At 39.7% G+C, this 130318-nt stretch overlaps 18 protein-coding genes across 25 annotated transcripts in view; 6 read left to right on the top strand and 12 right to left on the bottom strand.

The window, feature by feature from the left end:
- The window catches only part of RB195_015911 (uncharacterized protein), a gene marked incomplete at both ends in the record, with an annotated part of 9239 nt that extends 6891 nt beyond the window's left edge, over positions 1 to 2348 (bottom strand). Inside the window, 4 exons of one of the 2 annotated variants that reach the window (XM_064206841.1) lie at positions 597 to 683; positions 741 to 839; positions 955 to 1049; positions 2342 to 2348. In XM_064206841.1, the coding sequence (XP_064062721.1) occupies positions 597 to 683; positions 741 to 839; positions 955 to 1049; positions 2342 to 2348 (288 nt within the window). Of the gene's footprint in view, positions 1 to 596; positions 684 to 740; positions 840 to 954; positions 1050 to 2341 lie in introns of those variants that run through there. The other variant, XM_064206840.1, reaches the window with a different exon arrangement.
- A 1642-nt stretch (positions 2349 to 3990) lies between these two features.
- Positions 3991 to 11411, bottom strand: RB195_015910 (uncharacterized protein; the record flags this gene model as incomplete). Its single annotated transcript, XM_064206839.1, has 10 exons — positions 3991 to 4183; positions 4232 to 4340; positions 6293 to 6349; positions 6427 to 6661; positions 8025 to 8059; positions 8117 to 8186; positions 8250 to 8333; positions 8447 to 8542; positions 11194 to 11300; positions 11381 to 11411. The coding sequence occupies 10 exons, from the start codon at positions 11409 to 11411 to the stop codon at positions 3991 to 3993; spliced, it is 1017 nt and encodes a 338-aa protein (XP_064062720.1).
- A 215-nt stretch (positions 11412 to 11626) lies between these two features.
- Positions 11627 to 12019, bottom strand: RB195_015909 (uncharacterized protein; the record flags this gene model as incomplete). Its single annotated transcript, XM_064206838.1, has 1 exon — positions 11627 to 12019. One exon carries the CDS (start codon positions 12017 to 12019, stop codon positions 11627 to 11629), a length of 393 nt encoding a protein of 130 aa, XP_064062719.1.
- A 912-nt stretch (positions 12020 to 12931) lies between these two features.
- On the bottom strand, positions 12932 to 16261 carry RB195_015908 (uncharacterized protein; the record flags this gene model as incomplete). Its single annotated transcript, XM_013437147.2, has 5 exons — positions 12932 to 13002; positions 13081 to 13189; positions 15887 to 15964; positions 16018 to 16098; positions 16154 to 16261. The coding sequence occupies 5 exons, from the start codon at positions 16259 to 16261 to the stop codon at positions 12932 to 12934; spliced, it is 447 nt and encodes a 148-aa protein (XP_013292601.1).
- An 8517-nt stretch (positions 16262 to 24778) lies between these two features.
- RB195_015907 (uncharacterized protein) lies at positions 24779 to 26435 on the top strand (the record flags this gene model as incomplete). Its single annotated transcript, XM_064206837.1, has 2 exons — positions 24779 to 25149; positions 26342 to 26435. The coding sequence occupies 2 exons, from the start codon at positions 24779 to 24781 to the stop codon at positions 26433 to 26435; spliced, it is 465 nt and encodes a 154-aa protein (XP_064062718.1).
- A 6350-nt stretch (positions 26436 to 32785) lies between these two features.
- Positions 32786 to 33298, bottom strand: RB195_015906 (uncharacterized protein; the record flags this gene model as incomplete). Its single annotated transcript, XM_064206836.1, has 1 exon — positions 32786 to 33298. The coding sequence occupies one exon, from the start codon at positions 33296 to 33298 to the stop codon at positions 32786 to 32788; it is 513 nt and encodes a 170-aa protein (XP_064062717.1).
- A 4229-nt stretch (positions 33299 to 37527) lies between these two features.
- On the bottom strand, positions 37528 to 37782 carry RB195_015905 (uncharacterized protein; the record flags this gene model as incomplete). Its single annotated transcript, XM_064206835.1, has 1 exon — positions 37528 to 37782. The coding sequence occupies one exon, from the start codon at positions 37780 to 37782 to the stop codon at positions 37528 to 37530; it is 255 nt and encodes an 84-aa protein (XP_064062716.1).
- Positions 37783 to 39627: 1845 nt separating this feature from the next.
- Positions 39628 to 41221, bottom strand: RB195_015904 (uncharacterized protein; the record flags this gene model as incomplete). Its single annotated transcript, XM_013437146.2, has 2 exons — positions 39628 to 39792; positions 41159 to 41221. The coding sequence occupies 2 exons, from the start codon at positions 41219 to 41221 to the stop codon at positions 39628 to 39630; spliced, it is 228 nt and encodes a 75-aa protein (XP_013292600.1).
- Positions 41222 to 42149: 928 nt separating this feature from the next.
- On the top strand, positions 42150 to 48014 carry RB195_015903 (uncharacterized protein; the record flags this gene model as incomplete). Its single annotated transcript, XM_064206834.1, has 4 exons — positions 42150 to 42244; positions 47767 to 47823; positions 47886 to 47950; positions 48007 to 48014. 4 exons carry the CDS (start codon positions 42150 to 42152, stop codon positions 48012 to 48014), a joined length of 225 nt encoding a protein of 74 aa, XP_064062715.1.
- Positions 48015 to 49329: 1315 nt separating this feature from the next.
- Positions 49330 to 83324, top strand: RB195_015898 (uncharacterized protein; the record flags this gene model as incomplete). Of its 3 annotated transcripts, XM_064206827.1 has the most annotated exons (17): positions 52028 to 52089; positions 55031 to 55113; positions 59565 to 59623; positions 60474 to 60603; positions 60684 to 60836; positions 61206 to 61307; positions 61872 to 62030; positions 67374 to 67537; positions 67645 to 67719; positions 68195 to 68332; positions 69757 to 69895; positions 72577 to 72725; positions 72837 to 72935; positions 73034 to 73161; positions 79355 to 79436; positions 79576 to 79710; positions 82983 to 83324. In XM_064206827.1, 17 exons carry the CDS (start codon positions 52028 to 52030, stop codon positions 83322 to 83324), a joined length of 2199 nt encoding a protein of 732 aa, XP_064062708.1. The 3 variants fall into 3 exon arrangements, with proteins under 3 accessions (XP_064062714.1, XP_064062708.1, XP_064062709.1); XM_064206828.1 differs by lacking the exons at positions 52028 to 52089; positions 55031 to 55113; positions 59565 to 59623; ... (2 more) ...; positions 61206 to 61307; positions 61872 to 62030 and adding an exon at positions 66319 to 66445; XM_064206829.1 differs by lacking the exons at positions 52028 to 52089; positions 67374 to 67537; positions 67645 to 67719; ... (6 more) ...; positions 79576 to 79710; positions 82983 to 83324 and adding exons at positions 49330 to 49424; positions 49522 to 49661; positions 52624 to 52690; positions 62139 to 62179.
- RB195_015902 (uncharacterized protein) lies at positions 63148 to 63432 on the bottom strand (the record flags this gene model as incomplete). Its single annotated transcript, XM_064206833.1, has 1 exon — positions 63148 to 63432. One exon carries the CDS (start codon positions 63430 to 63432, stop codon positions 63148 to 63150), a length of 285 nt encoding a protein of 94 aa, XP_064062713.1.
- Positions 63517 to 64029, bottom strand: RB195_015901 (uncharacterized protein; the record flags this gene model as incomplete). The annotated part of the gene is made up of 1 exon (XM_064206832.1): positions 63517 to 64029. The coding sequence occupies one exon, from the start codon at positions 64027 to 64029 to the stop codon at positions 63517 to 63519; it is 513 nt and encodes a 170-aa protein (XP_064062712.1).
- On the bottom strand, positions 64170 to 65843 carry RB195_015900 (uncharacterized protein; the record flags this gene model as incomplete). The annotated part of the gene is made up of 5 exons (XM_064206831.1): positions 64170 to 64913; positions 64975 to 65156; positions 65219 to 65290; positions 65367 to 65616; positions 65679 to 65843. The coding sequence occupies 5 exons, from the start codon at positions 65841 to 65843 to the stop codon at positions 64170 to 64172; spliced, it is 1413 nt and encodes a 470-aa protein (XP_064062711.1).
- RB195_015899 (uncharacterized protein) lies at positions 76063 to 76530 on the bottom strand (the record flags this gene model as incomplete). The annotated part of the gene is made up of 1 exon (XM_064206830.1): positions 76063 to 76530. One exon carries the CDS (start codon positions 76528 to 76530, stop codon positions 76063 to 76065), a length of 468 nt encoding a protein of 155 aa, XP_064062710.1.
- A 1436-nt stretch (positions 83325 to 84760) lies between the features above and the next one.
- Positions 84761 to 85998, top strand: RB195_015897 (uncharacterized protein; the record flags this gene model as incomplete). Of its 2 annotated transcripts, XM_064206826.1 has the most annotated exons (3): positions 84761 to 84918; positions 85045 to 85413; positions 85464 to 85998. In XM_064206826.1, the coding sequence occupies 3 exons, from the start codon at positions 84761 to 84763 to the stop codon at positions 85996 to 85998; spliced, it is 1062 nt and encodes a 353-aa protein (XP_064062707.1). The 2 variants fall into 2 exon arrangements, with proteins under 2 accessions (XP_064062707.1, XP_013292599.2); XM_013437145.2 differs by lacking the exons at positions 85045 to 85413; positions 85464 to 85998 and having other exon boundaries at positions 84761 to 85042.
- RB195_015896 (uncharacterized protein) lies at positions 85926 to 86801 on the top strand (the record flags this gene model as incomplete). 2 transcript variants are annotated; one of them, XM_064206824.1, is made up of 1 exon in its annotated part: positions 85926 to 86801. In XM_064206824.1, one exon carries the CDS (start codon positions 85926 to 85928, stop codon positions 86799 to 86801), a length of 876 nt encoding a protein of 291 aa, XP_064062705.1. The 2 variants fall into 2 exon arrangements, with proteins under 2 accessions (XP_064062705.1, XP_064062706.1); XM_064206825.1 differs by having other exon boundaries at positions 86055 to 86801.
- A 294-nt stretch (positions 86802 to 87095) lies between these two features.
- RB195_015895 (uncharacterized protein) lies at positions 87096 to 106137 on the top strand (the record flags this gene model as incomplete). Of its 3 annotated transcripts, XM_064206823.1 has the most annotated exons (21): positions 87096 to 87206; positions 88002 to 88136; positions 88191 to 88231; positions 89522 to 89555; positions 90824 to 90905; positions 92541 to 92599; positions 93451 to 93580; positions 93666 to 93818; positions 95024 to 95119; positions 96219 to 96374; positions 96976 to 97139; positions 97237 to 97317; positions 99629 to 99766; positions 100711 to 100849; positions 103396 to 103544; positions 103634 to 103732; positions 103869 to 103996; positions 104599 to 104689; positions 104859 to 105002; positions 105881 to 106015; positions 106078 to 106137. In XM_064206823.1, 21 exons carry the CDS (start codon positions 87096 to 87098, stop codon positions 106135 to 106137), a joined length of 2325 nt encoding a protein of 774 aa, XP_064062703.1. The 3 variants fall into 3 exon arrangements, with proteins under 3 accessions (XP_064062703.1, XP_064062704.1, XP_013292598.2); XM_013437144.2 differs by lacking the exons at positions 87096 to 87206; positions 88002 to 88136; positions 88191 to 88231; positions 89522 to 89555 and having other exon boundaries at positions 90857 to 90905; XM_064206822.1 differs by lacking the exons at positions 89522 to 89555; positions 90824 to 90905; positions 92541 to 92599; ... (13 more) ...; positions 105881 to 106015; positions 106078 to 106137 and having other exon boundaries at positions 88191 to 88250.
- A 303-nt stretch (positions 106138 to 106440) lies between these two features.
- RB195_015894 (uncharacterized protein) lies at positions 106441 to 108142 on the bottom strand (the record flags this gene model as incomplete). The annotated part of the gene is made up of 6 exons (XM_064206821.1): positions 106441 to 106555; positions 106824 to 106916; positions 106983 to 107054; positions 107159 to 107295; positions 107363 to 107413; positions 108062 to 108142. 6 exons carry the CDS (start codon positions 108140 to 108142, stop codon positions 106441 to 106443), a joined length of 549 nt encoding a protein of 182 aa, XP_064062702.1.
- Between the last annotated feature and the right edge of the window lie 22176 nt (positions 108143 to 130318).

The following is a 130318-nucleotide window of genomic DNA, read 5'->3' as shown; positions in this document are numbered from 1 at the left end:
GGATAGAAACACTGACGTCACACATCGTATCGCCTCCGCCAGGTCATTGTGGGGATCAAAACGCTTCCATAAACCTCAAAGATTTCCAAATTGCATTCGAACACGTTGGTGCATCTGGATCCATACGCCAGAACAAATTTCAATATTTTTGTTCGGGACGTTCTCAGACCGAAAATTTGCTTCTGATATACAAGAGGTGCTACAAGATAGTCTCCATAGCATACATCGTGTGCATCACCCACGCGGTAGAATAAACCTAGCAAGAAGCATACTTGTTTGTAGTTGTTAAGGTTAAACTGGCTTCAGAACTATAGTAGGGTCAAGGCGACACAACGCACGGCTCAGTTGCGTTGGCGGCTGCGCTGGAAGCGGTGCGGTGGAGCGCCGCGGTTTGGATCGGACGGACATCCTTGGGGGACCGCTCTGGAATTCTTCTTGGGGTTTGTGATGGTTCCACCTTGTTTCCAACCTCTCTCCGAGCGCAGGAATTTACACAACTGCACAGTACTTCATAACGTTTAACCCCACTGTAGGTCTGAGTATGAGAAACAAAAAATCAGCTAAAGCGATTGAGATCTAGTATTACAAAAACCTACCAATATAAGTTTGAAATTTCCATTACATAATGTTGAAGTGCAATAACAAACTGCGCGACTATTTTTGTTGTAACAACCTTTGGCGTACTGGAATAGTGTTTTTGTTACAAGTTCGTATCCCGTAAAGATAGCTGTGAAATTCACCTCTGAAGTAAAGGAAACCATTCGGTAATTGGAGCCACTTACTGGTTGCTGTTTAAATTCGCATGGACGGTTAGTTTCATATACACACATCCTGGAGGTCTGGAGTGAACAGAGTTAATTGTGCGAAAATTTACTTGTGTTTTTTAAAGAACGTTCAAAGATTGTGTAGGTTTCTTTGGATTAATAGCTGCAAAGAATAGCAGATAAAACTAACGTGCGAATTAACTGCGACCACTGATCCTTCACTTCCATTATAGCACCGTAGAGATATTACAAGTAAGGGGACCATTGTGACGAGCGCCAACATTACTGCAAATAATAGAAATTCTTCAAAAAAAATAGCTCTGATTCCAGCGTTGACGCTTCATTCAGTAGGAAATAGCGGCTTATCGTAACGGTTGTAAGCTAAATCTGTGCTACAATCGAGTTAAAATGATTTAAGGTGCAATACGGGATAACCGCTGCCTTCGAAGCGACGTCCTTCTGGGTCCGTAACCAACAAAATCCATACAAATGGACAAACGTGCTCCAGCGAAAAAATGTACTTTGGTTGGATATCTATCTATCTGTACAGATCGTCCGCGGATAAACGCATCGCGCAGCGGGAGTACGCTTCAACTAATTTTAACACTGGAAGTGTTTCTGCAACAGACGGTCCCGCAGCGAAGTGCCATTGTGCCGAGCTGGCTTCAACAACCCTAGCAAATAATGTTGGATAACACGATTTTGAAATAGGTCGCCGATAGCTCCATTTCCATCATGTTTAGCTTTCCAAAGGCAAATGGGATACGGGCTCTAAGCTGCCAGCACTTAATAGGGTATTTTTGCGAATAGAGATATGGGCGTGGTGTGATCACGACATCGCTGGATATACGAAGTATGTGGTCGGTGCACGGTTATACATCACCTTTAATGCCGAGATGCCAGAAATGAGGAATTCAAGCGCCAACGTCTGAGTATCCTCCAAATACTCTCTATAATCGCAAGAATGTAATGTTTTTTTTCACAGTTTCTTCCTAAGTCTATGATAATACATTTAGTACTTTATCAGCACCATGTTGTAGTTGTTTTTGGTCACATTATTGAGTGTGAGCCTAGACCGTTCGGTTTTTTCGAAGCAAAACTTGTAGCACTGTTGCCTCCTCCCTACTGAGGAGTCACAAGGGAGGCTGATCTAAAAATACATTGTCTGGGAATAGGCAAAACTATACATCTTTTTACCTTTAGCATCTGTTTTTGCTTCTATGATGTTACTTGTAGCAATTTGATGGCCATTCAACTTTATTCTATTTTTTGTACTTTTATACTTTTTATCTAGTCGCTTTTTTTTAGGCAAGGCCAGTTTAGTGATGGTCTGCAAGGCCAACAGTTAGCTTCCCGTTTTGAAACGTCATTATCAACACAAGGTATAGCAGCAGTCTTCCTTCTGTTAACAGCTCGTCTTTTCGAGAATCGCAGCGTTTTGTGTCGCTGGTGATGCGGTGACTCCGAAAAGTCTAAGATGGTACCGCCACGCCGACAGGCCTTTCTATTGTTTGATCATCGCATCCTGGAGACAGTGAAGCGATGACGAAAGAAGAAATCGAAATATAAGTGCTTACGTTGCATCACGTTTCATTAATAGGCCGAATGTTGTAAAGGTTGTGCAAAAATGAACCATACCTCCGCGAATACCATTGGCGTTGATCACTGCAATCTCTCATGACGTAGGTCTTAAGGTAGGTGGAATTCGTGAAATTTTGTCTCTACACTATGTTGTCGTTATCTAAATCTTGGGTCAAGCTCACTTTGGGGCTTTCGCAGTGGGGTAAGAGAGAAGGTAACTGAGGAGGAGCAATTGAAATCGATAGTGGCGATAGTGATTTTGAAAGGAAATGATCCAGTAACTCAATAACAGTAACTCCAGTCCAGTAACTCTTTTTAGTTGTTTTTTTTTTTAACTTGGCTCAGTGCAAATCGAACTTGCGTGGTCTTATTGCTGGTTATCTGTTGACCCGTGCTTTTTCTTCCTTCTAGTTTTGTGTCCTCGCAATGAAGCAGTCCGTTTTTAAAGACATGTATCAAAATTACGCTTAACCTTGTATTAATCCTTTCGATTCTATGCCATTCTCCTTGCGCATTAAAAAAGAAATCTGAACAAGACACAAGCAAAAGCGAACTTGAAGATGTTATCTACATGTTAACAACATTCTGATAGGATGCTATATGCAAGTAGGGTATTAATAAACAGCAACATTTCAATAACATAAACACAGCTACTCAACCAAGCCAGATTAGTGCTTTCACTTCTTATTTGCATTGTTGAATTAGAAAATGCACCATGTTTTTATTATTACAAAACCAGTCTGAACGTCCAGCTAAGGGCGGTGTTCAGATTTTCTTGTAATGTTCGCTTCGCTCGGCTCCGCTGATAAATAAGAAATGATAGTAGCGGTATCTGTAAAATTAAAATTCTGTTTTTCTAACAACGCGTTCTTCTTTCTTTTTTTTTACTATGAATAAAGGCGAAAGATTGCATAGCTTTCTTTCTAAATGGGTCAGTTCTACATTTGGAGGACATTCAAACTTCAAACACTGCTTCCATACAAATAGAATATAGACAGTAATGAAGTATGGGTTTTCCTCCTGTTTTCCGTCAGAGTTATTACACAACGATGTGTTAGCATAAAATGACGTGAAGTGAATCTTATCGCAGTACTGGCGGAGGTAGGGTTCCACGTCACACCATTTTGTGGCAGAAATGCAAGGAAACAGACACGCGGAGGAGACTTGGAGGTGAAATGCAACGCGTGCAGTGGCCAAGGTTATGAAACACTTCACAACTTCTCATTTACTCCTTCTCAAATTCACAGGAATTGACTACGCGACACCACTTCCCAACGCCCACAAATCCAACGCAGTGGCGTCCGTCGTACTCTGTTTTATGGCTTTCTGGCGTTGGCGCACAACTCTGACGCCAGACTTCCCTCCTTTCATGGAATTTCTTGTTGTCTTATGGCATCGGGTATCGCCTAAGGAACATTCTCCGTGATCTGGTTTCAATATTTTTAAGATATAAGGGAAGGTAAATACTTGGTATGGATTGATTTGGTTCGAAACAAAGCAGAGTATTTACTTTAAATCTATAGTACTGTTCAGAGATTAAAGTACACAAATCGTAAATGTTTATTAGAAACCTACACATAGTTGTTTTTACTCCAAGAAGGATTTATTGCGAGGGTTGACGAGAAGATGCTGTATCAGTCTAATACTATTGTTTCCTCACACTCCCTGGCTTTCTCATATTTGCTGGACTTCTCCCTTGTTTAGCGAATCTCCTCCCTCTTCGCGCTCGCATTAAGTCTTTCTTTTGAACCTTCCTATTCTTTACCACATATATCACTGCAGGCGCGATAAGACACACCAAAATTGCAGCTCCAACTGCGATGATGACAAAAATCAAACTGAAAAAAGAAGTTCTGAAAAATTTGGGAATTGGAGCATTCACTTACGTGTCGGACTTTCTCCTATCAAACGGCTCATAATCAATCGGTCGTTGACCCGATTTTCCGGAATTTGCAAAATTTGAATCTGGAGTTTGGTTGGTGTTTTCGCCATCCCCTTAAACTAATGTTTTCTATAAATAATAATAATAGGCGCATTATGAGTTTGAAAAATAGCTGCTAACTCGTGTGTTCCATACACAATGGTGCATTTTGTAATTGAATTAAAACGACATGGAGCTTAATTCAGTTCCTTAAGCAGCTGCACTTAAAGCGGCGCAGAGGACCCCTGCTAGCACCATTCATCACTGTAGATCGCGGAGGTTCCAGATGGATCCTAACCGCTGGCTCCACCACTGTTAACTGAACTGAGGTTCATTACGTTCATTTTTCTTATGACTCGACTGTATCCTTTATCGAAGTGCCGTCAAAGATGGTGGCAGGTACAGTTTGAGGATTTGGTATCAGAATTTTTTCTTCAACATTGTTATATGTACGTTTGAAATTTAAAATTTGGTTAAAGTCGTAGGGTGGACGTGGAATCCCACATCTGTTATATGTAAATCAATTTATCGACTCCGGAGGGATGGAAGGCTTGGTGAGCACTAGGGGGGGATTCGATCGTGCAGGAAGCGGAACCTCTAACCGCTACACTACACCCGCCCTAAAGGCAGCAATAAGGGTGTGGATTACGAGTATGAGCTCTCGATGCCCAGTTAGTGTGTTTATCCGCCTAGACGAGTCTGACACCAATTTATCGATCCCGAATCTCCGCAGAGAGATCTACTGGCACAATATGGCTCAAACTCATTTCATTGGTTGTTTTAATGATTAGGTCTATGGTGTATCTCTCATCTTTAGGTCTGGTTGTGTCGTCAAATCCGGCTCCACTCGAAAAGGCACTGCTACTCATGATGTGATGATGAATGTTTCTAAAGTTCAGGTATGTGATTACGAGCAAATTTGCTACAGGCGCACCATGGAGTTCATTCATGTGAAGAAGTGAAGGAACACTGTTCATGCTGTAACTGAATACCCTACTTGCTATTCACAACATCATACTTTACAAAAACGGGCTTATTCTGTAACGTGTGCGTGTCATTCACGAAATTCAGAAAGTAATGGAGCATGTTGAGTGGGCTCGGATCGGTGCGTCGGCGCCAGAAAGCGATAAAATGAGGTGACACGTGTTCCACGACGTCAGATTGGTGCGTCGATGCCAGTAGCTATGAAATGTATTGGTTTAGTGCGTCGACTCTAGGGAGTCACAAAATGAAGTGGGACCGGTCAAATGTCGTCGATTTGATGCATTTGTGCATCAAAAAGGTTGAATATGGATGGGACGGATCCAATAGCGTGTATTCAGCTATGAGCATTGCACGTCTCGCGTTTCACCTCTATGACTCTTCCGCCTTTATATTTCCTTGCACGCTTGCCTCAGGTAGGTAACATCTTCTCTTCAGAAACATGCATATAAACGACTGCTTGAACAGTAGCCAACAGTTTACTGATCTAGAGCAGAATTTCACCTTCATCTGTACGATTTCTTATCTTAGCATATCATTCTTTGCTAATTGTTCAGTAAAAATAGGAAGGAAACCATGCTTCAAATAATTATTTCAAATTTTTTTCTACATTATGTTGGTGTTGAAGGAGTTTTTGAAGCTGAAATTTCAACGTTTTTTAAATGTAGAACTGACGAGTTCAGAAAGAAAACTATGAAATGTTTTGTCACGGCCGGAATTCTTTAAAAAAAAGGACGATAAATGCGTCGTTAAGAAGAATATAACTCTTATTTTACAAAAAAAAGATAGTGGTAATTTTTGTTGACCAATAAGAGCGAAATAAAAGTCAAATTATTCTACGTGTTAATTTGGATTTTCTATTGTCAAATTATTCTACATCGTAAAGCACATTGAAAAAGAAGGAAAGTTTTAAAAGAAAAAAGGTTTAAAAAGAGAACCTATGAAGAAAAAATACCGTTTCAAAAACATTCGGGCCAGGTGTTCTCGCTTCGCTGATCTCAATGGTATTCGACTGAAACATTATATGATAATCTTCTAAACACACCTGATTTGTCATTGGTAGTTCTTTTTTTGGGAGTACCAGTGGTTTGAGCCGGTCGCCCTAGATGTATAGAGAAATATTCAGAAGTTCTTGAGATGGCTGCAGGTTATCGTTTACACTACAACTTCCTCTCTTACTTGTAGTTTTCTTTGTTCCAGAAGTTGTTGTAGTATTATGTTGTACTGTCTTCCTCGGAGTTGTGTGGGTGAGTCTAGTTGTGGTTGGTGGTGGTTGCCGTGAAGATGGTGGTGGTCTTGTAGATGTCCGCAAAGGTTTAGAATGAGGTGACGTTTGTGATAGAGCAGTTGAAGATTTCGCTGATCTCGGGTGCGTGTGTGGAGATGATGATATCGCAACAGGTATAGATCTGGACTAAAAGTAAATAATTGGTTTTGGGTTAATTTTGTTACAAATTGTTTCTCACAAAGACCGGTGTCAGCTACACATGGAAAAATAAGACGTTAGTGGCGATGACTGTATCGAAAAAGATTTTCTTAACAAAGTGCTGTTTTGACAAAGCCGATTACACCACTGATAAGTCAAATCTATAGACGACGCTATGTCAAGATTAATCTTAGGGTACTTTAGATGTTTTCACTTCTAATTTGCAAAAAGTGAGAAAGGTTGAAAAATCGGATATTTTTGAACCGAAACAGACTCTGACAATGTTATTGCAGCAAAATCAGATCCGAATAATTACAAAAAGGATCCACAAAAGAAGACATTATGACTTTAGATTTGAATTTGAATAGATCTTGACATTGGGATAGCTCGTTTGTGATCGCAATGCACTCACCTTTTCTCTTTATTTTTGGACTTTTGACGGCGATCCAAAATGCCTTTAAAGTTTCGCCTGCTCTGTTCTCGGACTCGAACGTTAGGGTAGTAACTTCTACCTATATTTCGGAGGTTGATGACTTATTCTACAATCTGTTCTGAGGAGGGTGAAGAGTTTAGATTTTGCGAGTCTATCTAGGTGCTCCTTGACCAGAATACACAGTGGGCGTCCCGTTTCTTCTATCTATTCGTTACGGCACAACCTGCACGTGATACGAAACACTACTTCTGATATCATTCAATCAACCTCTCTGCCACACGGGCAGACTACGCAGCTTACGGAGTTGTGGAATTTCGGTCATAAGCACGATCACGTACCAGCTTAATCTTTAGGTTCGCTGGTGGCGTTTAAGAGGCAACCAAGGCCTATGGGTTGCTGTGTGAGTTTAGTTACCGTTTGAATGTTTTCTGTGTAGTAATAGGGCGCTTGGGAGAGTAAATCACTGATGGGTTAGATTTTTTCCGGGCTCTGACGAATACGATACCGTTAAAACTTTAGCTGTTAATAAAGACCAATACCAATCTTAATCTACAGCGCAAACAAATAAAGAAAAAGTTAAGCCAAGTTATAAATTTAGTTTTAGAGTTTAGAAAAAAGGGAAATCCGTGACAAGAACTATAACTCTTTTTGTTTATAGGCCTTTTGTGTGGCTCGCTCAAATTCGCTTATAACATTTTCTAATCGGAGAGCGCAACAAAAAGGCGTGTACTGTGCTTCTCTCCTTTCCCGACACATTCTTCTATTCATAGAGCTCAGTTTCGCTGCGTGGATGGCTGTGTAGAGCACCAGCGCCCTCATTTGTCACTCGCGCGTTGCGCTGACAAAGCTGACCATGTTCAGCACAGCCATTTTTTTCAGGCACGATCAAACCAATCGCAAACAATCAAATTAGCCAACCGTTGAAGACTGACGCAAGTTTTGGTCATTTGCCTCTGTAAAAACATTAGAATAAAGTCAGCTTAATTCCTAAGAGTCTTGTCGAGACTTACTTTCTTCAATGTGTTCTTTAACACAGTTGAATAACGTTTGGTTGCTCACATGAGAATGAATCCATTTTTTCTGAATTAATACAGCCGCTCTCGTCCTTTGCTACTTCAAAATTAGAGAGTTAAAGGGTTATACCAGGAAGACAGTGTAGTTTTGATTGCAAAAATCCGACGAGCAATAGCAAATTGCTCGGTTTCTTTGTCCAAAGCATGAAGTCACCTGTCGTAAAATCACAGATAAGTGAGAAAAACCAATGATTCGATGTGATTTTAATTCATTTTGATTATTATATATTACTGTACTGTTTAGTAGAGTGAATTGTTGTAACATACTTTAGCTTTTAACTCAGCTGCTCGAAAATTTGGTGTCCTTGGTTTTTCTTTAAAATCGCACGGTACCATCGTTTCATATGCACACATCCAAAATTTCTGCAAATGAAAATTTTCTACTTTACTTTTTACTTTTTTTGTTTTTACTTTAACATTCTGCTTGAGGTTTTCTCAACATTCCAACTATTTCTGATTGATATTTGTCGCCCTAAACTTTAGTCATTTCAGACTTGAGAATTTTTTTCCAGTTTAAAGCCATCACCCCACGAATCAGAGGTGGTACAGATTTCAGGTGGAGTATTCGTATACGGGATCGTAGATTATGGAGAGAAGGGTGATCACCCAAGATTCGTGGGATGATGCCTTTAAGAACCAAAAGAAACTGATTTAATCTGACTATTGATTTAAAATAGACCTGAAGGGATAAAGAATAAGGTGTCTGTCGTTGATTTATCACCCGCTTAGATAATGTTTATAAATTCGACTTCAGTTCAAAACAGTTGTAGTTTTTTATGATAGGCGGTATACCACGAATTTATCGTGGGAAAAGAATCCGCAAGAAAATCTAGGGATGGGGTTCTAGATTATGGGATCAGCAATGGCTCCGCTTGTCTCTTATCAATCTTCGTTAAAAAATGGCGTTGGAACCGCTTCAGTCTCTACCAAGTACGATGTTTGAACGCTCTTCTATATACACGTACCGATCCACGATCCATTCAGTAGCCTTTTCATTGGTTTCACGTGAATAGGGAAGCCAGAGGACATCATCTTTGAACGCTCACACTTGGATGTGGCGGGTGCACAAGAGTGGCGCTTTGCAACTGAAATCGTCGTAAGAACCACATCTCCCATACCGGTTTTTACGATGATTAGGAAGAGATGAGCGGGACCACCCTGGATCCTCAATCTACTGCCACATCTCTAGCTTCTCTTGCGAATTACCTCACCACATCAGACTCTTTATATGCTACCTTTACCGCATATGAGACTTGAATTGCTTGCTGACTTGATTTACTGGCTCAAGCTGATGTCTGATTCGTAACAAAGTATCAATTCCGGATGGAGATATGCTTAGTTGTCTATGAACTCTCGACCGTGCAGTTGCAGAACCTCCTACTACTGCGGTCGTGAAGAACGACATGGGAAATTGCCTTCAAGTTCGAACTCAGATTTTCACACGAGGCAACTTTACCGTGCCACCGCTGTGCACGCGCCGCGTATGTGAGCGAACCGACGACAATCAATGAGGTTTCCCCACCGGCATATTAAACCAAAACCAGTGGATAAGCTGCTAAGAGAACCGGCACGTACACAAAGGTTGCGTCATACGGTGTCTCGCAGAAAAGTTTGAACACGATGTTCGTTTTCAACGCTTTTTTTAAAGGAAAGCCAGAGGGAATTGAACCCATTGATCCTCTTGGGAAGCGTAACCTTGTTCACTTCAATCCCCAATCGCTTGAGGTTTACGAACCGTGTACAATGACCTGAGGGGGGAGGAGGGAAGCATGGCAGCCGATCTGTCAAGATAGTGTTCTTATTCCTCTAGGCAAATCTAGTGCCAATTTATCGACCTAGGAAGGATGAAAGGCTTGAGTGGCACTGGGACGGTATCGAATCTATGATCAATCATGCTGCAGGCATAGGGGAATCCCTTACCGACTGCTCTACGCCGTCCCTCATATTGTTTACAAAACTATGGAAACATTGACGTGGTACATCGACTAACCACCGTAGGTCATTGAACAGGCTAGTTACACATTCGTTAAGCGTTAGAAATTCTGTCGTACTAGTAATCTACACCAATAACCAACCTTATATTTTTGAGAAGAGAGGTCCCTTCATAGTCAATTTTGTGGCATGGTGCCTTTGGCAGTGGCCACAACGAAGCATCCCAGATAATAAAGCGTCCAATTAAAAACGAAGTGACCAGCAATGGCAAAAAGTAGTGGGTTATTTTGCTGTCGCAATGATCCTTCCAGCATCTTTACTTTCAACGCAGTTTTGTGTTTTACGACATAATCTCTTAATCCTAACGATAAGAATCTTCCTCATCTCGCGAAGCAGCGTCATCGGGAGAAGAAACCGAAATGGGAGACATTATCACGCGCAATCTGTCGGATTTTTGGAGATGAAGCATCTACGTTTACTGGATACGGTAAAAAAGAGATATGGTTTGGAATGATCAGTAGTAAGGAGAGACGAAATAAAGGAACAGTGCAGAATAGAATTCTCTTTTTTCTTGAGGTGAAATAATGTCGGAAGAGATTGTCAGTTAATTTTTTACTGTAAAGAGAAAAGCCTAAGTCTGTAGGCTTAACGTATGCTTTCCCAATGTCGTTAGTGTAGTGCTACCAGTGACATAAATGTGAAATTTACTAAGTTGCCTCCTTTACTGTATGAAATGTGGAAATAACTGACGCTTTCATGTTCTCATTTCTCTCTATTGGAAGAGATGTCGAGATGCTTGACGGATTACCGAATCTCTGTATATCGATGTCAGGTCGGTCTATCAGTGTTCACAAAAACACTGATAGAAGGAATAAATTTTGGTCACGGTGGGTCCACTGTCGTTTTATATAGCATGTTTGCAGAAGCTCTGATTATTATTACGTCGACAAGGATTTATTCCTGAACAGTAGGAAAGGGAGACGTCTTTTGTCTTTTTTACTCTATATTATATCCATATTCTGCACGCTTCCACAGAAGAAAAGTCTTATCTGTCTTAATGAATGCTCAGTAAAAACTCTTACAGAAGCATCGTTTTGTTCGACTACTTTGATTACACTTCCTTCAAAGCCTGACAAACACTTTAGGGATTCCACCAGCAGAAGGATGTTCGCCACTATTACTATCAGAGCTGAAACTTAATCTTCGCCAGTTACTAAATACAGACAAGCCTTCAAAGGAAAGGAAGTTCGTCAAATTATAGTTACTGACACAGCTGAATCCTGCATGCTTCCCACCTCATCTCATGAAGAATAAGTAAAAATGAATGTATTCTCGCATACTCATCAAAAGAAATGCACGTTGCTATTAGTGTGATGTTTCGATAAACATGGAATTAGGTTTTTGGAAGCAGTCACTCTTTGAAATAGGTAGATGAATAGAAGCAGTTTTTCAATCCGTTGATGACGCCACCGTGTCACAGCGAAGCTATCTACTATAGTACAGCCTCTTTTGACTCTATTCTCTTCGCTCGGCAACAAATTCCTCATTGTCAGTTTGGAATCTCTCAAGACTCTGCAACTCTTCATAGTCTAGAAGCGCAATTAAATTGATTTGAGATGTTATGAATTTGGTCTTCACTTGTTCCTGCGGCAATATTTCTGTTGCGGGCGGGTGTAGTGTAGCGGTTAGAGGTTCCGCTTCCAGCACGATCGATCCTAAGTTCGAATCCGCCCTAGTGCTCACCAAGCCTTTCATCCCTTCGGGTTCAATAAAATCGTACCAGACTTGTCTGGGAGGATAAAAGCACTGACTTGACACATCGGCTAGCCACAGCAAGTCATTGTATAGGCCAGATACATCTTCGTAAAGATCAAACGATTCTGAATTGAAGTGAACGTGGGGGCGCATCCCAAGAGGATTAATTATGCCAGAAACTCTTTCCTTTAACTTTAATTCACGTTTGGTTAACGAAGACAATTAAAACAGAAACCTAAGTTTAGTGTGGGATACAGAGGAGATCAAACGCTGGCTTTCTACGCTTTTGGCTTTCTTACAAAACGTTAGCAGTCCTGTTATTTTCCCCTTCTTATCACTCTTTCCCAGGAATTCACAATGCTGATCGGTTTCCATCTTGAACTCGAAGTATGTTGATAAACTATGGAATGTGACATGAGTTGGAGAATTTACGATGATGTACTTCATACAGTACTGATTCGACTGCTTTGGGAAATACGTGTTGCACACCTTCCTTCTTGTAACATTCTTATATTCTTTTTGCCTTCAAATAATGTAACGACGTCAACGGCTGCTAACAATTTGTAGTTTGAGGTCGAAACCTATATCTACATAATTTGCTGGAAAAAAAGAGTACTGAACCCAGAGAACTACTGTTTATTCAGACTTAACTAAAACTATGACATAGGAATTTGAAGGCGCCATAGGACATAGGAGGAGGATATGCCCGGATTATTCTTTCCAACATTTTGAGCGGTAATGGTTTAAAAAAGTGTAGGAAATAAAACGTTTAGTGAAAGAATGAAGGCAATGACTCAAAGACAGGACTCTGCGGTCCTCGCTTTTCCTCCTTTTGATTCCTTTTTTCGTCGCTTAGATTCTTCTCAATCTATTATGAAACAAATAAGTTTTTACTATGTTTTTGGTTGCAGTTTCTTTTACAGTTATTCTCTGTGTCTTTGGTACAATCACAATATGGTTACTTCAGCAATAAGATACTGTTTGCTCACAGCACAACTATTAGACAAAGTGTTTACTAGAGTGAAAGTACATTTTTGGTTTGAAAAAAATGTGCTTGTATTTTATTTACAACGGAAGCAGATGTGCAGACGCGACAGCTCGTCCAACTTCGTTTTCGCAAAGCACAGTGAATGTTCCTGGAAAGCACTACTGAATTTCAAAATTAAATACCAGTAAGCTTGCTTTGAAACTTTTAGAATACCATTAAAATTTACCGAAGTGATGAGGCATAACATAAGGGATAGTTAGGCGGCAGACATCAGCAGTGTCGTCCACTTGAACATCATTGAAACACATTTTTTCGTCATTGAATAACCAACATACCTATAAATACTATGTCTTGTTGATGAAACGAAACCAGCAACCCGGAAACCCAAGCCCAAAATCTCCCTAGTACTATTGCATCATAATTATCATACGGTACTGAGTTAATGCTGGGTTTTCACAATCGTGTTAGAAGATGTAAGACAGAAAGTGAGACCCAAGGTACGTAGAACTGAAATGTGCTGCAAACAATATAAATTAATTGCATTGATATAGGATCATGCTATATAATAACAGGCTTATTCTGTCACGTGTGTGTCAGTCACCAAATTCAAAAAGGGTGCGACGGGTCCACCGAGTCGAGCTGGTGCGCCGGCATCGTAAAGCTATAAAATGCGGTGAGACGGGTCCCACGGCTCCGAATTCCTGTGTCATGGTGTAGAAGTATCGCGCAGTAACTTCGTGTGCATGTCGCAAAAGGTAAGTGGGGCGTTGCAGACGTTTCATAGTCGTATCCACTTTCCGCGTTGCTTTTCACCTCTAAGATTTCTCCGTTCTTCAAAAAGTGGAAACACGCGTGTAAACGGCTGCTTAGATAGTAGATCGTTTATAGGATCTGACGCGGAACGTTATCTTTATCAGTACGATGATGTCGTCCACGTCATTTCATGTTGAAACATTATTCTGCGATAACTGTCAGGGAGAAACAAGAGGAAAACCAATACTTCGAGTAATACTTTCAAATCGTGTCTACATTATGTTGGGGACGAAGAAGTGTCTGAAGCTGAAGCTTGAATATCCTCCAAGTGTAGAACTGACGCGTTTAGAAAGTAAAGTATGAAACCTTTCGCCTTTATTTATAAAAAAAAAAGAGGAAAAGAGGAAGGAAGCATTGTTAGAACAACAGAACTCTAATTTCAGAGAATAAACAGAAGTTTGGAGTTTCAGAGAAAAAGAGAATAAATAAACTACTATTAGATTTCATAGATCAGTGAAGAGGAGCGAAGCAAACATCACAGAAAGTCTGAAGTCCGGCTTTAACCGGACGTTCAGACTGGAATATGAATAAGTGCAGGTGAAACTGAAAAGTTGTTTGTGAATGTGTTAAAATTATCTGATCAAAAGTATTCATATAAGAAAGGAATGAGTTTAGCTCGCGCGCAATTGTTTTCTCTTCCATATTTCGAAAAAAGCTATCGTGCTATATATAGGTTCAGACTGCATATATATATATATATATATATATATATATATATATATATATATATATATGCAGGCTGAACGTCTGGCTAAAGCCCCGAACTGCACAACTTTCTGTGAGTTCGTTTTGCTCCCTTTACTGAACGACAAAAATTAATATTAGTACCGTCTTTTGTGACATGAGATTTGTGTATCTCTGACAATCTTTCTTCATTTTGTATATTATAACTAAAGGCAAAATATTTCATAGTCTTCTTTCTAAACGCATCAGTTCTACATTTGGATAACATTTAAATTTCAGCTTCAAACACTCCTTACCAATATATTATAGACAAAATTTAAAAGCATTGCTCGAAGAAGACTGAGTTTTCCTCGAACTCTAGACTCTATTGAGTTTTCCTCCTGTTTCCCTCAAACAGTTATCAAAGAATGATGTGTTGGTATAAAATGACGTGAAAGACATCATCCCATTGATAAAGATAACATTCTACGTCAGATCATGTAAACTGTTCGTACTATTTAAACAACCATTTGCTTGCGTTTCGACTCTCTGAGGAAATCATGCTACCAACTTGAGGCGAACGGAGGAGGAAATAGACACCGGAGTCATAAAGGTGAAAGGCAACGTGCTCAGTGTTCACGGATATGAAACAACTGCAACGTCCCACCTACTTTTAGCGACATGTACACGAAGTTATTGCGCACCAGTCCAATGCCGCGGGATCCATCGCAACCCATTTTATAGCTATATGAGGCCAGGTGGACCCGTCGCGCCCCCTTTTTCGAACTTCGTGACACACAGGCACACACAGACACACAGACACACACGGACTAAGCTCGTTATTATATATCATGATATCAGTCTGAAACTGTGGGTTTCAGAATTTTTGTGGTGGTCGCTTTGCTCGTCTTCACTGAAAAAAATTAATAAGGATTAATAACAGTGGCATTTTTTTGTAAAACTAGAATTTTACAGTATATACTAAGAAAGATATAAGATATAATATGTCATAAACAAACAAATAAATATATATGTATATGTATATATTTGTCTGTCTAAGATATCCGTCACGGAACGTAGGAATTATCGAGGAATATCACTGCTGCGTGTAATGCACAGGTTTTGGAGCAGATCCTCTTATAGGGGCTTATCAAACATTGCAAAGAAACCCCCCGCCACTGAAAAGCCGACTGACTATCGCCTTGGTCGATCGACGATTGACCAGGTGCTTATTGTGAGAAGAGTGATCGAAGTGTGGCAGCATAGCAGCAACACATTTAGCAAGAAAACCACAGAATCTCTAAATAATGCTTATATTTCTGAAAGGAGCGAGGAGAACAGTTTTTGCAAAAGAAACAACTATAGTTCTGTAGCAGAAACGTAAAGAAATTACAATTAAATTTAAAAAAAATTATCATTTGAAATTAGAGTTACAGAAATACCCCTACTTTACATTTTGCTGATCGTTGAAGACGAAGGAGACCAAGCTATTCTGACCTAGATCAACATCTGTGTGTAACCTTAAATGAAGAGAAAGGCGTAAAATTACTGATCACCTTTGGCCGCGGACTCCCCAGAAGCACACAATCGAATACAGCTTTTCCACCCACATGTACTCGAACATCACCGAATACCTTAAGAAGTATAACACATTTTACTGCGCAGCAAACAAAACAAATGTGATCACCTTAAGAAACTCTGGAGCGTAATTCCATGGATTCTGCGCGTATTTATTCTTCGGGATCTCATAAGCGAGTTGATTTACTTGCTTAACAAACAGAGAATATAAAATGTAATTGGGTGTTTTGCGATAGTTTACAAACCTTGGTGAGTGGGCTGTGTTGCGGTACCGGGCGTATTACACCATCTATGCAGTCCACATTCAGATTACTGTAGCTTCGAGGAGGTGGACGTGGTGAATAACGATCCATGTCTAGAAGTACACATAGTAAAAACCCAGTCTAGATTAAACTGACGAATTTGCATTTTTCGTAGGCAAAGGAAATGAGTTAGTAAAAATTGTTTAAAAAGTTGCTGAGACATTAACATTTTGTTTTAAGCAGAATGTTATGCCGTCTAGTTAAAGATGAGAAAGTGAAATCTTGACGAACTTAGAGATCAGTATATATTGCACTGAACAAAGTCAAGAATACTTGAGCAGGTATGGCACTGTGGCAAGAGGTTTCAGAGCCTGTGCATGGTTGGCGGTTCAAAACCTTCCCATATCAACCGAGTCTCTCCCCTCCCTAATGCCGATAAATTGGTACCAAGCTTATCTCCAAGTAAAATACAAGAACTCTGCGGAGTAAGGACTTGATTCGTCGGTTACCTCTCACTATACAGATTAGTTTTTTTACGTTGTCTTTTTAACTGTTGTAGGCCTAAATTCAGAAACTCAGAAAGAAAAAAAAAACAAACAACAACCACTCACTTCAGTTCGCCCATCCTGATTCTAACGTAATAAAGTCATTAAGACCACAGTACCACTGTGAGAGACGGTGTATCTCCTATGGAAGGCGGTAATGTACTCGATCGGATCAGCGAGCTTGCTGCCAGCATTTATATTGGGAACAGTTCACAGTACACCATTCCCTTGGAATCGTAGCAACAACACAGAAATCATCTCTTCGTGCAACTTTCTTTTCGACGCTCTTGGGGGTGGTTCCCCACGCGGGAGCCACCTTTTTCTGTCATGCATGATTAACATACAACACCCACCTCTTATCTCTTGTTTTTGACTGGAAAAGTCCAGCCTGTGTGGACCCAGAAGCAAAGACTGACCATACTCACTGTTGGTGCCAGCAATGAAGCACTCAGTTCGTCGAGGGTATCAATCGACATCACTTTTCTCTAAGCGAGGGCTTGAAGACGTCTGACAATTGTTGTGCACCCGCACCAATGTGTCGTCGACAGTTTACGTGTAGGGCATTGGGCTTGTCCCTGAGAGCTTCACGTAAAGGGGTAATCCGTGAGGAAAGTTAGAGATGTGAGATGCCATTTGAGGGATGCGGGGTGGTTCCGTTCATCTCTCTATAATCGTCGTGAAAAAAAGGCGCGACGACAGCCGAGAAATCCGACGGTTTCAGTTACGACGCGTCACCCTTGTGAACGCGCCGCATCCAAGCGGTGGAAGATTCTTCGTCTTCTCACCAGCCTACGAGGTTTCTAACGTATCTCGTGACGTTAGAAACTAAAACTAAAACTATTCCCACGCCATTTTTTCACGACTAAAGAGAGATGAGCGGAACTACCCTGGATCCTGCAGTCTACAACCACTACACTCTAGCTTTTCCTGCGGATTCCCTCACCACGTTAGATTCGTGATATGCCACCTCTGAGGAAACTTCTTCTTACTCGAACCGTTGGGATAAACGAACGACATTCCACGGGAGTAATCTTTTAAACAAAAAAAAAAAAGTGCAGGAGTTCGCAGTACACGGTGGATGGAATGCGACTTTAGTTTATTGAAGTCATGGTTGAATACCAGCTCACTGCACACATCAAAACTTAATCAATACAATGTCTCTATGCGAGAACAATGCTTAGAGCAAGGAGAACTCATACGAAATACCGGCGTTTACTTGATTATGCTCCTTCCATTTACTGTTTCCTTCTGTTTCTGTGAAGTGGAGATTGTTTAAAAAAAGCTTCTCTTGCACGAATTTTCTCACGAGGCAGCTTTTAACGCTCCACCTCTGCACACAGATCTCGCCTACCTAAGGGCGGAATAATCAATGAGGTGTCCCCAGCAGACCGTCTAAGTGAAACCAATGGATAAGGTGTAAAAAGACCGTTACGAATACAAAGGTGACATTATAAAGTCCATCGAAGAAAAATTCGTACATGAAGTCATTTTTACGACGGATAGGGAGTATTGAACGTGGTCACGCTCATACTCGTAATCCAAACCACCAACACTATTTTTTCCTGGAGAGATCTCTAGATATTGTCAATTCCATGGTGTGCTGCCTTCAAGGATTCCCTTCTTCCAACCACTGGTTTGCGGGAATGCGACCGCGTGCACACAAGATTACTGGCCTCCGGATCGAAGTCAACACTTGATTTGTTTGGACCCACATCCGCTAATATCCATTCTGACTAGATTGAGTAAAAAGTAAAAACAATTGCACTGTGTTTATATTGAAGCAAAGCCGTCTGATTGATATCCTATTGAGCGCAGTCGTGGAACCAAAACAGCTGAACGACGACCGCCAGCAGGCCGCCGCGCGACGCCGGCGGTGACGCGCCTGCGCGCGCGAAGATTTTTTCGCCCAAAGGGTTCTGCGATTCGGAGTTCTTTGGAAGTCATAGTCCTTCTTAGAACTCTTTTTGAGTATCACGAAGCAAATTTTAATTTGACAAGGATGCCTATCATGACAATTTCAAAAACTTCAGACCCATCTCCAGAGATTTATTACGTGTTATTTTATCAATAAAAGACCTTAGAAATAAAGGTTCAGCCCCACATACATATACAAAAAAAATTAGGAAAAAATTGTCTGAGACTCTTCCTACGGAGCAATCATCTCTGTTCCACAACAGTCTCAACGAAGCCCTTTTTGTGACAGCAAAATTTGTTTTTCAAATACATCTTTCGTTTTTCCGAGTTTGTTTCTTTCAAAAAATATCCAAATCTTTATTTTTCTACCACTGTTTTAGGACATTGTTCTAACAAAACTGTTTTTAAGACTGTGACATTACCCCCTCCCCTCCTTAAGGGATTATAGGGATTATTCCTTCTTTTGAGCACTAGGAATCACAAAAATAGTATTCTCGACAGGATCCTCTTATAGACTGTTTTTGTGGTGGAAATTCGACCATCTGGTGAGAAACTGGAGTGCAACTCGAAAGAATCCACTAAAAAGAAGATTATTGAGCAAATAGTTTCAGGCTAACATCTGAAGAAATGTTCACATGAAATCTATATTACCATAGAGTCGACTGGGATATATAGAGTATTGAATAGAGAAAAAAGAAAACATCGTTCACGTTTTTTAAACTGTCGTCCATGGAAATAATCAAACATATAACTTATATCTCCTAGTGTTCCTCACTGACTGAGTCTCAACGATCATTTGTAGTATACACAAGTTCGTATTTTCTAACAGTATCCAAATGGATCACGTCCACCTGATAAAAATAACCGCAATCATGCTGACTCGACTGGTAGAACGATGGGAATTTTTAGCAAAGTGGACGACGTTAAACAGGTCTGCGAAAATTGAACATATAAAAATTTTATCTTCAAAATCGAGTTGCTATGTAGTATGGGAAAATTAATGCGTCAGAGTCAGTGGTTGTGTACAATCGACCAAAAATCCTATGCATCTCGCTGGGCTTGCGACAGATCCACGGGGAATCTGCACACCGCGACCTTCGCTTGATCCTACTCTCCCGCTATGATGATACGCTCGTAGTGTCTTGGAAATGGCCCAAAATCGTACGTAATCGCGTATGTGGTGTTCGAATCGGAACTTTTTCTGTTCAAATCATGCAGAAATTATGACCTTTATGGATTCGTCCCAAGACCGACGAAATAGGCAAAGCATGCTCTCATGAAATTTTATCAGATAGTAGTACTCGATCAGGTATGGAGGTTCGTCGTCGCTTGAATCTTGGTATGATGGTATGATTTGTCAACTTGACAAAAGGGAGCTTAAAGGCATTACCACACGAATCTGAGGTGGTACGGAATTGAGGAGGGGTATTCGTATACGGGATCGTAGATTATGGAGAGAAGGGTGATTCCGTCCATTTCTTCCTAATTGCTGTAAAAAACGACCCGGAAGACACGTCTTTTTTTTTCATTTTTCACAACGAGTTCGATTGAAGCGCGCTAGCCTTATGCACGCAGCGCATCTTAAGGGCCGTTTTTTACGGCAATTAGGAAGAAATGGACGGAATCACCCCCTTTCCATGATCTACTATACCGTATACGAATACTCCACCTGAAATCCGTACCACCTCAGATTCGTGGGGTCATCCCTTTAAAAAGTTGAAACGTTTGTTACGTATTCCCACGTAAAGAGGAAGAAGTAAGAGGAAATGTGAATGTGAATGTGTTGGGCAGAGGAGAAACGTACGATAGAACACGCTGTTACGTTGCTAGAGACGCGTCGCGTGAACACTTCTGGCAGCAACTGTAAAGTAAGCAGTAGTAGCGGCAAATATGTGAAAAAATCTATTATTCCTTCCACATTAATCGGTTTTGCCGCAAAAGATGACCAGTTGAAAGTGGAAACTTCAGGCAAATATGGAGTTTTGGGTGTAGATTCAATAGTAGATTGGTGTAGAATGTAATTTGAATGTAGCACTGCTTAATTACCCTTCATTGTCCTTAAAGCGAGACGTGGGAACCGCTTTTGTTCCTACGAGGTACGATAGAACACGCTATTCTTGTACCAGCTCCGGTCCCCTCAGCAGCCTAATCATTGGTTTCACTTGAATAGGCTGGTGTAGAGAACTCATTGATCCCCGGCCGCTCGCACGAAGATGCGGCGCGTGCACAAGGGTGGCACGTTTGAACTTACCTCATAGGATCAAACGCCATTTTCCATGCCGTTTTTAAAACGGCTACAAGGGATTTTGTAATCTACACCCCAAAATCAGCATTTTCTGTGAGGTTTCTACACTACGTCAATTTTGTGATAACCTACTTTTAAATTTAGGAACTCCTTTGAAAATAAAGCGGCTTGCTCTGGCGGTGTAAACGATCGCTGTTTTGGAATTAGAGGATTTAGAAGGGTTAGGAAAATCATTTTTCGAATTTCACATCGGTGAGCTGACGGCCATCATTTTTTACAGACTTGTCTGATTCCTGCAATGAAATTTTCAATGGCACGCCGTGGTACCGCCGGTGTTATTGCACGATCTTCTTCTTCAATCGGCACTTTTGACTTCTATATTGTTGGTAAAGTCTCAAAAATGACTAAAATACGACTTGAAATATTCTTATAAAAATAGGCACAAGATGTTGGTGGCATTCGTAGTGTGCTCATTTGGAATTTTGGCTATTTTCTAAATACGTACGCTATAACAGTGAAATCTCATTGTTCACCAATCCGCCGGGTGCAGTTTAAATGTCCCACCCTATAAAAATAAAATAAAACTTCGTTAAATGAAGGGAAACTATTAGTCGTCAAGGAAGATTTACGATGATGTACTGAGAGTCTACGAGAAAAAAGTAAACGATGCCAGAATATACAAGTGGAAGGATATTAGGATCGGACAACTACAAGAACATAAAATCACAAAGGCGAAAAAAAAAAACGATTCGTTCCATGTCCTGTCCGTTTCTCTTAATCACCAATCCCCCTAACAGTCATTTTTTTTCACTAAAATCACTGACTTCTTCTGATTGGACGGAAGCTTAAAGGACAGGGCACACGGATGTTCATAAGAACATGTTGACCACTTCAAACCCACTCCAATCCGCTCACGTGTCATTTTCTATGAACTATCGGAATTCAGAGACGAATGGTTAGGGAAGTACCGTATTTCACCGTAACTTGTAACAGAGTTCAAAAGAGTTTATGCATTGATAGTATTAGAAGAAGTATTATTCCACGCTCAACTTTGAACGAAGCGTTTGTTCTCAGGCGGGAGCACGAGTCTAACGTTGTACGTCTGGATGGTAAGATTTCCTGGATGAACTATTAATTCTATTAATTCCTCCTGGTGATCATGTTAATCAGCGGTCATCGCATAGTAACTCGCATTCCAAACAGGCGGCATCGTTTTTTATCAGAAGTGATTCTTATTCTTATCTTCATCTGGTAAAGACCATATGGACTCCGGGTACTGTAAGAATCCAGTATGGGCGAAAATTATTATTATTATTATTATTATTATTATTATTATTATTATTATTATTATTATTATTATTAGAATTACTAAAATTAAACTCAAAATTATTATTTTTTATTACTGTTAAGTTAAAAATCTTAGTTATTTGAAATCCGAATTTATTTTTTGAATTGAATATCGTGCGTCGATGTACGACGAATCAACGATGTGACATCTGGCAAGGGATTTGATTGACGTTGAGAATTTCACATCAAAATAGTAGGAACTGCGCAGCAGACAACAAAAAAAGCGCTTAGCGAGTTTATACTATTTTAAACGCTTCTAATCACTAAAGAATGCGTTCGGTCATGTAAACCAGGAGTATGAACCGTCGTGTCATTTCTCACATGACCGCCCACGTAATTTTGCACCAAAAATCAAAACATTTCGGCTTGGCTGTAAATCTGTGCAAATTATCTTAACACCGTTAAAATGCATCTTCTTAAAAACAGCAAAGGAAGTTTTACGAAAATTTGTCTTAGAGCAAGCCTAATTACACTCCAGAACTACACATTTTAACTGTTCCCGTTATAATTTCAATGGTTTTGTAATAAGGATAAAAAAATAATAAAAAAAATAAAATTAAAAACAAATAAATAATTATAATAACCAACAAAAATGTAAGATAATGATTCATGACTTGATGCCAGTCTGAAGTACCTTTCCCATATTTTCAAGTCCGATCAACGCCAATTAAAGGTGGATTTTCTCCTGAGAGCAGAAATATGGTAATGAAAACTTACGAATGTCTATCACAGGAATATTCAATCAAGAATTGGAACCAATATGCAATAATACTGACGGCATGCAGTAATAATGCACATTGAACATCTGTTATAGAGAGGAGATAAAAGAAGAATGAACTAAAAAAAATCGATATCGATCTGTGTGAAAATCACTCATGTTAGCTGGCAGGATTCCTATGCGGAGTGAGTGATGAACAAACATCGAGAAGACGCGCCACCGGAAATTAGAAAAGAATGTCAACCGTGGGAGATTGGACGGTAAAGAGAGAGAGAGAGGGAGAGAGAGGGAGGGAAAGAGAGAGTGAGAGTGACGTGGTGAGAGGAAGAAACACAAAAAAAAGAAAAGTGCACAGTTTTTTCTATATGTCATTTCAATGGTTGAAGTGGATTTGAGTGCAGTCAGCTGATTTTGTTGAATCATACGATTATATTTAACCTATGACTATAGTTATATCCGTTACTATTGGTGAAATCAGGAACGGAATAGTAACGTGAGCAATAAAATGCTTCTTTAAATTTTTTTTGCTGATATTCTAATTTATTATTTAAAATTAGATTTTTACCATTAACTTTATAAGGACAATTTTACTATTAATGATCAACTACCTTTTTCTTCTAGAATATTTATCTATTTACTAAGTCACAGAGTTATGTAGGCGTACAAGAATAGAATATTATGCTGTGTTCTACATAGTTGAGCTTTTATAAACTTTAATCGATATGTTCGACTTTCGATGAACCGCGGCATAGTAGGTGGTCGTATTGATTTTTAATCAGTTCTATAGTCATTATTATTTGTTTAATATTTGTAAGGTGTGTGTATTTGTAAAATTTTACAAATTATCAATCAAAAAGAATATAAAAAGAGTATATAGCAAAATTTCCTATTCCTTTTTTCTTTTCCCCCGTTTCAAGGGCAGGTTGCAAAATTCAGTGACAATAGGTCAACATTTCGGTAGTGTGGTCGATAGCGTATACCGCCCAAGACCACCGAAATTTTTCATCCTCCCTGAAAATTGGTGCCAAAATCGTCCTGTAGGTAAAGGATCCATTTTATTTATTACTTATATCACGGATTTATATATCACGTTGCTTCCACAAGTCATTTTATGGGAGACATAAGCCCTCGCAAGCTTCTTCGATCCAGCATTGATTAGGAACGCATTGGGGCGGAACTCAAACGGATTGATCGGTTCCGAGCACTTCAACTTCAATCCTTTGTCTTTTTTCTAAGATTAGAGAGCCGCTTCTGACATCGTTCTGGTCAGGGGAGGGCGGATGGGTGAACAGGAACAGGAGGAGGAAGAGGAAGAGAGGAAGGGTGGTGATAAAGGCAATAACGTAATACTTAATCTTTATTTCCTTGATTTCTCTACTTCGCTCTTCTTCTTCCTGCAAAAAAAAGTGGCATAGTTCTAGAAGGATCCACTAGGGTCAGTGTGAAAATTGTCCTGTCTTACTACGTCCTTCTGTCGTATATTGTATCTGTCGTATACAGTAGTGCTTGCTAGGCTCTGGATTTCCTTTATTGTTATAACGATTACACACGTAACTGACCTACTCTAGAATGACTGATTAAGGCGTTAAATGCGATAATCAACATGTCGATGTCGTGTCTCTCGGTCATTTTTTGATCGATGATGTCTAGAATCGCGGGCGACAACGATAGCGATCGCAACGATCTCCGTCTAATGGGATCAAAAAGTTTTCGCGTTTATTTATCACCGCTCTATATAACGAGAACTAGCATTTTTAGTTCTATCTCTTCTCTATTCATATAAAACTCATCCAACAATCTGAAAAATTTCCCGGAAGCGATTCAGATTCATTGTGCGACTGTTCCCAGCTGACACTATTATGTTACGATCTTTGTTTATATTCTTCTTCTATCACATAAAAGTCGCTTGTGCCGCTCTTTGCCTTGTTGCTGACAGTAAATTTGGACATGGTTGCGTAACGTACAATTCATACGCATACAATACTCGGCAATACTTCTCCTCCTATAGTCCTTATTCCTATAGTTATTCTTATGGAAGATCACCGTATTACTACGCACGACAACCGTACTATACCTATCGTCAATCACCTTCTTATGCTTGGCAACAAAATCAGTACTACTACCGGGGATATCCACAACAATTCTATTCTAGCTACTATAATCCATATTCTCAACCTTACATGACCAGCTATAATTACGGCTATGCTAGAGATCATTCGTACAGTTACAGGTGAGTGTTTAAGTACTTTTTTCTGGAAGATTTTCTCTGATCAGAGATGGATGGTGGAAATTTTCAACCCTTTGACAACAGCGCAGCTCAACGGCAAGACGTACACTTTCCAATAATAATTTCTCATGAGTTCCTAATCTTCTAAAAAGTTTTTTTCTTTCAATTAATAGGCCTATTATTACCTATTAATTTTATTCCCTTGTTCAAATTTCGCTCGTAGAAATCGATTAGCGCCAGATACACAAAAAAGAGCGCTGTTTTCATTGTATTAAAGAGAATTCTGATTGTCTTCAAGGAAAAAATCTTTTTTTCAGAAAAAAATCCAGCATCTTATGTGAGAAACTTCTGTTTATGATTATGAAATTTTCGTTTTTGATAAAATCTGCCAAATAAAAATAGTATGGGACTAGAATCGATTCAGAACCGAGAAATGTTGTTTTTGAAAGTTTTCCTTGAAGAAAATGCAAAAATGAATAGTCTTTTTTCGTTATGAATTTAATGTAACTTTCTCAGAGAATATGGTATTGAAAGAGATGGTAAGAGATGTAACCTGAAAATATTTCCTAAGAACTTTTGGCGTCAACTTCCGCCTCGACAAGTCTTTCTACGAGGATTCTGGATAAACTGTAGCGGAGAGTGTTACAGTTACATACTAATAGAATCCTATTCAGTTTTGCGGATCTCCCTAGAACGCTAAATAATTCATAATAATAATAATAATAATAATAAATGACAATAATATAACAAATAATGATAAAAGCGCGATGGAGACCATCACTCTGAGTTTGGCGCAATTTTTTGATAAACTTCTTCTGGATTTCTTTTACTGACGCTGAGTAAACATCAGGACAAAAAATCAAATTCATCGGTAAATATGTAGGTAACCTTCACCTCTACGATAATCGGTGAATAGTCGAATTTCTAGGATTTTTAAAGAACGAGAATATGCTAACGTATGTAGCCTGGTTGACCGGTCAATATTGATCTCGGTGATCCTCCTTCTTCGCTCGTGTTCTCTTGAATTTCACCTTCATTCCGCGGATGCAAACACTTCTCTTCTTCACATAACGGGACGTTTATTCAGTTTATTTGGTCGATCATTATTCGTTCACAGTACTCATCCCGGAAGGGATTTAGGGGATTTAGAAGAAAAAAAAACCTTGGAGAGTTAATATTCATAATGTTGTTTCAGTGGTGCAACACGAGATCAATGGGGTAACACCTATGTGGGAAACAGGAACAATCTTATCTGGATCACATGCAGAACACGATATTGTTCTGGATAACAGAACTCAGACATTTTTACGCAAGCAAACGACGTCGTCCGCTGTGTGGACAAACTCAACAATATGATCTTACATTCTTTTTCTCACATAAATCTCTGAACTCCATAAAGTGATAAGGCGTATTTATTTGGTTGTTACTTTCCCTCTTGAATTACGCAGTGAGGTGGCGACTTCAAAGTTTCAAGCGATATTAACTCACTATTCACTCCAAAACAAAAGCGAACTCAGTTATTCAATTCACTTCCTGTGGAATTACTTACAGTCGGCGCAGAAATTCTTTCCGCCAACATTAGCAATGCGGTTCCGATGAGACAGAGTGGATTAAAGTGTAAGGACTAGGCAGAACAGGATTCCAAGTTTTTGGCCGAGATAACCTCGACGCGTGCGTTGCGACGCACGCGTCGCGGTTATCCGGGACAAAAACTTTGACACCAACTATGAAGCGAATTCCGTGATGTTATTCCCATGTAATTCTATCCTTTTATTGAATCATCCACTCATAAGTCTTCAGTCAGGGTGTAGTGTAGCGGTTAGGGGTTCCGCTTCCTACACGATTGATCGGAGGTTCGAATCCGCCCTAGTGCTCACCAAGCCTTTTATCTCTCCGGGTTCGATAAATTGGTACCAGACTTGCCTATGAGGATAAAAACACTGACATGACACATCGGCTGGCCACCCCAAGTCATTGTAGAGGCCAGTTACACGTTCGTAAACCTCAAACGATTCTGAATTGAAGTGAACGCGGGGGCCCATCTGAAGCGGATTGATCAACGCCAGAAACTTAACCTAACTCAAATTTAAGCTTTCACAAATTTCTTGTTCAGAAAGTTTATGAATAAAACAGCTGAGACGACATGTTTAATTTTGATCTATCGTTCTGGGATGTGTAAACGGATTTGACATCAATTCAGAATTGTAGAGGTTTATGAATACATGTGCGGTCGATACAATTGCTTGTAGAGAGCCGCCAATGTATCGAGTTATTCTCCTTTTCTCACGAAATAGATCTCTCACCAATTTGTCGCCTCCAGAGGTATGAAATCATCAGAAGAGTTGGAACCGTTGGTGGTGAAGAAGTCGTGCGGACCTTGCATCCACCTAAGATATGAGTATCAAGCTTAATTCTAAAAAAGTCAAAGCATTATCTCCATAGTCTAGAAGTTAAAGCATAACACTGTCTTTTTTCCTGTATTGTCCGCTAATTTATAGGATGTATTTTTCCATCACAGATTCATAAATATGTATCACTGTTAGTGTCTGGATGAAAACGCTAAGGAACAGTCTTTGTCTGTTTGGATGCGCCAACGCGTTCTGGCTGTGATTTCGTCGGTTTATGAAACCACGTCTTGTCTTACAATTAGTTGCGGGGTACATCCAATGCATCAAATCAGTGTTTTTATCCTTTCAGAAAAATTTGGTAGCTATTTATCGACCCGTAAGCATGAAAGGCTTGGTTGGTACTGGGGCGATTTCGAACCATTGATCGATTGTGCAGTCATAGCGGAACCTCTGATCGACTGCACTACGCCCACCGTAATGTCTGAACTTGCTCAACCAAACCTCTTTTATTAGCAGTGACTGATCAGGAAACGGTTACTCGCCTCGCTGGATTTATTGCTTTCAATACTCCAAGAAGTGGATTAAATTAGTTTAATTCTTCTCTCCACGGATATATGATTGGAGAAACCTGCTCTAAACTATCCAGAAATCTGTGCACGTCTACTGAACGATAATCCGGCTGCGTTGACGGTTGAATGACCTTCATGGATGACTGCACTGTCACTAAATGTTATTTGCTCACTACAGTCTCACTGTAGATTCAATGATAAGCTTGGTTCAGTGGAATTCGAGATGACCTCCATAGGTGTCAGAACCAATCATGACATTGGTAAGTAGTGTAAAACTATTTATTCTTTTACCATCTATCTGTCATAACTTAATGTAAAAATGGAGAAATTAGGAGTCTAGATGGAACTTTGTTGGAAAGATTTAAAGCAGTTTTTTCTTGCATTTTGTTGACAGGTTACGTCGAACGACTTTGATAGATCCTTCTCTCGTAGATGCAGCTTTAGTGCCCGAACCTCGCAGCAGCAAGAGTTCTGGATTTTTAGGATTGATGGTCTTGTGAAGTGTTGTGCAAATGTAGTGAACCATGTTGATCATTATTTTGTTGATTGATATCTATGGACAGCAACGTTATAATTGTTTGAGATCTGGTGCAAGACTTTCGGAACAACCTGATAGATGTCCATTTCAATTTCAGTGTATCAACGATGGAATATGAAGTATTTTCACAAATAAAGATAACATGTGTCTCGTCAAAATTATATTCTCTTCACTCTAAATGCGTCTGGTAAACAGTCCTAATGTTTTTAAGACGTTCTATAGTGTTTATTATTAGTTATGAACAATTAAGAGATAGTAAAAGAGGTCCGTTGTGACCAAACGATCGATGGTTCGAAACCGCGCCAGTGCCAACCAAGCCTTTCGTGCCTTCGGAGTCGATAAATTGATACTAGACGTGTCTGAGAGGACAAAACACTGACCTGATCATCGGCTGGTCCCCGCGAGTCATTTTATAAGCCAACACGGGTTCCAAAACCTCAACGATTACGGTAAAACGCGTCGCATTCCAATGGATTGATACCCCAGATACTTTACTTCAAAATTCATAATTTTTTTGTAGATTTTTTGGATACTATATGTAAAGATTATGAATATAATATTATTGAAGAAAATGGAAATGAAAAAAATTTAAGTATTACTGGTGCCCGCTCGAGCAAATCGATGAACAACGGGAGTACAGGTGATAATATTATACACTTATGAATGTTATTTTACGAAGCCTTTAATGCACGCAACAACTCTATAGATCTAAAAAAAAATTAAAGAAAGCACTAGGAAAAAATCGAGCGAACATATACAATGTACAAGTGTTTACATAGTGCGTCTGAAATTCCTTTCTATGCTTAATACTAAGAAGAGACTAACGAGAAGATCAGGTTAAGAAAAAAAGTAAGAAAAGAATAGAAAGTTTTACCGTTCCTAGCAACGTTATGACTAAAATTTTTCGTTAGATCTCTGGATGTAAGTATGCCTCCCAGTGCTTCGTTAACTCTTTGCTTTTCCGCTGGTTCATGCTATAATTCTATGAAATTTCTCATTTGGTCAGAAAAACTATGCACAAGAATTGTCATGAACAGCGCTAAACCAAATTGATCGCTGAATGTGTTGAAAAAATAACGTAATGGTATCTTGATTGGTCTCCTGCTTGAGATCAAATCAACCATCAACCTTGTTTAATATTCGTAAACATGAACAAACCTAAAAAAAAGAATTCCAGAAAATACACTTGGCTAATAGGATAATAAAATTTTTAACAACTAAACGATTTGGAAGTTAGACAACCAAAGACCGGCAAATATGCATGTCAACACTTTCCAAACTCCCCCCTTCTTGCTAATGGACGTAAAAAACGGCCCGAAAGATGCAGCGCGTGCACAAGGCTGGCGCGCTCCAATAGAACTCTTTGTGGAAAATATTGCGCGGGACGCTCGAAGCCGTGTCTTCCGGGCCGTTTTCTACGGCAATTAGGAAGAAATGAACGGAATCACCCTTCCCTCAATAATCCATGTACGATCCCATTTCTTCCTAATAATCGACTGAAACTTTGAATATGCCTTTAGCACTGATACTGAATGGGACCCTTTACTCACGCTTCTTACTATGACTCAACAAGGTCTATAAGACTACCGCATTATTGAGTGAAACTAGTTGTCCGAGAAGAAGTTTGGTGAAGAGTCAGGAGTTAAAAACCATTTTAAATCCTTCAGATATATTGACAGTCCTTTCAAAATAAGATTTTATTCATTGATTACTGTAAAAACAAGGTTGTTTTGTGAAAGAATTGAAAAAATGAACTATTCGAGTCGAGATTTCAAGATCTGTGGAAGGAGTGCTCCGGCTCATGAGATTGCAGCGTTTCGAGAAATGAAAAAAAAAAATCAAAAAAAAAGAAATAGAAAAAAACTTTGCATATACAGCAGGATTAAAACAGTAATGAAAAGAAAATCGAGAAATTATTTGTGGAGAATCAAATCCACATATTCAAAATAGCACAAAACCATCAATCAACCGGAAAAATTCAGCAAATGGGAAAAGAGACTGTATAAATAAATATGTACATTATACTGTAATCAAAGAATATTTACAAGATATGTACAGTAAGATCTCACTGGTAATGCTTCTAGTAGTTCGAGGAAGAAAACACAAGACTTTAGATGTTTTCCAAAACGATTCCGCCTATTATCCCGGACATCCACGAGATTTACACGTCACGTGGAGCTTAAAATTCCCCAGCATCACGTAACGGTTACCCCATTTGTCCATTTGAAGTCCACCACTGAAAAAAAAATCAGATAGGATAGAATTACCGTTGTTTGAAATGATTAATAAAGAACATAAACGTTCAAATAGAACAATAAAACTCAAATTGTGTCTCCAGGATATGGTCAAGGGATTAGAAATCTATAATCATGTTTACCCGTGTGATCACACCAAATCAAACGAATCCAAGCATTTTTCTGCTTGTGACACCGTATCACACTCCGTTTCTCCCCGCGTTAGGACCCCAGATCAAGTAAACGTTGATTAAAGGCATCACTCTACGAATCTGAGGTGGTACGGATTTCAGGTGGAGTACTCTTATAAGGGATAGTAGATTATGGAGAGGAGGGTGATCCCGTCCATCTCTTCCTAATTTCCGTAAAAAACGGCCTAGAAGATACGGCTTCAGGCGTTCTGGCGCACTATTTTCTACAGGGAGTTCGACTGGAGCGCGCCAGCCTTGTGCAGCGCCGCACCTTCCGGGCCGTTTTTTACAGCAGGTAGGAAGAAATGGACGTAATCACCCTCCTCTTCATAATCTACTATTCCTTATAAGAATATTCCACCTGAAATCTGCACCACCTCAGATTCATCTGTTGATGCCTTTAACATCCATGCAAACCTAAATATCATTCCCTATATATGAGCATTTCTTGCTGATTTGAGAAATGGCGAGAATACCCAAACTCAAAGATGCTTTTGAGTATTTATACTCATTCATACTTTATTAATACTCGTATTAATGCTCTTTTATTAGAGCAAAAAAAAAAACAAAAATCATCCAATGATTTTAGTGAGGGTTTAAGCTTCCCTATTTTGATTCGATTTTCAAGGAAAGCGCTTGTAAACGAAGTCATAAATTTTTCCGAACATTTCGAATTTAAGCGATAGGATCGTGTCAAACAGCGGGAAAAAATATTGCTGGACATATCAGTATGCTTGAAAATTAGAAAAGTTCCGGAATTTGATTAAATTACTAGAACATCTGGTTTAAACATTTTAAAGGACACTAAAAAAGCGTCAGTGAACTAGCAGCTATACGGTAAGGTTCACGTGGCAGACATTCCCGTATTTATATTCTGAGAAATACTGAATACTTCAAATGCTCTAGGACTCCGAATTGTTGTCGTAATATTTATGTTCTATTTATGTTCTACTTGTCTAGTTGCCTCTGATTTTTTTTTTAAATTTTTAAAAGTTCCATCAAGGTGTATGAACAAGAACAAACCAAAAAAGTGACTACACAAAGATATGGAGCTGTGAACTAGTATACACGTACACATTTATTATATATCTACACACATGAGTATTTGTTTGTATTTGTATGTGTTCAAAGGGGTTGATTGAGAAATACATAGCAGATGTATGTGCATTTCTTAAATTGGGTCTTTTTCTCTTCACAAGAAATGCAAGGTAGGCATTTTATAACGACATGGAAGTAATTTCTTGCCGTCATTGTGAACAATTACGCGAGATCTTCAATTTCCGTGACTTAAAATGAATTTTTTTTACAACCGCTTACAAATTCCTTACTAAAACTTTCGAAAAGTAAGCACAGTATCCACCGCTTAATCTTTTTCTTTAAATAGTGGATTTTGTTTTTTCTAGGGAAAGAAAAACTGAAAAACTGATTTTTGTGGGTAATGAATGTCGTGAGAAACATTACTGTATGAGAATTGTTCTTCCATGGCTATATAGTGGTTCGGTTGGCTTTATTCGTACTCTATTAGTACTTACAGTGACTTCGCAGAGTGTCTCTTGTGTGGATTACCGTACAGTCGTTTGTTCAAATTCCAATTTTACATTTATTCCAAAATAAGCCATGATGATATAGTGCATTTTTTACAGTTCCAATTTATCCAGTTGCCCCACATAGGAGGCCATCTTTAGAGCATCATTCTCACTTATGCTTTTTTTTTGTACGGTAATGTTACGCTACCGACGTGCATTTAGGTTCTTGCGGTTCAAAATCGATTCTTCATATCTACAACTTCATGAATTGGAAAGAAAAACTTTATTGCATACCTGGACGATTGCTGCGAATAGTATCCAGAATAATAGTTCGGTTGGTTGTACTGATAGTAGCTACCGTAGCTACCGTAGCTACCGTATGGCGAAGAGTACTGTTGATAATACGGGTATCGTGCGTACTGTTGATATTGTGGATACTGCGAATAATACTGCGAATAATAGGTGCTGTAGTAGTCTGGTTGACGATAATAGTAGCTGCTTGACGGATAGTAGTAACTCGGATAGTAGTAAGACTGTTGTGGATAGTAGTAGCTCTGTCGTTGTGACGTTTGTTGAGCGTAGGCGTAGTTGTAGTAGTTATAATTGTTCCACGAACTTGTTTGTTGAGCTAAGGCCTTATCTCTAAAGTAATGCTGGAGACTTTGTGAAGGATAGTGTCGTTTAAGGCGTAGGAAGGCGTTAATGAGGGTCACTAATGATAGGAACACGAGAAGCTTCGCTATCATTTTGACGCTGTGTGAGGTGTGAGAACGATAGTCGCGTGCGTTTTATACTGTTCGACTGAATACATCGCATGAAACTGGTTCTCATCGTTGTGGATCATTGGGTTCAAAATGTTCAGCTTCGAGACGAGTAGCGTCCGCAGTCTGATCGGTCATCTCTAATCTACCACACACACACACAATGTCATCAGTGTGAAGAAGGAGAGAGATTTGATAGAATGACATCATATTATTATGGATAACTTGTTAGAAGAGATCTCCGACGCATATCTATCTATGTGGATTTTTATTCATCCGTAGCAATTTTACCAAACCAACAACATTTAGCCGGAACTGTAACTCGCTTAGCACGTCTATTAAATCTTCAAATAAGGTTAACGGTTGTCGTGTGCGCTACGATAAAATAAAAGTTTCGTGATGGTCAGCAGAATTCTAGTTAGCACTTCCGTGATTTCATCACTTACTTCCACAAATGGGAAAAAAATTCGTGAAGGGGTCAATTTCTAAAAAAAAAAATCTACGAGACCTTGAGGGAAGACATAAGTTCCCAAGAACGCAATAGGTACGTCCAAAAAATGTGTTTGGTGATCCCAGCTAAGTTCCATCGAAGCTGCTGGCTCATAAAAATCTCTGCTGGTATTTTTTTCTGTAATTTTTTTACTTTTTGGAGTGATCTATGTTTGTTCTAGAACCAGGGAAAAACGATAATTAGAAATATTTTCGCTTCTGATTTCCCTAGGCTCCAGACAGTGAGGAATGAGGATAATTCGTATATCTATATATTTCGTATTTACGGCTTAGACTGTACGTTAAGGAATATATTCAAAGTTTTATAAGAATCGGAAAAAAGAAGAAAAAATTTAAACTGCAAGAGAAACAGAAATTTATCCTGTTTTGTAACTTATGAAACGGGAATTCATTCTGTCTTTCTTCCGCTATGATTAGTGCACCAAAAATTGGAAAAGTACCGAAGTAAAAAACCGCGTTCTCGTTGATTTTGTGTTGTGGTATCACTTCTCAAAAAATATTTCAGTTCGCAATTTTTATTGTATTTCTTTTCCTAACGATGTCTTGAAATTGGTGGATTCCGTGGATGTCGTGGCCGATGTCCGTGGATCCCATATTCTTCTATCCACATTCCTAAAAAGTGGCAAGCATTCATTTGCAATTATTCAGGTTTTTCTTCCTAAAACTTTTTATAGTTTTTTAATGTGTTAAAATATGCATGTTCAGGTGTTTTTCAGAAAATATACTGGAATCACGGGATGAAATCACGTATCCTTAATAAAGCGATGTGAAGCAACTCTTTCGCCACATATATATGTTCGTTTCTCCTTGAAGATTTCTACTTCCTGAAGAAAACGGTACCTCTCTCTTTCCTTAAGGTTAGAGAATTTTTTCTCTCGCAATTTTTCTTCTTTTTTTTTTTGGGAGCTGTCTCAAAGAAATACATATGGTGACTTTCAAAGATATGGCAGGACTCTCGCTTCTGCTTGACACACTAATCCGATTTAGTCGCGCTTTTATAAGCAGATGCTTTTCTGGTCTCATTCGATAAGCTTTCAGCTTATCGTCAAGAACATAGACAATGTAAAGTATTGTATCGGACCTTTACAACGTATATAAAAGAATTTTTAATTCGCAAGATATTTCCTACTATATATAAAAGGCCGCATAGGAGAATTACCGTTTTTTGACCTATCGAAGCTTGTATTTATCTCAAATCTATGAATCCCAGACTTTTATCCAACAAAATACCACTTGTATTTGTACAGCTGTTCACCTTGCTCACTTCTTCAGAATCAATATGTGCTGAGCCACCTAGTTTACTGTATAATTACATAAATCCATACATTTATTTACTGTGTCATCGGAAAATGTGAGCTACCAGGACAAGCATTCCTATCTGAAATGAATAACAAAACAACGCCACAGGGATTGCCAGAAAAACGACAAAAAGAACCAAGGTGCTGCAACAAAACAAAGAAAAAGCATCAAAAACGTATTTTAAATAAACCAACGCTTCTGTACCGGTCATTTTCCCCCGATTATTTCGCTTTATATTGCAGAGAATTCTCTGACAAGAAATTAATGTAACATAAATTAATGTTTTTAAAGATTACTTTGCATGTTGCTCATCACAATTTCAAAAAAGTAAGAAGAAAGTTTACTTAGAATAAAATAAGAGCAAATTTTTATATTGGACTATGTCGAGGAACAAAACTAAGTATCTAGTGCTCAACATAACTATACACACATGCTATCAATGATGTTGTAATTTCACAAAATTAAAATTCTCAGCTCTAGAAAGGGCACTCAAGAAGAAACGAGCGCCTTCAAAATAAAGATTATCGGTGTACCGATTGTTTAAATGTAGATCTCCAATGTCTCTCTCGATTACTAGAAGGAAAAAATACGAGAATGATGACCTACATCAATCAGTATTCATCTGAAAACAGCAAACAAAAACCACCAATAAGTGTGTAAAATGCAATAGGTGCCCCTAAAACAAAAACAAGAAAGTGCAGAGATCACTAGGGTTTCCTTCATATAAAGCAAGTTTTTAGCTCATTGTGTAGTGGATTGACATTCATCACTCTTTTACTATAGAAGGTGAGAAATCCTTCCGCGAGATCCTTTTCCAAATCCTGAATGCTATACTAGAACAACTATTAAAAGGTTTTGGGTGGTCAACTCAATCCAAAACTGTTGAGTTCGCTTGAGGTAGTGGTTAAAAAGACGAGGATACCTGGCTGGCTAACGACCACTAGAATAGGCTTGACCTGCTCGACTTTAACGGCGGGCTCATACTATCTCCCTGATGTGATTGCTTAGAGCTTTATCTAGGGTGTCATACTTGAGCATTGCTCTTTTCGATTTTCAGCAGGAGAATGCACAGAATTGACTCATCCGTTGTTATTTCACATCTTGCGAAACCGTACGTCTCGCCTTAACTGCCTATTACTGGCTCATCATATTCTTTCTCACCGGCTCACTCTAGAACCTTTGTTTTCGGTTAGGTGGCCTTGATTTTACAAAAGATGAATAAGGCGGCTTGATGGTCTTCTCAGCATTTACCAAAGAGGCGAATTCGATTTTCTGTAGCCACTTTCGGTAACGTTGCAAGATCTTGACACCTTCTACGTGTCATCCGCTGGTACTCCCGCATAAAGATCTTGACTATGGCATACTCTAGGCCAAAAGTAGCCAAGCAACCATCTGAACAGCTTTTCTTCCGTGCAGTCAAGCTTTTCCATCACCATAGTCGATGTTGCCTGCATCTCCGATCCGTACATCATGATAGGGCAGCGGATAAATAGACTCACAGGTTGACTTCGTGGGAGATGAAGGTCGACCACAGACATTTCGTTAAGGAGTTGGATGCGGAGCAGGGTTAAGGATTTGGATGCTTAACAGGCCTTAGCGCATCTCTGCTGTATATCACATTCGTAGCGCTCGTTGTTCCTTAGCATAAACGCAAGCAAAAGGAATCCTCCAACTTAAGTTGATTGGCCATCCACCGTGACTACAGTTGGAGGTTTCAGGGAGACTCACATCTGTTTACACTCATCAGGGAGCAACCAGTCGTTGATTTAGAGTTAGAAACATGCTAGAGTTTCGTAGTGTTCTCACGAATGTAATAACATCGTCGGGGTACTCGGAATCAGCCGATCCCCTCCCCCCTGTATGATGTCATCGATGGCAAAGCTGAACATTAAAGATTTTGCCATTTGACTTACTTCATTACTACTTTAAGCAGTAATGAACATTCCTTTAGTGCAGCAGTTCTTCAGTGGTTTATGCCATCCATGATCGTCACGGCAAACAAATTTTCTTGGTATTCTATCGACACAAAGTGTGTTGAGAAGACTACCTCGTTGAGAAGAGTTGATAGCCGTTTCAAAATTCAAAAAATCAATTGCATTGGTTTCAGATACCGATGCCACATTTCGATCAGCCTCCTCATGATGAACACCTCACAATGGTGGTTCGGTAAAGGTGAAAGTCGACTTGCTCGTTGCTCTTTGTCCTTAGCGGTTTTTGATAATCCGTTCTAAAAACATATACGCATTACGCAGCAGTTAGTATTCTCGATAGTTCCTAGAAGCCATGACACACTTCTTGTGGAGGAGAATTATGATAGCGTGCCTCCACTAGTCAGGTATCCTTTTGTTGATTCATATTGAACGATCTTATGACCTTCGCCATCTTATATGGATGCAGACTAGAAGCTACAGCTCGGTCGTTGGTTCCTCGCTAATCGCATATGCTGGTCTAGAGACGAGCTCGAGTTTAGGAACTGATGGCGCTTGCCGGTTCACCAGGTTGACCCTACCAAATTGGTACGATTGTTTCATCGATAGCCAAGGATTGGATCTCTTCTTTCGTTTTTTCCACTTGCCGCTGACTGTCTCAGTAAAGCATGAGCCTTCCGCAGATTCTTGTCTTTCTATGGCTTCTGGATCTCCTTTGCTCTTGTCGTCCATTTCTTCTACGTTCTCAGTCGCTTTTTTTGTTTGAAGTCGCTAGTCTTGCGGACAGCGTTTACAGAATTATACACAAATAATTACGCAATTATATAGGATAAATGATGGCGTTAATCAATTCTCCTGGGTTGCGCTCCCACGTTCACTTCAGTTCAGAATCGTTTGTGGTTTACGAACGTGTAACTAGCCTATGCAATGACTTGCGGTGGCTAGCCGATCTGTCAAGTCATTGTTTTTGTCCTTCCATACAAGTCTAGCATTAATTTGTCGGCTCCTGAGGAATGAAAGGTTTGGTGAATACTAGAACGGATTCGAACCTCCGAGCGATAGTGTAGGAAGCGGAACCTCTAACCGCTACACTACACCCGCCCCAATTACGCAATTATGCACAAGAATTTCTCTCTGGAGATTTAAAGGTAAACTTCTTTCACGGCGTTAAAAGTGAAAACGTTTCTTTTGCAGCACTCTGGATACACCTTGTAAGGGAATTGACATCATGCAGCTCCTTTTTTTGAAAGCACTCCAACGCTGGGAGGTACAATGTTTTGCATTCTTCGACTTGCAGACCGAACATGTCTACTTTCGGTTGAATAGGAACTACTCGGTTTTTCAAGTAAGGCCGTACTTTGAGGCTGAGAAGAATTGAACAATGTTCATAGTTTTTTTTTTCCAGCCTTAAATTTCTGAGTATTCGATTAACGACTGCTCCTCATCAGGACGCTGTCGAGCTAAATCGTTTAGTTCTCATTTTCTGCTTACGATGCTCTTCAGACGCCAAAGGGGTGACCTTTGCCAAGTAAGGTGATGACGTCGATGACTCCTCCTAATCGTGAAAACGATGTTGAATCTCGTCTGCTTATATAAGTTGACCAAACGGACTACCGGTGTCCAACGTGTTTCTCGTTTTGGATGCTCTTCTGACGTTGAAGGGGTTGTCCCTCACCACATAACCAGATGGCTTCTATGTCTCTCTTCAAAGTGGATGCAATGATGAGGTTTATCTGCTCACAAAGGTTTATCAGATGAATTATGAGCGACAACCACTAGAATAGAATAAGAGGCATTGATAGAGGCGAACTTTCAAAAAAGCTTAAAATAGCGAAATGTTAAGCTAGAAATCACGAAAAGCAAGAATTTAAAATAATGATGTCTACAACATCCAAACAGATTCTAAGAAAGCATGTAGTACTGCAGTGCGTGGAAATCCAAAAAAAAATTATATTCTAATAGGTGGTAAGTAGGGCCCAATCAACAATGTAGTCTCAAAAAACTAGTCATTGACCGTCGTTCGTGATGGTGGCTTCGTTGTACATACGTATGCGCTTATTTCACTTATGATACTCTGTGAAAATAAAGGGAACATCGTAGTAGTTACAATGAGAGTGCCCTCTCGTCTTTCTCAGGGTATTTGTACGGGCCGTACGGATAGTACGAATTGTAATCGCATTAGTACGAATCCCTCCATTCAGTGATTTGTTATGATTTGGACTTTAGAGTGGAAGAAAACGAATCTGGGATATCATTAAAAGGTTACGTATTCTGATGCAAACTGTATCTAACGTGGATCCTCTAGGTAGAGATAAAACGATCCACCTTTTCAATTTTAGTCTTTATCTTTTTTTTTTGACAATTCAATTGTTTCCCTTGTGTTGAACTAAAAAAAAAGTTAGAAAAAAACCCATCAGACGAGAACATTATAAAGATGAAGTGCTTTATTGTATACATCTCTATAGGCAACTAAATAATTCTGCACCATAAGATTTTCCAGACATGGCGAAATCAATGTATGACACGTAATTTTTTTCTTGAGTACAGATAACACGCTTTTTTTCTCATATAAGTTCTTCACAGGGCACGGAATTTTCTGTGTTGTCCAAGAACTGTGCTCAAATATTTCTTCTTTTCATAGAGTAAATTCTCCTTGAATTTGGTTGAATTGTGGAACCATGGAACGAAATCGTCAAAGTACTCGATTTCTGGAGACATTTGACCTTCTTTCAACTCTTCAACCTGAAACATATGTTGCAATAAAGTTGCTGGTATTTACACATAGTGGACCAGACAGAAGGCAAGGCAAGGCTCTGAAGAGCAGCAGAATATTTATGAATGAAAAAAGCGGAAGAAACAACTGGATTTGAAAAGAATACTTATGAAGAAAAAATGGAAACAAACTGCTGAACTTAAGAAGAAAGCTCTTTTTCTGTTTTAAACCTCACCTACGGCGATTCGAATGGTTCGCATGAGAGTTTCGTCTACGCCGCTACTAAAAATCTGTTTCTCTTTTTCATAATGAATAGATATAGGTACACGTAGTTCATGGTCAACCTCATAGGCAATGTACTACGAAATTGACGATTTTGAGATCTCTAACAAAAAAGTAATGTTAGCTGTGTAAATTACGAGTATGAGTTCCATCACGCTCAATTCAAAGCACCTACTAACGTGCCACATTTGCAAGCCACAGGGGTACGTGTCCCACCTGGCAGCGAGTGAACAGCGCTGGGTTACTTGGCGCGCGCCCTCGCAGACCTGGTGCGTCACTAGGTGTGTCGTAGGCGAATTCAATGCCGTCTCTCACGCCGTGTTTCAGTGCAATTAGAGGGAATTGAGAGTGATTGAAACCATTCTCATGATCTGCAACACTAATCCTATATTTTCCTGTAAAGATCCCAATATCGTTAATTTTGGAGCATGCTGCCTTTGAAAAGGCCACATCATTTTCCTTTCTTCGGAAAGTTCCTACGGAGACCATATATCTTGGAGATGCTGGAATAAGTGGGAACTTCAGAAAATCTAGGAATACTGGGAGAAAAATCAGCGGTTTCTAATTACTTGTTTCTTCGAAACTTTTGCATTTCTCCATTTTTAGACGAGAAAACTGTCAAGAATATTTATTATCTAATATATCTTGTCCTGTCGACGAGAAAACAGTTGAAGGCATTGCAACAATGCTGGTGTAATAGGGAACCAGAGGCAGTTAAACAAGGAAAAAGTGAGAAACAGGTTTTTAAAAATTTTTGGGAGACTTCACACAGAGGTTTCGAATTAATATCATGCAAAATCATAAGGTATGCCAGAATTTCAGATACGCTTTTGGTCAACTATTGATGGGACCCTAAAAAGATCCCTTGCTGTACTGTTTTAACCACTTTTGAACCTAATTTAAAATAGAATGAATAGTTGGAGTGAACGTGATTTCCTATAAAGCATCGAGCAGCAACAACCTCTTGATCATCTCTTACGATCCAAGCAAAGGCTCTAGCGCGACTTTACCTCTTTTTGAAACAATTATTACCTAATTCCATTAGGACATGGTTTACCGAAAGTGTTACTGTAATAAATGTAATGTTACTGTAATACTTAATAATGCACCCACCGTTACAGGAGGTCTTCCTTCGCACAGCAACAACGAAATAAGAACGATGATGAATATGAACATTTCTGCAAAGATGATTTATTTCACATATAACTTCTCATCAAACACGATCTTAACGGTGGAATGTCACGTCAAACGCCAACAAAATTGGAAAACACATTAAAAAAAAAGAGGAAAATAATGACAATAATTACAGCACAGAGTAATGACTAAATTTATTGCACTGATGCGTTTTTTTCTGGACAAGAGAGATTCAGAAACTGAAGAAAGCGGGACAGAATGTTGCAGCCCTCAATTTCTATGCAATTTTGTGACATTTTGATGTTCATGAAGGAAATAAAAGTTAGGGTGAGTATAAGTTTTATGAAGCATCCAATAGCAATAGCTTATTGATCATCTCGTACAATGCAAACAAAAGCTCCAGGAAGACTCTAAATCTTAACATATGAAGTAAAACATGCAGGTATGTTTATCATCATCGAAGTTGAAATCATTTTTGAAGAAGATTGGATACGTTGCTTCCATGTCTGCTGAGGAGGCCGTGACGCTTTTACTGCAACTTGGGGACCTATTTTGTGCCTCTAATATTCTTTGATACCCAAAAATTGTACGCGCATCATGGTCCGCCAATTAAAGACAGCGTACCACGAAATTGACGTGGTACGGAAACCGCAGGAGAAACGCGGTTTGTAGATTGCGGGAACGAGCGTGGCCCCGCTAAATTCCGCCTAGTCGTCCTAAAAACCGACTCGGGAACAGCTTTAGTTTCGAAAGGGTACGGCTAGAACGCGAAACCTTGTGCACGCTACGAACCCCTCAGCACCATGTTTACTGGTTTTACTTGAAAAGGGTGGTGAAGAGTTTTCATCAATCATCGGGCCCTCGCTCATGGATGCGGCACGCGAACAAGGGTTGCGCGTTGCACGTGATTTCGTAGGAAAAAGTGCCGTCTTCCCCCCTCCCCGCCCTTTTTTACGACGATTTAGAGAAAATGGGGCGAAACCTCGCTCGTTTGCGTAACCTACAACCCAAACCTATGCTTTCGCAGGAGTTTCCGTATCATGCTTTGATGTACGCTGAGCATAGGTTAGTATGGTAGATTTTTACTTTTCGTGAGACAGTGTTGTGATAAAGGCTCAAAAGGATGGAATGTGGAATGGAAAATTACTGAGGTGCTTCATATGTAGCTGCTACTCTCTATCCTTCCATTTTCTCCTTCTTTTCTTTCCTCTTTCTCTTCGTTTCTTTTTTTTCGCTTTTTTTCAATCTTCCTTTCCTCACTTCATCCCTTCTTCTCGTCCTTTCATCTTCCATTTGTGGATTCATAATTCATCTCCTATTAGTTTGCTACTTGCTACATTATCTACTCATTCGACAATTTTCACCTCTTTTTTCCTTTTTCTTAAGTGGACTTGCGGCTAACTTTCACAAAGCTAATTCGCAAGCAAACTGTTGATGTGTAATTTTATGGAACAACCTACCTGTATATCAATGTAACTGCTCCTAACAAATCTTCTTCCAAAGTAATTTCTAGAAAGGTTTATACCAGAAGAATCAGTTCAGCACCATTGATTTTCAAGTGACCCAGTAATTATCTTCGAATCTATGTTATCGTTTTAAAATTTCTTACTATCGTGTATAGTTTACAAATGCGACGTCAGCTCTTAGAAAACATAGCACAGGTTTTGTTGGGTGACTGCTTAAAGCATCAAACAATCAGAGTACTTAATAATTATGCGGCTACTACTACTGTAAATCAGAAAACGCGAGATGAAAATGGATATAAAGAAGATTAACGAGGAGAAAATCAACGAAACATACTTGTACTACGACGTATTTGATTGTTGTGATTTGCAGTCCATCCTTGACCTTTGGACAGGAAATCCTAACGATTTCCTGCTGTTATCGTCAATGGTTTGATTTTTCGATAACGTAGATAATTAGTGGATACACACAAATGAAAAGAATTAATGGTTTATGGATAATTGCTGGAACAGTGTTTTTTTCTATCAACACACCGCCTAAATCCAGACAGCTTTACATTTAGATTATATTGTTCCTATTTTATTTGTAAAACTGGTATTTTCAATTTGATATTTTTGATGAAAAATGAAATGAAAAACGAGAAAGAAAGATGAAATACTTTTGATCCAAAAACACTCTAAAATCCACTATTCATAGCATCTTTTATTTTGTATTTCTTCATTTCAGCTGGAAAAAAGGATGGTATGCATGGAAATGCCGTATGTAATTAAATATAATTGTTTGAGAATTTTTGTTTGATAAAATAGTACGTTCCTTTATTGAAATAATATGATATAGTGCCTTCTGCAATTTTGAAAAAAAAAAGTCCTCAACAAAGCATATTGGTTTCTGATTTGTAATCTACGAGAACCCTACTTTCTTTCTATAAAAACTGGAATTTTAATTTAGAATAAAAGAACTCTTGTGCTTAAAATTAGTACTGAACGTGATAAGATTTAAAAAAAAACGCTTCTAGCAATGACATTCCTTGCAATGACAGACCAGAGAAAACGAAGTTGCGGCAGAAGTTTGCCGTCTATTCATTTTTCGTTTAAGAACGTAAGCCACGAAAGGTGGAACTTTGCTTTGTTTTTTTTTCCGAGGAAAAAAATTGTTTCAAGCTTTTCCTGTTTACACAGCGCTAGCAACGGTAAGCATCAAGGGTGGAAGCTGTTTTAATGCTGAAGATTATTGACATCGTGAAGAAATCACCGTTAGTGCGACCATTTTTTTGCACAGCACCCGACTGTACAAACAGTTTTCGTCATCACATTTCAGTATGTACAGCTTTACCGAAGAAAAGAAACGTCGGCAACATTTGTTACCACTGGAAAAAGACAAAGCCAACACATAAATGTAATCACATCGATGGTGTACTGTATTATATTGCTAGAGGGGCGTGGCTGCTTCACAGCATCATTGGTCTATTTTTATTCTATTTTTATTTTTTTTTAAATTCAGTGGTTTCTTTTTAATGACAACGTTGGTTATTCTCGTTCGTTACTATTTTCGATTCTGAACGAATATCTAGGATTTAAGGTATAGGTAACCATACATTAAAAAGTGATACAAAGGGACCACTGAAATAGTGAAAATAATGGTAGTGAAAACCATTGAAATCGAGCGACAAACGGCACCATCCTTACATCCAAATATAATTTATAAAAGTTTTTATAGAAGTATAAAATCGTTTATTTTCCAGTTTAGTATAATCACTGATCAACTTTGGGACCTGTCTAATTTTTAAATGTAATTTGTAAATATTTCCATGCAAACCTTCCAGCTACCTACAAGAAATCCTCAGAGGTATAAATACGTACTGACGCAAATTCAGCGCAACACCACTTGACATCGGGACCCAGCCATTTGTTATGAAAATACTTTCAGTGCTAAAATGACTGAAAACGTATCTCTCGCCGAGTTATGCGTTAGTTTGCGAGAAAATTTTTATTGGACAGGAATCTATTCAACCAAGGCACATTTCTAGACTGGAGCGTGTTTTTCCAAATACAAAATTTTATTGGATTCAGGGTCTAGTCTCGAAGAGGTTTTCAGATGATCTCGAACTGATCTTTTGTGTTGTTTTCGACAAAAAAAAAACATGGATTCTTTCATCATTATCAATAAAACCTGTGTAAAACGATGTGAAATGTATAGAAATAACAAAACACACATCAAAACTGCAAAGTTTCTCGAAAAAAATAATAAGCATAAGCAGAAATTGCCGATCGAGGACTTTGTTTGTGGTCTTTTACACGAAATTTTCGATCTTTGATCTTGTAGTCTAAAATCAATCCATTCAAGAAAATCACCATTCTCTTTCTGTATGTGTCTATCTGTATCCGTCCTTTTTCTTTTCTTTATTTCTGTACACCATTACAAGCCTTTCGATTTTCTTTTCCTCTCCGTGAGAGAAACGTCAGCGGTCATTAATTACATAGAACCGGTAGGACGTATTGGTTATCATGTTTCCGTCGTCTTCTTAGACTTTTAGGAGCGATATAGCTACTTATAATCTAAAAGAAAACTATCGATTCGACAAAATAGGCTAAACCAATGGTGTATATTGTATAGAAAAGTCTTTATTGGCTAAATTTAGTTTCACAACGTGGGTATCCAAAATTAAGTCTATTTGGTGCGCTTACACTTTTCTACCTAGTTACTTTTTTTTAAATTTTGAACTTTTCCTGTTAGCCTAAGTTTTTTTTTTCTTCATATTGAATTTGAGAGCAAGTTTAGAAAAAATTAGGGTGACAGCCATGATCATGTGATGTTTGAGTTTGCAGTGCTTGATGGATGCCTTAAAGATGAAACATGCATGTTTTTTTGTGGGTTTTTTTTTGCAAGAATATAAATATAGAAAATATATATGCTGAAGAATAAGAAAAGAATATATGCTGCAGTATAAGCCTAGTTGTTTAAAAATGATACACGAATTTTCAAAAAAAAAACCACAAAGAAATTAGTGGAGAGAGTATTTGGATATGTATGAGTGATTATTGCAAATAAATTGAAATAAAGCAAGAAACAGGTATTCGATTGATAATGTCAAGCAATAGCCAAGATTGTCAACGGTTTTTGTTGTCTGATTTGTTCTGGATGAGGATATTTTGCAATTGTCCTGACTTTCCGGGCTCTGACAAAGGCGACAACGCTGGAATGTTAGGCGTAATAAAGATAAAATAATAAGAAAGATAATGAATAATGATAATAAATGAGATAATAAAATAATTAAATTAAAAGCTGATAATTAAAATTCTTGGCTATTGCTTGACATTGTCAATCGAATTCTTACAATGATTATGCCAAGATTCAAGGAAGAATTTCGAATTTTTACGCAACAAAAAGGTTTATTTGAAGAATGGATAGGGGGAAATATAAAAATGAGGGCACATGCGAAAAAAAGGGTAGTGTCGAGTGCAGACAAGAAAGTACGTAGTGGTCAACACGTGCACAAGCAAGAAACTCGATGTCTTGTCGATGTCAGTGCTGTTAACGATGTGATAAGAGATATGCATAATAGTTAGCGAAATACAGTACAAAAGTGCAATGAAACACTGACCAAAATGGTGGTGTTCGCGGGTGGTGGGTGTGAAAGATGATGGGCAGAGGAAGACACACACACGCACACACACACACACACAGAAACGAGCCAGAACGAGTTCTCGTTTCGTTGCAGTCGATAACATCATCACTACGCACAGTGTTCCAATATATACAGAAAATCTTTGGATTACGTAAGGATTCCATCAGTATTATAAGAAAATAAGACGAAGGATTGTTGCGTTACGGTTACTTGAGAGGACTTGCGGTTAGCCATACACACTTAAAGCGTATGGTGTTCTGCAGTAGCATCCATGTAGAATTAAAGACAGCGTATCATGAAATTGACGAAGTAGCGAAACCCAATGGAAAACGTAAAGTTTGGGTTGTAGATTATGGAAGCGAGCATGTCATCGCCCATCCTCCCCTAATCATCCTTAAATATGACGTGGGAACCACTTTAGGCCCTACGAGTTACGTTGGAACGTACCACCTTCTATGTTTGGGATTTCCGTACGATGTGATGCGGTGCAATACGTCTTTAACAGAAAGGGCTGCTTGCTATTTCCATGTTTTTCGAGCAAAGTTTTTCGGATAACTGCCATCCAGACAAATTCAGTCATAACCGCGGTTTTTTTTTGTTCCGTTTACGAGACGATAAAAATTGCTTCTAAGAAGAGTCTCATTCGACAGCGGTTTAATGATGACCTGACTTGTATTACAGCAGTATTTAATGCATTTAAGCTGTTGCTGCTTTGTCGTTTCCTTGATTTGCTACGGTCTATTAGTTGCATCTATCTGCGAGTGTGATGTAGCGGTAAGCAGCAAAAATCGTGAAAATCTATGTTCTTTCTTCTTAATTAATTAATTCTTACTGGTGATAAAATTACCACACCTTTGTTCTTTAAAAGCATGCATTTACATTTGAACGTTGACTTTTGGTCATTTTCTAATCAAAAGATAAGGGATGGCGAAGGATAACGTCTCTGGCGTTAATCAATCCGCTTCGGATGCGCCCCCTCGTTCACTTCAATTCGGAATCGTTTGAGGTTTACGAACGTGTAGCTGGCCTATACAATGACTTGCGGTGGCCAGCCGATGTGTCTGCCAGTGTTTTTATCCTCCTGAAAATCTGGTACCAATTCATAGACCCCGGAGGGATGAAAGGCTTGGTGAGCACTAAGGCGGATTCGAACCTCGGATCGATCGTGAAGGAAGCGGAACCTCTAACCACTACACTACACCCGCCCCATTTTTTTAGTTGCCATAGTAAAAAAGAAAAGAAAAAAGAATGATTACTGTGAGATAATGAGAAGTCATAGAGAGCCGCGGTTAAGACTCTTCTAAACTCCATCTTGCGTCTGTATATTCCTACATCGTGTTTGCTGTTAGCGATAAACGCCCATATAGGGGCGGAGCTAGTGTTTCTTGTGGTTAGACGGCTACGGAAGCGTTGCGTTAAATGTAAACAGCTATACAGTCGTTATAACCGTTATCGGCTGCTATTTAAGCTGAAGCAACTCCATTTCACATCATTTCAGCATCTTCATCAGTTTGGGCGGTTCCCACGACCAGATCATTTCCATACATCTCTTTCAGTAAGCTGACAGTAGTGAGGACAGTGAGATGCCTCTGCTGAATGTATCTATTGATTATTTAGTGCGCAGAAAACAATTGGTGATCTACCACAGAAGTTTGCTCAGCGCAATTATCACTGTATCAAATGTGAGTTCCTTTTTACAAGCGATCCAATAACGAACACCTGTACGTGAACATTATAGGGCATTGAAAATAGTTGGCGGGAAGGGGAACATGATTCCTGCAAAAAACGTTAGCTGTGAGTTATTTTAAGATTTACTGGCTATCGAATTTGCATTTACTATTGTTTAGAGTTTCAAGATCAAAGTGCTGCAGAACGTCGTACGAGAATTGTGCAATGAAGTTTATTAGCATATCTACTTTAACAATGTCTGTGAATAAACTTCTGACTTGTCGAATGCGCTCTACATCGGTCACGAGTTGTTGAATGACAGCTTATATTTTTTTATATAAAAATTCCAGATGTTTTCAAATCTCACAATGTTAAGGGAGATCTCGGTGAAAAAGCAAAGTTATTCGCTGCTTCTTTTCTTTTGTGAAATAATTTCGTTGCTGAAAAATGTATAACTGATCACGTTTTGATGAGTCTCTGCCTAACCAGTCTACGTTTTTTTCCCGCTTACTTAGTATCTCAAACTACGGAGTGGGCGGCCAAAAAGAAACTTGGAACGGTCGAGGAGGTAGATGTTCCTTAATACTCAGATACTGAAATGGCCCGTCTTCACTGAACGTGTTTAACGTAGCATCTTTTCCAGTCATTTCGTTTTCTTGCCATCGTCATCAAGTTGTTCTCAAGTTTCCTGAGTGGTGTTCACGAGCCGTATCCTACTAATCTCTCAGTTAATCCATTTGTGCAGCAAATCGATTAGCTGAGAGATTAGTTGGACACCATCACGTCATCCCATCTCGTTGGCTGTCACTCTCAATGACGGCTACCATTTCTTAGGATCCACTGTAGAGTTTTTTTAGTCCGACTATAGTCGATTCTGCTCACAGTGTGACAGGTCCACCCATATTTTGCTTTCGATGTATTTTCCGGTGGGTCACGAAGATGAGACGTTGCTCTTAAGGTGGAGCTGGAAAGACTTAATTGTTGTTGTGTGCGCCTGTTACATTTCATAAAACATCTTTTAAGGGCTGAATGCTGCTCAAGCTGTCTGCTAGGTGTTCTTCATAAACTGTGTCTTCTTTCTGTTTATTCGAGATCCTATTTTCTTGCCCGCTTCGCTCAATTCTTTGTGCATCGTCCCTACGTCATTGTACATCTCGAAAGGAGGACGATGTAGTCGGCAGAACGAAGGTTGAAGAAGAAACTTCGATCATCACGTATGCCCGTTTCTTCCCCAGCAAGTGATTTCATTATCTATCTTAATGCAGCCTTGATCATCTTCGGCGATATATTATCGCCTTATGGTGCCCCCTTTCCAATGAGTATGGTGAGCGGACGGTAAAACCTCCATGGTAGTAGTGCATCAATCGTAGCATTTTGGCTTATGTCCTTACATATGATGCTTTCATACTTTGATCGACCAGTGCTGACAGCAGTGCACTTTCTACGCTGTCGAAGGCCTTCTCCTTGTCGACGAAGGTTAGGACAAAGGTCAGGCAGTATTTCCGGCAAACCTCTGCGACCCTCGACACGGTCTGGACTTGATATATGCAGCTTAAACCTTGTCAAAATTTAGCCTGTTTTTGAGGGAGACGTTTATCCGGCGTCCTAAATATACGCAGGAGGACTTCGTAAACATTTCGATGGGTTATGCATGGCATCAAAAACCTCGAACCTTAGATAAAGACGAGTTTTTCGGAACGTCAGTCGTTCCATTGAGCATGTATGGTTCGTCCGTTCCATTGAGCATATATGGTTCATTAGAGACCCATCCTCATGTACATCGCCTTCCACAGACTCAGGTGACTCAGAAGACCAATTTTTGCAAGTGTTTTGTCGTATTCGGCAAAATTCGTTCATCTTTGCTGATGTTAATGACATTAGAACGATGTCATCAGTGATCAGCGAAGAGACAGTGTGGTTAGCGACCACCAACCTTCGTTGCCATTCATCCTAGTCTATTTTCCGTAATTTTTCATCGACGATTGCACTAAATAGGTCAAGTCAAACTGTATCACCTTGCTGAATTTTTGATCATTTTGTCGATGATGATCTTTTATATAAGAATAACAATGTCTCCGGTGTGAAGATCCTGCACAACTCTTGGAAAATCTCACGCAATGTGGAGGGACGGTATACTAGAGCTTGTACGACCGTACTGTTGTCCACTGAGTCAAAACCTTTCTTTGAGTCAATAAGAGTACAATACACCGGGATCTTGTATTCTCGTGATTCTTTGCTGAATTCCAAAGCCGCACAAATATGGTATAGTGCCGACCTCTTCAAAATCCTACTTGCTTCCGTGGTTGCCCTTCATCTAACACTTTTCCGATCCTCTTAAGGAGCACTTGGGTAATTTTTGTCTAATTTTATCGTTAGAAGTCCCTAAAAAAGACCTTTCTATATCTTCTCTTGGTCTACAAAAAAAGCTTCATCTGCCTCGTTGCATGATGTGGAGCGCAAGCGACAAATATGGTGAAAGTGACGGTGAATACCTCATACCTTTTCATACGAGAACACCAACGGTCGTCAGCTGTTTGAAAGAGTAGTTGTTCACTATCACAATCGCTATCACGAAGGCGTCTACTCTTCCACTTCATTTACTGTCGCACATTTCTAAGAAGAGTTTTTCGTCATTGTCAAATACGACGTAGACGGCGTCGCCTCCTCTCGTTCAGTCCGTCTTGCCTCATATTTCTACATCATCAAATTTTCAACGACACCTTTTGATGCAATTTTGATGTGATTTATCATCATTCTTGTCCTTCTCCGCTTTGGTAGTATAGATGACTTTTGTAGGGTCCTTTCTGGCCCACCGACGTCTCCGTAATCAGGAAAATCTTATCATTGTTTTTTTATAACAACATTAAACGTTTAAGTTGGTATCCACCAGCATGCTGGTCTTTGGTCTTTCGGGCTCTGTGGGAGCCTTCACATTCTCCCGAAACGGACAGGTTGAGCTTATTTGTTGAAAACACCTCCCAGTTAATAGTAGAGGTTTGACCTGTCATGGCAGAAACAGGGAGTAGCACGATGTGTAGTTTTACGACTAACCTGCGCTGGTCCCTCCAGTATAGTTGGCCGGAATCCATCTACCTGTTGGAAAGCTAGTAATTGCCTAGATCATCGAGAGTTCCTTGAGTCGCTCAAAAATACCATGAGCTGTTGAGGTGTTTAAGAGACAGTGTTGTAGCGCTGAGTGACATCGAAAAACTCAACAACAGAATATTTTCTAACAGTGCTTTAACTGTTAAAATAGCTCAAGCAACACGTTATTGTTTAATATGTATGCAAGAATATGAGTAAGGCAGCAAATATAACGTCTAGACCTATCCTCTTTTATGTGCAAAGCCATCGACGTTGTTTATAATGCGCGTTAGCGAATATCTCCTTGGTGCCTAAGAATAAAGGCAGCAAAAAAGAGTTTGTGCACCCTGATGAGATTCTCACCGTTTTCAAGAATTGTAGCACCGTCAAGAAACCAGTTAGTAAGCATATCCATGTTTTTTCTGGTATTTTGAACCTGAACACCGTTTGTATCACCTCAAACCATGAAGAAATCTCAAAAAAAATGTTGTTTTGTTTGAAGCTGAACAAATCAGTATCCAAAGCAGTGGGAGTTACACTTCAGAAGTGCTTGTAAAAACGTTGGTGTGAATGTATTTTCCGCAGAAAGTAGCGTACTAATCAGGCCCTAACTTGCCTGTTGTAGTTTATTTTAATGGAATTGGGCCGATGTCGGTCGACAAGTTAAAAGAGGATGAAACATCTTGGCTTAAATTGCAACTAGAACAACTATTTCTAAGCGTCAGAAAGGGATCCAAGTCAACAAGAATTGCCACAAGAAATCTCTGATGTAAAATCCTAGACCACAAAACTCTAAAGTCTTCGGTTTATCTCAAAAGGACGGATCAATGCTAAGCCCTTGTCCTTTATCCTTTAAATTTAATTGCATACGCAATTGATTTACAATTGATTGAGCTGCATGCACTTTTCACGCTCCTCCGGGAATTGCTAATTGATCAGCTTTATCTATACGTTTTCCATATGTTTGGAGTCTTTTAGGTATTTGAAGTACCGCTAATTGAGTCCCTATGCCACGTAGCGATCGTAACGCTATCCATACTGTTCTTTGCCACCCACCGCTTTTGAATTGGTACGTCGATTTCACTGCAGTAGTCCAGACCGACAAAATCGATGAAAACTTTTGATTTTCTTTATGATAACAAGCTACAACTCAGTTGATAGATAGCAAGCACATCTTCAAAGATCTTCAGTCTTTGACGATTGAGTCTCCTTCACCATTTTTAACATGAATAAAGACTAGAAAACAGTGATTATATCGTGGAATCGTAATCGTGTGAAAGATAACCTGATGTTCATTTATTATTGTAATTACTCAAACGACAAACGTTTATGTAGGCGATACATGTTTTTTTTTTGCACCTCCCTATAGACTTTCGAATGAGGTTGGAACAAAAAATGAAAATTCTGTTAGAACACGGATGAGAAAGTGTAGTTGTGATTTCCAGCAGCTATTCAATTGTTGAACCTGTTATCTGGTGATATTCAAACCGAACGTAGCTTTATTGCGTATCATCATCCGTTGGGTTCATTTTACTACTTTCATCCGCACAAGCACCTTCATTATCTTCAGAGCATCAGATCTAGTGATCCGACTATACATAAGCTCTGGGATACATTTCTTGGACATTCCATGACCTTTTGAAATCTTATTTACTCCAAACACCAAAAATGTGAGTAACATTATCTCCCACCATTTTAACGTTTCACCATGTTCACATAATTTGTTCCACATCAGGAAAACACGCTGCAAATGCAGCGTTTGCAGCGGAAATCCTACTTGCAGCCCAGTCAAAACCTCAAAACATTATTCGAAGTTCGCATTAAGGATTGCGCATGGTTCCCTTGTAGGCGCCTGAGCGCGGTGTATTGGGGTGCATTTAGCTACAGGCTTCCATTTCGAGTATGTGATTGAACGAAAGTCCCATTGTAAAGACGCACACTAGAGGCCCATCGGGTACACAGTGGAACTCAGCACTGGATTTTTCACGTTGATATTGGCTAGACTTGTACTGCACATTGTCGCAGTTTGTACATTTTTCTTCATGAGTGTGAGGTTGGTCCAAGATGAAAGAACTGCTACGTTGAGCGAGCTTGCTTGCTAGGATTGTTGCCTGCACTGTTTTTTTTATGATGCAATCACTAACCTGATTTAAACAGAGGACAGGTGTTGCAGACTTACAGGTTCTCGCATCTTCCCCGGGGTGTGTCGTCCTCATGCATATTGGAGCCCAATCTTTTCTACCTTCAGCTATAGGTTGCTCGGAATATATCCATCCGCCACAATTCCTTAATCTAAGGAACGTTCTCTATCGATTACCAGTCAACGCCAAAGGATCCTTAGGTACCGGCTCCGTCCAGAACTTTCTTTAACGATCAAAAAGTCTTTTTCAGTTCGAGTCTGGGAGCATCCTCAGGACAACCTGGACAAGATGACTAGACGTTCTCTTTGTAACGCGACTAAAGAAGAGTAGACGGCTTTCTTTGACTACTTCAAAGAGGGCAAGATGTCAATGCTTTCCACGAGTCACCTTCAGGTGCACCGTACCCACTTGTGTGTGAAGTTCTTTGTTATAGCACACCATCAGTCAATGGTACCCTGGCAGTCATTTAAGCAACTTTCTCTTCAAGACTCGTAGCTTCAGTTCGTGCTAGTCTACTACAGGAAGTTGGTAAAGGAATGGTGAATGCCAAACTGGCTTCAGCGCATCCTTGTTGTGTACCTCCCTCGTTGCTGCCGTCATTCTTCAGCACACAGCACAAGTAGCAGAGTTCATCCACGAGTTCAGTTCAGAGTTCGACGGTCCGTCTACCCCCATTCCATTTAAAGGTTTCGAGGAGACATTTATCGACTTAAATTGTTCAGGGCAGAGTTGCATTCCATAGGCTGCAGCGATAAAAAGTTAGCAACATATCGCAACTTCGTATGGAACATGTAGAGTCGATCCATTTTGAGCTGATGATCTTCGGCATCTCGCTAACCCCAGACGGGACGAAGATACTCCAGCATTTTAGCTCTGATTCTATCTACACAAGATTTTTTATTCCTTATTTTTTGGATACAGACTACAATTCCCGTCTCTGGTTTTTTTTCCGACCGCGGTGTGTGTCAGTCGCTGGACGTGCACGAGCTCAGGGACAGACGGTGCTCGCAGGTTCACTAAGGTGTTGAGATGTACCCTCAAATTGGTTTTCCAAAATGGTTGCTTTCCCGATAGCGACATCGTTGAAAACAGGCCATCCTAAAGCTTTTTCAATGCAGCGTCCTGAATACATGGTGGAAAAGCGTCATTCACTCCCTTATTGGTCTATAAACAAAATTGAAAGAAACCTATTGGCGGAGCTTCTTCCTTACTCTTTCTTCGCATCCGCATGAATTCAGACAATTACTGCTTGAGTTTATCAGAAAATTAGTCTTTGTTATAGCTCTCTGCTGTTTCCTTAGGTGCGTAAGCATTTACGATCCATAGTTTGAATCCTCTGCGCTTTCGCAATTGTCCAAAGGGCAACTGCCTGCAGGAAAGTAAACTTTCCATGTATCCCGAATTTGACTCTTTTGGTAGCGTGCTTGACGACCGCAGTTTTTTGGCAGTGTATTGGAAGCATTTGCTATATACAAGTTCCACTTGTATATCTCGTATGCTCCAAAGCGTAACCACAGATGCTTGATTGCGTTTAGGGGAAGCAGGGCCACCGCTAGAATGTAACCACCGGATTTAAACCTGTACTTTTTTCGAGAATGCTGTGCTGATTTTGAGAGCGACTATATTTTTCGAAAGCGTTAGCATTCGCGTAAGTCTGACAGTAAAGGACCGTTGATAAAAAAAACTGTCGTGAAGAAGGATCGATTAAGAATCTTTTTTTTTAATTCTAGAGACATGAAGGTTATAGAGGTCGCTGTGGTTTTTTCCTCTTCCGGGCTCGTTTCTCAAGGTTCAGAGGAAACTTATAAAATGGAGAGATTAGAGATAGTCTTTCTTTCTTGACTTACACTGCTCTTGATATGATTTCAGGAAAGAATGTAACAAAACTGGTTTCTCCTCTTTGACGAAGATACTTTTTATGCTGTCACTTTCTGCGTCAATAGTGGACGGAAGTAAGATTTTGAATTATTTCAGCATAAATCAAATACCTCTTAATAAGAAACATTTGGTAATAGTTTCACCCGTTGATTACAATGTTTCATATACTTACGTTGAAAAAAAAGTTTGAAAAAAATTCGAGTTGTCTTCAAATGTTGCGAAGCGCCCATGATGTGACACGTGATAGTGGCGTAATCATGCTATATAATAACGGTTTTAGCCTGTTACATATGCGCGTGGTCTGAAGCGAAATTGTAGAAATAAGTTGAATTGATACTAGATGGGTTCCATAGCGTCGAATTGGTGGGTCGGCGCCAAAAAGCTATAAAAAAGGGGGTGGACGAATCCGATGACCTGGAATTGGTGCTCAGCGGTGCACCAGTGTTGCGCAAAATCTCCAGTTGGATTTATCAAGAACTAATTGCGACGTTGTGAAACGTTTTGTAGCCGAGAGAGCTGCATGTGTTTCTTTTCACCGTATGTATTCCTTCGCATATCTACTTCCTCGTGTCTACATCCCTGCACGTTCGAGGTTAGTAACATTCCCTCTTCAGAAATTGAAAATACGCATGCAAACGGCTTCCTAAATAGTAGCTGACAGTTTACGCAATCTGACGTAGAACATTATCTTTATCGGTACGATAATGATGATTACCATGTCTTTTCATGTCAGCACACTAATCTGCGCCAAATGTTCGGAAAAAGGGAGAAAAACTCATTCTTCGAATAATGTCTTTAGTTCATGTTGGTATAGAAAGAGTTTGGGTGTAAAATTAAGTTTGAATGTTCTTCTAATGTAAAACCAACACATTTAGAAAGAAAACTGTGAAATCTTCCATTTTGCTCAAATTTCCACAAAAAAAGAGGGAACGCTTCGCTGTTGAGAACATTCAGATTAAAGTTGGGTGGGTATTTGGCCACCAATATTATTATTCAACATGGATGACTAGTTGAACAGTATTTTTTGTGCCCAAGTTTGGTGCCGGATGTTCAGACTGGTTAAATAATAATCCTTCCTCTTCGATGAAAATTCTTGTTATGTGGTTATTTTCGGCCTCAGTAGTCGAGGAAGTAAGATTTTGATTTTTGCATTCATCGAATAACACTTAATAGCAAGCACTTTGATAACCGCAATAGAGCGATCCCGAAAATTGCTAGGAGAGAATACGCAGAAGTCTCGGGCTGATTCATTTGAGTGGAGCCGAATCCTCCAAAATCGAGTATTATTTTGTGTCCAAACAGATGAATTTTTGCACATAACAAAGGGAACTTCAAGCAGTGATAAGCAGCGTAGTTCTGCCTGATGCAGAAAAAGTTCCCTGAGGCCTTATCAATCGAAAGCATAGAAAAATAAATTTACATTTTTCTTTCATTTAAAACGTTTACAGCGGCTCAATATACATAATGGTAATGTTATAATATTCAGTATAACGTAATTTCCAAGTGCCTTAGAAGTGAACAAGTCTCCCCTTCGTCTCTTGAAAACACTGAACTCAATGTACTCTGGGCCGGGAGAATGGCGGTGTATACAAGTCTGATTGTTACCTGCTCGTGGTGGCCCTGTTTCAACTAAACGGAATCCGGCGTTCGAGTGCCTGCACTGTTATATGGCGAAAGGTTCCTCCACATTGCAAAAAGTTGTTGTCGTCAAACACATCGCCAAAGCCCGTAACCTGAGAGGTCAACTGGTGGAAGGGAGCATGGAATCTTTGGCAACAACCATTTGTTTCGTCAGGCTGAACAGCCGAACACTGTCGAGTGAGCTTCAACAACTGCACTGTCTACGTTTCAGCGATATCTCTCTTTGCCGTGTGCTGCACTGCAGGAAACACACATGTGGGATCGGCCTGTCATCACATCGAAAGTTACACCATATACTGCGTCGATATTAATGAGAAGAAAGTAGGTGGCTGGCTGCGCAATAGCTGTGAGTAACGATTACAACAACTTGGTGGAGAAATTTGGCTCAACGTCGTCTAGATGCTCCTTCGTACGACTACGGGATCGGAGAGGACGTAATCTCTAGATCATACATGCCCACGTACCTACGGAAACCACTGAAGATAACAATAAGGATGCCTCTATGATGAACTAAATGTGTTGATGTCTAAAATATCAAGCCAGCCGGTGGTCATTGTCGGAATCGACACAAATGCAAAGATGGGACTCGCACAGCAATCCGATGTGCTAGGAAAATGGTATTATTCAGAGGAGAGCTCACGTCTGACAACGGTGACCGTCTGGTCAACTTATGTGAACAGACTGTTCTCATCATCGCCTCCACGTTTAAGAGGAATGATCGACGCCATCAGCTTACGTGGTAGGGGTCAACCCTTTTTCTCTGAAGAGCAGCGCAAGCGGAAGATGAAGACTCTTGAGCTGCCGATGAGCTCGACTACGTTTTGACGAGGAAAGTTCCTCTGTAAGATGTCCAAAAATCTGGAGCTGTTTGGGAAGTCGCTTTCGACTCTGCCCACCGTCCAGTTCTTCTCAGCCTTAAGATACGGTTCCACAAGAGGTACCTCCTCAACCAAAAATCGACGTGGCAGGTCCGAAAGAAGAAGAATGCAGAACGAATTTCTATGAAAGTGTGTCTATTTATGTTGGCGTACGGACCAGGAAGAAGCTTTGCGATGCGGATTCCTTCAGAAAGTGCATCAAGGTCGTTGAGAAGGAGTGAAGGAGTTCGCAAAGGCGTCGGAGGACAAAAACCCGCGGAAAGCGTACGCTTTCCTCAACACCGCCAATGGAGTGTCTGTCGGACGAGCAATCCTTCCAATTTGGAGGGATCACTTTGAAACCTTGTTGACAGGGCAAGCGCCGTCTGCTCTTGAACTCTAGCACGTTCAAAGACCGGCATAACGATGTTAACGAGGAACCGAGTCGGAGGTTCTAGTCTTGATCCAAAAGACCAAAAAATGGAAAATCTGGTGGAGACGAAATGACAAAGATTATTCGCTCAATTTGAATAGACGAAAGGATATCTGACACGTGGAGACACGCTATTATAAATTCCCCCACATGAAGCTATCCCTGACGAGTTAAGAACTGTCGAGGAATCTCTTAGTTGTTTGTTATGTACAAGGTCTTGGAGCGGATTATCCTGGACCAACCTATTAAGCATCGCGAAGAAACAGTGCGCAACGAGCAAGTTGGCTTTTGTCCTAGTCGATTCACGCTAGACTAGGTGTTCATCGTTGGGAGAGTGATCGAAATTGGCAGCAGTATTCAAACTCAACGCTCCCCGCGCCGATGGAGTCCCAGAAAAGCTCCTTGACTTGCTTGGTGACATGAATCAACGTACAACTGCTGCAGTTCGAACACCAGCCGGATGTATAGCACCATTTGAAGTGGTGATTGGAGCAAGATAAAAGGCTATCAATGACATTATGCGAAGAAGAGTCGATCAGTGTCCTGCCAACATCGTCTTAGCACCACCAGGGTGCCCCTTGACTGAGTGATTGCGTGTCTCGAGTGCGCCGACGCCGATGTTGTTATACTCGCGAAAAGCAGTACGAAACTCCAACATGTTGGCACGTGTGACAAAGCTGGCTGCTCCCTATGGACTACGTCTAAATGCAAACAGATGTGGATTTCTCCGAAACCTCGAACTGGAATTACTGTGGACAGACAACCAATCGAACTAGTCGATGAGTTTTGTTACCTAGGATCTATGCTTAAGAACAACAAAGATGTTCAGCAAATATGCGCTAAGGCTAAGGTCATTTCTGCATTTGACTCAATAACAAAATGCATATGGCCGACCCCATCACCAACGAAGTCAAGCTGCGAGTCTACCTATCCGCAATTAGCCGTATCACGATTCACGGATTGGAGACTGGGGCAGCACCGTTTACGGTGAAATTCTTGATATTTCTGGCGTAGGGTAGGCCAAAATGGAGAGCTTTACGTGGAAGAGGACATGTGTACCGGTGGATGACACGTGGAAGCCACCAACATCTTGCACCGCCATCGAAGGTGGCTAGAAAATGGTTTTTGCTTCTTTAATCATGTATTAAGGAGACCAGCAGATCCCCTTGTCCAATGAGTTTTGAGGAGTCTGTCGGAATCAAGCTGGAAGAGGCCTCCTGGCCGATAACAGTAGTTCTGAGACGGTGAAACGGGACCTGAGGACACTCGGTGTGGATATGCAGTTCAGGCGAGACATAAGGTTTCGAAATATGGAATAGCAACGGCTGGATCGATTCCATGCAAACTCTCGCAGAAGATCGAGAAGGTTTAGCAAAATTATGTTCAAGGACGGCATACCTCGGCGAAGATGCGGGTAATCACGTCAGGCGATGACTTCACTTCGTCGATTAAGTCAAGTAAGTTAGAGGGAAAAATGGGTGCGAAGTGTGAACACGTAATCATGTCATTTGCATTTAATATGAAACACTCCTTCCTTCGCAACATATTCCAACACCCTAATGTGGTTGACTTTAAGTTATCTTTGTATTTTCAGTAGATTCGTTCGTGGGTTTGTGCGTATACCCTTTCCATTTTGGTATTGGCAAACTAAAGGTGATCTTTTCAATTTGGTTTTTTCCAGTGTTTATGAATTACCTAATTAGATGTAGAAGTAAAAAAGGTTGTCTGCAGAGAATTTCAAATTTTTGACCATTTCTCCTGTTTTCTAGCGAGTAATCAATATTGTTTCTCAGTTCTCGGTACATGAACATGTCGGCGCACATTCTATCAGTGTTCTAGCATCCATTCTTGTAATATGTTAAAAGTTCGCAAGAACGATTTCGGAGTGCATATTTTCTTCACTCATATAATTGCCTAGAATTTGTTTCAAGACACAAAGAAGAGAGCATACAAAAACTTATATCCTAATCGATGACCTATCGCATTTTCGAGCAGTACTGTTTCCACCCACCACATATAATTCATTTTCTGACACAACGACTGCGCTTGAGGATATGTTTCTCTAAAGATACTAAAAAAAATGTAATATCCCCATAACTTTCTTTGACAGAAATTTTACCAACTCAAAGTAAATATGAGAAGGTAGTGTTTACAACTATTACTCGATCTTCTTAAGAATTCTTGCTGTTCGTGCTCAGCTGCTCGCCCTCACGGATCAGTAAAAATTCAGAGCAGTGAAAATTCCACTAGGATCACTAACAAAGCTTTCTTTGTTTTTTTTAATCTAGAACTTTAAATTTCGTTTAACACACATTAACACACTACACGTATACGCATGTAGCAGAATAACGTAGTTATTATATAGCATAATAGCACGTAAATTTGTGCTCAGGATCTCCTTGTGCTGCACTGCAAATGAAAAGAAATAATTTTAAAAAACGATAACTTTTTTCTATCTGTTTTCTTATTCTTTTAAGTATTGTTTCTAGAAAACACTTTCTAGGGGACGGTTTGCGAAGTTTCATATCAAATTGAAACTGCGGATGATGTAGCAGCTTTTGATATGTGCGAAAACAATTCACCATTCCCAGTACAAGATGCTAAACCAGGATTTCCAACATTATGTACTTACGGTAAAATTAGTTTCACTTTGAGATTCATTTGTAAATTTACCACATTAAGCGAAACAAGAAAGAATAAACTACCATTTCAGAGAAGCTTTACTACTGCAATGAAGACGAAATCTCGATAGGCAAATCGTGTTTTTCTGTTCGAGGAGGAAGTTCTGTTTTTTCGAAAAGTGGATGTGGAAAACGCTATAAATTACACGTGATAGAAGATCGAACAGAACTAAAGTGGATAGTTGGTGAGGCAAACAGCTTCTTTAGCTCTCTAACAGAATATTTCCCGATAGGTACTGTAAATCATATGTAATCGCAACAAAAACTTCTGTGCACAATATTACTTCCTTCTTGAACTTGTTTTTCCTGGTCAGATCTCTCGTTGCAGATTCACGCGTCTCCGCTCTTTTCCTCAGTGGTTTTTGTAGTTTTTTTTTTTTGGAAATCATTATAATGAGACTCAAGCAGGGGAAATTTTCGTTGCTATTCCAACTATTAGTGATTAGGACTACTTTTCTGCTTAATTATGATGTACTGGAAACAGGACCAATTTGTGTTGAGTTACCTGCAAGATAAAGCGTAGACAGGTTTTGGCTCATATCTTTACTTTCTAGCACTTCTCTATCACAAAAGTCGAGACTTCTTGTGGATTGGAAACGCTGGACCTGCTTGTAATTTTCTTAACCCAGTTACGCTACCTCCAGAAAATGGACAAGGTTTGTCAGTGAGAAGATGACGTCAATCAGAATATTCGTGCCAAGAGATCTGGTGTATTTCACAAATAATTTAAAATTAAATTCGAGCAGTTTGCTCATTCCTTGAATTTCTAACCATGGCAATATCTGCATAGTGTGGCATTGTGTCCTTAAATAACAATAACAATAAAACAATAACAATAAAGAACAAGCATCGAAAGAAGACGCACCTTCAGGCAACGATGAGGGCGGATAGACTACTAGGTGTACACAAAGATGAATTGGTTAGAAAGAACACATTGCATTTTTGGACAAACTGCATAAGTAGATACACGAGTAGTCACGAACATATTATTTTCAACATTCGATGATTGATTATGAGAACTTAATTTTGCAAAAGTGTTGCACAGTTATATCTGCGAGCAGTCGTAGAAACAGAACCACTTTTGAGCTCAAATCTAACTTATTTAACAATGAAAGTTTGGCGGAAACAGATGATTTGGGTATAAAATACCAGTAATAATAATTATTACCAATAATATAATAATTATAACGTTAAGTGGAAACAACTATATAAACATTCAGGAATAATTAGCAGAGAACTAAAACCCTGCGATACACCGATAAAAATTGTGATGTCGTACGGAGCAATGCGGTTTATTCGGAGAGGTACTGCTGTGTATGGAAGCAAAGATGATTTGCATCCATATGTGTGCTCGAGACCTGCGGAAATATTTGAGGAAGGTAATTTTAATCTTACACGAACGGAGGAACGAACTACTCAACACCTTTTCACAGCACTTCTACAAAAAAAAACACACTAACTAGTTCCTATTTTGAGAATGTTTTCAGAATATTGCTTTAAATTCAGCGGTCGCATTCCAGACATTTGATTTGTTCTTTGAGAACACAACTTTTGTTAAGTGCAAAATCTCCATTTATGTTGGATTTTATCTGCTACGTCCTCCTTTCATTGTTGTTCGCAGAATTTGCCATCTACCTCCTTTGCGATCCTCTACCGCCGTTTGCGTGCTGTTAAAGACATCACCCCACGAATCTGGAGTGGTACGGATTTTCGGTGAAGTATTCGTATACGGGGTCGTAGATTGTGGGGAGGAGGGTGATTTTGTCCATTTCTTCCTAATTGCCGTAGAAAACGACTTGGAAGATACGGCTTCGAGCGTTCCGGCGCACTATTTTCTACAAGGAGTTCGATTGGAACGCGCCAGTCTTGTGCACGCGCCGCATCTTCCGGGTTGTTCTTTTTACGGCGATTAGGAAGAAATGGACGGAACCACACCCCTCTCCGTTATCTACTATCCCGTATAAGAATACCCCTCCTAAAGTCGGTACCATTTCAGATTCATGAGGTGATGCCTTTAACGTGCCAAAAAATGGAAAGTTAGAAACAATTTGTATTAGATGAAAACAGTTTGAATCTTACCGCATCACCTGACAGAACTAGAGCGATTGGATTAAATAACAACATTCGTCATTCCATCTCTATTTTTGTTAGAATTCGATCAATATTAATCTTTAATTTGATTGCAAAAGACTCTCTCCAAACAAGAAATTTGCAACAACCGCATAAATGTTGCATTTCCAACACTTCGTTTGCCGAAGATCCTTAAGGGATAGGCCTGGTTGAGATGCGAAAATAGCCGGGCCGCGAAAATCTGATAGAAAATAAGGAATTTCAAAATAGAATAGAATAGAATTTCGAATAAGGAACTAGAAAAACGATATTATTCAACTTAAAATGCCGTGGCGAAAACAATTTATTCATAAATTAAGGAGCATAGTATTGAACTGCTTGCATAAAATACTTAGATACTTACTTAGATGCTTAGATGGCCCGTCTTCACTCGACGTGCGGGCCCCAGTATCTCTTCCACTCGTTTCGTTCCCTCGCCATTGTCATCCAAGATGTTCTCAAGCTTCGCGAGTGACGTTGACGAGGTCCTTGAGCCGTATCCAGCTGAGCTCTCAGCTGGTCCATCAGTGCAGCGAACACGTCACCCCATCTCGTTGGCGGCCTCCCTCGGGGGCGTTTAGCGTCCCTTGGGATCCACTCTAGCGTTCTTTTATTCCATCTATCGTCGATCCTTCTCGTGACCGGCCCAACTATGTTTTGCTTTCGATACATATTCCGCTGGGTCGCGAAGACGGGACACTCTTCTTAAGTCGGAGCTACGAAGACCGGCAAGGTGTTGTGTGCGCCGGTTAAACTTCAGGAGACATCTCTCAAGAGCTCTGTGGGTAGTAAGTAGCTTCCTAGACGTGGCCTCGGTGTCTGCCCACGTCTCCGCTGCGTAACAGAGCGCTGGAAGGACTGTCGAGTCGAACAGATGGCACGAAGATCTTGGTCCGTCAGCTGGTCCGTAGCTTCCCTGACGGCTGCGAATGCTGCCCATGCAGCTCTCATTCTTCTATTCAGTTCTTCCTTCAAGTCGTTTTCCATGTTCTTAGAACGTCCGAGGTATTTATATGACGGAGTCTTCACGATTTGGAAGCCTTCAAGTTGTACTCCTCCGTCCTCGCAGTGGGCGTTCTTCATGAACTGTGTCTTCTTTCCGTTTATTCGTAGTCCTATTCTCTTCCCTGCTTCGTTCAATTCGTTGAGCATCGTTTCTGCTTCATTGGTACTGCTCGAAAAGAGAACGATGTCGTCCGCGAAACGAAGGTTCGAAAGAAATCTTCCATCAACACGTATGCCCCTTTCTTCCCAGGATACTGATTTCATTATCCATTGCAATGCAGCCGTGAACAGCTTCGGCGATATAGTATCGCCTTGTCGTACCCCCTTTCCAATGGGTATGGTGAGAGGGCGGTGGAAAAGCTGTATCTTAGTCGTCCATCGATCGTAGCAATTGGCTAATGTCCTCAAATACGACGCGTCCACGCCTTGATCGACCAGCGCTGACAGTATTGCATTCGTTCTTTGCTGTCGAAGGCTTTCTCATAGTCGACGAAGGTTAGAACAAGGGGCAGGCGGTATTCCCGGCAAACCTCTATGACCCTCGACACGGTCTGGATGTGGTCCAAGCAGGTGAACCCTTGGCGGAATCCAGCTTGTTCTTGAGGCTGGGCTTCATCCAGCGTCCTAGATATGCGTGTGAGGATGATCTTGGTGAATACTTTGTATAACACGCTCAGCAAGCATATCGGACGGTAGCTCCGAAGGGCCTCTCGGTCACCTTTCTTATGGATAAGAACGGTTCGCGAGGTCTTCCACTGGCCTGGGATCCTTTCTTTCTGAAGATAGGATGTCATGTGCGCTGCTAAGATTACATGAAGCGGATGGCCACCAGCCCGAAGAAAGTGTGCTGATATAAAATCAGGTCCGGGGGCTGTGCCAGGTTTCATGCTCTTGATAGCGACTCGTACTTCCGAAGGGAGAATCCGTGGTGGAGCTTCGCCAGTGGGGATGATTGGGCTTGACACAGGATTTGATGGACAGAAAAGGTTCGAGTAGAACCTCTCCGTAATGATTTCCATCTCACGACGAGAAGACGTGCGAGTCCCGTCTTCACTCAGCAAGGCTGCTAGCGGAATATTATATTCGCGGAGATCCCTGCGGCACTTCTTTAGACTCGTTCTTCTTTGTGCTGTTTCTAGAATCTTCTTCTGTCTGTACTTCAAAAGATCCTCCTGCAACGCTTTTCTGCAGCTAGTGTTTGCTACTAACCTCAATGTGCGATGCTTTCGGATCAAGCCTCAAAGCCCTTCTTCCTAACAATTCCTTGGTGGTCTTCGAAATTCGATCCAAGTTTGTCGTGCGCGACTTCGAGGCACGTTCAGCACAAGCTCCTAATCCTCTGAGCAGCATCTCGTAGTCCACGTTTGGGTCCTCCTCGATGTGCCAGTCACCTTGGGACAGGGAGTCCTCGAGTACGCAATCGTCATAGACGACTTCTTTTCTCCTTCGCTACCGATAGCAGGTGTTCCTTTCCATCGTGTGGCTGGGTCGTATTTTCGCACGAAGGAGACGGTGATCAGAACCACTACAAAAGGATGGTACTACTGAGACGTCAAGTAGACACCACCTCCGATTGGTGAGTATGTGGTCGATCTCCGCACGAGTCGCGCCATTCGGCGAATCCCATGTCCACCGACGATGATTTTTTTTCATGAAAAGAGAGTTCCCGTGAAAGAGGCGAGCGGCGGACAACAGCCCAGCGAGACGATTGCTATTTTCATTCCGGTCCCCTAGTCCAAATCTTCCAATCCTCCATTCCTCTTCTGTGGCCTTTTCTAGTTTTGCGTTGAAGTCTCCGACAACGAATTTGTGGAAGGACTTCTCATTGCGGACTACTTCCTCCAGCTCCTCCTAAAACTCGTCCAATTCGGACTCATCAGCTGCGGATGTTGGTGAGTAGCAGTTGATGATACTAATGGTTTGGCGCAGAGGGCGGAGGCGAAGAATGGCCAGACGAGGTGACAGTATCTCGTGAGAATCGATAAGATGGACGACAGATGGTGCACAACAAAACCAACACCGCCTACATTTCGCGACGGAACCTTTTCTCCACAAATGACGAGTATACCGTCATTCATCTGTCGTACGTCGCTCCTTCTGCACTTGGTCTCCTGCAGAGCAATCACGTGAAATTTGATACGCTCTGCAGCTCCGAGAAGGGCATGCAGGTCAGCGTCTGTGGAAACTGTTCTCGCGTTGTAAGTACACAGTCTGAGACAGTCTCCATGGCGAGTCGTGCGTGCGTCGCCTTGGTCCAGAGTCAATGACGTTCTAAGCAACCTGAGATTTGATCGCCTCTCACCGTCGCCATACCGTCCGACGTCTGAGACGGCAGGGCCCAGTGTGCAGGGTACTGAGGCAGTGAATATGCTGGAGTGGCAAAAAGACTTTTCCCCAAACTAAGCAGCCATGCCACGGCGAACTTAGCTTTCACCACAGGTCGTCGCCCAACCTATATGGATCAGGGAACCACCTTGCGACATTTTGCCAAGACGGTGGTGAATCTTAGCAGTGGTTTACTCTTAGCTAGGCTTCCGATTCCGAAAAGTCGGAATGTCGGATGTGTCGAACTCCATTTCAGCTTGGGAGACCCTGCCAGAGGAAGAACCTCCGCTGTGCATCGCAGCTCGACGCCCAGTGTCACCTCCACGCCACTATGAGGCGGTAAACCGTTGTGGAGGTGCATAAAATCTGACCGAAAATATCATATTGCTCCATAGTACAGGAACATATGAGAAGGTGGTACTATAAGAGAGCGAAAGAATCAATTTACACCGTGGAAATGGACGAAAAGTAGAATTTCGAAAGTTTGCACTGTTCTAATCCACGAACAAAGTTCGCCTGTCCACGCACAATGCGAATCTCACAAAACTCTGGCAGAGTTGTGCTGAATCGAGATTTTATTTTGTTTTGATGATTTCTTTCCTTGCAACAAACGTTCAAAGTAAACACAAACCACAACTTTGCACAATCATCAAAATCGCACAATTGACTAGAGAGATAATAAGTCAACAGCTTCATGTACTTTTTTTTAGACAAGTTAAGAGCTTGCGGCGGCGGCCGACCGTGCTGCAAAGTCACACGACGTCGGTTTTTTAATGTTCATGCATAGCATTGTATCTGAAAAAAAGAGCTAAAAAAATGCTAAAAAATGCTGCTATTTTCTTCTTGACCTAAGTTTATTTGGGGTGATATGGACGTCACCATCCATGTGAATAATTGCTTTAGATCAGTTTATTTGAACACCGAAGATAGTATAGGCGGCGATACCATCTATTGTTAAAACACACAAAGTAAAAAAAAATGAAAAACGTCAGTTGTCAGATAATTGTAAAATATTTGAGCGCAGACAAGCAAGAGACCTTGAGTATTTGCTGCAGACTCGTGTCACCAGTTAATGATGGCATTATTTGAAATCTGATCACCTGTTTACCATAAATATCACTGAGTATTTCGCACAACATTAATGTAATAGAAACATATCAATAGGATGTATGGATAAAACTTTTATTTTACATGTATTGTATATAAATCTCATCCATTTCAAAGTACATATCATAAGTTATAATAGTGAATTTTCCTCACAACCAGAATTGCTCTCATTTTAGTTGTAGATGAATTGGACGAAAGTTGCAAAGCACTAGGGTTGCAATGTAAGACAGGAAGAGACAAAAATGACAACTTACGACCATTCGCATACTTGCCTGTCATGTACGCGGTCAGAGGATCGAAATTTAATCCAGAGATTCGTGACCTCCATGACGCGTGCAGTGTTAGTTTTATCATTTTTTTACCTTTATTTGGTCACTATTTGATATTTCAGTTATCATGCTATATGCATCCTACTTTAAAAAAATCCAAATCTGTGCGCTGTTTAAGATGTTTTTCAATGGATATCTTGCTTCTCTCAGCGACTTCAAAGACAAACATGAGTGCGAAAAAACAATTGGCAAGGTAAGTTGTGTGCATCAAAATCCAACACCCACACTTATTTGAAGAAGACAGCTTTTCTATGGTTTAGCATGAAACACCGTCATGTACCTATTTAATCATTACTCTCAATGGCGTGGCAACAGGATGTGCCAAAGTAAAAGCGGCAAAACGAATACAATGAACAGGGATTAGTCCCGCGCACAATTCCGGCACAAAGATGATTTAGCGCTCGAACTCATTCAAAGCTGAGGGAATTAGGTATTAAGAGCTGAGGAGTTATCAAATTGTAGGCAGGTAATAGAAATTAGTGGCTCCCATTCATATCAGCCAACAATATGTCCTCTTCATAGAAGTTATAGGTAAGGTAAATGACAAATGGTAGATAACGATCACGTTTGTGGAACTGCGTTAGTCACTTAAAAAATGTTATTAATTTATGTAATTCCAATAATAGGTTTTTATTTGCCTGAAAACATCGATCTTTCTGCTTTTGCAGATGAGTTCCTCGATGGTCCGTGCCACAGTAAGACGTGATGCCTCTAACCTTTTGGAAGCAAAAAAATGTCAACGAGAGGAAATGTTTAAAGCGCAGAGAAGAACATGGTACTCTGTAGACAACAAAGGAGCTGAAGGTGTATGTACATTTTGCTTAGACAATTTTTGTACAGTTTTCCTTAAAGAATGAAGCTAAAGTTGCTGCTCTGTAGTGAAGTCGGGCTGAAGTTTTGCGCAGAAACTTACTAACGAAAACGAGCGCACACTGTTGGCTTTTTTGTTGTTTTACTCTGTTTCGAGTTGTTATTGATGTAGTTGCTCTAGGAATTACTTCACGTCGCACAATAAAAAACTATTTTTTCTACAAATCAAAATTAACTTCTTTCTATGATATATATATTATATATATAAATATATATATATATATATATATATATATATATATATATATATATATATATATATATATATATATATATATATATATATATATATATATGTATAAGGGTAAAGTCACTGGCGTACATGCATCGATACTCTTTACTCCAATTCGTAATCGATGAGGTTTTTTGGAACGCGCGTTGGCCAATGACTTGCGGGAGCCAACCGATGATCTAGTCAGTATTTTATCCTGTCAGATAGGTCTGGTACCAATTTATCAACCACGTGAGGATGAAAGGCTTTGCTTGCACTAGGGCGGTTTCGAACCATCGGCCGTATGGCTACAGCGGACCTCTAACCGCCCGTGATATATGTGTATTTAGTTTATATATAGTTGTATAGTTCGTTGACCTTACAAAAGGAAGCTATTTCCAAACGAAAATCTATGGGCAACGAAAGAATTTCGGAAAAGTGAGTAAGTTCGACTAAATTGACTCATAAAGGAGAGTTACGATTCTGCGGTAATCTATTAAAATCCTCAGTTTTGCATTGGTTAGAAGAAGTTAGAAGAACTGAAAACAATGCGAATTGCTGCGATTTCTAGTCTCTCAAGTCTCTCTTGGGAAATGCCGAGTTTCTTTGAACTCATCCTTCAAATGATATGAATTGATCCATAAAATTGCAGTAGAAATCAGTACTACACACACTGAAATTATTTCTTTTCAAGTCAGAATCATCCACTCGAATCTGACGGAAAGGATAAATGGCATGGTCCCAAGGAAAAACTAACTCTGTTTCGTAACTCAGCGCCCTAACAAGTGAATGGGACACAAAAATATGGAGATAATAACCAACTTTGACTTGTGATGGGATTCAACTTGTGCAAATTTCTAGTGTTTTGTTGTTCACCTGAAATCATAGAAAAAAGAAAAATGTTCCCGTGGATATTGCTTCTAAGAACAAAAAACTCAGACACTTTAATCTAGATATATAATATAGACTTCTCGACATGTGAAAATTTTCAGTGAAGTGCATACCAAATCTAAAGTAAACTTCAATGACTTCTCTTTTTCTTGGGATTTAGTGTACCTCACTAATTTGTTGGTCACAAATGTGCTGTGACGACCTGATTTGAAATCTTTGTTTCTTTATTGCAGTCGAAATCAAAACATTCAGTTGCAGGTGCTCAATGAAATAGACTGGAGGGTCGAATATCCTAGTAACTTTTGCGCCGATCTTCCTCGCACGACTGCTGGAATATACAAATGTGGTTACGTTGATATTCCAACTTTTGCACGTCGACCGCTAGTTTGCACCTACGGTACGAACCTTTGTGTTACCAATCACGAAGCACTTGAAATTCTGGAAATCTAATACAGGTGATTAGTAAAAATTCTGGAAAAATGGAACATCCTTTATGACTGTTCGTCCGTCACTGAGCCAGAACATTTATTTTTTTTTACAAACGGCGTTTCATTTTCCGTACTGACAGTGTGTATTGAAACTTTGTTTAAAACAAAAACATCTATAATTGACTTCACATTCTCGTTCCTTCGAAGGCCCAGGCATTTTAAAGGGGTTATTCTATTGCTTGAGAAGGAAAGGCGTTCCTCTTTTTTGGTGGTCTACTCTAACTTAACTTGCTTTTTTTAAAAGTGCTGCTTAATCATCCGGGATTAATGTTGTGGGACAATTCTCGTGAAACCGTTTTTCATGTTGGAATAGATGTGGTAGAAATATAGAAATCCGGGGCTGTGCCAGTCATCACGGAGGACACATCGTAGCTGTGAAGCGATTTCTAACGTCTCATTTTGGATTCTCTTGTTCCTAGCACGCTGTGGCGAAACATGTCTAATGTTAAAGGTAAGAATTTGTACCAGGGATGAGCGTTTGTCTTAGTTTCTGGCACAACCGACAATATGATGTCGTAGTATCAACTCGTCCCCACTAGTTGATTGATATGGACTAGGGTCTCACCTCGCAGACTTTGAAAGGAGGAGTTGATGCTTTTCTGCGGTGTACTAACGAAGAGCGCTCCTGATTCTCTGAGCGAGTGGAAGAAAAGGTACTAATAAACTGACCTTTCTCTGTTGTTATATACGTAACCAACTCTGGTTAGCTTTCAAAATTTCGAAATGTGGGATGCGAATACTCTTGGGATGTTGGTACGTATCGTTCCGATGGATCAATAGGTAGTTCAGTGAATCTTTATTGCCACAACCAGACGACCACTCGTGAACAACGAAGGCGAAGTATATGTAACACATATCAATCAAGAGCTGCTATAAGCGGACCACGCCCAAACTACTTGAGTCGCAGTGAGGTCACCATAGATGATCATCATCGGTATGATGACACTGCGCTGCAATGAGAGACAGTAAAGACATGTAGAAATCAGCGTTAAACACACAATGAGTTTAATTATCATGCGTATTTTATCACGAGTGTTTCAACGTTCTTCTTTTCCTCTGCGAGCGGCTTCGATGACAAGATTACGAGCTGGCGTTGTTGCAGGGCTGGTCGGGGGCGTTGTAGGTGGCTGACTGCTGCTGCTGGTGGTCGGGCTGGTGTTGTTGGTGTGGCGCTGTAGGTGGACGTTGATGTCGATGGCGTTGGTGGCTGCCTGGCGTTGTTGACGGCTGGCTGGATGGTGATGGCGTTGGTGTTTCTAATTCTTGTGTGGGCGTTGGTGTCCTATTAGAGGTTGCGCGACATTCGGCTTCGATGCCTGCCGGTAAGTGTATTCGAAATAGCAACAAAAAGCTCCACCTGATGGACTACGGTTGATGCCATCATAGTTTAAACAGTAGTTTTTCCTCTTTAATGCAGGAAATAGTATCGTCGCTTGAAGAAGATACAGCTGACAAGATCAGTGAGTGTACCGAAAACGACCCTGAAATGCTTAGAATGTGACCTGTTTACCCTCTCGGTCCGTTTCGTTTAAAATAATGCTCACAAGATTTCCGCTGCTGACTTCAGTTTGAACCATTCAGTAGAACTCAAAGTTTGAGCTATCGGAAGTAGTATAACATGTTGTACGTCATGTAACTGATTATATATCAGATACTGGATATAGAAACTATGTCTCATTTGTCCACAAAAAAAACAGGCAACTGCGCACAAATTGGGAATTATACATGAGATTGACTGTTTGATATGCAACGCAACTTATGCTGGAGAAACCGCTACGAATCTTGTGGAGCAAATTATGCAACACATAGCGAGAAAGCGATGTAAAGCTTGATAACACCACTTTATGTGAGGCATACAACAGAAAAGATGACGATGTGGAATGCAGTATTCTGGATCACAAAGTAAAAAGGACAACACCGAAAGTATTGATGGCGTCTTGGATTCTTGAAAGAAACCTTATGATTAAGAGAAATTCTCGACAACGAATGAGTTCTTGTCACTCGTACGGTTCTGCCAAATGTTATTGCCTGATGTCACGTCCGCACACCCTATATAATTTCGCTGTATCCTTATCCCTGTATCCGCTGCATCCTAAACAAGCGTATCCTTTCGCTCGCATATTTGTTAGCAACAAGCGTGTGCTACAAGCGGAAGGAGGGGGCCAATCCAACGGAACGTTACGTGAGACTAAATCGAATTTCTATAGCTTTAGCTTCTGATCTCTTAAACTATTATCGAAACACTAGGGTGATGTATAACATTTAAAACAGATCGGATGAACGTGAGACTGTCCGAATCCACCTCTATTTAGGGCTGTGAAGAAAATTAATACCAAAATAAAGAAAATACCCTTTTTCTTGAACGCTTCGTAGGCACACTGACAGAAAAAAATAAAAATGATAGTGTTTTTTGTTTATAGACCATCAAAATCGCAATAAAATTTCTGGCTCTTGTTAAGTTTTTTTGACACACGGATTAAACTGCGTGTTGCGATTTAGTTTTTTTTTGGACTTCAACATATTCCTTCGAGGCTCCATTACTATCGATTTTCCGATATGTCCAGTACTAGTATGAAACTCTTGTTCACAGGAAATCCTCCAAACGTACCAGTTCGCAACCGAACTGACATTTGTAATCCAGCGGCTTACTTTGACACCGTGCAGGGCCAATGTAGATGTAAGAATCCAAAACTGGATGGTAAAGTAAGAGATCCCCAAAAGTACGCCGACTATCCGTGGGTGAGTATAGTTTGTTACTTCAGTTTCACAAAAAAACTCTGCAGTTAGGTTTCTGCCTCCGGTCTTCTGCTAGTTTTTGTCCTGCCTTGAAAAATACATAGTGTATCTAAGGGGACTGTGTGCTTTGAATGTATAACTGTGAAAGAGTCCAGGTCTATTGTTTTCATACTGGATGGAAGCGGAACTGTCAGACCCGAAGGATGGAAAGAGGTGAGAAACTTGACATTTCTCGAATATCTTCTAGTTCAAAAATATTTGTGTCTACCTTAATGTACAGCTTTATCTAGAGATTTTGCAACCTTTTGCAGCAGAAACTATTTATGCTGAAAGTTGTTGACCACCTCAAAAACGTTAGGGTTGGGATTGTTGTGGTACTTGACGAGTCTGAAATTGCACTTGGAATGAGCGATTACGAGACAGTTCGCGATAAGTTTCGGTAGGTATTTCACCTCACTCAATATTTGTGCACAGTGAAATTCCTGGTTGAGTAAGTTGTACTTCATTGTAACACATATTCATAAACGAGAACAGTGACCGCGAAGAACATTTGAATTAATAAAAGTGCACAAAGAGAAGAATTACTATAAACATTTGACAGATGATTCAGCTTGAAATGCCCTTAGCCATTAAACTACCAGCCCAATTTTATTGCTGATAAAGAGGAACCTATGGATTGCCAACAATAATTGTGCGAAGATGATTGATAAGATGTATAGATCAAGGAATTGAACATTCTCATTGGTGTCGAAAACATGTCCATTAATGTTGTTTATCTCGAACCTTCCATGACGAACCAATAAGTTTCATAACTTTGCGCGAAAAAAAGCCTGATCTTTATCTTCAGAAGTGATTTAGTTTACAACCTTCAGAAGGCAAGATCAAAACTTTGACGGAAATCACATACAATTGTGACATGTGTTATGACATGCTTCGATACGATTAGGTAGAATTTAAATTTTAAAAAAGAGAAAATTAAATCTTGTTTGCAAAACTGCGATAAAGGACGGCGAAAACTGAGTGAATTCTGCTGGGATTGTAATAGGGCAGCTCAAAAAGTAGTAAAACTGCAAGTAACTGTATGATCCTCGTCGACGAAGACTATGAGATTGAAAACGAGGCATTAATGTGATTAATAATCCTTTATAAGGGGTAAATTGTAATATTACCTGTAGTAGGCTACAGACTAGTAGTAATCAACAGTGTCACTGAAGCAGCGCTCCCAAAAACGTCAGAGGAAATCGACATGAAAATAAAAAATGTTTGAAAATTCTTACTGCTTTGCGGCTGCTATGTCTTTTCTCATGTGGTTTCCAATCACTCAGCTGTGCTCTTCTCTCAGGTGTAATCCAGTCACCAATACCAACGCGGCTGCATATATAGTCCTTGGTAGTTATATATAGTATATATATATAGTATAGTTAATATATAGAATATATTAACATGATACGATGATAGGATGCTACCTTCATCTTAGTCAATAGTGGTGATAACTATGTCATTCTATGTTAACACATATTGGAGAAGAAGAAAAGAAGAGCCTTGCCCATCATTTCGAGTTTTGATGGTATACCTGAAGTGTAAAGCAAATGAAAATGAGTATATCAATAAAACACAAATTTTGGGGCATTGCTGGTTTAGGGGTTTCTTTGGACAGGTATATACAAGGAAAAAATGAGGCTAATTATCCGGCTATCCCCATTTTTGCCAGGCTGTGTCATCACTTAACATATCCAACCCCATCCTGTTCGATCTTCAGTGAGAGTTCGCATAGAATCCGGTCATTCGTCGCTACGACATAAGCAGCGAAACGTTACGTCTCAAGTGGACTGACTGTCAACTTCCTTAACCATCTCGTTCCAGAAGTTTCTTTTACAACCAGGAAGATTTTTCCGAAAGATGTTGATGTCGTCCACGTGTCATTCGTCAGTACAACATAACCACATTCAAATAAATTTTTTTTTTGTTATGGCACACCATCGGTCAAAAGTAGCCTAAGGGTCGTCTAAATAGCTTCCCATGCGCTCTCGTTTTTCTACCGTCGTCGACGGCGCTGCCCAAGTTACACAATGATTGCAAATGGCGGATAGTTAGACTAGCAGCTTGACTTCGCTGGCGACGGGGTCGACCACAAGCACTTAGTCAGCGAGCTGCCTAATTAGCTTTCTTTCATCTTTGCTGAAGATCTGTCTCGTAGCTGCCATCGTTTTTCAGTATACAGCCCAAATAACAGAGCTCATCCACGAGTTTCATAGGTTGTCCGTCCACCCTGATTCCCGTTGGCGATCTCGAGGAGGCCCACATTTGCATGCATTTATGAGGGCGGAGTCGCAGTGCGTGAGCTGTAGCTAATTTCGATACAAGGTTGCAACCTGTATCGAAATTAGCTACAATTAGCTGCAACTTTGGTAACAACGCTGCAACTTCGCGCCGCTAGAGGCGAATAATACTACATCGTCGGCGTACTGGAAATCCACCAAGGGACGCGCACACGGTCCTACCACGGACATCGGCGAGGCACTGCTAAACTGTTCTTTGCATTATGTCATCGACAGCACAATTGAACAGAAAGGGTCCCGCCACTCCCCTTGTCTCACTCCCGTTTCCACTTTCAACGATATAGTACACCCAGTTGGTGTTAGGACAGCAGCAGTTCTTTTCTTCTATTCATTTTCTTCTACTCATGTCGTTTATTAGGCGTACGAATGTTCCTGGAACAGCATCGGCGGAAAGCGCATTGAGAAGACGGTCTTGGCGAGAAAAGTCGAAAGCGGCTACGAAGTTCAGAAGAATTAACTGTAGAGGCTTCGAATACCGCTGTCACATTTCAATCATTCTTCTCACAACAAACACTTGATGAGTCGTCAACTGACTAGGGCGATAGCTGATCGGCTTATTCGTAGCGGCTGCTTTCTCTGCGATGTCGGATTAGTTGATCCAGCATGATCCGCTCCAAGACCTTGTACATTACACACAGCTGTGATATTCTTCGGTAATTCCTGGGTTACATGGAGGATAGCTTCTTGTGGAGAAGAGTTTTGATAACGTGTCATCGCGGGTCAAGTATCCTTTCGACAATCCATACAAAACGGATGATCTTCGTGATCTCACAAGTTCCACCATTCTTTATTTCTTGAATACAGGCCAAAAGCTCCACTCCGTAGGTTGTTCTTTCCGCGGTGCATGCCTGTCTGAGCCTTGACGTGTTTAGGACCTGAAGGTGTTTGACGGTTCAGCAAAGTGTTGAAATTTTTCCTCCAGATGGCCAGGGTTGCCTCCCCGGCAGCGATTCCGTTAGTTTAGGACAGGCCTATACTCTGTCTCAGCAGAGTATAGGCCATTATCGAGTTCTTGTCCTCCACGTCTTCTCAAGTTCCTCCGTTCTTGATGTTCTTGACGTACGTGGATATTGTCTCCGCAGATGCGAAGGCGAATTCCTTCCTCGGTGCTCAAACTTGAAGCGTTTGCTTTGCAGCATTTTGAATGCGTTTAGTGAGAGAGTCAGCGTCGTCCATTCTCTTCCTGGTCCTGGTAATCCAATATTAATCGACACTCGTTGGCCGAACTTCTTTCTGCAATCCTCGTTTTTTAGACCTGCCAAGTCAAGCATCAGTTGATCAGTTGTTGCTAAGTCAAGCATCAGTTGAGCTCCACTATTCCTTTTCTGAAACCGTACCATAAAACTGAGAAGAACTACGGAATGGTCGGATTCGAATGCGATGTCCCAGACGGCTCGAGATCTGCGTACACCCAACAAAGCGATCTTCTTTTTCAGAGAGCAATCGAGCTGGCGCTTGAGAGTCGGCATCTTCCGCTTTTTTACTGCTCTTCTGACGTTATTGGGGTTGTCCCTTACCACGTAAGCTGATGTCGTCGATGACTCCTCTAAAACGTAGGTGCAATGATAAGATTCGTCTGCTCGCAAAGGTTTATCAGACGATTTCCGTTGTCCGCTCTATGGGACAGAACCATCCAAGCACATCGGACTGTTGATCAAATCCTATCCTCGCACTCGCACCAGTTACCGCCTGTTGGCTTCGTATCTTGGATATCGACGTACTAAGTTCATCATGGAACGCGTCATTGTGGGTCTCAACGGCTTTCGTGGTTGCATGAGCAGCTACGATCAAGGGCTTGAGTCCTCTGCAATCTCGCAATCGGTTCAAAGCGATCACATTGTTGTTCAAAAGCGCATCTTGACGACGTTGAATCAAACTCTTCCATTACATTATTGTAGTCGTTCCTGACACCTACTGCGAGGTCTCCTGCCTTCCTTTTATTCACATCGGCGCCATAGACAGTGTAATTGTCGAACCTGATGAAGATGAAGGATTCCTGATGCGTGTTTATCGCGATGTAACGGTGCAGGTAGATACCACAGTATTCTGTATAGAGCGGCTTGTTGGAGTTTACCTGACAGCGACTGGCAGATCACTGTTCCGAGACGGACGTTTGTTGAAAAAGATTAGATTTTCCTCATTCGACCTCTCAGAATATGAGCTCTGGCATGGTGCCGAACGACAGCTGTGTTCAGTAAACGGAGGGCCACCACGTGCGGGTAACTATCAGACTTGTATAAGCGACCCCATTATTCATTGAAGGTAATGTCGACAGTGACTATGGTAGCAACAAAAGCAATCCAAGAGTATTATCAAGTCGTTGTCGCCAGACGTGTGATACTACTCTTAAATAGCGGAGGCATAGAATAAGGACCCAACATCGTTGCTCTTCTTCCGCTACGTAATACTAACACCATGGCCATCCCGATGCGTCTTCCCATTAATCTAAGTGAGTATTAAACATCGGCTAGGAACTATCTCTTCGTTGTCATATCACACTTCTTGGGTTTATTCCACTTCGAAATGTTTATCTTTGCTCAGCTACCTAATTGAAATCCAAGTCCAACGCCTGACGACTAACGTTTCGGAGACATGCTTTGCATCTAAAGGCGTATTTGGGAAATACAGAGGTGTCTATTTGTACACTTGATCAGTTATAATGATTTTTTGTAGGAATAGAGGATTATAGCTGTAGTAATAACAGAAAGTATAAGAAAATTTATAACAACCATCAGAATATTTGACAGGAGCTCAACAGCGTGGTCAACTTGAAGTGTGACGTAAAAAAACTATCCAACTTTGCATCAGTTAATCCAATAAGAAATCTTTTTGGTTCAATAGTCGGAAAATTCTATTCTATGCTCTCACACATCACATGAAGAATGACCGACGGCCTTTAGCTTTTACTCAAGCATCCAATCTCTTCCGGAAATTTTTGATTATGCGCGCTTACTTACTTAAAACTTAAAAACTTTAAGTAAACTAACTAACTAACTTTAAGTAAACTTTAAGTACTTAAAAGTACAGGCTTTTTGCTCTGAAATTGACGAGACACCAAAGCCCAAAAGATTGAGATCGGACGAGTTTGACGGCCAAACACTTTTGTCCCGAAATTCGGAAGATTGGTCTCATCATACTTTGACATAGCTATAATAATACATCTTTGAGTGAGATAAAAAAATCTATTACATTCTATTATTTTCCAATAACATGAACCCAGTTTGCCTTGGTCCTCTGACACAACCTGCTTCGTCAATTAGCTTTTCGCTACTCTCTTGCTGTTCCGTTCCCAGTTCGCAGCTTCGGGGTGTAGATGGTGCCGCACCGCCGCCGCGGTCATAGAGGTTGGCGAACTGGTGGAGCGGCAGCCGTAATTACGCTGGAGGGAGGCAGCCTTGCATACAAGTCAGCGGAGTACTGTTTTCTGTTTTCTCTCCTTTTGTTCGTATATTGGAATAAAGGTCCTGTATCTTCTTCGATGCTTCCGGTAACATCCCAAAAAGGAAGAAAAATGACACGATTCGCTTTGCTCAAGAAAGCGAAAAAAAGTTTCAGCAAAACGTTGATGATCTTAAACGAAATGAAACAAAGGAAATCGTTCAACGTCTCTAGGAATAGAATACAGGTTGGCCAGTTTTCGGAAGTTTTCTACCCTGTCAGAGGCAGGTGTGACGCAATCGGTAAGAGTTTTCGCTGTGTCTGCACTATCGATCGGAGGTTCCAATCCGTCCTAGTGCCAACCAAATCTTTCATATCTCCGGAGTCAATAACTTGGAACCAGACTTGTCTGAGAGCATAAACACTATCTCGACACATTCGTTAGCCTTCACGTTAGTTAGAAACCTCAAACCATTCTGAATTGAAGTGAACGTGGAGGCACATCCCAAACGGCTTGATAAGAGCCAGACACCCTATCCTCTTATCATATTCAGCAGCGTTACTATGAAGAATCAAGCATATGGTAACCTCTAGCGACGAGACTTGAGAGACGAGACTTGCGTGAATATCAGAGCAATACATATGTTTTTACGAAATCTTTCTTGTTGCCACTGATGTAGCTGCTTTTTGTAGGAGAAAGGTTCTGTGTATCACCGTCTTACGACTTTAGCGCGAAGAATGTTGAGCCAAATTTGAGCATAGCTTACGAACCTAATGCGTGAAACGTAGCTTAACCACACTGTGTTAGTGGGAAATTAGAGGAATCCCAGAACAACTCAATAAAGACTCAATAAGGATGTCAATCTCGCATTCCCAGAAAATAATGTAAAGCACTGTGATTTTTGTGTATTTTAGGGAATATGTCTTCACTTCAGATTACCCATATTCATGGACTTCGATAGGTTACGCATTATACCTTGCAAGAACGATGTTAGAGGTATTCATAATGGAGCTCCGATTTCGCGCCATTTTGGTCCACTCCATTTTTATTTTCATTATTTTTCGACCTGTCTGAAATAATCAGCTATTAGATTGAGGACATTATCACCCACATATTAATGGGTGATGTCTTTCAGAAGGAGAAAACAATGCATAAAACAATTATTATCTTCAATGACGGAGACTTTGATAAATGTTGGGGCATGAAATGTATTTTCACGGGTAAAATCTTGATTAAAATCAACTACCCGCAAAAAAAGGAGGCAGAGCTGGTGAGTCCTAACTACGCTCCTACCTTTCATCTGCACCAAAGATTTTGGTCATTCATTTTGATGGATCTCAATCAGTTGGTCTAAGTAAAGCGGTTGTAGTCCACAAATGGGCTGATTAAAGTTATTCTGTTTCTTACCTCCACCTAAAAATAATTTGTACGCACGGTCATGGATGCGCTAGGTCTAGACGCAAAGCAGCATTATTTACCGTCGGATACTACGACGGATACTTTCGTTCGACTTTTTGAGCACACTTATTATCTGCGTGGGTGATTTCGTTTCAATTGCATATGGATCTCCCATGCAATTAATCTGCGTGCTGCAATGCGTAGTGTGCCCTGATATGCGCAGAACTAAGCCTTTTTTGCCTGACGTATCGTTATCAGTTTGCTTCCAGAGTTTGTAGGTAGCTTAATATAGAAAAAGTTTCACTTGAACGTTCACACACCTCGCTTTTCAAAAGTTACAGTCGAGTCAGAACAGCCGAATTTGTGGTATAGCTTTGTAAGTGACTGATATCGAAGTCAACCTTCAGACCTCTGTTTGAAGCTATCGAGAATCCCAGCGCAAAAGCAAATAAAATATAAGCCTCGTCGTCTTGACGGGTCATTGTTCCCAGCCAACTCTCCACCCCTCTCGTATAGTATTTCTTTAATAGTTCATTTTAGCATAAAATATTATGCGTATCTTCATTAAGGTTTACAGAAGAAGGAAACTATTGGATAAATCACAATGTGAAATCATGAGCAAGAACAGCGGAAAGTGAAAGTCAAACATTGCTGCTTCAGCTCCGTTGCTCTCATAAAATTCGGCATCAAACACGCTTTCCTTTTTCTTATTATAAGCTAAGGCAAAAGATTACAGAGTTTTCCTTCTAAACGCGTCAATTCTACATTTAGAAAATATTCGACCATCAGCCTCAAACTCTCCTTCGATGCCAAAATGATCATGAAATATAATAACGGGCTTATTCTGTCACGTGTGTGTGTCAGTCACGAAATTTGAAAAGGGGGTGCGACGGGTTCACCAACGTCAGATTGGCGCGCCGGCGTCAGGTAGCTATAATATGGGATGTGACGGACCCACCGGCGTCGAAATAGTGCGCCGGCCCCAGATATCCATAAACAGGGGTGCGATGGGTTCACCGGCTTCGGATTGGCGCGCCAGCGCCAGACAGCTATAGAAGGGAGTGTGACGGGTCCATCGGCGTCGATATAGTGCGCCGGCCCCAGATAGCTATAAAATGGGCTGCGACAGGTTTTGCGGCGTCGGATTGGTGCACAATAACTTCGTGTGCATGTCGTAAAAGGTAGATGGCTGCAGCCGTGGCCACTGGGCGCTTCGCTTTTCACATTTATGACTTCTCCGCGTGCCTAGTCCCCCTCGTTCGCCTCAAGTTTGTAGCATGCCATTTTCAGAAAGTGGAAACGCGTATCCAAACGGCTGTTTAAATAGTAGCAGGATGTTATGTGATCTGACGTGGAACGTTAACTTTATCAGTAGGATGATGTCTTTCATGTCATTTTATGCATCATTCTTACATTACGTTATTCTTACATCATTCTTTGATAACTGTTTATAGAAAACAGGAAGAAAACCCATATTTCGCGTGATGCTTTTAAATGTGTCACGAAAATACTCCATAATGATGCAAAACTCTACAGCGGTGAGGTGCCGAACCATCGCCATGCACCTGCCAGGCGAGCACTCTACCTTTTCACCATTGTCTAAAGCTACGTAGCTATGTATGTTGGCTTTGATAAGGCAAGTTTGTTTCTCTCATATGTTAGTGAGAGTAAATAAACTTTTATGTGAATGTATACTTCCAGATTTGCAAACTGTCATGCTATATAATAACGGGCTTAGTCACCTGTGTGAGTCTGTGTATGTGTGTGTGTCTCAGTCAAGAAATTCCAAAAAGAGAGGAAATATTATGGCGTCGGTTTGGTGCGCTGGACCCCAAGGCGGTAAAAATGTGTAGGTTGGGTATTGTGGCGTCGAATTCGTGCTCCGGAGCCAGATTGCTGTGCCCCAACGCAGTAGCATGGGTTTCTGTGGTTCCTTCGGATTTCCCAGCATGTCCCGTGATGCTGCTAACATTTTTTCTTCAACAAGAGGAAAAGCACCTGCGAACGGCTGCTTAAACACAATACATAGTAGCCAACGTTTACGCGATCTCACGTAGAACGTTAATTTTATCACTACAAAAGTGATATCCATAATGAATAAATAATGAACATAATGAATGATAATGAATAACCACTACGAGAGTAATTCTTTATTTCATGTTAGCACTTCGTTCTTTGCTCATAGCTGAGAACGTAAGAAACTCATACTTCGAATAATGTTTGCAAAATATGGAGATTTGAGAGGAACATAGACGTTAAATCAAGTTCTATTCTTCTGCAAATATAAAAGCGTTTAGGGAAAAACCATAAAATCTTTTATCTGTGCTTATATTTTCGGATAAAAAAATTGAAGAAAGCGTTGATAGAAAAAAAGCAATTCTAATTTTCAAAGAATGTCGCTACTGTTATTTTTTACTGATCGGTGAAGGCGAGCGAAGCGAACACCAAAATAAGCCTGAAGTCCGGCTTTAGCCGTACGTTCAGGCTGGTATATAATAACGAGCTTAGTCCGTGTGTGTGTGTTTGTCTGTGTGTCACAAAATTCGAAAAAGGGGTTGCGATGGGTCCACCGGCGCCAGATACCTATAGAAGAGGGTGCGACGGGTCCTACGGCGTCAGATTGGTGCGCCGGCGCCAGATTGCTGTAATATGCGACGGATCCACCGGCGTCGGTGGACCCGGTCATTGGTGCGCAATAACTTAGTGTGCATGACGCAAAAGATAAATGGTTGGACCCGTTTCATAGCCGTGACCACTGGGCGCTTTCCTTTTCACCTTTATGACTACCAAGATGTATATGTGGACTGACGTGGAACGTTATCTTTATCTATGTTGTCGTTGTCTAGCGTATATGGAACCGGTGACGGTGTGGTCTTGTGGAAGCAGCTCATAAAACAGCATTCTTCTCGAGTCTCAGAAGCAACAAAGTGTTGCTTGCGTTGGAGGGTCTTCTCCTCGGGGAGCCACACGGCACGGTGCACAATAGAGTCGTGGAGGACCCAAATTTCATCTCCAGTAATGAGGTCTTCCAGAAACTCCTTTCGATGCGGGCGAAGAAGGAGAGATCGACAGATGTATACCTGGGTAAACCGGGTGATATTGTTCAAGGAGTGAGCGATCCATCGAGCTAACACTTTTCTGTAGCCGAGGGCTTGGAGGCGACTGACGAGCGTTGAATTACCACAACCGAGTCTCGTCGCAGGAGTGCGGGTGTTGGTCTACCGATTTGCTTCAATGGGTGCACAAGTGGATATCCCGAGAGGACGAGGGCCGTATTGTTATCGTATCCATGGCCAAATTTATCATCGAATTGGATGTTTACATCCTAACGCAGGAGAAGGACGAGAGTATGGGCAACTTCATATTCTTGACACCGAAATGGCAGCTCAGCAGCGCCCTGGAATCGCTCAAAATTCGAGCCGTGATGCAGACCTCATGAGATTTCTGAGCGAGTTTCTGGAAGACCTCATTACTGGTCTTCTATAAATGGCGCTCATAAAGACTAAGATAAGGCTTATAGAAGACTCTCCACACCGTCACCGGTTCCATATACGCTAGATAACGCTAGATAATATAGATGAAGATAACGTTCCACGTCAGTCCACATATACATCTTGGTAGTCATAAAGGTGAAGAGGTGGTCACGGCTATGAAACGGCTCCAACCATTTATCTTTTGCGTCATGCACACTAAGTTATTGCGCACCAATGACCGGGTCCATCGACGTCGGTGGATCCGTCGCATATTATAGCAATCCGACGCCGTAGGAACCGTCGCACCCCCTTCCATAGGTATTTGGAGCCGGTGGACCCGTCGCACCCCTTTCGAAGGACATCTGGCGCCGGTGCACCAATCTGGCGATGGTGGATCCGTCGCACCCCCTTCCATAGGTATCCGACGCTGGTGGACCCGTCGCACCTCATTTTATGGTTTTCTGGCGTCAAGGCACCAACTCGACGCCGCAGGACCCGTCGAAGCCAATTTTGTAGCTATCTGGCGCCGGGTGGACCCGTCGCACCCCCTTTTTCGAATTTCGTGACACACAGACAAACACACACACATACGGACTAAGCTCGTTATCATATATCATGATGATATATACATGTATATATATATATATCATGATCATGTATATAATAACGGGCTTATTCTGTCACGTGTGTCTGTGTGACAGTCACGAAATTCAAAAAAAGAGGTGCGACGGGTCCACCGGCGTCGAATTGGTGTGAAGGGGCCAGATATCTATAGAAGCGGGTGCGACGGGTCCACCGGCGTCAGATTGGTGTGCCGGCGTCAGATAGCTGTAATATGGCTTGCGACGGGTTCCGCGGATTCGGGTTGGTGCGCCGGCGCCAGATCGCTATAACATGGGTGCTACGGGTCGCACAGCGTCGAATTCCTGTGTCGTGGTGTAGGAATATCGCGCAGTAACTTCGTGTGCACGGATCTCCCTCACTAAAGGGATCACAGCCGGCTAGTCGCGAGGCTACGTGGCGCGTCTTCGGGTGGCGGATAGGCTAATCGCGGACCAAAAGCGACCTTGTGCTTGCCCAGAGACGCAGCCGAATTCAGGGGATGGGCTCCCTGTTTCTGCTGAGCCAGGACTGACTCATGACATCCTTGTATCCTGCACGTCGGTCCGGCCAAAAGCCTGCAATCAGATGACTGGGGGGTGCAAGGGGAGGCGGTTTGGAGCCACCTCCAACAAATAAGCTCCACATGTCCACTCCGGGAGAACGGAAGTTCTCCCAGAAACTCATGGAACTAAAGGCTTGCAACCTGCCCATGGGTTTTAAATTTTTTACGCAAAACACAGTAATAGAAAAGGGTCTCCTGATTCCGGAGGAAAGCCTGGTACGGTAGCGCCAGGTTGGACGGGGTTGCAGGAGTCATGTAGGCTACCAAAACGAAAAAGGACTAGGATGGCGATCTGTACTTATAGCGCACGTACGCTTGCATCGGAAGCGGCCATCGAAGATCTGATGATGCAATCCAAGAAGATCAAGTACGACGTCATCAGACTGACCGAGACGAGACGACGTCACCCTCTCAACGCCGTATATGAAACTGGAGAAGAACTGTTCTTAGGAACATGCGACAGTAAAGGGGTTGGTGGAGTCGGCGTCCTCGTCAAAACAAGAACGGCAAAAAACATCGACTCTTTCGAACAACTTACGACCCGAATCGGACGTCTGCGGATGTGAAGATGTGTTCCAACACCGGCTTTGACTATCTTCGTCGCTTACGCTCCAACATCAAGTTACGATGAAGAAGAAGTCGAAGCTTTCTATATGGACCTGGAGAAGTTCTACCGAAAAGATCATGCCTTCTACAAAGTCATAATTGGCGATTTCAACGCCAGAGTTGGCCCAAGAAAAACGCCGGAGGAACTTCACATCGGGACCCACGGCCTACAATGGAATGACCAGGGAGAGAGGCTCTCCGAGTTCATCATGACGACTAAGACCATCCATGGGAACTCGCAATTCCAGAAGCCCTCCTCTCTACGCTGGACGTGGGAGCCACCCGGTGGAGGGTACCGTAATGAAATAGACCACATCATCGTCAATAAAAGGTTCTGCCTGACGGAAGTCGCTGTTGTACCAAAGTTCTATACGGGATCAGACCATCGCCTCCTCTGAGGAGAATTTTCCTTCACAAGGAGAGCAGAGAAGGCCGCCAAGTTCAGAGAGAGAAATCTCAGGACTACCATCAACTGGGATCTCTTCGCTACGCTAGCCGGCTTTTGGGAAGATTCCGCAATGGACAACAAAAAAGAATAGAGGAATATGACCAGCTTGTTGAACACCTTCACGACTGCGCGAAGAAGGCTGAGAGTTTTAAAACCACCAAGAGACGCCTGTCTCTTGAAACTCTTGAGCTGATACGCCATTGTGGAGCAGCACGAGCCACAGGGAACCAAGAACTCACGTCCGAACTCGCAAGGCTTTGCAGAGAGGCGATAAAGGAAGACCTTAAAGAGAGAAGAGCAGAAGTGCTGGCCGAAGCTGCAGAGGCGGGGAAAAGCATCCGCTATGCCCTCGAGACTTGCCAAAAACAGAAACAGCCATTGCATCGAGAAGGGGGATGGAGAAAGTCACCTACGACTTCTACTCTGATCTCTTCGACAGCCATGTCCACTTACCTCCTCACCATCTGAGGGAAGACGGACAAGTCATTCCAGAGGTTCTCCCGTCCGAAATACGACATGCTATCATGTCGGTAAGAAATCGTACGGCACCCGGTCCCGACAGAATAAGACCAGAACACCTGAAGAGCCTTCCGCTAGTACTCATCAACACCCTGGCGAGGCTCTTTACACGTTATCTGTCGAAATGCAAAGTTCCTAAACAGTGGAAGACCAGCAAGACCGTATTGTTGTATAAAAAGGGAGATCCACATGACATCGGCAACTATCGTCCAATTTGCCTACTGTCCGTCATCTACAAGCTATTTACAAGAGTGATCCTTAGTAGGATTGAAAAAGTCTTGGATGAAGGACAGCCATGCGAGCAAGCAGGGTTTCGAAAAGGATTCAGCACGATTGACCACATTCACACTGTTTCGAAACTCATCGAGGTATCACGAGAGTACAAGATCCCACTCTATCTCACCTTCGTCGACTTAAAGAAGGCCCTCGACTCAGTTGAGACGGAAGCGGTCGTGGAAGCCTTGGACAACCAAGGCGTCCCTACTCAGTACATAAAGGTACTTCGAGAGTTGTACAGTAACTTCACGACCGAAATTTCGCCATTATACAAGAACATCATCATTGACGTGAAGAGGGGGGTCCGACAGGGTGATGCAATTTCACCCAAAGAGCATCGAGGATGTTGTGAAGAAGACCAGGAACATCCGGCTCCGTGCTCACCTCCTCAACATCACCGTACTTCCTGCTTTGACCTATGCATCGGAAACTTGGGCATTTCGCAAGCAAGAAGAAAACGCGGTGAGCATCAGTGAACGCGGAATTGGGAGAGTGATGCTAGGAGTATCCCGTTTCACGCAAGTGAGGGACGGGATTCGAAGTTCTCTCCTACGTCAATGATTGAAGATTGGAGACGCCGCCGCGTTTGCCAAGGAAAGTAAAATAAGGTGGGCCGGACAGGTGATGCGCTTTAATGACAACCGTTGGACCAGAGCCGTGAGCGACTGGGTTCCCCGCGATATTAAACGCACTACAGGAAGACCGCCGACCCGATGGTCAGATTTCTTCACAAAGTCCTTTAAAGAAAAATATGATGCTTTTCGTGTCCCATGCGAAAGGAGGAACCACTTGGCTACTCTGGCACGCGATCGGGACAAATGGAAGAATTACTGGCGCCCGCTCGACCATTCCGAAGACCAACGGGAGTCAAGGTAGTCAAGGTAGGTAGTCAACTCCGTGTGCATATCGTAAAAGGTAAATTGGACATTGCAAACGTTTTATACGTATCCACTTTCCGCGTTGCTTTTCACCTCTACGACTCCTCTGTTCTTCTGAAAGTGGAAACACGAATGCTAACTGCTGCTTATATAGTAGCCAATTGTTTACGTGATCTGATGTGGAACGCTATTTTTATCAGTACGATGATGTCATTCACTTCATTTTATGTGAAACATCATTCTGTGATAACTGTTGGGGGAAAGAAGAGCAATCCTATACTTTGCGTAATGATTCCAAGTCGTGTCTATATTACATTGGTATCGAAAGAGCGATTAAAAGTGAAGTTTAAATGTTCTCCAAATGTAGAACTGACGCGTTTACAAAGAAGACTATTAATCATTAGTTTAAATTTAAGAAAAAAAAAGCGTTGTTAGAAAATCACAATTCTAATTTTACAGAAAGTGTCACTATTATTAATTTATTTTCATTAATTAGTGATAGCGAGTGGAGCGAACACCACAGAAAATCTGAAGTCCGGCTTTAGCCGGACGTTCAGACTATATATATATATATATATATATATATATATATATATATATATATATATATATATATACAGTCTGAACGTTCGGCTAAAGATTTTCTCTGTATATATATATATATATATATATATATATATATATATATATATATATATATATATATATATATATATATATATATATGTATATATATATATGACAGAATAAACCCCCTTGTTAAATAGATAGCATGATATAGTCATTTTTCTAATTCAGGTTCATGAGGTTGGCATTAAAGTCATTTTAATTGCTATCGGACTAAAGGTTCAAACTCCGGGTACCGAATCATACTATAGAGCTTTGAAAATAGCGGGCGGAAGGGAAAATATGATCCCCGCAAAAGACTTTACTGTGAGTTTTGTTAAAAGTGTAGTAGCAATGAAGTATGCATATATTCAAGTTTAGAGCTTCGATGTCAAAGTACTAGACAATGTCATTCGAGAATTGTGCCAAGAAGTTTATTAGCATGTCTATATTTCAATTATATGTCTATGAATAAAACTCTGTCTATTTGAATTTTTCTACATGCACTGTATACCAATCCACGAACTTTTGGATGATGGCTCATATTCAGTTATTTTCAACATGAAAATCTTAAATGTATTCAAATATAACTATGTTAACAAGAATAACGAGAAAATTGGAGCATTCCTGTGAAATATCAAAAAAAAAATCAGAAATCAGAAATCAGTACATTTACTGATCACTCCACGAAGGAGTTACAAAAAGCATGGGAACTTTGATTTCAGTTGTCCTATTCACCGTCGTGATTCTTTTCACTTAAAACTTTATTAGAACACTAAACATGTTCTCAATGATTGATTTTTTAAAGGCGGGAGTCTCTTATGTTTGTTTCGGACGAGAAGGCGGGCGAGAGGGGAGTTTGGGCTAAAGCGAACTGAAGAAGAACCTTTCATTTTCTTGTTCAAGTGGTTTGGCCGAAATTTTATGTGAACACAATAACCTGGTAGCTCTTTCTCGCGCAACGTAACGTTTAGCATTCGCATATATTAAAAGTAGGAAAAAAATTACCACCTAGCTAATGGAAAATCTGGAAACGTCTATACTGTCATATTGCAGTAGGAACGATATTCAAGCTGTTTTCTATTTTCTATTTCGACAGTTCCAAACTGCTGCGTTGATTTTATTATCTCTTAGCCTCGTTTTCTGTGTTTTCTTTGTCTGTTGTATTTTAATGGATCTCGAATACGGTGGATGTGACTAGAGACCTGTAATCAGTGTTAGCAGAAGTGCAAGTCGACAGGGTCTCTAAAAATGTATGTCCTTAACACTGATTAACTTCAATCGCAATGGATAGCTAGTAAGGGCGTATATTCACCGTCGAAGATAGGCTACTCCTCGTCACCTTCAAGTAGACCATGCGAGTAGGAAATAGCGATAAAGTTGGAGTCATCATCATATCGGAGTGACGTTCCGTTCTTACCTGTTAATGTGGAAATTGGACGAAGTAATTCATATTTGGTGTTTCAATTATGTCTTTCTCAGTTTGCTGTGATAAATTTTTGGGCAGGAAGAAATGGTAGAAGGGGTGGCCAAAGTGCTGCTGAAGTGTTGAGATCGTGAATCAAAAATGTGACTGCAAACGACTATTTAGATGTTATGTTCGGTTGTTATCACCGGGTTATCTGTTGCTACTTAAAGTGAGAATAATTCCATTTTACCTCATTTCACTACTTCACTTATTGTGGTTGTGCAAGCAACTCTACCATCGACAGTGCACTTCTACCAGTGACATTGGGTAAAGTGAGAGTGAGTGACACTACTGCGCCTCTTCAATATCCTTGTTTTATATGTGCAGTCCCTCCACAGAATAATACTTGCGACCATTCGGCAGACATATTTATTTCAGCTATCAAGAAATGGGGGCGGGTGTAGGTTAAAGGCTCCGCTTCCAGCACGATCGATCGGAGGTTCGAATCCGCCCTAGTGCTCATCAAGCCTTTCATCCCCTGGGATCAATAGATAGATTGTTACCAGACTTGTCTGTAAGGATAAAAACACTTGGCACATCGGGTAGCCCCCGATAGTCATTGTATAATCCAGTTACACGTTCGTAAACCTCAAACGATTCTGAATTGAATTGCACGTAGGAGAGCGTCTCAAGCGGACTGATTAACGCCAGACACTTTATCCTTTATCCTTTATTAGAAAATGTGAGTTGCGCTATTTTGTAGCGTTTTCTGTCAACGTTAACCTAGGCAATTGCAATGCGAAAAAAAATCCAGTCTGTGAATGCAGAATTCATACAAATTCCACTCACAGTTTAGTCAAAACGTCGAAACATTTACGATATTTTGAGCGAGCGGTCAATCGTAATGTTTTCATTCACTGGTGGCTAACTGAGCGTGTCATTGCAGCGCAGATAAAGTGATTAGCTTCTATTTCGAGGGTGAAGTAAACTGAAAGGTTCGCCATAAAAACGATCACTTTGGGTTCTCCGAATACACACTGCGACGCCGCTCGGGGACTTTATTTTGACCTAATGTAGTCGTTTGCTTTGTGTGTTACCAGATTATCGGCAAACACGGAGATTAGCGAGAAAGTAAGGGAAAAGTAGAACGAAGAATAAGGTTATATTAATGTTCAGAAACAGAAGCTAACCATTTTTTTCAAATTTGAAAACCGCATAGCAGTCTGTTCCACTAGAACAACGTTGTTTTGAATGCCTGAGAAAAATGGAAGCTTATACCAGGGAATACCCTTAGGATTTCAATCGTTGACTGCACCTTCTTCTGCACATATGTGAAACAATTTACAGTTTTGAACCCATAAAATTAATCACATAAAGAAAGATAGAGAGGCATTGAGTTATCCAGCGAGAAAAATCCTTCGCAGTTTTAGGCATGATAAGGTCGTTAAACGACCCCTCAATCCACTAACCGAAAGCAACCACTTTTGCTGATACATTCTCAAGATTCTCCTCGTTTTCTATTGATTCCGAGATAATTTGTCACTTCACATTAGTAATTGTAAACGTGATCAGTTTTTAAAAGCATTTTATTTTTCATATTTTTCAGCGAGAACTACAAAAATACACTTTCTCATCTTCGATGAAGTCATTTCTTCTGTTATTGCTTTTGGTTTCACAAGTGGATGGATGTAGGATCTATATTGATTTCATTTATATTTGTTTGTTGCTTATTTATCAATTTGGTTGTTTTCTTTTTTTCCGAAGAAGTGAGTCAAGAGAGGGCCGTGAGCGGTAGTTTTGTGGTGCGCTACCAACAGACAAAATTGAAAATAAATTTTCAATCAGTTCGAAATCGTCTGCGGATCGTTTCTATTAGAGGAGTTAGTCATTTATTACAATGACGAAGCGTTCCCAGGTGGCGGACAAGGTACTAAGTGCTATCTTTGTCTGGCCCGAAAAGCATATCAGCTCACGGAAATGGTTGTGCAAGAATTCTGCTGTGCAAGAATTGACTCGTACTTTCCATGTGGGCATAAGCACATGTATTGCGACTCATTCGCAAGTGATCAGAATGTGCTCAGATTATTTTGTGCTCAATTATCATAGAATTTATCTTGAAAATGTCTGAAATGGTGCAGTTGGAATGTTTCTGAACAGATAAAAGGCGAATGCAGCGTATAAACTGCAGAACGTGCAACAGGTGCAACTTCGGCATTTGCATTTCAAAGAATGTGTGATATGATTCCATTCAAATATATGGAAAGTGCAAAGAAGAGATCTACAGCAGATGAGCCTCACCAAGGAATACTGACAAGCTCTTGGGATGAGCTCACACCTACCTCTTATGTGAAATTTGACCATTGCGTTGCTTCGGAATTTTTGAAGCAGTAATAAGAAAGTTCTCGTAGTTTAGTAGGACACCTCTTACAGCGGAGATGAAGTTGCAGGGAATGAATGGATGAATAGATTTAAAAAAAAAGAAATGATCGTTGGCAATTTTACTATTCCAAGTCGCAGCGGCGGAAGTATCCGTTGGAGACTTGACTTGACTTGGAGTAGACAAAAAAATTCAAGCGTTCTTCGAATCAACTCCGTATTAACTGATGGTTGCACTTGATGAATTCGCATAAGAAAATTTATTAGTGATTTTGCCGATCTTTAAAATCTTGGCCGCTTCGATATCAAACCACAAGACATTTGTCTTTTATTAGCTCGCTTTTATGAACTGGCGACAATTACGATGTAGAATTAGGGGAGCAAAATGGGACAATTTTTGAATTTATTGTGTAAAGAATTATATGAGAAACTCCAATAAACTCCTTTCGCACGCTGGCTGTGGTAGACCCTCTGTAGAGAACACCAGGATAAAATTGAAGGAAATTGGAGAGTAGCAAAGGATTTGAAAGTAGCTGCTTTCTTCCACAAAAAAACCGCAGCTGACTCATTGAGTTGATTCATACGGGGGAAATTCAAACAAGTTTGACAGCACGAACCAATTTTACATGTTGCAGGTGTCAGTAAGATTCTCTTTTTCTACTTATACGCAAGATATTCTAAGTTATTTAACATAACTTAGTATATCTTGTGGCGTATACAGACGTTTTCTACACACAAAGAAAACAAATGTATCAAAAGAAGGCCAAGGTGAAATAATCGTAAGAACGTAGGAGGCGATGATATACTATTCCAGAGCAATGGCAGTGTGTAGGAAGAAGAATAAAGAAGAAAATTTTATAATCATAGTTTTTGTATAGCTCGTAAAAGAAAAACGATTCCTGACGTTTTCTCAAGCCATTGCCTGTGAATGAGCTTTGTATTTTCAGTGGATTCTTTTGCTGGCTTGTGCTTATATCCATTCCACTTTGGGATCGGTAAACTCCAGGTAATGTTTGACAGCACGATATAATGTGGTCATTTACAAACGAATGGATGAATGAACAAGAGGAAAATAATTTCCATCTTTATGTATTTCCTAGTTGACAGTTTCGAAAAATAGATCAGCATGGTTTTAGGCTGGTATTTGATATGACGAGTATTCTATAGCCCCAACCAAAAGCAAACTAATAGATTGCAAGTAGCATGACAAATCCAAGTTGTTTAGAGAAACGGTCCTGTGGTAGTTGATCATTTGGCTGTCGCGTGCCATTAAAGGGTAAACAGCGAAATAGGCGGCATGGGAGCAGGTTAAAGGCAGCATACCACGAATCTGGGGTGGTACGGATTTCAGGTGGAGTATCCGTATACGCCTCCGCCCTGCGACTCGTCGAAGATCAATTCGGCCAACCCGATAGACAGTAAGGGACGCTACGCGTGCAAGGGTGGCGCCTTGCATAGAAGGCATCGTACAAAACAGCATTCAGGGGCCGGGTGCTTGCAGTGATTCAGGGAGAGATGAGCGGAATAATCCCGCTCTCCATAATCTACGACCCCGTATACGGATCCACCTGAAATCCGTAACACCCTAGATTCGTGGTATGCTGACTTTAAGGATGCCTGTGACTCATATTTGCCAAGCATCCTCGGAGAAATAAGGCAGGCCTTTTCAACATGTGTCTAAGATGAAAGACCGATGTTGGCGTATCAGACACGATCTTTGGTGGTTTTCGGTCAACATCAGGATGTTTCAAAAAATACTCCTGATATAATTCTTAGAATCTGGCTGATGACATATCAGCTGGATTCTAAGAATTTTCCAAACATCCTTACTTCAAACTATGACATAAAAATATTCAGGGATTAACGTGCGAGGTTTCGTATCAAATTAAAACTACATACAATATGGATGCTTTTGATATTTGCGAAAGTAACTCGCCATTTCCAGTACAAGATGCTAGACCAGGATATCCTACAATATGCACTTATGGTGAAACTTACTGCTCCTTAAGACATATTTTGAAATCCTCAATTCTAAACAAGATGTACAGCAAAAAAAAAAACTGGATTTCCAGAGAAATATTATCATTGTAAGGAGGATGAGATTACGATAGGAAGATTATGCTTTTCCGTAAGAGGAGGAAATACTGCTTTTTCGAAAGATGGTTGTGGAAAAGACTACAAATTGCATGCGATAGAAGATCGAATAGAGCTGAAGTGGATAGTTGGTGAGCCGAGCTGCCCAGAATTTACCTCTTTGACTACAGTGGTCTTTTATAACAACGAAAATAGTGAATATGTTTCATTTCTCTATACTTCACAAGGAATTAAACGCATTTTTCTAAGTTTCTTATCTCATATTCACCTTATCTCTACACCTTCTGGGAAGCAACACACTGTTATGAACAATTAGCATCTCCTAATCATAGTTTTTTTTTCTCACTTGGTCAATCTCAGCGGAACAAATATATTCGAATGCTCCAGATATGTGTATCTAGGTCAAGAAATCAACACGTAGTGCGAGTATGGAGGACATAGTAAAGAGGCATAAGAACATCTGGCTACGTGCTCACCTATTTAACACTACTGGTTTTCATTCCTTCACCTAGTCATCGGAAAATTGGCCGTCTCGCAGGCAGGTGGAAAATCATAAAATCGATCGATGAACGTCATGGAAATGGAACTCAATTGAAAATGTGATGCTAGGACTATCCCGCTTTACGAACGTGAAAGAGGGGACTCACACCTATGCCATCGATCGAAGAATAGAGACACTGCCGCACATGCCAAAGGAAGTAAAACTAGGTAGCCCGGACACTTGATGCGTTTCAACAAAACGACCGCTGTACCATAGCTGCAGCATCCGCATGCGCTGTCAAACGCAACGTAGGAAGGCCACCGGGTCAATTTTTAGACTTCTCCGATAGCTCCCTTAAAGGACGATATGATGCTCCTTGAGTCCTTCACAAGTAGAAAAAGCGCGCGGTCGAACGATTGAAAGTATTGCAGGAAGCCAATCGACACCGAACCACCCAAGTAGTTCAAGTCGACGATGTCCGCGTTCAGCGTAACGAAACATAGAGTTGATAGCAAAGATGAACCCCTCTGGGTATTTGACCATTTGCGGTGGGCTTCGGTAGTGTTCTGGATATTGGCACCTTTTTGCATGCATGCATTTTTATCCAAGTAACTTCCGCGAAACAACTATGCAAGTTTTATAGTTTGCGCATGCCCAGAGCGTATACTCAAGTGCCTGGTTGCATTTAGTATAAGGAGGACCATCACGAACAGGTAGCAGTCATACACGGCTGCAATTCTTAGTTTGATCTATTTGGAAAATTTCTTTATTAACATATTTAACAATGTAATTATACAGTAGAAGCAATTAAAAACATGTGTAATCAGGTTTAAGTCCACATCCTCGTACTTGTAGCACTTCTCTATCACAAAAGTCGAGACTTCTTATGGGTAGGAAACACCGATGGCGCCCTTCTCAAGCCGATCGAACTTCCTTCGAAGGATGGCCAAGGTTCGTCAATTAGAATGTGGTGTTAAAATGTTGATGATAAACAAATTAGTGATTCTTACAAATAGTATACGATCAAGGTCAAGTCAGTTCAATTGTACCACATTATCACACTCTTCACCATACCAATAATAGAATAGCAATAATAATACCAGTAGTAGACCAACCAATAGGTGAGACTCGAATACCACGTTTCATCCAAGAAGAAACTGGGATAATTGTATCCTAAAAAAAGATAATACTTCTACGCATGCACGAAATCGTAAGAACGTTCCTCTTCGCCGTTTGATATTACAATCAATGGCAAATATCTCTTCGAAGAGTGCCAACCGGTGGTGGAATTGATGAAGAGACTGCTAAACAATGTGTGAACAGAACGTTGAACTGGTGTATAGGGTGACTTTTTTCTTGGAAACACTGCATACATATATGAATACGCTGGAAGTTTCTCAGTCTTGTTAGCAATGCAGTTTTATCGTTTGGCGGATCATCATTGAAAGTTGTTTTTGCAAGCAGAGTATACAGTTATATTTGATCTTGTTATGCTCCTTTTCCAATTCATCCCTACAATTGGCCCTTATTCTCTCCTAGAGGTGGAAAGCTGTTCAAGGATAGCAAATTTGGTGAGCCCTTGGGTTTGAGGTCCCCCTCATCCGTTCTCCCAGGGTCCCTGACGGGTTCCTCCGTTCGAGGTTAATTTGGTCACCCAAATCCTGGTGTCCGTTTATCTACCGTAGCGTTCTGGGTTTGGAAAAGGATCTTGCGTGAGGATTTCTCACCTTTTGTAGCAGGAGAATGACCTGCCAATCACCCCTTATGCTTTGAAAGGCCAGTCTTGCTGTGTAGAATTCAGGCGAAATTCTAGTGAGCTCTGTTCCATCTTGTGTTTTGTTTTATGGCACACCTACAAGTGTTTTTAAATAAATAAATAAATATTCGCGAGTGACCTTTACAAATAATCTCCGAACTTCTATACCCCAGACTTCTAACTTTGCTATTTTTGAACTATAGTAGAACAGAGTTAGTTTCCCGAAAGCAGATGATTTGAAAATATCAGTAACAGATTAATAACTTAAAGTGATAATAGCTATGAGATGTTTAGGAGAAAGCAGAAACATAAAACATGGTGGAGCACCGATAAAAATTGTGATGTCGCACGGAGCAATGCGATTCATTCGGAGAGGTACTGCTGTGTATGGAAACAAGAAGGATTTGCATCCGTATTTATGTTCAAGACCTGCACAGGCCTATGAAAAAGGTAATTTTAATCCTACAAAAGAAAACGCAGAAACTTCTCAGTATATCTTCATGCGACTGCCAAGCATTCAACTACGCTTCTTCGTATCCGCTCTGTATAACGATGGAATGTGGAAGTATCAAAATACGAAATCGCCGCCCCTACAGAGTCAAATATAGGCAGAGCATAAGGCATGCGTAATGGTGTAGCGCTGCAAGATCTTGTCGTGACCGTGCCTTGGGACGTTTAGATAACCACGGAAGATGTTTCGAAAATGCGATAGTACGGAAAAGGACTCTGGATCAGGACAGTTGTGACAGGAGTCTGACCAACAATGCCTCCTAATTTTTCTAAGGGGAAACTTAATGTACTACATTTTGCATAACATCTAGCCCTCTACTATTTTCCTTCTGGTACAACTCAACAAATCATTTTCGTCTCATCGATGGCTAGCTTATCCATTGAAGGATAAAATGGGAATTTTGATGATCACTGGGGATTTCATTGCACATATAATACGTCCAACCCGTATATATTCCAATTCAATTCTCATCTATTTTGAACTTGTTTCTAGTAGCATTATAGTGGATATTCCTCACAGATTGTATCGTTTCAATTGCAGCTATAGATGAGCTGGATAACGTTTGCAATTTACTTGGTTTCCAATGTGAGAAAGCAGTGGACCATAGCGGAGCACTGCGACCGTTCGTGTACTTGAATCACATGTATGCTGTAAGAGGGTCAAAATTTAACCCGCTCTTTGGTGATCTTCATGATGCTTGCAGTGTTAGTTCTATTCTTTGTTATTTCAATGTAGCCGCAACTTGACAGTTGTTTGTCGCCTAAACCTCCTTGCAAATCCAGAATTTTGAATTTGTTCAAGATGTTTCCGAACGGATATGTGGCCTCTCTTGACGACTTCAAGGACCAGAATGAATGCTTTCGTGTTCTCAGCCGCAGAAGGGTAAGCACTAAAAGGCGAGCTCCCATAAATATTTGTATAAATGCTCACCTTAATGCTCAAAAAAAACCATTGAGGGTACAAGTAAGTTTTGAGGGATTTACAAAAGATGGCGTAACTAGCACTCAATCTCATCCGAGCATTTTGCAGCCACATTCATATTTCTCTATAAAAATCAGTATGTCATTTTGTTGGAGTGTAAACAGTCTACTCTGTTTGTACTTTAACCATGTCAACCTTTGTGCCAGCAAAACACAATTCGCGCCGAACGCTGTTTTTTTTTTTGTTTTTGAAGAAAATGCCACATCGATGATGATAAAATGGTAGACATTGATTGTTGTGTGAAGAATATAGGGAACATGCCCCATCAATGAAAACATGTGAATAGTGATTCCGGGATTCTAAAAGTGGTGATTCTGATAACGAAAAAGAATGCGAAGAGAAACCAGTGAAGTTTGAAGACGCTGAGGTCGGGTGTTATTGGACCTAGATTCATGCCAAACCCAAGAGGAGGTTGCTGAAACCTTGGAGGCGAGTTAACAAGCGGTTTCAAGCCTACTCAAAGCCATGGGTATGGTGCAAAAACAAGCAAGTCTAGCTCTGTATGAGCTGCAAACAACTGCTCCGAAAACAATTTGGAAGGGTTTTTTCATCGGATCATGACGGAGGGCGAGAAATGGATGCACACCGACAACCTAAAGTGCAGAAAATTGAGGGATCAGCCCGGCCATGCATCAATTTCAACGCCCAAACCGAATATTCATAGCAAGCGGCTAATGCCGTAGATCTGATGGAACCAGCTCTGAGTGATCTGCTATAAACTACTCCAACCTAACGAAACCGTCACTGGCGAACGTTACCAACAACAATTCATGCAAGAACCGAGCATCAAAGGTCCCAGTATGACATAGGACATGACAAAGTGATCTTTCAGCGCGACAACGCTCGACCAAATGTTGCAAAAGTCATGAAGGATACTTTCATGGCGTCTAACAGGATTTCATATTACACCCTTTGTATGATATTGTTCCTCCCGACTACCACTTGTTTCGGTCGATAACCAATAGCTTGGCCGAGCTGCACTTCATCTTTTACATAGAAGTCAAAAATTATGTCGTTTCTTGAGTCGCCTCAAAAGATGAGGATTTTTTTGAATCCGCAGGCCGTCCAAGAATGAAGAAAGGTAGTTGACGATGGACAATACTTCAAGTAGAATACACTGTACCAGCTTCCCTGAGTAAAGCTTCAAATTTACAGAAAAGAACTTAAACCTTATTTATACCTCCAACAATAATGTGAGAATCGAATGAATAGAAAAATCCGATTGAAAAGTTTTTTACAGCTTTAAAAAAAATAGAACGAAATGAACTTGCAGCTGTAGTAGTTTGCTATGAGCATCTACTTTTCCAGAATCAAAATAAGCCCACACTGCGCAGGCGCGTTCTCTGTCTTATGTTTTGCTTGTTTTTTTGTAATAATCAAGATGGAACAAAATATAAACCTCGACAGTGCGCAGAGAAATTCTCACCAGAGGTCGTAGAAAAAATCGATGAAATTTTCACATATATTTTAGCCAAAAACGACAACATCTTGATTTACTGTTAATCGAATTTTTCGACTACCATACGAATTTTATATAAATTTATTGGACAGACGGACATGTAAAAATAGGCCACAGGCTCTATTTTAACCGCACGGGAAAATTCACGTAATTGTACGAGAAGCGATGAGCGGAAGACTGTAAAAACAAAACTTCTCCCTTGGCCTTGAATATACAGCTGCATTTTCTATCGTTTTTTCGAAGAAAAATTTTAGTTTGGAATGTGATGATCATAGATGCAGAGACAACAGAATAATCAGAATGTTGGACTCTTAGATAGAACTGTTTTCTATCTAAAATGTTGATCAGTTATTATATTCTCGATCCGAACCCTTCGTTTACTATTTATGTAATTTGTTTGTTCCCTAGCGGTGTTAACAATGCACAACAACACAGCTCAAGCTCTCTCCAATGCTATCATGGTGAGAGTAGATCTTAGAAAAGAAAATTCTAAATGCCACCTCTGAAAATACATTTCTGCATGAAAATGTGGAAGAATTTATGCTTTTTTTTCCTTCAAAGTGCAAAGTTTTTTATACCCGCGATACATTTGAATATAGTGAGTAGTAGGTTCTAACCATACGTTCCCAACAAATGGACGTTCGTATTGGGAAATAGCACTTATCGAATTCGACAATATGTATACTGAAGGAATGTTTTTTCTATTCATAGTTTTCTGATTACCTAGAAAGATTGATCCTTACTTAATTGCAGCCAATTTCGTTGCTTGTTCGTGTCACAGTGGGACGTGATTCCGGGAATCATTTAGAAGCAGATAAATGCCAACGAGATCCATTATTCAAAGCACAAAGAAAAACATGGTACCATGCAGACAAAAGAGGAACTGAACGTGTACGTACATTTTACATATTTACATTTTTCTGGGCATACAGCCTTTTGGTGCGATGAAGCGAGCCGGAAAATGTGTTTGGAATTAAATAGTTAATATAAGCAGCTCTCTGTTCGCACATATGAGTTATTCGGAGCTTTGATTATAAATCCAGGATAAAATAATTAAATAATAATAAAACCAACAAATAATGACAAATTTCACGGTTAATCGTAGCTTTGTTTAATTTTGGATTACTGCTGTGCTACTTGGAGTCACAACAACGAAGATGAGGTCATATCCGAGGGATAGTAGATTATGGAGAGGGGGTGATTCCGTTCATTTCTTCCTAATTGCCGTGAAAAACGGCCCGGAAGATACGGCTTCAGGCGTCCTGGCGCACTCTTTTCTACCAGGAGTTCGACTGGAGCGCTCCAGCCTTGTGCGGCGCCGCATCTTCCGGGCTGTTTTTTACGGCAATCAGGAAGAAATGGACGGAATCACCCCCCTCTGCATAATCTACTATCCCGTATACGAATACTCCACCTTAAATCTGCACCACCTCATATTCGTGGAGTGGAGCCTTTAAGCTGATCAAATTTGATCAAAATTTTTGTGGATACTCTCTTTGGGAAGAAAGCGCTGAAGCATTCGAATCGCTTTGAGTAAGCAGCAATTTTTCCACCAATCTGCCCAATCGCAACAGACACGTTGCAGATTGTCCGCTTTCTATTGCTGTAATAAACTGCATCGTAGGAGAGTGTTTCGAATGATTCTTTCTGAATTACCATTCTTTGTGCATTTTCTGGACGAAACTGACGGTGATCATGCTCGTATTTCTAAATTATACACACCCCATCCCTATATAATCGCTGTGGGTTCAAAATCGTCAATTTCGTGATATAATTCTTTTAAAAGTTGCAATTTTTTTTCTCTTTTGCAGTAAAGCAGTGATGTTCTGCTTCAGGTCCTCGATGAAAGAGACTGGGAATACAGATATCCTAGTAACTATTGCGCAGATCTTCCTCGTACAACCGCCGCAATATCCTTATGCTATTACGTCGATATTCCAACGATTGCACGTCGACCGATGATTTGCTCTTACGGTATGAACCTTTACTTCAGTAGACAGGTTTTAAAGTGCTTGACAACGTTCGATCTATTATACATTATTTGTTTCTGAAATATAAGTCGTGCTTTTTTGTTGTTAGCGTCGCATTCTTGGATTTGTTGCGGAGCTCGCTTCGCTAAAATTAAATGTTTAATGAGAAACCTGGAGAATATCAGAATTTCATTCATGAAGACGTCTTTCTCGCATTGACAACGAGCCTTGAAGCTTTGTTGTAAAGTCGAAAAAAATCATCTAAAGTTGACTTAGTCTTTGGTCGTCTTTTTCATAGTCTTTTTCTTCTGAGGCAATCACAGTTTGGAAACGATATTCTAGTATTAAACGACTCATTCATCAGTAAATAATTTAAAGCTGATTCTAAATTTTTGCCCATGTTCGACTGTCGATAACGATATTCGATAACGCCAAAACGTTAGCCGTTGTTTGATAAAGGCGAACAATACCAATCTTGGCTACAGCTCAAGGAAATCAGTTGAAAACTTTGATTCTAAATTATTTGAATTTTACAATAATCATCATACAGATAAGCGTCTTACTTAATGGCAGCAGATCACGAAAACTGACGTGGTGTGGAACCCCTAGGGATAAAGTAAAGTTTGGATTTCTTTTTGAATGATGGCGGAAATGGATGTGGCTCCGCTCATGATCCCCTATTCGTCGTAAAAAAAAGCGCAGGGTGGAAGATGATGTTCTTTTCTGCGAAGTCAGTTGAAACGCGCCACGTTTCTGCACGTGCCGCGCCCACGAGGGAGTGGTGTGCACCGATGCGCAATCTAAAGTAGCTCGTAGGAACTGATCCCGATTCCTTTTGCGACTAAGGGGAATTGTGTCAAGCTTTCGTACTCTACAATCCGAACTCTACGTTTTACCTGAGTTTTCCTTACCACGTCAGTTTCGTGATACCCTGCCCTTAATATGGTGCCTACGCACTTCTTTCTCGATCGCTGCGACAGGAAAATCGCCGTGAATACCGTCCTGCTGTAGCTATCGCGACCCTTCGTCTATGTAATAGATCGACGTCCTGCGGTCCGGGCTGCGGTCTCCTTCGTCACTTCCTTTCACGCGACCCCCGTCTGCTTCGCGTTTTCGAATTGTACTCCGCATTCAAAGGCATCACCCTGCGCATCTGAGGTGATACGGATTTCAAGAAGAGTGTCAGTATACGGAACAGTAGATTATGGGGAGGGGGGTGATTCCGTCAATTTCTTCCTAATTGCCGTAAAAAACGGCCCAGAAGATGCGGCACGTGCACAGGGCTGGCGCGCTCGAATCGAACTCGTTGTAGAAAAAAGCGAGCCGCCGAAGACGCCTGAAGCCTTATCTTCCGGGCCATTTTTTTTACGGCAATCAGGAAGAAATGGATGGGATCGCCCCTCTCTCTATAATCTACGATCCCGTAAACGAATACTCCACTCAGATTCGTGGGGTTATGCCTTTAAATTTGTACTTGCGTCGAGTTTGAGTTGCTCATTTGATGTGGTTCTGAAACACACCACTCTAGCGCTGGCTGGCTGCGCAGCAAGCGAGGACCTCCGCCACACCACAAGCCGAGGAGTCCGAGCTGCACGCTGGGAGCCATTTAGTCACTTGGCTACTTAACCGGCTGCGTTGTACGGTGCCCTGTATTTTACCTGTATTATTGCGCTTTTGCTATGTGGGTTCTTGTGGTGAATGACATTAATACAAAAACCACTTGTGTATCGTTTCGCACTGTATTCATGATCAACTTAGAGACGTTCTGGGACCTGAGGAACTCAGTGTAGCTCGAGGCCCTCGAATAGTGAGCCGGGACAGTGGAAGGGGACATTTGGCACGTGCCCGCATAAGTCCGGAAGGGTTAGGCCGCCATGTGGTGAAGTGCAGGCCAGTGCAGGCCTCTCCGAATCAGCCGAGTCGTGACCGGGTCTTCCCCATCGATCCCAGCAGCTCCTCGAAGCACACCCTGGGCTCGATAAAACACAGATAATTGCTGTTTTACTCAGCTGTGCACAATCCCTATAAAAATCTTCAGGAAAGGATTTGTCCAGCAAGATAAAACTTTAGCATAGGATAGCGGAAATTTTGGGACAGGAAATTTATTAGCACAGAAAATATTACTGTAGATGAACGTTTACAATTACTTCTTCTATTAACTATTCATATAAGTACTAGAAACTATTCACAATGTCGTTTTTCTAAGCTTTTTGCTCCTAAAACACTGTTGGTAATCTTTTCTCACCTTATTTCACTATCTGGGCACGATGTGATGTTTGCCGGCCTTTCCACTTTTTGAAGCTGTCACTACTCTCCGACAATTTCGGACCGTCTCGTCGATTTTTTCCCGTCGGCGCACCAATTCTTCGATTCTGAAGCCGTTTCAATTCCTTTCTTTTGCATCAATACCAACCCGGGCACTGTCATTATTAATATTTTCTTGAGCAAAACATTAAATCCGGTTTTATATCAAAGTAGCATTTAAATATACCATAATCTCGATGAAACCCCGATTCATGACAATGATACCCCAAAAGTTAGCATTTTGAGGTAATCCTCCGATGGTACCAGTTCGCGACCGAGATAACATTTGTAACGAAGCGGCCTATTTTGACAAAACCCAGGGTAGATGTAAATGTATTGATCCAGAAGCGGACGGTAAAATATTAGAACCTGAAAAGTATGGGAATTATCCATCGGTGAGTGTTGCTGATCACTACTGTCGCGACAAAATCTCTTTTGATTCTTTGTTGATGCTACTTTTCAAAAGATATTCTGTACATTTTAGGGAACTGTATGCTTAGGATGTAAAAGTAAGCATGGGAACAGGTCTATTGTTTTTATACTTGATGGGACCGGAGAGGTTCAACAGAGTGGATGGAATGCAGTAAGAAAACTTTAACCTCACCTTCTTTTTTCAAAATTTAACTTTTTTCTCGTATTTTTCTTAAGAAGTCGAGTACATAAGTATGAAGCCACTCTTATACGTAGTTTTTTTCCAAGAATTTCGGATACTTTTACAGCAAAAGCAATTTATAAGGACTGTTGTCGATCGTATAAAAGAGATCAGAGTGGGAGTTGTTGTAGCGCGTCCACTGTCGGATGTTCTTTTTAGAATGGACAATTACGAGAGAATTAAAGATAAGTTGAGGTAGGCAGATACTATGTACTTTACTCTTCGTTTTAGTTCCATTATTAATGGTAAATTAGATTTCACAGTTTTTTATCCATAGAAAAAAAATGAAAATGAGAAGAATGAGAAAAATTGAAAAAAAAAGAGAAACAAGTCTTACGACCAGCGAATTCCCAAAACTCCGCAAATTCTTGACCACGAAAAAGCTGATGACATCACTTTGAATCAGTAGGAACTGTTGTGCCCGGTAGTAGGACCAAGTCACCCAGTTTTGTTCTGATTTATTATTGTTGAGTATGTAACATATATATATATATATATATTGAAATATTTTTGAAGTAGCACCCACATTTCAGTCTATGATTGAGATTCTGCATGATAAATGGTTTTTTTGAAAATATAATTAGTCGACCTAGAAAAGAAATCTGTGGCCTTAGTGTTTCTTCTTAACTGGGCTGAAAAAGAAATCCTGATTTTTTTTCTAGCTAGTTGAACCGTACACAAAATTTGTGGTTTTAATGTTACTCATTTATTGCAGGGTGAAATAAAAAAATTGAAAATAGCTAAAAAAAAAAGTTTCGAAACAAAATTTTCCTAAAGAATGTTATTATAATTTTTAGGGATTTCGCTCATGGGCATAACTTTGAATATAAACATATGACTTACACTACCATAGGTTATGCATTGTTTCATGCAAGAAAGATGCTTGAGGTATGTATGTACGTACCATTTCAAGATAGGATACTGTAATAAAACTTAATTTCTTTCCATTTTATTTCTCTTTCCATTGCATATTTAAAATATGTTTAACTATTGTTGCTAAATTAAAGTAAATGATCTTTATCCACTTATTCAAAAATTATATGATTTTGTTTTTCAGCGAGAGAAAACAATGAGGAAAACAATCGTTATTTTTAATGATGGAAAACGTGATCACTGTTATACTGACGCTTCACCCCGTATATGTCCGTATTCGACTATCAAACTTTTAATCAAATATTCACAAAAGGAGCAATCAAAAATAGTAAGTCTTGGAATCATTTATAACTGCATTAGTCCGCACAAGAACATCAAATCTTTCAACATACGCGGCTCATATTCGATTATCCTTGAATTTTGGCATGTTCAATACGTAATTTTAATTAATTTGCTTGAGTAGAAATCAGATTTCCTATCTATTATCTATTAATATCTATTGTCTATTCTATACTGTTTAACAGTAGAGTAGGAATCTCGTCCGTAGATCAAAGAAATCACTGTAACCCACGTATTTCAATCTTTAAAATCGTTAAATTATGAAATTATGAATTGAGCTATCATAAACGCTGATGGCGATGATATGAAATTTGCTAGGTGAAAATTTAAATTTGTTTGCACAGGGAGCATTTTATATTTGCGAAATTAATGTAAGTTCATCGTATTATGTTTTCGAAGCCGGCTATTTTAGCATCGAAATCAATTTTTGCAAAAAAAAAATCAGCAAATCAAAAATTCGGTTTTTGCAACCAACGGATAAAAGGAGAAGAAAAAAGAAAAAAAGAAAAATTTTGGCTAACTTTTGAGAAGATTTTGAAAAATATTACGGTGACTTTGTACATATTGTAGCCTGTGCTGAGAAAAAAAGAATGATACAAGAAATCAGATGTCCTACCTATTATCTATTAATCTCTATTGTCTATTCTATACTTTACTACTTTCTATTATCTTTACATTACAATTGATGTATTATACGGGTTGGAGCTGATGAAATAGGTTATGAGTAGTGTGCTTCGGTGCTGAAGGGGCGGTGCTCTCCCCATCTGTAATTGGTTGGCGACTCTGTAGCATACTAATGTGCTTGTATTACATATAAAATAAGGAAATTGCTACATGCAACATAGATTCTCCATTTATTTCATTTAGATACGTGACCAAGGGATCAAGATACTTCTCATTGCTGTCGGAAGTCGGGTACAAGCTACAGGTTCTAATGAATATGAACGAGCATTAAACATAGCCGGTGGAGTAGAGAATATAATTCCTGTAAATGATTTTGAGGTGAGTTCTTGAGTTAAGGTGTAATTCACGTTTGTACATTCGAACAAATTATTAACGTTCAGAGCCTGACTCTTCAAGTACAAATGAAAATCCTACGCGAATTCTGTACCGAAGTTTACTAGAATACATATGTGTCCAGAGCTTTATCTGTAAATAAATTTCCGATTCTTTTATCTGTAAATAAATTTCCAAATAATTAACTCCACATGTGTTGTTTATGAACGTAAATGTAAACGTTGTTGTGCGGCAGCTCATATTTATTCTTATTTTTTTATATGAGAATCTTAAATGAATTTAAATCTCATAGTATTAATGAGAACCAAAACAAAAAAGTGGCCACAAATTTTTGTGAAGTGTCCTTCTGTGAAATAACATTTTTCTCAAGAGAGGAATCATTGAGCACGTCTTTAATATTGAGTATTTGTTTACAGTCGATGATTTTCCTCCGTTAATCGTTGTGTCTCCGAATACGGAGGTGGTGGCAGGGAAGATAGAGCAGAAGTTGGAGTAGACGTTGCACTTTGATAAGACGGTAGTAAGCTGCAAAAAATATTATAGAAAAATAAAATATATAATAGAAAAAACCTTAGAATATCACAAATTTATCAATTCATGGAATTTATTATTTCTGTTTACCTTTTGATTCATAACACTATGAAGTTTTTCGACTAACAAACCCATAAAAGAATTACCCCGATCATCACAAAGCAAGGAATGAAATTTCAAATATTTCCACAATTCCAAATGGTACAGTTCGAAAAAAAAAGTTCTGAACACTAATGACGAAAAAAAAAAACTGGAAAATTACCCCATATTAGATGAAACCACACTGATGTTAGAGTTACGATTGCTTACTGTCCGCCGACATTTCATTCCTCGTAAAAATACCATCACCGATGACCTGGAAAAAAATTGTTAGTTCAATTGTATGTGAATAATTTTTAATTTTTTAAGCATGCAAACCGACTTGCGATTTCGTTTTGAAGGCATCCACATCATAAAATCATAATTTGATATACTTCCATAACGTATGTGAAACCTAAAAAAAAATAATTTTTTTTCTATTATTTTGTATCGTATCGGTGGAAAAGCTAAAAACAAATGTTATTGGGTGGAACAACATGCTGTTAATATTTAGCAAACCTAGGTTTTGTGAGTCGACTGAGTGTGAATATGCAACCACATGCGACCAACATTAGCACCATAATACCGAGAAAAAATGTCAGATGATCCTCCTGGATTTCGGACGGCTCGTCCAAAAATATTGGAGGCGAATAGAACTAAATAGTGTAGGTAATGTCCACAAAAAAAAATTTTTCCCAATTAAAAACTCTAAAATTCACTTACAGATGAATCGCTGTAGTTTTGTGTGAGGAACTCAACGTCACACAAAGGAACCTAAGTAGAAAAAAATAAAAGTAAAGCATAGAAGGAAAGGAAAAGGAAAATAAAAACTTTCTCAAAAGCATTTTTTAAGCAGTTCGAAAAGATCGAGAGTCTCATAATTTTGTGTCTCATCAGGAATTCCTGTTTATGGATAATTATTCGGATTTCGGTCTCAGATTTAAAAGAATTTTTGATGTTGTTATCTCCAAAAAAGTGACATTCTATGCAGCCTTGTGAAAGTAAAGGAGAAGTTTAAGCCAACCTGCTTCCTCATTGTACTCAGATACTACTCATTTTTATTTTCTTCGGTACTATTTTTACTTTCTTAAACAATATAGTACCTCTCACTATGTTATTACTATTATTCCTACTGTAATATTCCTATTATTCCTATTTTGTCTCTATTTATTTTTTTATTTCTATTTATTATTCCCATTTTTATTATTTTTTATTATTTCAATTTTTTATTATTTTTATAGTGGTTATAATTGTATTCACTAAGAATCTATTAGTTTCCAGTCGATTTGGACCAGAAGCTGTACTGATTTGAGTGCATAATTTGGAGGTACCGTTCAAAAATAAGAAAATCAGAAACTGGACACTGTCCACTGTTAACAGAAGGTCATTTTTAACGAATATAAATAAACGAAAAAAAATTACCTTAGTAGTATCGTTTAGTAATAAAACCAGTTGACAACAGGCTCTTCGTGTTAAATTCGACTGTCGCTCACACAAATGCATACTGTAAAGGAGAATATTATCAAATTCTAGTGAATAATTTATTGAAGTACCACTCGAACCGGTAATGAAATCAAAAACAGCCGATTATGGATGTCGATGGTTAGCAGAAATTTCTCTCGATAAAGTAGTAGTGGAGAGAACGTTCAGGAAAAATCTACACAGCCAGCCATCGGATAGAAATGGTAGAAATGCGTTCCCGACAATTTGAATGCCCTCACTCTCACAATATTTTTTTTTGAAATTCTATTACCGAATTATTGGTGATGGAAGTGGAATCGGTGGTAGGTCGAAATTGTCCTAGATAAGAGCTCAGGAATACATTTAGATGAAAATAAAAGTATAGTGTTGAAAAAAAGAGAGAGAAATCGCTTTTCTCAGACTTTTTTTTAGTAAGATAAGACTTATGGTGAAATAAGACGCATGGATCCAGAGAACACTAACTTTGTGGTAGAAAATCATAAGCATGATTCAGGCAGACGATAATGTGTGGTACGGGTGTCTGGTTCGTGCTTGAAGGCTTTGCCTGCACGAAAAAACTGTCTTTGTAATAATAAATAAATAAATAATGTTCTTGAGATTCCGATTAAAACTAGTACTTTTGAAATACATGAAATATTTAGAAAATTCACCTGTCACCGGTTTGTACTCTATTTTAATTTTAATTTTTTTTCTAAAAAAAACTTATGCGTTGCATTCAACGTGTATCACTTGTATATGTTCTTATTTACTTATGTACTTCGTATCACTCCAATAATTATGAGAAGATAAAGAGCACTCACTAATGAATACGAAATTTTATTGATAATAAAATTATAATAAATGTATTTATAAAATGAATAAAGTGAATAAAAATATTACTAATTGTAATTCGTATTACTCAGTGAGTGCTTCTTATCCTCTCATAGCTATTGTATCTCTTCACATTTCAACCTTAACATCTTTCTAACGTTGGTCACTTTGTGTGTTTCAGGTTTAGATGATTAGAAATCGACATAAAGTGTGATTTATACATGTTTTTCCAATAAAAACCACTGAAAAAGCTACCACAATTATAACTTTTGTGAAAAGAACAGTAAAATGTACGATTTTCTCCCGACCATGAAAGTTCAATGTATGAAAATAGAAGTAAATTTAGCTGTATGTTGACGGCAAAACGCGAACAATACACGGTGTGGGAACTAAGGGGGCATCGAGGATTTTCACCAGGATCCACCGACTCTGAGTGGACCCTCCATAGGTTGTTTTCGAGGAAGAAGGGTGGTCACAGTGGGCGGTCAGGTCCGCATGAACTGATCGTAGCCGTTGGCAGCGGTGGTCGGACGTTGAATCGGTGATCGATTGATGAAGGCGAAGTTGATCACAGGGATGATCGGAACCGTTGATCGGTTGGAGTCCGCTGGTTCCGCTGGTTGCCAGCCAGCAGAAGAAAGCGCTGAGATGAGAAAGCCGAGTAAAAGATGATGGAGAGGGTGAGGAGTCCGAGCAACAGGAAGGGAAGATGAGCAAAAATTGGAGCAGGGCGCAGTATTCTTCTCAAAAACAGAGGGAAAAAAGAGAAAAAAACATGGCTGGAATTCATAAAAATTCCGAACAATCATCTGCTTCTGATTGTCGCTGGATACTCGCCCTAAGGCACTACGTCATGGACTCATAAAAATGTTACCACCTTAGTTCAAGACGTACCAAGTTGTCCCGCATGAAAACCTAGTGGAACTGCCCAAAGTGGCAATCTGCCAAGGGCCAGAACGAAAAGCACTGCGCTTTAAATTCTTAGAAGTGTTCTTCTCCACCTAGTGTCGGTTCCAAAGGAATAACACGCTTTGTTGGCACTAGCGCAGTTTCGAACCATCCACTCTTTGGCCACAGCAGATCATTTATCGGCTCCGCTACACACGCCCCACATACGCCCTACATAAAATCCGAAAACGTTGTCACACTCAGGATTTCTAACCAGCTAGCGCTTTGGAGGTACTGAACCTCGACTCCGCAAGTAAAGAGGCGCTGATAAACACTGGGTCACATGGTTTCATTCTTATCCAGAAACTTTTAGTGATCCAAAATACAGGACAGTCTAGAAAAAGCTATGTTGCAAATGCTGTGGAACCTTTTACCACTGCGCTACACCTTTCACCAACCTGTAACCTTGGTTGTAGTAGAATTTGAAAAAAAAAGAGTTCTATGGGACCTTGCCAAGGTATCAGGTAAGTTTTGGTAAGGTCTTAGACAAATTTTGAACCAATTTCCTTATGTTTGGGAGAATACAAAGCTTTCCTTTTTAGGACGGTTTTAAACTACTGGAATATTCTAATATTCCATTTATATTACCTTGGAAATGAGGAGTGAAGGGGTCAAGGCAAATAAAGAAAAAAGATAGAAAATTTCGCAGAGAATTTGGACAAATTGCGGATACTTTGAATGAGTTTTCCTGGATATAATGACACTACACCCATATACTCATTTTTCTTTCTGAGAAAAAAGGTCTTTTAAAAGTGTCAGCATTGTGAATGAATAAAATAGAATTCTTAACACATCCTTAAACAGAAATAGGCGAACGTATCTTACTTTCTCACAGTTTGTTGAATTATGCAAAATGTAAATTTATTACAAGTATATTCATAGCCATGTGACTTCGATGCATGTTTGAAAGAAATAGAAATTTCCCACTCAAACAGAAAAAAAGCACGTATTCGACGTATTCATACAAGAAAAAATGTAAAGCTAAAAGTTACTGTGGGCATGTTTATCCATTTAAGGATTGTTGATTGTTGTCTTTTGTATTTCAATTGTTTCAAAATTATTAATAAGTAATTATTGAAATTAAGTTGTAGTAAAAATTAAGTTCTGATTAATTTGCACTAAAATTCTAAATTAGGTTGTTTTCCATTCCAAGAAACCGCAAATATTTTCATCCTCTCAAGAAAAAGGTAGAAAAAAAGTTGGAGTTGAGGAAAGAAGAAATATAGTTGAGCCAAAAAGTTCACGAAGCGGTAAAACGGCGCTAAATGGTCCCGACAGCCAAGCTAATCGTGTAATTTTCGTATTAGCGACGACAGAAAAAAAAAATGAATGTGGTTGTGAAGTGAAGCCAATGATTTGACTAAAAGTTATAAGGGAAAAAGATCTATTTTTATTGAATACGCTGTACAGAACTACGGTCATTCAGTAATTCTTGTCTTTTCATGAATAAATGGATTCAGTTCTTGTAACTCATGCCATATATGTATGTACGTTGATAGAGTGAGCTGTAATATTTGAATTTTTTCAAATAAAGGCTCAAATTTCGTTATGAAAATGTGAAATTAAAAAAAAGCGATTGAAATTACCTCTTCTAATTCAGATTTATATTTATTTCAACCGATGATATTTGAAGTTTTAAAACTTTAAACCAATTCAATAGTCTCATACAGATTTGAGGGATATGCGAGTGCAGGAAAATTCCGGAATTTAAAAGTCCTCAGTTGTCTGAGCTGCCGCTGTCGCTGATCCTCCACCTTCGTGACAGCTCGTAACGAATTTTGAACATTTTTTAAACTGTTCAACCTCCAGAAAGAGGTTTCTGCGTTTGAAGCGGTGCGATGGGACGCAGTGGTTTGGATCTAGTTGGGACCCTTGGTGGCAGAACTCGTCGCTGCAACTCGCAAAAGTCCCACCTTGACGCCAACAGCTAGAAATCCGTTACAGCGAATTTTGACAAAAAAATAATAATAGATATGAATGGTCAATTAAAATGATTGGGTTCATCTAACCTTTTGTGGATTTTCCAACTTTCTGTGGATTCTTTTCTTACTGATAATGGACTTCGACCACTGCGGCAATAATTTCTTTACCTTTTCCTTTTTATGAGTGGTGGAGTGACACGTTGTACGGTAAAACCGATGCTAGTCTGCATCTATATAATAACCCTTAGTCTTTTAGCGAGAATTACGGAAGATTCAGGCTTAAGTCCTTTTTGTTCCGTTTCCGGAATTGGTAGAATCATTTCATCGACCTCACCATAACGATCTAATTCAAAAGAAAAGGAAACACTTCTACGATTGTAAGGAGTCTGGATTTCTTCCAGAAGAATGAAATGACCAATTAGTATTTATTTCCCATCTAATTTCCTACCTAATTTTAAGAAGAACTAATACATAAGCATGCGATTGTCTTGGAAAACAAATTAGAAGAAAAAATACTTCAGAACCCTATCTCTTGGGGGTATATATAGAAAATTTCAGGTGATAAATTTTAAATCACCTGCTAATAGCTGCTGTTTTTCATTTTAAAATGGCGGTTCAGGTCTGAAAATAGCCAAATGAATGGAATGCAATAAATTACCATAAAAAATGTCTGTTCTGCTTACTTGTTCCCATTTTTCACAATATTTCAATTAGAAAACATTGGCGAGAATGAAGGTCGTAGTTGTAAATTTCAAGCGGAACAAAATTAAAACGTAATTAATGGGAAAAAAGATCGTTGTGAACTCGCTGTGAGTTTTGCGTCAATAGGTTTACTTAAATATAATATATATAATTAATAATTATAATATACAATAACAAAATAATATAATAATATAATAGATATTTAGATGCTCAATTGAGAGGTGAATGGGTCCTGAATGGAAGTGAAAAGTTCATAAAAGGTTTATTAAGCAGAATTATCAACTGACATTATTTTAAGAGTAGATATTAGACGAGAAGTGGAGCTGCGCAGGGAGCTCTATGGATTTGTACTACCAAACTGTGGCCTACATACAGTAGGCACAGTAATTCTTCGCCAAAAAACAAATTTTTTTGTTTCTTTTCCCCACAAATTGATTCGTATTGATGTGGACAAAAATAAAATACACAAAACATAAGAAAAATAAACAATCAAAACAAAAAATAGACAAATAAAGTACGAATAATCGACTCGACCTGACGAGATCTATCTAGATTAATTTGAACTTTCAAAATTTTTTATTAAAAAAATACTTATTTCCTAAGGTACCAGCGACTAAAAAAAAGGCGACCAGACACTGAGATAATTGCACTTTGAGGACATATGACATTTGACGTAAACAAAATCGGTGTAGCGTAACTTTATAGTTAAATATTCGTAAAATAAGCAGTTATTCGTGAACATTTTATCATCCGTTTCGATAGATAATCTCTACGTCACCAAACTGTCCACTTCAAATATGAAAATGTTCTTTAAGAGCCACGGAAAACAGGTATTTGTAAAAATAGCAAGATTTTTACCTCACTTTGGCCTCCTGAAATCAATCTTTAACTCACATAGTTTTAGTTTAGTTCTATGGTGCTTCTTAGAGTGAAGAAAGGGTTTTAGAAAAGTGCCGAGTTTCGGAACTGAAACATTTAGCACAGTTCACTTAAAGCCACTTAAAAATTCGAATAAACAATGAAATAGAGCTAAGTTGTCTGTATTTGACCAAGAAAGTTTCGTATTTCTCAGAGAAGAACCTCAAAAATTGAAATATTGCCCGAATTAAATAGTTCTGCGATAAAATCTCGTACTTAGTCTTTTTTTCTGAGGTGGGTGTGGCGCAGTCGGTTAGAGGTCCGTTGTAGCCACACGGTCAATGGTTCGAAACCGCCCTGGTGCAAACCAAGCCCTTCTCACCTCCGGGGTCGATAAATTGGTACCAGACCTGTCTGGGAGGATAAAAACACTGACTTGACACATTGGCTGACCCTCGCAGGTCACTGTATAGGCCAACACGCGTTCAACAAACCTCAACGATTACGAATTCCAGTAAAACGCGTTGGCGCATCCCAAGTGGAATGATACGCCAACAAATTTATCCTTTATCCTTTTAATTTTTTTTTAGCTGGGAAAGCAATTCTTTCAGTCAACTTGAAATGTGTCACATCTGCCAACTTCAAAAGATTCTAGAACTCTCTAATATACATATGGTTGGGTTACCAAAATGTTCATGACAATGTCTATTTTGCGAATATTTAATTACAAGCTTATGTTTCTAGCATTTTCTTCGCACTAAATGTCATTTTTTCCATAAGGCACAATTATTTCAGCTTCTCGTCCCTTAATTTGCAGTCCCATGGTAATTTAAGAAATAAGTGTTTTTATAAAAGTTTTCCAAAGCTCAAAATAGGTTACAGTAGATAGATTTCGCCATAAAAAGTCGATTAATGTCTATATGCAATGATACGGAGCAAAGTTAAATTGTAAAGAAAAAACGGGAAAAAAAACGCGGATCCGAGTTTCTTTCGTTTTCTTAGGAATTTCCGCGCGTACTTTACCTTGGTACCTCAAGGAAAATCAGTGTTTTAGGTCAATCCAACTTTAAGATTGAAATCCAAAGTTGTGTTCTCTAAAAATAATAAAATCTAACTTATAAAAGCTAGAAAAAGAATTGTTTTTTCCGTTTTACTCGAACCATAAGCAGAATAGTACTAACACATTATTAGCATTGTTTTTAAACTATTCGCTCATCTAAATAAAAAAGGTAGAAAAAAATTAATAAATACAGGGGAAGGAGAGGGTTGATGCATAATGTTCCTCAATAAATATAAATATAAATAAATAAATAAATAAAGTGAATAAATAAAACTGAGCAAATAAAACAACTAAATAAAAAGTAAATGAACAAACAAATAAAGAAATAAATAAGCAAGTAAATAAACAAATAAATAATAAAGCACTTTATTAGAGTGCCATAGAATGTTTGCGACGACCGACCTGAGAAGGGGATTCTGTTCTACGTGGTTCCGTTCTTAGTATCTGCTAAGCGGCCGCGAACGAATATCTTACGCGAACTGTTTTTCCTAAGCTGCGTCGCGCGTGCGCAATGCGTCCGTCTTATGCACGTCTCGCGTCTCGCATGTTCCTTTACGTGTGATGATGGTGCTCGTGAATAACGTGACATGAATGTATTAGAATAAAAACGGACTGAAGCACATAACCTATGCATAGTTCTAAGTTAGAAAAAAAAAGATGATGATGAAGAAAAGAAGGTGAGCCAATCGATTCTGTCTGGTTCAGCAGTGAAGTGAGTGTAAAAGAAAGAGTTGTGTGCGAAGGAGGCGAAAAAAAAGTGGGAAAAGATGCTGTCCGTGGGCACATGTGATCGGCTACAACATCACAATGAATAGTGAAAAGAAAGAAAAAAATGAAACGAAGCGAAAAAAAAAACCCAGCGGCTGAGCTTATTGAGCTCCGCCGCTTTTGTTTGTTCAAAAATCGAATCATGAATCGTGAAGGAAGCCAATTTGAAATGCGATGTCGTCCAATCAACGCGCCAAAGGGAATACATCGCTGAAGCCCCAGCAAGCGATTTAACAACAATTTCTCAACTATAACGAGAAAAAAAAGCGAATTCAAAGCAATAACCACTTGATTGCATCGAAATTTCTGCTTGCTACTCGATTTTTCATCACCGCGGATCCATCGCTGCCCTCCGAAAAAGTGTTTTCACATGAAAATGGACATAAAAGCGCTTAAAATGCTCCGAAAACGAAAAACAGCCATAGCATGGCGTTTTAAAACGGACGTACATGGAAATAATGCTACGAGGGGATTAAATGAGGTCGTTGTGAGAGAAAAAATATTTAGATAAAGAAAGAAAAAAGAGTATTTTCGAATAATGCAAAAATAAGTGGATAAAAAATAAAGAAAACGAACAGAAAAACTTAAAAAACTTAAAAAAGCCAATGTAATTGTTAAATTGACAATTTCATTACTTCTTGACGTTTCAGTAAACGTTCTGGATTAGAAATTCTTGAAATAAACAAGCAAAAATAAGTAACGAATAAATAAATGATAATAATTTTTACAAATACAAACAATTCCAAATTTTACGAATACGAATAATTCCAAATTAAGCGCGCAGCCCATGAGAATAAAGACGAAGACTAAGCTGAGGAAACTAGATTTTCAACGAAAAAATTATCTGAAAATCAAATCGCATCTTCGGAGAAATCGTTTTGAATTAAATCTTTATTATCATTTATTATTCATTTTTATTCTTTATTAATTTTATTTATTATTTATTATTTTTATTTTATTTGCTATTTATTACTTTTATATTATTATTTATTATTTATTTATTTATTTTTAGATTCCTTTTTTTTCTTTTGCCGTTGATTCTCTGAAATAATTCTCTGAAAATCGTTTTGAGATGACTTTTACACTGCGTGAGTAAAGGTCGCCTGTCCTCACTCCCACGATATCCTGCTTACGGTAATTTGTTAGTTCACTAAAATGACGAGTTACTCATCCGTGAATCAGTTCTGCATTATTCCCCTAATTGTTTTGAGGGGAATGTAGCTATGAACAGAAATGAGAACACAAAAACTTCATTGACGTTAATTCTATTCTTGGCATATCCGTCCGTCATGCAGATAAGAAAAGAGTTCTTCGAGACTTCTAAGAAAAGTAATACAAAATTATAAACTAAATGAATGTAAATAGAAATAAATGAATGAGAAAATAATATCAAAGGAGTAAATAACAATGTAAATAAATGTAAATTACAGAATGAAACATATCAACTCTGAAAATTGGATTTTAAAAAAATGATAAGAAAAGAGATGACAGTGATGAAAAGATGAGAAAATATTAAAAAAAAAACCTTAATGCATATATAATTAGAAAGTTTTTGAAAGGCGCGAAAAAAAAGAGAATGAGCAACCAGATTCGTCCACATTCCATAAACAAAAACAAATTCGAAAAGAAATTCCTGGAGCAGAAGAAAAACATCAAAATTCGAATAGAAAATTCTATAGCGAAGTCACTGTATAATTCTGAAAGCAACTGAAACAATAAAAATTATAATAGAATAAAATAACAAAATAAATAATAAATAATAAATAAGAATGAATATTAGTAATAAATAAAATAACATGATAAAAATATAAATTTGGATGTTCTACCACTATTAAAGCGGACTTTTATCGATTTCTAACATCGTAGAAGTTCAAAAGAAGAGACGTGGAAAGGATAGCACTTTAATCAAGGGCAGTCATTCAAATTCTCGAAGAAAAACCGCGGACTTAAGACTTTAGGAAGGGTCCCGTTAAGAAAAAAAACACGTCAATGCTTTCTAATCAAAGAAAACCATGTCCTTCTCAATTAAAGAAATTGACTCATAGCAAGAAAATTGAAGAAAATTCTTTTTTTTTCTCTCTAAAGGATTTGTCCTCATGGTACGATGTGATTGTTAATTTTTCTTTACACATACACAACGAAAAAAAAAGAATTACATTAAAATCGAAGCAGTTCGCGAATAAACTCGCAGTAAGAGCAGAAAGCGATTGAAAAGACATTTGCAGTGGGGCAATTTTCTTTTTGTGAAGTCTATCGAATGGATGTTTTTTCTTGCTGTTTAAACTTTGCTGACAAATCCTTTCCGATGTTATTTCTGTTCATAAAAATCATGGATTTTTCTTTTCCCAAATGTTATTCTATACAACGTAGGTTTTCATTTATTTTTCAAGGTTAAATATATACATAGAAAAAATTAGAGCTGTTCTTTAATCCTACTCTAAACCCCTTTCAGCCCTCCGTCTTACGCTTAAAGTTGAACACTCAAAAAAAGTTTTTTTTTTTACTATAAATTTGTATATTTGCTCTTGTTGTATAAAATTCAGGCGAAATTCTAGTGAGCTCTCTTCCATTCTGTTTGTTTTTGTTTTCTGGCACACCTGCAGGTGTTTTCAATAAATAAATAAATAAATATTATTCCTTTCCTGTAATCAAACGACATAAAACTGAGAGAAAATCTTGGTCAAAATTCTTTAGCTAGTAATGATAATAAGAAGATAAAGATGAGGATGAAGATGAATTTAAAGGAAAATAAAATAAGCAGGTCGACGTGAACGTCCTGTTCATCCCAGCCACCTTCACCATCATGGATCCAACGGCAGTGCCTCCCTCCCTCCTTCAGAGCGAAGGGAACCGGTGAACAGCGCAAGCGAGCATAGGATGATTGTAGTCGGAATGTTGGAGCCATCAACTATCTGGTCGTACTCTTTCTTTGTTTTTTCCTTTTTCTTTTGGGAAAATCGAACGATATTTTTTTCCTCGTTCTTTTTTTCCAATCCGCTAGACAGGTTTCCGTGATAAATGTGGAACAGTGTTAATGTTGCAGTGTTTATCAGCTAATATATCGATCAATTTCGTCTGCTACAAACAGAGTTGAGCACCATTTTTTTGGTATTGATATTAAAAAATTTAAAAAAAATGTAAATTGTTGTTACGAGTGCGATCCATACGCCGATCCAACAGTAATTTTGTCCTGAGTACCACGGTGCTGATGCATAAAATAATTTCTTCAATTTTCAAGGGCGAATTGTTCAAATGTTCTTTCTTTACTGTCTTTTTCTTTCCTTTTTTTCCTATTCCTATCTAGGCTCATTTTTTAATTAATGCTACGCATCAATTTTTTCGCTTTTGTGAGTTCATTTGTTAATGACAAGCCGTTAATTTTAGCGAAATAAATAAATTTTAGCGAATAAAATATTCAACTGATAAAGTGGATCGCAGATACTGTTTTCATGGGTATCTAGAACGTAACCAAAATCCTAAAAATTCAAAAATCCGCTCTTCTCAAATTTCTTTTACACTTAACCATTTATTTTTCCGGCTTTTTTTCTCGAACACATCGTACACAGGTCCCGTTCCGTTGCATTTCCCTCATAAAAACTGTTTTACAACGATTTAGAAAAAAACACTGCCCGCTCTCTCTCTCACAAAATGGTTGAAAGTGCATGAAAGTATAGAACAAAGAAAAAAACTTATTTCCTTCCGTTCAGTCATTCTCACTAAGAGCTCCATGAACACTGTACAATTGTTTGGAAAATAATTGAGAGAAATAAAAAAACCATCTTTTAAAACCAAAAATAACTTTTACACGAGAAAAACTTCTCAAGTGGATATTAAATAAACATGAGTATGTTCAATTTTTCAGCAAAAGGAAGATAAAAAGGCAAAAAAAGGGAAAAACATCGTAATGTTACAGAACACTATATTCCACGTCAGTAGGGTGTCAATCCTGCTGATGAATCTGATATGACCACGGCATACCGCCGTATTCTAACCATATGGATATAGAATCAGAGTCCAAAATCTCATGGACCTACTCATGCTGCTCCCAGAGCCAAACATAGACAATTTTGTACTTCTACTTTGTGAAAAGTTTCACCTTAACCTCATTGGCATAACAAGGATAAAGTTAAAGTTAAAGTTTCTGGCGTTAATCAATCCGCTTGGGATGCGCCCCCACGTTCACTTGGGGGCAGAAGTCACTTCACTTGGGCAAGTGAACGTGGGCATAACAAGAAAACATAAATATATTTTGTAATTTTTTTTTGCCATCTCATTGCTCATGTGATCCCACATCGCGTGTGTTTTTCCTCGATTTCCCAGACCGTTGGAGCCGGTCAAACCGACAAAAGCACATGTGATCACCATAACACATAGAAAAATCTCTTTCATAATTAATGATACATTGAACAAGTGATTTTTTTGTCATTTTTTTTTCTCGAGTTACTGTATTTGTTCTTACAGTGAATAAAGGATAAAGGATAAAGTTTCTGGCGTTAATCAATCCGCTTGGAATGCGCCCCCACGTTCAGTATAATTCAGAATCGTTTGAAGTTTACGAACGTGTAACTGGTGTATACTTGTGGTGGCTGGCCGATGTGTCAAGTCAGTGATTTCATCCTCGCAGACAAGTCTGGTACCAATTTATCGACCCGGAGGGATAAAAGGGTTGGTGAACACTAGGGTGGATTCGAACCTCCGGTCGATCGTGCAGGAAGCAGAACCTTTAACCGCTACACTACACTCGCACTGCTTTTACAGCGGATAGCAAAAATTTGCTACATCCATACAACCGTACACTACAAGGTTAATGTGATTGTAGCATGTATCCATGACTTGGGGCCACGCTTCATTCCGATGAATCTTTAGTAGAGAGATAGCAGAGAGATTTCTTAGTGGGAAGATAGAAAAACAGAAAAAGAGAAAAAAAGAAAGGCAGACAAAGATACAGACAAAAAACAAGCACATGTATGAAAATTTTCCTACAAGCTTGACAGATTATGAATGGCTTAGAGAATCGATAAAAAAAATAAACTGAATTATGTTAATTGAAAATAACAGTTCTAAAGGCGATGAAAAGAACAATAAGTAGATTTACGACGGTTCCATGAAAGACTAAAAAAATAGTAGGATTAGGAGGAAATATGTAAAAATGTGAACGTTATGTATGCAGTTTACGAATATGTAGGTTTAACTTTTTTTTTCTGAAACAAATCTAATCAACTACCCATCGGCTGGGTACAAATAATGGATGCTCATAATTCGTGTGGTAAACGCCAGACATATTGACACTGTAATCGAATGAATGGGTGGATTTAGTAGTCCAGAGAGATGTGGGTGGATGAGTCGTGCTTAAGTCCACTAAAGAGCCGATGTCCTCAAAGTTCAGCCATAAGAACCGAGAGGAATGACATCATTTCAATTCCATTATATTCAACGTTTATATCATCGACAAAGTGCCCAAATAATGATTCAATTGGTTACCACACGTTCACATCCACGTTCACATCCTAAATACTATTACTCAGCCATTTTAAAGCTTAGCGGAAAGTGATGATATCTTGTCTTGTAAGTGCGAAAGTTCGACTTTCCTTGAATCTTGGCATAGAGATTGCAACTTGTCGATAGTCCAATTTAGGAACAGCCAAGATTGTTAACAAACTTTATTACAGCTAACGTTTCGGCGTCGTCGCCTTCGTCAGAGCCTAGAAAGTCGGATCATTTGTGATATATCCTCTCAAATGCCTCATCCAGAACAAATCATCATTCCCTAAGATGCTAGGCTTAGTGAATCCAAACCAATTTATATTCTATCGCATCCTAATTAGTGTTAGCGGAGCGATTTTATCACGCGGAGGTCCGGTAATATCACGCTAACGCGGCTACCTAGGTAAGCACAACGTTTTGGACTCTTTTGGTTTCGATCTTGGATGTAGCATCTTAGGGAATGATGAAATTTCTGGATGATGCATTTGAGAGGATATATTACAAATGATCTGACTTTCTAGACTCTGACGAAGGCGACGACGCTGAAACGTTAGCTGTAATAAAGTTTGTTAACAATCTTGGCTGTTCCTAAATTGGACTATCGACAAGTTACAATGTCTTGAAAATGTTTTCTCACACAATCTTTTAGCGTTGTGTTTTCATTGATAGCAGCTTCCCAGTGTTTTTTTTTACTATTTGCTACTATAAAGGATAAAGAAGAAAGGATAAAGTTTCTGGCGTTAATCAATCCGCTTGGGATGCGCCCCCATGTTAACTTCAATTCAGAATCGTTTGATGTTTACGAACATGTAACTGGCCTATACAATGACTTGAGGGGGCGAGCCGATGTGTCAGCTCAGTGTTTTTATCCTCCCAGACAAGTCTGGTACCAATTTATCGACCCCGGAGGGATGAAAGGCTTGGTGAGCACTAGGGCGGATTCGAACCTCCGATCGATCGTGCAGGAAGTGAAACCTCTAACCGCTACACCACACCCGCCATTACTACTATAAATACTTTTTAAAGATCTGGTCACCCAGCTAGCAGTCGTACCATCGTGCTTGGGGATTCACTGAAGTGCCCGGAAGGGATTGATGGAAGTCAGCTGACAGAGGTGGAAAAAGAAAAGAAACAGCTGATGAGAAATATATGCGCATGTAGGTATGAGCCCAAAAATTCCTGGTCCTTTGACGAGCCTGCTGAATATGGCATGTACAGATACGATGAATGGTTGGTAAGCAGTTCCAGGATGTTAGATCGAGCTGTCTGCTTCTGTGCGGAACAACTATGCAATACAAACTACCAGTTACTGTTGGAACACTGGGAAGCTGCTCCTTCAATAAAAACACAGGCCTTATCGAATAAGTTTTCAGTTCTGTTTTAGTTCTTTTCCTTTATTGGCATCGTCCATCCAAATAGAAGCTTTATCTGTATTTTGAAAAACAATCTTTTTAAATGTTAAGAAGCTAATTTTTCCGATTTTCTCTTAAAAATTCCCTCAAATGAAACGCTAACCTATTCCATCTTACAAGGCTCTCCAATAGTATCAAATTTTCTCCAGTCACATTTTTTACAAGTAATCGAAAATAATATTCATTATTCTGAATTTGGCTAAACACTAACTAAAAGTTATTGAGGTTGTTTGTTTTCACTAAGCAAGAAATGATGGTTTAAAATAAGGTAAATAAATTGTTGATATAAATAAATAAACCAGCCCGAACCTCCGGCTACTCCCGTTCATCAGACTTCTTGTGGTTCACCGTTGTGCACCTTCACTGATCAATAGAAATTAAACGTGGTGGCAGCTTCGGTAGAGATAAATTAGTAGTTTTTGTAAGGACGCTTTTTCCGTTCTTTTTTTTCCTTATAAATGTAAACATTCCTAAATGATGATGAATTGAAGTGATGATTTCATGATTTACTTGCTAAAGGCGTCAGTGCTACATTTGGGGATGAGATTCCGACTTGATTTTACACCAACATCTTTTTCTTTCACTCCGTAAAAGTTTGGAAACATAAGTCGACGCATGAGGTTTCTCTTCTTTTTCTCCTCACCAATTAAAACAGACTACTCTGCTTAAAGGCAGCATACCACGAATCTGGGGTGATACGGATTTCAGGTGGAGTATCCGTATACGGGGTCGTAGATTATGGAGACCGAGGTGGTTCCGCTCATCTCTCCCTGAATCACTGCAAGCAGCCGGCTCCTGAATGCTGTTTTGCACAATGCCTTCCATTACAGCGCGCCACCCTTGCACGTGAAGCGTTCCTTGCTGCCTATCGGGACAGTCCGAATTGATTTTCGACGAGAATCGCAGAGTTGAGGCGGCGCAAAGGGTGGAGCGTTGCAATAGATGGCGTCGTACAGAACAGCATTCTGAAGGCGGTTGTTTGCAGTGATGCAGGGAGAGACGAGCGGAACCATCCCGTCTCCATAATCTACTATTCCGTATACGAATACTCCACCTGAAATCCACACCACCTCAGATTCGTGGTATGCTGTCTTTGAATGAAAAGACATAAACGTCAGTACAGAGCTGATAAGGATAAGCTTCAACGTCAGATCATGTAAGCTGTTAGCTACTATTTAAATATGCGTTTTTTAAAGCATTTTGCATGCGTTCTTCCAATTTCTAAAGGAAGGATGTTGCCAACCTGATGAGGTAAGCCCTCGCTGGAGGAGACATGCAGTGGAGTGCATAAACATAGCTCAGTAAATCCATTTCACACAGCCAAAGAAATGGCTCACAACGTTTCGTTTACCTCTTCATAAATTCACTCGGAGTTATGGCGCGGTACCACTGCACTGCAGCATATCAATCCGACGCGGGACCTGTCTAGGCCAATTTGCCATTCTTTAGCGCCGGCGCACCAATCCGTCGCAATGAGACACGTCCCAGCTCACTGCAATAGTGACTGGCGACGGTACATCAATTCAACATCATAGGTCCCGCACCACTTTACTGCTTCCTGGGACCGACGCAAAAATCCGACGACGTGGGCACCTTCTCACCCCATCAAAAGGGTTATAGGGGCTGGCGTACCAACTCGACGTTATAAGATTCATCAAACCTATTTCATAAGTTTGTGGCACCGATGGACAAAGGTCGTGGGACCCCAATCCAACGCTGTGGGGCTCGTTCCACTCGATCTTATCTCTTTGTCGGCCCGGCGCCTCAATTCGACACCATGGCGTAGCCTCCAATCACACTACTGCTTTCTGGTAGCTGGGCAGCAATACGACGCCATAGGGCTCCTCTTACCCCATTAAAACGGCCTTAGGCACTGGTCCACCAATTGGACGCTATGGGACTCGTCCCACGCCCCACTCCATTTTATAAGGGTTTGGCACCGGCGCGCCAATTCGACGCCATGCGGCTACACTATTTTATCGCTCCGCCGCGCCGCACACCCATTTGACGCCACACACACACACACACACACACACACACACACACACACACACACACACACACACACACACACACACACACACACACACACACACACACACACACACACACACACACACACACACACACACACACACACACACACACACACACACACACACACACACACACACACACACACACACACACACACACACACACACACACACACACACACACACACACACACACGCACACACGCACACACGCACACCCACACACGCACACCCACACACGCACGCACGCGCACGCACGCACGCACGCACGCACGCACGCACGTGTGAAAGAATAACCCCGTTGTTATACAGTATAATAAACAAGATAATCAAAACGAATAAAAAAACTGGTCGACAGGGTAAAAATAACTAAAAGTACAAATAATCAATAGTAACAAGTATAAAACTAGTAAAAGAGATTATTGGCAATATGAGATTCTCATTCATGTTGACTAAAAAATTTAAAAGTTATATTTTATTGAAACCATTGTAGTTTTTTAAATATGTTTTTGTCTTAACTTTTGAGTATCTAAAGATAGTTATCTTCCTTTAACGTAGTCGTATGAACTGCGTGTTAACTAGATATCAATTCAGGGTTCGTAAAGGAGGATCGCATCCAGATAAACTTTGAGAGAATCAAAAAATATTGTTTTCAATTTTTTTTCGGACTTTGCTGTTTTAGTGGAATGGATCCCGAAACCAAAGAAATGAGCAAAAATGATTTTTTACATGGTACCAACACTAAAAATAAACCCGCAGTGTCTTAGCTGTTGTGGATCCTACAGCACGTATCAAACTTAATTATGGGAAACTCGTCCAACGTTCGCCGATCTTTGAATAATTCTATGGTTTTAGCGCAGATGAGTGGATTTTATGAGCTTCAAAAATGTAATTGAGCCCTAAACTTCGTTCGGGATCTTTTTGTTCAGGAATGAAGCTGATAGGGGGAATTTTTCTCCGGAAATTCTCTTTGAAAAGTGAAATAATCTCATGTTTACCCTGGTGGAACTAAAATTACTCTGTTCTATTCTAAGGTTAAAGTGATAAATGAAAAGAATGGCGTAAAGGGGGTCTTAGGAGGAAATCGAAAAGGCAGCTAACAACACTTTTGAGGGTGTAATATGGTGAAGGTGGTGAAGAAACGAAGAATAAACGGCCACCGGCTGCTTGCTCTGGGGACATGAACCATCAATTCTATTGGGAGCATTTTCAAGCTTAGGCGCCAGCTCCCATTCATCAAAACGCCAAGTTCTCGCGCCGACGCCGCCGAGAATTAACAAACATCTGAAAACACGCTGTCAGTGATGAATCGTTTGTAGTCTCTTTACGAGATGTGGTTCATAGCTTGGCTGGTAGCGCTAACAATGGATGAAATATTGAGATAAGCATGTATGGATAGGATTTGTGGTTAATCCATGACGGTTTCCGTGAATGATCGAATCGAATGACCCAATCAATGAACAGCTGTAGTTAAAAGAAAATGATCTATGTTATAATGCATGAATTCTCGGAGAAAAAAAAAACAGGAGACAAATAGCTCCAGCCAGCAGACCAAGAAAAATGCGTCGAAATGCATTTTTAAGTTTGTCACTTGTTCAATACTGTATTTAATTAAACATCGAGCAGAGAAGCAACAAAATCGTCGATTTTACCGACATAAATCATTTTGCAAACGCATACCTCTTTGAAAATATATTATTGAAAATTTTAATGGTAATTCTTTGCAAATTTTGATGGTAATTATTGTTGACTAATTAATAAAAAAGAATTCATTACGGTAACCATGATCTCTGCAATAAATTTCCACCAAATAACTAGAAAAACTTTTTTTTAGAAAAAAAACCTTATTTCTAGAAGAGAAAGAAATGGTTCATGTACAGATGCTAATTTTAGTGTGGAACAACTATTTTTTCACACGGCACGACAATTTCTAATGAATTTTTTTTTGCGACAACATAGCTACGAGTGAGTTCTGAAGTATTAATGTTTGCGAAAGGAAAGAAAATTGGAATTGTTCAAAATTTTTCCACGATTACTTTTTACTCCTAAGCTAAGCCCAAAAAGCTGAAAAATCCAACAAGACTTCATTTATTTGAAAATAATAGAAAGTTCTTCAGCTTATTAAGGAAATGCGCTAAGGTTACAGATGTTTTTTTATTTTTCTTGTTAGAATAACAATTATTATTGCTATTTCTTAAAGTATTAATTTAATTCTTAAATTATTAATTTCTTCTTCGTAAGTCTTCGTAATCTTCGGAAATTTCTTCGTAAATCCTAGCGGGAACCAGATTTTTCGAAAAGCAACGGTGCCTCATTTACACATTGTGCCGCTCGAAGATGTTCATTTCTATGCTAATCTGATTCGGAGGAGTCCCAAAAGGAAAGCGACAACTTTTCACACATTACATATTTCAACAAAAATTATAAAGAAGTTTTTCAAGTGAAAAATACAACATTTGAACGGGGAAAAAAACAAAATATTACAGGTACAATCAATAATCCATGAGAACACGCATAAGCAGTTTCTTCAATAATTTCTGGATACTTCTTTTCTGTTCTTCACGAATTGTTTCGGCACAAAACAGTCTCGCAATTTTGTCGAGCTGCTTTCGGCAGAAATTATTCTTTTAGATGAGAGAAGATAAGGATTACCACGAAGGACGAGTTCACCGCACTTCCGTGTCACGATATATTCACGTGATCCGTTCACGAGTGTACCGACTTCTGCCGTTCAAAGAAGAGTAATGCTGTTAGGAGTTAGGACAACCTTACACTACCGTAGCTATGTAAAGTTCATTAATGTGTTTCTTCTCTTAACACACTTTCTTTCCGACTCAATTGTATTTTTGTACGATTTTTCCAAATTACTATACTATATTATTCAAATCTTGGGACGGTGTAGCGCAGTCGGTAAGAGGTTCTGCTGTATCTGCAGCATGGCCGATAGGAGTTTCGATTCCGTCCTAGTGCTCACCAAACATTTCATCCCTCGGGGTTCGATAAATTGGCACCGTAGTTGCCTGGGAGGATAAAAACACTGACTTGACACATTGGCCAGCCCCCTCAAGCCATTTTGTTAGCTGAGCACGGGTTCGTTAACCTCAAACGATTCTGAAGTGAAGTGAAAGTGGTGGTGGGTCCCAAGCGGATTAGTAATCGGATTAGTAAGTAATAATAATCCAGACACTTTATCGTTTATCACTTTATTATTTATAACTTACTTGTACTATTATTATAGTATTACAATGCCATTACTATCTTCTGTCCTAAAATTCGTCGCAGACGGATTAATCCTTCGCAAACCGTCAGAATACTTGGGTGTGGGCAAAATTAGATTTTGTAAATACCATTCGAAAGCAAATGAGTTGCTAATTTCAAATATTCTCTAAGAATCTAGTTCTGACTAGATTTGTGGCCTGAAAAACAGGCAAAGTTTCCACAATCTTTGTCAATTACTTTCACCTCCGATTGCCATATCCACCGGATGTATACGTTCATCTATATTATTTCGACATTCATTCATTCACATAATTTCATTCGTTTTTTTTTTGTTCCGAAACCATTCACGGCAAAAGAAAACAACCCTTCTGCTCCCATCGTAATTTCAAAAGCGGAACAAATAGTGGTAAGTTGTTTATTAACACCACCACTCTTCGAAAAAATACGTTTTAAAAATTTTATTTCATTTTACATCTCATTTTTATTTCTTTAGCAGCCGATTAGTAAATTAAGTAGGAAAAAAAGAGACTGAACGAAAGATAAATCTTGAGCTACGACATTCGACAGTCACATTGACGTGCTGACGGTTACAAAAAAAAGTTAAGAGATGAGTAATATAGCCGAAACTACAGTAATAAAATAATAAAATAGTGGAAAAATGAAGGAATAAGTGAAAAATAGTTGAGAAAAAAGAAAAATAGCGGAGAGGAAATCTTTTGAGAATCGCGATAAAAGTAAGTTATTTACGAGAATCCTTGTGTATTTGTAGAAAGCGAAGGAAGCGCGCCTATTTGTTGACATAGTACCTCGGTGAAAAAAAAAGAAGTTTGCGTGAATTTCCTTACCACCACCTTCGTCGACGAAATTAGATCAGCCTTACAACACCCACAAATAATGTTGTTTACGTCGAAAAAAACCGTCGAATAAAATAGAAGAATACGAAGGTTCTAGAGAACAAAACTCTGGCACGAAAAACACATCACGCGGCTGCGGCTAAGATATCCTCCTAGTAGCGTAGAATTTGCAGTGGTGAATTCAATTTGGATTACGGTATCGTATAGAAAAAATAGTTTCAAAAGATGAGGTGAAGGACAGACATATGTAATTTTCAAGTTATGCAACTTATCTCAGTGCAATAAGTTGTTTATTTATGTTTATGCATTATTTATTTATACTGTGTTATATTGTATTTATTATATATACCATATTATATTATGTATTACATTTATTATATTGTTTCTATTATTTTTTAGTTATTATGTTCAATTAACGAAGTAAAAAAGATCGCAAAAAAAGAAAAAAGAAAGGTTGATTTGAAAAATAATAGAATAATGTGGTATTAATGCGATGAAAGTGAAAATATATAGCTTACTGTAATAGTACTGGATAATGTGGAATCAGTGAGAAGTTACGCTTGCTTCGACAGAGTGAAAATATGAATTGTGAAGTGTATCAAATTACTTGTAGTCGATATCGAGTTAAACTTTACAAACATTTTTTTACAATGTGTTATACATGGACGTCGAAATCCAGCAGGTATTATTTTTCTCAAGATTTTTTTCCCTATTTTTTCTCTTCTCTTTTTTCTTTTCTTTTCTTTTTTCGCTTACAAAACGCTAAAATCCACTTCACAAAAACAATAATTATGTTTCAGATCGGATGTTCATTGTTAGTTTCTTTCCTCTCATTTCTCCACATTCAGGATAAGTGCTGAATTTCTCACGCCATCGTTTTGAAAAACTTCTGCAGCACGTGAGCATCGTGTCCGAGCAAGAAAAAAAGATGGAACTTCAAATAAGTTGCTTCCATTATATAAATTCACTCAAATTCAAGGTAAATATGTATTTCCAAAGGCTGTGGCGCTAATATTTTGTGTACAAAATGGTCAAGGAAAGAATATACAACAAAAATAATCAGATGAAATTGTGGAATATCTCTTACATCCCTAAAAGGTAAAATGTTGCCAGATTTTTTTAAATGGTAAATTTAGATTAATTAGAAATCACGAGCATAGAAGAGAATAAAAAAAAGAAAAAAGAAGAGTATTTTTTTCGAAGAATATTTTTGAAATCTCTCTTGAACATTCATTTTAAAAGGGAACACAATGGAACGTGTGCTGAAATGTAGGTACTTACGATAATTCTTTTTTTTTTTTGAAATGATGAGAAAAATTGAAAATATTGCTGTTGAAAATTGAAAAATGACGGGATGAGAACTTCAGCAGTACCATTATCTCAAAAGATGAGAAATGGGAGCAAAAATGCAAACAATTTATCGAATAAAACTTTATTTTGTTTTTGTGAACTGCATTTCAGTGTTATTTGATCGGAAAGATTGAGAAAAATAAAACTCTACAAGGTATGTGTGTTGCGATTGTTCTAAGTAATGTTCACAGCAATTTTTTTAATCACTTAAGTCCTATTAATTAAAAAAAAACTAATTATTAACCTAATAGGATTCTTTAATGAACATTCTTTATTTTAATTAGTTAGGTTAGGTTTAATTAGTAAAAAAAAAATGTTTTCAAAAGTGAATCTTACACTTTCGGGAACTCTTCCGAAAGAGAAACGTGAAGGTTTCACTGGGAAAAAAATGAAATAAATGAGGTTCAGTATGCATACTCTGAAATAATTTTTTTTTTCACACATGGCATAATTTGTACTTTTCTTCACACTAAATGAAAAGAGGGCTAAAATGAAAGGAAGAGAAAAAGAAATTTGGAGAGCTCAATGAATTGTTGTTTTGACGTTGACACCTTGTGTTCTTCCGTTGTTTTCGCCGATGAAGGAGGAGTTGTCGGCGAGCGCTCGCTTCCCAGTGCGCTCTGATTGTGTGTACTAGTTGAAGTACGTTTTTTTTTCCAATGCATAGAATTCTTCGTGTTTATAGTACGATGTGGATGCGTAATTGGAAGAATTTCATGCATTGAAAATCTATTTAGAATAAAGTTCATCAAAAAGCAATAGTGTGCAGAAATT

This window comes from Necator americanus, chromosome V (genome assembly GCF_031761385.1).
Source record: "Necator americanus strain Aroian chromosome V, whole genome shotgun sequence".
NCBI lineage: Eukaryota > Metazoa > Nematoda > Chromadorea > Rhabditida > Ancylostomatidae > Necator > Necator americanus.
Note: the sequence above shows the minus strand (reverse complement) of the source record. Positions and strands in the feature narration are given on the sequence as shown.